Source organism: Mercenaria mercenaria, chromosome 8 (genome assembly GCF_021730395.1).
Source record: "Mercenaria mercenaria strain notata chromosome 8, MADL_Memer_1, whole genome shotgun sequence".
In the NCBI taxonomy this organism is placed as follows: domain Eukaryota; kingdom Metazoa; phylum Mollusca; class Bivalvia; order Venerida; family Veneridae; genus Mercenaria; species Mercenaria mercenaria.
Window position 1 is genome coordinate 83,098,166 of NC_069368.1, and position 144,179 is coordinate 83,242,344.

General features: G+C 34.3%; 2 protein-coding genes across 6 annotated transcripts in view; one reads left to right on the forward strand and one right to left on the reverse strand.

The window, feature by feature from the left end:
- The first annotated feature begins 933 nt into the window (after positions 1-933).
- LOC123565962 (collagen alpha-1(XI) chain-like) lies at positions 934-74,113 on the forward strand. Of its 5 annotated transcripts, XM_045359718.2 has the most exons (13): positions 5,716-5,936; positions 6,287-6,749; positions 47,267-47,324; positions 55,841-55,945; positions 56,619-56,714; positions 57,248-57,354; positions 59,125-59,188; positions 63,042-63,110; positions 65,432-65,458; positions 66,190-66,270; positions 67,233-67,307; positions 67,768-67,857; positions 73,237-74,113. In XM_045359718.2, exons 2-13 carry the CDS (start codon positions 6,348-6,350, stop codon positions 74,007-74,009), a joined length of 1,947 nt encoding a protein of 648 aa, XP_045215653.2. In that variant the 5' UTR covers positions 5,716-5,936; positions 6,287-6,347; the 3' UTR covers positions 74,010-74,113. The 5 variants fall into 5 exon arrangements, with proteins under 5 accessions (XP_053406271.1, XP_045215656.2, XP_045215653.2 ...); XM_053550296.1 differs by lacking the exons at positions 5,716-5,936; positions 6,287-6,749 and adding an exon at positions 934-952; XM_045359721.2 differs by lacking the exon at positions 67,768-67,857 and adding an exon at positions 68,595-68,748 and having other exon boundaries at positions 5,662-6,749; positions 73,237-73,375.
- A 17,531-nt stretch (positions 74,114-91,644) lies between these two features.
- The window catches only part of LOC123523246 (keratin, type II cytoskeletal 1-like), a 54,698-nt gene continuing 2,163 nt past the window's right edge, over positions 91,645-144,179 (reverse strand). The window contains exon 2 of the mRNA XM_053549211.1: positions 91,645-91,894. Coding sequence (XP_053405186.1) covers positions 91,645-91,894 — 250 coding nt within the window. The remainder of the gene's footprint in view (positions 91,895-144,179) is intronic.

Consider the following 144,179-nt stretch of genomic DNA (forward strand, 5'->3'; position numbering starts at 1 on the left):
AGGGTTACCGCTATTACAATCGACCAACGGCTTCACTGAACCTCATCACAGATCGTAAAGAAAATACAAAAGGTTCATAGTGGTCCTAATACGCTCATCTGACCTTGATTATTAGAATTATAGATGTTCCGAAAATGCACCTTGTTTGACAGTAATCCTACTACACTTCACTTCCCCAGCCTTTTATGCCCATCATTTTATGCAAACACAACTTCTTTTCAACCATTTCTCTTTCTGTCCCCTACCCCTATATTCACTCCATGCTCCTTTCTTTTATATCTTGAAAATGATTGTAATGATCTTGTTGATGGATATTTGAAGGAACTTGTCAGATATATCATTCCCTAACAATTCGTTTTGTGATTAGCATACTTTTTGGTATATGGTTCTGGCTGTTTGAGTTGTGTTCAGTGATTCCCGTGAGTTTTCGTTTGCCTTTACTTTTTAAAAAATATTACATTGATTGCTTTGAATTCTCAAATATTTGCACAAGCTTGTGAGAAATTTTACATGTTCCTGTTTCCATATTTATTCTATTGTGTACTATTTATGTGACATGTTTTAAAAAGCAATAAAATATGATTAAATCAAATAAAAAAAAAAGAGAGAAATTTTAATTCCAAATTCATTGTCAGCTGCAGTGTATGACATTCATATCCTGTCATTAAAATTTCGTACGTAATAATCTTCGTGTATACCATACTTTTTCAACCAATCAATGCTATATATTAATAAAAAAAAGAAAATATTATTTTCATGAAATTGTTAGATTTTTAGACATACGTGTTTTATGTCTAAAATTCTAACAATTTCATGAAAAATAATATTTTTTTTTTTTTGCAGGTGTTCTGCAGAAGATTCATTATGGGACCTACTAGGAGCTGCATTGAAAAAAATGTATGAAACGCAAAGTCAGACAGAGGCTATGAAGTGAAACACTCAGCCCTACGAGGTAAGACTTTTGGCACACTGTTTCGACATAGCATCAATGTAGAACTGAATTACTGATTCGTGCGATAAAACATGAAGGAGAAATAAAATGTTAACTTGCTTTTGCCTAAAGGAGTCTTTCGTGAACATATTTTGTCTGGTAAAATTTAAGTTTTTAGAAAACGATCGGAAATGGATTTATATAGATGACATGAATTGGATTCCAAAAATGGATGATGTCTTCTTGTAAACAATAGCTTTGCCACCTAGACTCCTGGTACAAGTACAATGTCATTTCCTGCGGTCTCCTTGACTCCTCCCGATTATATGAGGCCCCATGAAATAGTTAACAAATTAGTTGAGGTAAAGCATTTCACTTAACAAAAAAGTTAGTGTTCTGTTTTCATAATCAGTGATGTAACTACAGAAACTCTTTCATTGAAATTTAGGATCTACATTTTTGTACAATCCGCGACCTATATTTATAGATGTGATTGTATAATGTTCGACCCTATAGTTCAGACACAATACTTTAGGGAAACTATAATACAATATAAAATGTCTGAGTCGTTCACACATCCACCATCGGATAATGAGCGCAGAGCAACCTAACGAGGAAAATAAGGAAGCAATAAACCAAAACAAAGGAAACTGCTGTCTTATCTTGTGAATGTAAATGAAAATAACAAAATTTACATTTTCAGATTTTAATGCTGGAATATTAGAGTAAGTTAGTATAAAATCATCGAAATTGAGATGTATTTGTAGAATTTATTAATTGCTATCCTATAGTTCTCTTAGCGATTGATGGAAACTGTTGAAATTTGTTTTCTCAGTATCTGAAGTCATTTGTGTACCGTTATCACAAAGAATATGAATTCCCACGTTAATTTAAGATAGTGCGATGGATTGTTGTAGTAGCTTCCGGTAATCTGCAGTGCTTTAAATTTTCGTTTCTTATTTGTTCGGAAAGTTTTAATGAAAGTCTGCTTTATTGGCATTTCTTATGAGATTTGTTGTTTTATTTCTTAATTGTTTGTTAATGTCCCAGTGTTCGTTTGGCTTCCTATGTCCTCGTCCGTTCTCATACCTCCGCCCTGAATTGGGATGGAACAGTTGCTCAGCCCATTCTGTCAGCGTATATATTCGGTATTGTAAACATCACATTGACAGATAGAAATGATTGATAATCGAAACAAATTTTGTTTTTGCTACAAATATAATGTGTAAGTGATACTAAGATTTGTTTGTGCAGGCTGAGAAGAAATTACGTCAACCGCTTGAAATAATTTTACTTTAACAGTGTGGCATATTTCCTTTTCTATATACAATAATTAAAACAAATATGACTTTCAAGAAAATTTGAAGACTGGCTTAAGAAAATTTGCGCATTTATTTTTAAATAGTAGATACTCTTCCTTCTATAAACGCCGATTTATGGATTCAAAAATGAACCGGAGACCAGATCCACTTGTTTATTAAAAATGAAAATTAAATGGGTAAACGGTTATAATTCCTATTTCATAATCACATGTATAATTTTGTAAATTTTTATAAACCGTAGAGAGAAGTGAATAGCTAGTATAAACCTCATGGGAGACAAAGTAGTGGAGATATAGAGCGTAGATCGGAACGTAACGGTTTCAATTCCTGGTAAGAGCAAAATTTGACCGCGATCTCTACAAACCCTCTGCAGAGCGCGAATACAGGTCAGGAATGTATGAAGCACACAGTCAGTACATATAATTATAATAAATTCTGAAAACTGCAAAGCTATGTAAACATTTATGTGTAATGTGTTTGTTTCTTCCATATTGAAATTTACATTTCAGAGGTATTTGCTCCTCATACTTTATACATGTTTTAAAATACAATGCTTTTAATAACAGGTTTCCATTTAAAGCAAGTTCAAGTGCTGTAAGGGTCGTAGCTTATTTTATCACCTTTCATGAGTAGGTATACAATTCTACCGAGGCCTTTGCTAGTAAGTCTGAGTAGTATGTCGCACTTTTCACTACCTCTAACACACTGTTTGCCTTTATTTTGGTTCTTCAGTTGCATCATCTCAAATATTAGATAATATACCAATTGTTTCCAACAAGAAGTAGGGACGGGGGCTTATAACGGCTGCTGTGTATGGAAAATATTATGTTGGCTTTAAAGGTATATATTTTGGCTGCAGTTGTACAATATGGAACTTTGTTTACAAATGTTATAATATATGTCTACCTATTTAACTTGGTAGTGTGAGGAACAAAAATGATACACTTGTATCTTATAACAGTTCTACTTCCATTATGAACCTTTCGCAATTGAATGTACATGTTTTCTTGCAAAACAGGTTCTACATGGATAACACACAATAATAAAACACAATGTCCTATGAATATAGTTTTATGTGGTATGAAGATCAGTAACATGCTAGAACTGAACATCCCGTTAGAGCAAGAATCCAACCATAACATTAATAAAACACTACATCGAAAACAAATGCGTAGGGTATAAATTAAAGAACGGTTGGAACTGTATTCCCGTGAAATGCCCATATTGTTGTTAGAACACTATCGTACATGATACAAACATATAAATCAAATCAAGCTCTCAGACAGATATAAACGTAGAGTTTAGTGCCATAAAGTGCTACAGAGTAAGGTTAATTACAGTATTCTCTTTGTCTGAAAGCACCGGAAATTTGATGAAATAAACAACCGTATCACATTTCACCTGCGACTTGAGGCATAATGAAATGATGTATTTGACGCATAGATGTGTGATAAAATTGAAAAACAATGTGATAAAAATACAAAACATTTAATTAATGGCCAGTCATTGCAACTGATACGCTAACGTTACTTGGGGGCAAAATTGGCCCGCAACAAATACAATCCTTATGGAAATATAACAGACAGGTTGTTTCAAAATTCCATGAACAAGTACATTTAAATAATATGCAAGATGCAAACCTGGGTGTGGGGAGAAATGAGTATGGATGTTGGGGCAAGTGGATAAGTCACCTCTGGCTTATAGCTTCACTGCACCTAGTATAAGAAGAATACACTCAACGCCTTTAAAACGGCTCATCTTTACATAGCATAACAAAAACATGTACTATTTTCCATTTAATATGTTCCTATGTTGTGATTTCTTTGTTGATACTTAAATTGTGACGGTTGTCACATGTGCACATGCAGATCGCGCTGTATTTCACTTCATACAAAATTCACTGCGAGCATATACAAAACATAAATATTGCTATATGTTGGACGCATTATAAACTCATGAACAAACATTTTGTCTGCAAATTTGACTCTTATTAAATTACAGATTTATTGATTAAAATTAGTATTGACTTTTTTTTTCTAAAAAGGTAGGCGTTTCTCAAAATAGTTCTTTAAATCCTTAAAGGAGACAATTTTAAACATTTTCCAGTTATTTCGGTATGGGAGAGTCACACATCAACGTCGCCTAACTAAGAGTTTTGCAATGAAAAAAAATCATCTGAATATTTCATAATTGAAACAACTGATCAATGTTTATATCTGTAATGGTGTAGAGGTCGATATTCTTTTCCAACGACGACAAACGAATCTCTGTATAACTAAATCCGAACATGAGTTTTACTAGTGGCGGCCAGCCGTCGCTAAGCATGGAAAAATTACCATTACAATACCCTTATTTGTTTTGCGTATTTCATAAATACATGCAAACGAAAATCTTTTACGATGCGTAGATCTTGCGTTTTTAAAGTCTTTGAGTGTATTTTTTAAAGGATATTTATTGTAAATATTTCAAAAACGAAGTAAGAGATGTATAAAGTGCTTCGTATACATAGTAGTGCATCTCTGGACAAAAAAAGACTTTGTGCCATGCGAGGGTCACAGACAAACACATTTTAATATTTTATCATTTGCACCCCTCTGAATTATAGTGACTGCTTTGCCATTTGGAACAATGTAAAAGGGTCCACGGATTGACCCCTTTCTGTACGTCTCTATAAGAAATGTTTAAAAATAATCAGATTCCTTGTGCATAGTTGTGTTTTTCGACTAATTCTATCTTCTTTTGACTAAAAAATTTCGCGCCATGCTGACCAAGGTCAAGCGCTTCGGATATGCTCAGAGACAGAATAAAAAAGAAAACTATATCTATATCTAAACGTAAGAATGGAAATATTATTTATCACATGTTTGACGTCGTGGGTGTGTATCTGATTGTTTCTTTCTGATACTGCTGCTTAAATTCAATCAAGTAAATGTTGCAAGCACAAATTGTATGCCATTACTATTAGGGGACAACTGTACACCCATTATGTTAGTTTCTGTCATTTTCCGAAATTAAATGAAAGCACAATAATAACATTTATTTCGAGATATTTTGCATAGCCGAGAAGAACTAATGAACATTTTTTAAATTATATAACTTTTATTAATTTTCGCATTTAATACCGCTCGATGAACATAGTGTTTTTCATGAGGCAATAGAACGCAAACTGTGTTATCATTTTGATGCCAGAATTCCTTTTAGATGTCCCAATATATGGAACGTAAATAAATAGCGTTAATATGTTTTTTTTTATATTACCATAGTTGCTGATAGAGAGATATGCATCACCTTCAATGTAAACAGGGTGCAATATCTTATTTTGCCACCTGATAAAATACATTACTGATATGTTTTTCTTCGGAAATAAATCTGATAAATCAGGTAGCGTCCGTAAACACGCTTTCAATTATTGATAGGTTTTCTTGTAAACAGTTTACGTTAAGCTAATGAACGCTGAAACTCTCTCGTGCAGTTCAGTCTGCCAATCTGATAGTGAGAAAGTTAGAGCGACCAAGGTTTCATCACTATTGCCGATAACTAGCAGGTTTCAAAAAGCTAATATGAGCCAGTCTTGCTACATCGGTGGAAAGAGAAACAACGTTTGCTCATAGCGTTATTAATGGAAATTTAATTGCTTTTTTAATGATTTTGTGCAAAAATTGAGAGAAAAACATGAATCAATAGTAAGTTGTTATTTAATAATTATTGGATATAAATACTTTCACGGAACTTTTTACCGAAGACACAGCTTGCACTGTACAAGTGGTAGCTGAATTTTATGGAAATATTTAAGTCTTGACCGCTGCTTCCTGGATGAGTAAAATATTTTTTATTCGCTTTACTGCATTTAACGCAAAGTTACATTTAAAAAATTTATTTGCAAATTAAATTTCATATTTCTCTAAATGGCACAAAGGCTTCTTCTTAATATGATAATTCAAGATAAGACATGGATATGTGATTTGTGATATAACGTCGAGTTTTTATCAAAAATATATGAACCAGAAATTGCAGTTTTAATGTCTTCTTCTAGAAAGGACAAAATATCCGATTGTGTGATATCTTCCTCCGCCTAAGTTATAATTAGTGTAATAATGGATTCAGACGCAAAACAAAATATGACTGTAGTTAGCTGTGCGCCAAAACGGACAATGTGGAGCTTTCAAAATATTTTCAACACACTTTTTATAATATTTTTAATCTTATCTTCTGTTGGACTATGGGCATGTTTAGTGGAAATAAATAAATTAAAACAGTCTACTAATTCATTAGCTGAAACAATATCATTATTAAGAGATATACCCGGGTATGATAGGCTGCATAGTGTGAATGGAGTGTATATGGATATGCTTTATGAAGGTAGAAAATCTGATCTTCAACCTGACAACAATGATGCAGACTTCACAACAGACAGTAAAGACAAAAAACTTGTAAATAAGCGTGCAGCAGTGCCAATAGGAAAGGCTTATGACCCGCTTTCACCAGCTCCTCAAAAGGTATGTTAAAACGAGTGTTTATTTATCAGTATAAAGCTAAAAGGTACATTTGTGTTTCTCGTTTGCTTTTTATTCATCTCTTTCTATAAAAATAATATATCTGAGATGTTGAGTGAGGCTAAATTGATCACATCGTAATAAAAAAGATAATCTGCGGAGTTTGAAAATAAAAATTCCTTAGGTACATAGAACACAATAAACATTCGTTGCTAGAATTCTGTCATTTTTTGTTACTCTTATATAACAAGAACCAAAAGAACTAGATAACTGTATTATATTCAAACGTTGTAATTTAGAGTTTATATTGTGATTTATAGATTTCCATGTTTCAAGCGATTATCTTAAGCGCATGTGATATATTTTATTCCAACTTGTACAGACGAAGTCTCTCCCATATGATTTAAGCATTACATTTCAAACAGACGTTCACACCAGCTTGATTGTTTTTGCCAGACACACTTTATCTCAAATGTAATCAAGTAGAAATATTATCTTAACTGGCTAGATAGTAAATGATTTAAACTGTTTCTAATTTGGTAAGAATATCGTAACTGATGTCTTACGTCAGTATCAAATGTAAATATAAAAGATACAAAATCAAAATCACTTTTAATGCCAAGAGTTACTCAGTATACCAATTTTAGTGTCTTTCTCAAAATCTAATCCATGATACAGAGGCAAGCATACCCGGCCTTTTTACACCTATCATATCCAATAAATCACATAGTCTTTAAGGCATAACTCTGTCTATTTTTTTCTTTCTTTTCTTTTTTGATAAAAAGTATTTTTATACTGCCTGTGGTTTCTTTCATATGTAACTGAATAAGTTAACAAATTCTCGAAAAAAAAAAAAACAACATGTACATATTTTATCTAAATCTTGTTATGAAAAGAGAATTATCTGTGTACTGGTATATCAGTAACTACTGTCTGATCTGCCGCTTAGAAAATTGTTTTATCTAAACAGTGTTAGATTCGTGAGATACTGTAATGAATTACAGTCAACGGTCACAAGTTAATTTCACGGCGCGTCGACTTTAACAGTGCAGGCGTCAATCCTTCAGATAAATGTTGGAAGTTTTCCCTGTTGGGAGCCCTGCTACCTACTTTTCTTCCACAACAGTAGTAAATATAGACGAAAACAAAACAAATTCAAAAATCGTAGAAGAGCTATCAACATTTTATGTTATTAGAATAAATTTTATTCAAGAAAGTGGACAGATTTAACTTTTTATATCATTTTATATGATATATTTATATTTTCTAAGTCTAAAGAAACAATAAATATGAATAATCATCAACAAATTAAAATATTTATAATGTTTTATAAACGATTAAAATTATGAGAACCTCTACGAACGGTTGTTTGCCATATAAATACATTTGTACTAAGTTTAAACATGAATAAAAGTTTACGAGTATCTAAATTAGTGCGAATATGAATTATTTCTCGGAAACCATTTATTGCCTTGCAATCATTTTATTATGTACACGTTAATTCTTTTATACAATACACATTTTTAATTTTGGGATATGATTATATTATGAAATACTCAGATATATGGTGTCCTTGACAACAACATATCAATGTGTTATAACTTTGTACTTAGATATGTTGAAATATTTTCATCATAAAATATTTACACATTTCGTGTTTAGAAGCTTCACAGTGTTTGATTAGTTTTGCAAATAGTACAGTATTTAGGGGCTTTGAATAACGTGTTTTGTTAATCTATAAAGTTTTTTTTTTTTTTCAAAATAAAACGGCTTGTTGTTAATTGAGTACAAGGCAAATCATACTGTTCAGTATCTTCTTATTAACCAAAATAAATTAACAACATAAATAGCTGGTGTTGTAGCGTATACTTACTTTAGACAATTGCGTAAAGTATCAGAACGAAGTAAATTAGCATTTAATATTGTTTTGAGGCAACTACCCAACATAAATCGGAGGTGACGGACGACTTTTTTCAGACACAGTGTCTTTTATCAGTCGTCACGGAGATTAAAACCCCGCGATCCGTAGATCTGCGCTAAGCGTGCGGATTTGGATATTCGTATAAATAACAGGTACAAGGGTATCTTTATTAGAGGAGACGTTTATGGTCAAATGGAAGTAATTCACAGGCCTTCTGATTCGCTGAAAAAAATATATGGTATTCCGCGGTGTATATTTACCATGTAAAGTGATCTCCCATTGGTGTAAAATACGTTGGATGTGTTTGACAACCTAAAGGTCAAATGGAACTAATTCGATTTCCATAGGCCCACATTGTAATGTTTCCGGTCATGGGCATTTCCTTACATTTAAACTTTTGATTCTACCAGGATGAAAGAACTATCCAAGAACTATCGAAAAACTGCAGGAAATATGCATGTTGACCGTCACTTTTTCGGCACTTTTTTCTCTTTGAACTCGGTTACCCAAAGTCCGGCAGTATTTTTTTTATATTTTCATGAAAATGCTTATTGCTAAAACATGCATATTTCGCATACAAAATGCATCATTCTATATAATTTTAGCCAGTAATCATGAATTTATGAAATAAGATAGTTGTCAAACACATCCAACGTATTTTACACCAATGGGAGATCACTTTATATGGTAAATATACACCGCGGAATACCATATACTTTTTCAACCAATCAAAAGCCTTGTGAGTTGCTTCCATTTGACCTAAAGGGACAAAAAAATGTTCTTAGAACAAAAAAAAAAATGCTAAAAGTGATAAAATTAACATGTAGGAACTTAGATATGTTTACCATTTTACTTGGATACTCAAATGCTGAAAATTGCTGACGATATTTTGGTGGCATGACCTGTCCGTATTCTGTGACACTGCTAATAATTCAACTCATCAGGAAAAACAGGATATATCAGTCGCCATACGCCTATTATTTCACCAAGATGGTTCAAATGAGAAATGCATACTAATAAATATCACGTCTATCTGCTTGCATGTATGTTTTATGAATACGCTGATATTTCTGTCGATGTTGGGTTTATTTCTTACTCCATCCCCACCAAAATCGTGTGTTGTCATAGATAGTGTACTTCATGCGACTATCAGACATTTGAACGCAACTGTGTGATTAAAACTGAACTGTATAGCAATGAGGAGTACAATCACGAAAATCAGTTAATTCAAATCTATATGTACATTAAACGGAACCCGGGATGAAGTCAAAAACGAGCATTTGACGTCCATGGAATTGTAGGAATAAAATGACTGCTGATGTTACATTCTATAGCCTGTATTAGCAAACATGTTAAAAGTGTAATTATAACATTACATGTTTACGTTGTACCAGACTGGCAGAGAATTGACATATAAATCTTCATGTAGTCCCAAATATAAAGCAAACAAGTAGGAAAAATCTCAAATTACGACTATTTTAATGCCTTTTTCAGTTCCTGTAAAAGAAAAAATGTATTACGGGGAAAGTCCCATATATTTTTGATAATGTATCAAAACAATCTAAAGAAAAATGGCATTTAAGCCACTTAAAATATACGGTTCATCATACAAATACGGCAAAATGAAGCATTTTGCTATTTAAGGGAAGTAATTCAGATTCATTTTATCATCTATTGTCACGCGCGTATGATAAATTGCTTTCCTTTAGTGTAAAATATCGTTCATCCTGTATTTCTCACATGATTAGCGACAGTAGCGATATGTTTACGCAATTACTTGACGACATTTCAATATATCAGCAGTCATGTTAACTAGATGGCCCGCTATTTATCACTGAAAAAAAGAACCTTTGAAAGAGATACTTTTTCATTTCTCGAAAATAGTATAGAAAATAAGGTAAAAATTGACATAAGCAACTATTTCAAGTACAGATTTATCTAAATTTTATATAAATTAACACTAAATGCATTAGTATGAACAAGATCAAGGTCAACTGTGTCGTTTCAGACATTCACTAGACTAACATAAACAAGAACGTTATTTTATTGTTTGGCGAAATAATATCCATATTTCGGATTTTCAATTTACACCAGTCATTGCTTACTGTATTCACAACTGTGCATATTTAAGATTTAAATTCAGTCGGAAGCATAAAAAATATGCATAGAACATCATCTACAATATAGCTTTCTGAGGCGGTAAATTACCTCTCCCTCACACCAGTACCAGAAGTAATCCTTCTTTTATGATAAAATGTGATGGAAAAACTATATGAGGGCACGTTTTATGTTTTAAAAGTTTTAAAACAGGCACTATCATGCAAATAAAACACATTTACCGTGTACTTCTGTTTACAGTCACCCACATAGCATGTCAATAGAACAATTCAGGGTGCCCTTTAAATTATATAAAACATCTGTTTTACATCCCTCTGGCTGCATGAAGGCCAATTAAACAAGCTGCAGGTTAGAGCCCTCTAGTTCATCCCGCAATTTTACTTAACCTTTAGTTAATTGAATTTATACTCGACAGAATTGCAGCTGTTGTACAACAATTTTAATAAATCAGTTAAGATTCCTCTTTCATGCTTTATGGTTTGCATGTTAATCTGAAACAGTATATGTACTGAGAAAATTATGGTTTATTCTATCCGAAAGAATTCAAACGATAATTAATGTATCGAATGGTTTGAATAATTATTCTCCGCGCCCACTGATTTTGATGTTTGTGTTTGACTGAAAATATTTTTCTTGCATCAAACATGACCCCCACTTTTGTTTTGATTTTTATTCAGCACTGACAACATTCTTCAAGTAAATGTAAGTAACAGACATTTAAAGCGGGTCCTGATGTGCGCTTTGGCCATTGGAAATATGTCAATTTTATATAGAATAAAGAAGAACATATTTAGTGTGTTGTAACCTGAAGAGCTGAATATCGAGATATAATGATATGATTCATACTTTAAAATGTTATTCAGTAGCGTCAAATTATTAAAACAATATCTACATCTTGAAGTTTGAAATGTCCATTAAAGTGGACTCCGAGCATTGTTTTTATGTCGTGCCATTTTACATTGTATTGTGTTAGAAAAATGCGGAGCATAAAGATATATATATATAAATTATAGAGAAACGAAACTGTATGCTACATATATTAACGAGTTGATCGATGTATTGTCTTGCTCCAGACAGGATACAAACAAACAAAAATCAGTTTAAATATCATCAGATAAATTCATCATTGTAAGAAGATAACTTGCATTATGCTACAGACAATTTCTTTCTTGTGTTTCTGTCTCCTAGTTGAAACTATGGTACTTTGCCTCTATAAAGGATAATATAAGTTGAAAGATTAGGATGATAATAGTAGGTCGTAAGGTATATTGTTTTTTACAATGAAAATCTACAGTGAAGACCTCACCACACCCACCCACCCCACCCCGCCCGCGTTTGTTTCTTCCTCACTAAGAAGTGGTTAAAGAAATAACTGTTTGCAAGCTGTAAAGAAATGATTTATCTGGTTTAATTTGAATCAGTTTAACATTTAAAAATTACATTGAAGATGTTTGGTTATATTTTTCATCCAAACGATAAAGTTATTGTTTAAGACAAATGCAAATTTTATAATATACACTATATTTTCCTGTACATAACATTTATTAAATGCTTTCAACATGTTTACAAAACTGATTTCACATTAATTTCAGAGAAAAACTGCGATTTTTCTTGCCTCTTCAAAGGAAATGTGGACTTGGAAATAATTCATTTGTCCACTAAAATAATTATAAGACATGTTAGTAAATACAGTCTTTTTTTTATAAGAAACGCACGAACAATTCTAAGTATACTAAATGGAACACAGTTGTAGTTCTTTCGATCTGTCCCAACTTTTCTAACCACCTGTCCGTCCGCTTACATCAATAGGGAGAGAGTGCACACCTATGGATTGCAAGGTTTTGAGTAATATTCCTTTGTCGGGCATATCTTCTCCGTGACGACTGGTAAAGGACATTTTGTCTGAAAGCAAACGTCCTATATCTCTGGATCATGTAGGGAAGTTGGTAATTACTTGTTGAGAACAGATAATTAGTACTGGTAATGAATCTAGGATCACTGGTTAGGTTATTGTCCATCGTAACACAACTGAGTTACTGTTCAAAAACTGGCGCTAAAACAAACGCCAAGCAAACTAAGCCATTTACCATCTACAGTTAGAATGTTCATACAAGCTACTTATAGTGTAGACTGGAATCCTGCAATCATTTGTTTGGTCATCCCGTTTTGTTAACAGTTGATTAACACCAGGCATAGAATACACAATGAACTGTATTTTGACTGAATCACAAAACACAATTTTAAGCTCATTTATACAGGTTATGAACTTGTTTTGATCAGAAATATCCTTTCGAAAATCATCAGATTTTACGATATCAGAAATGTCTTGAACCCGTTTCCTGTAAAGCTACAGTCACACATACGGATATGTCCGTGCGTTGTGAGATTGGTCTGTGGTGGGGGCGGACATGGATAAACACTGAGCAGTAGGGAAAAATGGTGAGAAACTGGGAACAAAAAAGTACAGGACGTGAATAAATACTATGTTTAAGCCTGGCAACTTGCCCAGCGCGTGGACGGGTCCGCGGTGAAGTCAGCCTCGGATAACTACGTTCAGCTACGGATCAATACGGCAAGGTACGTTTCAGTACTGATAACTACGTTTTAGTACGTTTACCTACGGATGAATAAGTTTCAATCAAGTTGGACTAAAGTCACGCTCAAATGGCTACGGATCGCTCAAACTTTTGTGCATGTTCAAAAGTTGGAGAAACTTGCAGGTTTGGGATAAGTCTTGAATACATTTTGACCAAGTGTTGGTACGGATTGATACGGATTACTACTTTGAGGTACGGCTCAGGTACGGATCGATACGGATTACTACGTTTCGATCCGTGGCTAGACGTAGCTATCCGCGCCGTATGTGTGACTGGGGTATTCAATCCTTTATCATGCACGTAGATTAAAACCCTAACCCTAACTAACCCTAACCCTACAATAAACTGCTGAGTACCAAATATGTTAATTCCTTTGCTTAACGATGATTTGACTTAAAACAAAATTTCAACGGCCGTGTCTCCCATACAGAGTTACTGTTCTTCTATGCTGACTTCACGAGCCTAAACTAAGCAGGAAAATGGAAACGGCAAGAAAACACTAAATTTACTCTCGGAAACGATATTTAAAGCTAAAGCTTATGATCTGACTTGATTCAATAACGCCAACGACGCGGCAGCCATTTTCTTGTAATCAAAATTCATATTTGAAATGTACTTGCAGGAATATATCCTGTCTCCACGTGACGTCAATAGAAATGCAAAAAACTTGTAGAAAGCGAGATATTTTTTTTCTCTGTCTGGTTTTGTGTTAGTTGAAATGCAAAGAAGTGCCAGTGGCGTCAATGTAGACGAAGTTACTTCAATTTTTTTAAAGGGATAAAACACATAATACAAAGCTTAAAAATTAATGTCCAGCTTTCTTACAAATATATAGATATATTTATCAAACTGCGAAAGCAAATAGACACAACACTTGCCTCATATCTCTTGTTAGGTATTAAATAATGCATATATTTTCGTAGGTTAAGGTCAATGGGAGACCATAATATTGACGGGATTTCGTCACAATATTAGTATAAATTATAACAACTTAGACAATTATAGTTTTTCCTGAATATGCAGTTTATAATATAGTTTCGTCAATCTTATTTATTCACTTGTTTTAAAATGTCGTTAAAACAGTGACATATTAATAACTTTTTATCATGCAGTTCATCATTGGTTTGATCAAAACAGGTATGATACGACACCACTGGATCGATAAGTATGAAGGTTTTACATGATAAATGCGCATACAACAAACCAAAAAACATTACCCATACAACTTCTTAATATTGTTTCACTTTACGTTTAGGGGATGTGACTATCAGTCAAAGATGAAGACATTTGTTTAAAATTGATGTAAATTACATATCCGAGTTTTGTTTTTGAAGAAGTTTTTTAGAAGATGATTGTATTCTTTTTACTGATCTTACAAATAGTTTGAGTAATACTATTTAAATTTGTGGTTTCGCAGCTAGTTATATGCAATGGATAGGATTCAAGGAAAATGTTAAATGGACTACAGTCGATATTCGCATATTTTTCACGAAGCAACTGATATAAAATGTTTCAAAGCAGGAAAACACACATTTTAAAACTATAAACTTGATATTTGATTGTTTAATGACAGAGGTCCCATTAACAGAGTGCATGTCTGCAAAATAGGCAAATCAGGCAATACATTTTTCCATACCTACCGTAGAACGAACTCCCCATGTTAATATAATACCTGGATTGGAAACGGGAGTCCTACCGCTACCATCGAAAGCTGGAAATTTGCCATATTATAAAAATTGTTTCGACTTGACGTTAAACCCAGCAAAAAAAACAACAATAAGTGTAGACAGAACATATATAGAGTGAATTCGATCACCGACCCCAGTAACTGTGGTTTTACTTAAGCGTGATCAAACTCTCAGTGGTCTAATCAGAACAGCGATATACCAATAACAATCTAATCAGAGTGACGTCATTTGTCAACCAAAGTACAGCCCACGTGGAACGGCTAGTAACTCTGGATCCAAAATGGCAGAACAGTGAATTTTAGCGATAGGGTATTTTGCAATCATTGGTATGTATGGTAAATGTAAATAATTTGCTGCGTTTAAACGATGTGTAGTTAAACATAGCAATTTTCATACTCCCAAGATCTTTCACTAACCTCATTATCAATTTGTCCATAGTTTAAATTGACCGCCATCTTTAGTAAACAAAACTTACCAAAATGCGTTGGATAAAAGACATGCGCAGTCGCACTTCCTGTACAGCAGTTTTGTTGCTAATCGAATTTACTCATAGACATACATTTAGTACGCAGTGCAGCTCATTCATAAAACAACGTTGTTACATAGGAGTTTGTGTTTTAACAGACGTCATATTAATCTTTATTTTGTATATTTTAAGTACAATAAAGCAAACATGACATTCATTGATTTCGGGTGCAAAGTATAATATTTCGACCGCCCTCGGCTGTAGTGAGAACTCGGTAATTTGGTTTTGATGACAAGCCTTGCCTTTATATTTAATATACAATACTTAGAAACGAAATGGTAAAACATTTTTATCATATGCATGCAAACATTATTACACTAAAACGTGCTAGAATCAAAAGTGTGTGTTTCATCTGTAAAAGTATCTTAAAGTTGACCACCAGGTTGGCAATATTTGCTGTTCTTTTCGGCGGCGTTAACATCCTTAAAGGTACTGTACCATTTGATGTATCATACAAAGGAAGAGATACAGAAAAGTTTAAGCGCTTTAGCGATGTTGGTCATATGAAATAAGGTCCTGGAGTTGCTGTGTAAACTGAGCATAGCATGTTTGACTGCTACGTAATAGAACATGAATTACAATTCGGCTTTTAAAAGTCTTGAATATGTCTTGACTATTGCGCGGTATTATACTTATTTCACATAAGTAAACGTATACTCATCAGATATCCTTTCAGCACCTGTAACGTAGTAAAATGTATTTGCGCTGACGGCCCTTTCACGCTTCCGTAGAATCAACATATATTTTGACAATATTTCTGAAATGTATAGGTCTCTGCAGCTTTCAAATGCGGAAATATCTTAGACCGGAGGCATATACTGACCATTTCAGACAACCCTTGTTCCGTTACGGAACCCTGTGGGATTTGTGTTTAAAGCCCAGGTATTTAGAAAATGCTGAAAATTGACTCCCCATTAGCAAAAAAAAAGGTCCACGCGCATACATTTTGACGAAGTGACCCCTGCGTGTGACCCTGACTATCGACCAATGCAAAGACGACTTTCGTTTCAAGTTTAGTATGTCTACTTTCATTTTCTTTCCTTCCGGAAATAGCTGAAGGTCAAGTGACGTCATTTTCTGTGTTGTCAAAGGGCGAGATTGCATTGTCCTAAGAATATCAGATATTTACGGTGTTCCGTTTTGACAATCGTGACTTTTTATATAATACTAAACCGCGATGGTACGATGTAGAAAACGCGATGGCGCGATGGCGTTTTCAATCATCGTACCATCGCGTTTTCACCATCGTACCATCGTGCCATCGCGTTTTCATCATCGTACTATCGTACCGTCGCGTTTTCACCATCGTACCATTGCGTTTTTACCATCGTGCCATCGCGTTATCACCATCGTACCGTTGCGTTTTCACCATCGTGCCGTCGCGTTTTTACCACCGTACCATCACCTTCCGGTTAGAAATGCGTAGTTCCATGCACTTGTATTTTTGATGAACAATAGATGAATGTATCTCAATGTATTTTGTGAGAAGAAATTTACCATGTAGATTCTGCTGTTTTGCAAAATGTTTTACAAAATGTTTTACAAAATGTTCAGTGCTCAGTTCATTAAACTGACTGTGTAAACTCTTCGAGGACACGTCCTTTGTATTTTATGTACGCATGAAAGTAAATAAAAGCTAGGTGTAATAGTCACATTATATTATTCAAACTCAGCTTATTCTTGTTAGGATGTAGAAGTGTAGAAGGTACATAGTGCAATGTGAAAAGAGATTTATCAAGCCTGTATTGTACTGACACATATACTATACCACTGCGCATGACCACCGGAAGGCGATGGTACGATGGTGAAAACGCGATGACACGATGGTGAAAACGCGATGGTACGAAGGTGATAATGCGATGGTACGATGATGAAAACGCGATGGCATGATGGTGAAAACGCAATGGTACGATGATATGATGGTGAAAACGCGATGGTACGATGATAAAAACGCGATAATACATTGACATTTCACCATCGTACCATCGCATCATCGCGATTTCATCATCATGCCATCGCGTTTGCACCATCGTTCCATCGTTGTTTCATCATCGTGCCATCGCACCATCGCGTTTTCGTCATCGTACCATCATACATCGCGGTTTAGGATTCAATAAAAAGTCACGATTGTCAAAACGGAACACCGTAGATATTAGTAAAATTGTATTGTTATTAAATTTTATTTCGCTATCCTATAATTGTGTGCTTTTAGAAGAATGTCTTAACACAATGCATGTCTAGTCGGGTTGTCTCTGAGAGAGAGGGTAATTTAAAAACATTGTTAATATTTGACAGGCAAATAATTACAGACGTTCAGTCGCTGTCGCTTTTCCCGGAGTATTCCTATAAATTGCATGAATCCCGTGGCGCATTGTGACGACTCACCTTGCGTAACGTGAAAATTGATAACAAACATTGTCTGTCTTATTCATATGCAATTATAAACTCCAGGAGTTATTCAGTTACTTTTGGTTATATCAGCTTTTATGATTTACTGCATACTGTTCATAAATCTACGAAAGAAGACACAACTTCTAAAATATTTTAGTTTAATTTAGCGAAATTTAATGGGAAAGAAACCATTGCGTGTCGAAAGAAATAGTGATAATATCAAATTCAGATCTGTCTCGTCCTAAATAATGTTCTTGAGTATCCCAGATATCTATATATAATCGCTGCACACATAACTCAGGTTTCTTTTATTTGGCTATGCAATGATACAAGCAGTTCGAATAATTAATATTAACTGTTCATGGCGGGTTTCAGACTCAACAGCAATGAAACAAACGCTCAATTCAGGAAAGAATACGTTTTGAAAGCGTCTTTTTTTTCACCAAAGGTTTTCAAGACTTATGTATTAAAAGGGAATATTCAACAATACATGCATTTAGAAAAAGTTTAATGAAAAATATTAACTTGCGAAAAAATTATGAAAATCGGAGTAGCCTACAAACAAAAAAGATATTACAATTTAAATATTATCAATTTAATGAAATAGCAGCCATTTTGGGCACAGTGATGTAATCGATTATTCCTTATATAGGCATTACCAAATATGGTATTTATGGCAAAATTATGTTAAATATGATTAAACATGGAGTTAAATTTAAGGAATACACTTTTTCACACAAACTAAGGCTGATATTATATTACAGCTCTCAAAATATGATTCTCATAGTTGTTATATACTGATTTACCATATAAGGTAATGCCCATATAAGGAAAGAATGATGATGTCACTGTGCCCTAAATGGCTGCAATTTCGTTACATAGATGGTATTCAAATGACCATATCTTTTTGTTTTTAGTCAGTTTTTGATATTTTTGTAGCCACTGTTAAAGTTTCACCTTGTTATTTCTAATAAGAAATGTTGCCAAGTGTTGCATATTCCCTTTTAAGAGTTACACTTTAAAACGAATAATTTTTATTCTCCATTTGCTGCCAATGCCTGACTTAATTGTACAAGAAGCATAAAAATGTTGGTAACTTGATATGACATTTTACGTCAGAATGCATGTCTTACATGCTGCAAAAAACGCATCAGAAACTGCCATTCCATCTGGTAACGTTATAAAGCAATTTGAACATGTCATGTTAAAATCAATTTTATTTCTTTAATAGGAACTCCCATCAGAACAAGCAAACCAAGATATTGAGTAGAATAGGGTCAGAAATGTAACAGATGTAAATAAAATAACCACTTATCACTAAAGTCTGTCACAAGTGTACATAGTCTAGGTAATCGTCTGGATGGTGAATATTGAAAAAACAGAATTAATCATATTTTCATCTGAACACAAGACACAATCTGTTTCTAACATATCTGTGAAAGTGGACGGCTCTGAAATCAAACAATCAGGCAGTGTCAGGAACCTCGGTGCTTTCCTGGATTCGAACATGAGGATGGAGCAACATGTGAATAGTGTGTGTAGAAATTCCTATGCACAGTTGCGGCAAATTAGTCACATCAGACAATATATAACCGCAAACGCAACCAAATCTCTAATCAACTCTCTTGTTACATCACGTTTGGATTATTGCAACTCTCTTCTATATGGAATTCCAAAACGGTCAATGAACAAACTGCAATATGTCCAAAACACGGCAGCTAGAATCGTAACCAGAACATCCAGATACGACCATATAACGCCTGTTCTGCGTGAACTCCATTGGCTTCCTGTGCAATGTAGGGTAGAATACAAAATTATAACACATACATATAAGGCACTCAAAGATCAATCACCAGCTTATGTAGCGAACATGCTAGAAATATATACACCATCCAGAAATCTGAGATCGCAGAATAATGCATTAAAACTAGTGGTGCCCAAATGTCGAACAATACGATTTGGTGACAGGAGCTTTCAGACAGCTGCTGCGAGGTTATGGAATGCCCTCCCATCTGGCATAAGAGAGTGCAAGACCGTGCAATGTTTCAAAAAAGCGCTAAAGACGCATTATTTCATACAATTCTTTGGCAACTAACATCTCACTGATTACCTGATTTATAATGAAGGTACTTTGCCTGCCAATTAATTACTTTAATTAAGAACTCCAGTGTGACAGAATAATATTGGCGGTGTTTTTTTTTCTGTGGGATGTATCGTGGATGTTCTCCGGACCGTTTAGGTAGGGATTGGCCCAATCATCCGGGACGGTTTGCATGCTGTGATGCATTTCGCAGACATCATACCGTTTAATTCTGTCTGTTCAAAATGTAAGATATCTTCTGTTCTATTCTGCTCTGACCTGTGTCTTTGATAGGTCAGTTAATGTTTTATGATATTGTATTTTGTTTTATGTTTTGATCTGCCTACCTTCCAATTTAAAATGCTTGGTATCTTATTACCGTAATGTAATTTTAATTTCTTCTATAATAGTTCAATTCCCATTTTTTATTGAACATTATATAAATGTTTTTATGTAAAGCACTTTTGAACGTATTTTTATATGAAAAGAGTGCTATATAAATGTGGTATATAATAATAATAATAATAATAATAATAATAATAATTGAAAGGTCCGAGTCTTAACGATTTTTAGCATATTAGATTTTAAGTTATCTAATACCGTGTTCACACTAGCAGAACGGTTTTATCTTTATTAGGCACTAATTGGCTATAATTGGTATTTGACATTCAAAACCCATCAAAATATAATCTAGTTTGCGTCCACACTAGGCAAAGAAATGTGGTTTAAATATATAATGCAATGTTGGAAGTTAACAAATATCTTGCAATAAGCAAACACGGTTACAAAGAATTGAGGCTAACAGAAACAAGAAGGGGTCATCAATATTTAAACTTACGTGTTCATCTAAGAATTTCTTTTCATTTCATTTATTGTCCATTTTGAGCGTCAGCATGACTCCATATCGCAATTTAATGTCTTTGTTTCAACAACAGTCCAATTACTTTTGCCGGCCATGGCATCAATTGTTTGATACAAAAGAGAAACACATGGTATTCTTCCTCCAAAAGGTAAGATCTGTGGATTTGGGATTGTAAAACCAGTTATAACCCACATTTGCGTTCACATTTGTAAAATAATATAGCATTACTTTTTAATGTAGTATTAAAACCACCTCCCGAGGTAGTTTTAATGCTACATTACAGAAACCACTTGACCTTTACAAAATTTACGTTTTACACCACATATAGTGTGGACGCAAACGAGTTTAAAAAATAAACCCAAGTTAATGTAGGATTAAAAACGTAGTCTGAACACGGTATAAATCATATTGCTCGTACGATGTTATAAAGGTCAGTGTGTAGCAGTAAGATACGATTGGATGCTACGTGTAACATAATTTAGACACACATGAAGTCAAGGTTGAAATAACTTTGTACTGTCCGAATATTTTGACATTAAGTAAGCAACACACAATCGCCTCATGGTTTACTGTATAAATACTATACGTTTTTAATGTAATCGCAAATCGCATCGTGATATAGGAACTATTCATCAAACACATAAATTGGCTTGCAAGTAATTTGTTTTGTGTATCTAAATTGTTTTCATTGAGAATTGCTTCAATGGGCAATAAATTGTTTGAAGTTCAAGCACAGGAGGATAATTATAATAGCATTTTATTGCGCTAAGGTGAATTATGAAATACTAAGATATGTGGTATCCTTGACAACAAATCAACAACGTGTCGTTATTTCACCCATAACCTATTACATTTGTAAACTCACTGATTAATTTTGTCTTTTGATATTTTATATCCAAATCTATTGTTTTTCTATGTTGTGATTTCTACGTTTTATACACATGTTAAGGGAATTCATATTGCAGCGTTAAGATATAAATTTGTTTTATTTCCGCTGAAATGTTTGCTGTGAAGCAGGTTCAACTGTGTATATATGCGTGAAAAGTGTGCTATATGTATGTGGTACATGTATAATGTGTTTTCCTAATTGCAACATTGAAACTGGTTAATGAACTGTATTCAGTTCATTCAGCATACAACTCCCAGGAGGAGTAATGTTGGTTGAAAAATATTTAAGTTATAATAGTAAAACTTAAATGGACTTTACAATTTCTGCTCAACGGTTGAGACAATACATCATTTGTTTTTTCTTCTTATGTATATACATGTATTGATCAAAATCAAAATGATATTAACTGTTTTAAAATTTTCGATGTGAAGCAAAGCTTTATAAAATTATGAAAAAAAAAATCGAGTGTTTAACATCAGCGAAATGTTATTAAATGTTAATGAATTCAAGAAGATAAAGAACAGAAAACAACTCCCTCTATAGCTGAGTCAAACGCATTTGATATGATGACATTTTTTGCAAAGTGCTTAGATATGTTTTTTTTTTCTTTTTTTTCCTTTTCATTTTAAACAAGTTTAATGATTTTAATGGAATATAATTATTTTTGGCATCACTTATCAAAAACATTCTTAAAAATAATTTTATTTTGATTAGTTCAGTGTAAAGCATTTTCAAACAAAAAGAGTGAAAATTTAATCTCGAGTCATAATCAGGTTCCTTTGAAGTATGCTTGTTATAAATGAATCCGTTTCAGCGTGATTAAGATCACATCATTTTATCTTTTCTTTCCCTATGATGTTCATATTTGTTTTTTTCGCGTATGTACCAAAGACTGTAAGAAAATACGCTGTCTAGTCAAAGGATGACAACTTTACGTTTTGAAAATTCTGGTTCATAATAACTACTATTTGCGTATGTAATGCATTCAGCTGTATTTATTGCATGCTTCTAACATCCTATATGCTACTTGTCTCCTTTTATTGTAATCAGTGTATGGAGGAGGAATAAACATGCAATAACCAGCAATAAAACTGCGAAAATCCTGTTTTCTTATGTTTTTGTGTTATTCAACTGATTGTTAATACATTAGGCAGACTGCTTATGATTTGCATTTATATCTTTTTGCACGCTACATGTTTTAGTAAACACGAATATTGTGATATTAATACATGCAATGACAGTACTTAGTGCTCAGATATAATTGAGATCAGCCTGAATGGAACAGAAATTTCACATGGTATTTACATTTATTGCACAACTGCGACGGAATTTTAATGATTTCTTTCCGAGACATGATTTAAATAATTTAGAAGAGTTTCGTCTAAAACATTTTAGAGATTAAAAGAAATTTATAAACCAGGTATTTTTTTATGGATAATCACAAGGAAGGATAACCCTTTTTTTTTTTGGATTTAACGTCGCACCGACACATGATAGGTCATATGGCGACTTTCCAGCTTTAATGGTGGAGGAAGACCCCAGGTGCCCCTCCTTGCATTTTTTCATCACGAGCGGGCACCTAGGTAGAACCACCGACCTTCTGCACGGCAGCTGGATGGCTTCCTCACATGAAGAATTCAACACCCCGAGTGAGGCTCGAACCCACATCGATGAGGGGCAAGTGATTTGAAGTCAGCGACCTTAACTACTCGGCCACGGAGGCCCCAACCCTTTTTAAGATTTAGGATAATGTCTAAACATCAAGTATTGCTTGCCATGATTATTTTCTCTGAATTTATTTATTTATTTTGGGTTTTACGGCGCACCAACACAGTATTGGTTATTTGGCGCCAAACAGGACTACAAGTTTTGGTTTCACATTTCTATTTTCTCTGAAAGAAATGTTTTCAAAGCATTATTATAATCTAAGAGTTCAAGGATTATAGACTTTTATTCGCTATAGGAATCCGTTTAATGTAAAATTGATTGACAGCTCTTCAACTCATATGTATTCGAATATCTTCAAACGTTATTTTAGTACATTTTGATAATTTTGTAATTAAAGCTTAAAATGACGGGAAAAGGCAAAATATACAGAATAAACCTGATTAATATTTTCATATAAGAAATAAACCCGATTGGGAAATTTTTGACAATAGGCCTATTTACTTACGTTTACTGAATAAAACAAACTGACAACATATTTGAAGTGTTTTGTCCTATTTCAAGCTAAGTGTGTTGCATATCGTTTCTTGAATGACTGAGAACAATATATCTTACGGCCTCGCAAATTACTTGGTTTCCATAGGTTTCATGTATAAGATTTACAAGATTTTATTCATAACACTCAGTTTGTACATTGGTACAAATACAAGAGCAATATCATATAACCTTAGGACGGCCAGCACATATTCATGCAACCTCGCCAGGTATATGTATGTTTTTGACAACACAGAAAATGACGTCACTCGACCTTCAGCTATTTCCGGAAGTAAATAAAATGAAAGTAGAAATGCTAAACTTGAAAACGAAAGCCGCATTTTGATTCGTAGATAGTCAGGGTCACGCGCAGGGATCACCCCGTCTAAATGTATGCGCGTGGACTTCTTTTTTTTTGTTGTTGTTTTTTTGTTAGCTATTGGGGAGCCAATTTTCAGCACTTTATCACGAATTGAAATTACCTGGGCTTTAGTACAGCATGTCAGCTTTTAATCTATGAAAAAGTATTTGAGCTCTGGATAAACACAAATCCCACAGGGGTCCGTAACAGACCAAGGGTACATTGATAATTTTGGAACTTCATCAAATCGCTCAAAATGTCATTTTTGATTGTCTGAGAGTGTCAGTATATGCCTCAGATGTAAGATATAACCGTATTTGAGAGCTGCAGACCTAGACATTTCAGAAATATTTTCAAAATAAGTTTCGTGTAATAAATGTTGTTTCTACGGAAGCGTGAAAGGGCCATCAGACGCTAATACGTTTTAGTACGTTAAGGCTGCGGAAAGGATATATAATTAATCCATTCTAGCATGGCCGTCGATGATACATGACATACAATAGTCAGAGGACAACAACATATTATATGCATATCACTGGAATAAGGAATACAAAATGAAAATCAATCTTCCTAAATAAAAACTTTACAAACTTTTTGTGAGTTTACTGAAATTGATATGGTCGCTGATTGGTTTAATTTTTTTGTCGCATGCTTCGAAGTTTCAGTGTTTTGGAAGATATGAACGTTGTTTTGTTTTTCATTGAGTATTTAAAGCTATCGTGTTGTTCGGACCAAGCAATAGTATAAAGTGTATATCATTCATGTAAGATAAGTACGTGAGATTATTTGTTATTCGTGGATTTAATGGTGTACAAAATTTTGGACTTAGACTAAGTTTGCCATTGTCTGGTGAATACCTCTCATCTATTTTACTTTATACATCGCCATAACTTAATTTGCAGAAAAGGTACTTTTGACCTGAATATTTTGTGCATTTAAAAAAAAGTATTGTTTTGGGCACTTTGATGAAAAACAAGCACCTATCATTTCTGTGATTTTCATCGTCATAACATTTTGATTATGGCATGTTAGAATGCACAACTTATATATAGAGAATCGGAATGAAACAGGAGCAGTTCTGTAAAATGTATCAAGACTAGATAAACATTTATAAACATGTCATTTTAGCCCTAGTAACAACATAACATAACATAACATATCTTTTATTAGTCTTAAGCATATATCAGCTCATCGACATATACATACAATATTAAACATATCTGGCATACGTAATATTTGAATTACGAAGCAATAGTATACATAAAACATGAAATATAGACTAGAAATCAGGAAACAAAACAGAAAAAAGCAACACAAAAAAAAGATACACATACGGCGAGAATAGATCATCATATTACAAGAGTGTATACAGCGTTTACATCTCGAATATTTATCAAGTTAAAGGTCCAATACTAAGGAAAGTGAACATTTTAATTTCTTTTAAAAAGCACAGAAACTATTTCATTTTATTGGAAAATGAAAGTTGGTATGTGGAAATTCGAAATAAATCGCAGTATATGTACAATTATTTTTCTATGAAGTATGAAGAAAGTTAAAAAGACCTGGGGGTCATTCTGTCGATTCATTGAAATTTCAACATAATACACATACATTTCTTTGAGTTCCAAAGACCTTCTGTAAATTTTGACCTGCCAATCTTCATTATTTAATGTCTTGCAGAAGTCTATGCACTGGCTATGAAAAAAAATGCCAACTCACTTTCCCTTAGTAATGGACCTTTAAGTCTCTGAAGAAAAGATTGTCTTAGCTTGAAGGCCTTAGTGATATACACTGCTAATTTAATAAGTACGTTTTTATTTGTCGAATTTAAAAGTTGAATGGATTTATATACACTTGGATATTTACTATAGTAGCTACTTATATATTTTTTCCTTATATCTGAATATAACTTGCATTTCATAACAAAATGAAATTCATCTTCGATGTCATTCATATCACACAGAACACATTTGCGTTGTTCTCTTGGAATTACATTTTCATTATATCTTGCCTTTTCTGTCATTAAGTAATGTGACCCCATACGTATTTTTGCAATAGCACGTCTATATTTTAAAGTATTTTCTAGTATCAGGTACTTTGGCATGCCAAAAGTCTGTTTGATTTCCTTATATAGGTACAATGATGGATACTCATTGATACTTGCACGCCAGTCTGTTATATATATATCCTTTAATCTCTGCTTTAAAACACGTGTGAAATTTTCACTACTAACTGACGATGGGAAAGTCCAGATTTTTCCAAATCCTATCACACCCAATAAATTTTTTACTTGTAATAACCAATTGTCTATGCCATTTTCCGTTAATCTTATCAACATTTCAAATATCGAGTTTAATATACAGTTATCCCTTCTGTTACTTAATTTTATAAAATATTTAGTGATTCTTACTTTCCCGTCAATTATCAATGGAAATCGACCAGACTCTCCATATACCCGTGCATTATTAGCCGACATTTTAACCCCTAAGGTCCATTTTACGAATTTCCTTTGTACTCTCTACGCATTCCGCACTTGATAGTCCCCATACAAACAAACGAATCGAAAAGGTTGAACATGATATTAGTTGGCACTTGAATGTTTTTTACTAAAGAGTATAGCAACCCAATTGCTTTCAGTCCTTTTCCCGCTAATGCCATCGTGGCAGTTCTAAAAGATCCGCCAGCTGTAAAGATCAAGCCTAAGTAATTAAAACTGTTCACTATCTCTGTCTCTTCATTACCATAGTACCATTTTTCATTTGCAGCTATAGGGTCCCCTTTTCCGAACACCATGACTTTAGTTTTTTCAACATTTACAGTTAAATTCCACTTTTCACAGTAACGCTGTAGGTTATTAATCGATGCTTGTAGGCCTTCAATGGAGTCCGACAAAATAACTGCTTCGTCGGCGTACAGGATTAAATATAGTGTAAATTGATCTAAATTTATGCCCGCATTTAAATTTGATTGTAGATCCATTTCAAGATCATTTATATATAATGAGAACAAAAAAGGTGAACATATCTCGCCTTGAAATAAACCAATGTCATTTTCTAAAAACTCTGATAAATTATTACACTGCTTAACACAGCATTTAACGGTTTTGTATAATGAATGGATAACTTGAAATAAATTCGCGTCTACACCCTTTTTGATAAGTTTCAGATATAATGATGAACGGTCTATAAAATCGTGTTGCTTTCTTCAGGTCCAGAAACAAACAATACAACCTCTTTTTGTTCCTCAGTTGGTGTTGTATAACTTCGTTCAATACAAATATAGCGTTTGTTGTACTGAGATTAGATCTGAATCCAAACTGTGCATCCGAAATTATTTCATTTTCATCGGCCCATAGTTTAAGGCTGTTATTAATGATAGACATGAACAATTTAGCAAAACAGCTGACAAGAGTTATTCCTCTGTAGTTATTTTGGTCATCTGTTTGCCCTTTCTTAAAAATTGGTACAATAATACCTTTCGCCCATTTATCCGGAATCGTACCGGTTTGTAGTATTTTATTAAATAATTTTTCAAGGTGCGGCATTATAATGTCCAGCGTTTCTACAAAATACTCGGATAACAGACCATCAATTCCAGGCGCTTTATTTCTGTTCATTCTTTTTGCTGAAGCCTGTATTTCTTCCTTAGTTATCGGATAGTCTAATTCTTCAAACGTGACAGAATTTGTTTCTGATGACGCATTTTCCTCGAACGCACGTACAAATTCTAGCGTTTCTGTATTTTCTGTCCTATCATCCGTTTGTGATGATAATGTCTTTAGCTTTATTTTTCCGTAGCCGTGTAATATAATTGGAGATTTACATTAAATATGACTGCGTCACGCATACTGCGTATAACAATTGTTGAAGAACGTACTTCTTGGAGTTGAAGTTCATGTCACTGTGCGTGTATGCAAAATTATCCAGTATTGTGAATATACTGTTTTCTGAAGCTTATAAGTACAGAGTATGCTCAGAAGTTATCATAAGTTTAAACCAAATGTTATCAATAACCATGAAAATCTGTGAGAAGATTCGCTGGAGCAAACAAAATAATAACACACTCAATTTGACCGAGTGTGTTCATTAAACATAAAGCGTGTAATAATTATTTTACAGCTATTTGAATCAGTGCATTTCTCAATAAACTTTCATTAAATGAATTCGATGAGAAACATATTTCGACAATGCGCTTCACTGCTAAAACTGAATTGTCATCTATTTCTGTTTGGTAATTCAATATGTCATTTACGTCAGAACACATTCTTTATTTGCAACAGAAATGCTTTAAAACTTGTCAGTCTATCAATAAATATTCCAGGAAACAATTTTAACAAGCCATATCAGAAGTTACTCCGGAATTCGCAACTACTTTGAAACAAACAACAACATACTTCAGACAAGAAAAAACAAATATTCGTAAAACGATCATTTTCAGTATGCCACTTAGAAGTATGCTTTCAACAATGTTAAAACACATTTCCAAGCATATTGACAGTCTGGGCGCTTACTTGAATTAAAGCCGGACTTGTATAACAAATATCTTGACAAAATTGTTCTATTTTGTCTAATGTATATGTCAAGTATGTCAAGTTTCTCAGTATTTATTTACCATTTGTGGACTTTTGACATTAGAACGAAGTATTGCACATACAAGAATTAAGAAAAGAAAATTTATTGTAACATTAATAACGTCTCCTGGAATATTCGCTTACAAAAAGACCCAGGTCTGTGTAACGCGAACACTTATTGCTGTTCTGATTTGCTGTTGTCTCTATTAATTTTGACCCAAATTGAAAGAAGAAATAACTGTGTTGTAAATATTAATAAAGATGAAAAACATATGTTTGCTAGTGTTACCATAGGTTTTAATATTGATGTGGCTTTATATTGTGTTGTGCCGCTTGCAATGTTTTTTTTTTCAATAAGTAAGTTTATTTAGTTTATTGTCTCATCCAATATACATGTTAACATCACAATATACAACTATGGCACATATTATATTACATGTTAATGGCTTTATGTTAATGGCTGTTCAATACTGAACTATATGAGACAGTAATAAAAAAAAAAAAAAAAAAAAAAAAAAAAAATTAAAAGTCTATATATATCACAGAATTATATATATTATTATTATCTATTACATTCATGATGATGACCAGAAGTACGTCACAGGATCGGAATATTCGACGTTAACATTATTATTATTTACCAGATGTTTATAGCGCTCTTTTCATCCATAAAATAAACGTTCAAAAGCGCTGTACAAACTACATATCACAGAATGATATAGACACACAATACAACACAAAAATATATCAACAATAAAAGGTATTTAGCCTGAATCAGATTTTACTCTACATTTAAATTGCACTACATATTATAGATAATAAGCAACAGTAAATAGTTTCTATTGCAAATTTTTAAAGTCATATACAGCTTGTTTTCCAGTGCAAACTTAGTTTCAATAGACCTTAAAGAAAAGGTGTGTTTTTAACGATCTTTTGAAAGCATCCAAGCTGCATTCCATAACTTTGGTGCAGCTGATGAAAATCTACGATCACCGTACCTCACAGTTTTGCTTTTTTGGAACAACTAGTTGTTTCGAGTTGTTTTTGGATCTCAAATTTCTTGGCGGCTGATAGAGTTCTAGCAAGTCTTTAACATAGATCGGTGATTGGTTATGCAATGCTTTGTATGTGTGAACGAGAATCTTAAAGTCCACTCTGTCATCATTTTCTGCATTTTCTCTCTGTGTCTTATAGCAAGTTGTATGCTTCTTTAATTAATTGATGAACGTGGTATGAAGATTTTTAGTACAGGTATATTCTAGACGGACCGTTTTTAGAAAACAAATGAAATTCCGTTTGATCAAAATGCAAGTCCTTCTTGCTTCCCTGTCGGCGATCGAAAGGTTCTCCTATGTCCGTTTTGTCTTCTTGTCAGCGATCGCAGTGATCTCCTATATACGTTTTGTCTTCCTGTCAGCGATCGCGGTGATCTCCCATGTACGTTTTGTCTTCCTGTCAGCGATCGCAAGGTTCTCCTATGTCCGTTTTGTCTTCCTGTCAGCGATTGCAATGTTCTCCTATGTCCGTTTTGTCTTCCTGTCAGCGATTGCAATGTTCTACGTACGTACGTTTAGTCTTCCTGTCAGCGACCGCAATGTTCTCCTATGTACGTTTAGTCTTCCTGTCAGCGATCGCAAGGTTCTCCCATGTACGTTTAGTCTTCCTGTCAGCGATCGCAAGGTTCTCCCATGTACGTTTTGTCTTCCTGTCAGCGATCGCAAGGTTCTCCTATGTACGTTTAGTCTTCCTGTCAGCGATCGCAAGGTTCTCCTATGTACGTTTTGTCTTCCTGTCAGCGATTGCAATGTTCTCCTATGTACGCTGTCTTCCTTGAACGCTGGATAAAAAGCTTGTGCGATACAGGAATTTATTTGAAAATGATTTGATTAATATCCAAATTTATTTTGATTTGATTTTGATGGAGAAAGGTGACAGTAACCCCCATCAACTGTACCGGGCTTATCTTTTATAAAAGTATTGTACTTTCTATTTGATAAACAAAACAATTTTTTTTGTCCACGGACAAATTATTTTTATACATTCAAAACTAATAATAAAAAAACTAATGAAACAATTGGCCTTACAAATGTCACAGTGCAGTTCCAGTTGATACCGCATTGAAGACATGAGATCATTTAGAAATTCAGTAGTCTCTTCAAGGCACTGTACAATTACACATCTCAGCTTGCACAAACAAATGTTAGTATCACTTACACATTATTTGTAGCAGTGAATACGCAAGTATTATCATGATTTAATAAGGCAGCTTGTGCTAATCCTGTATTTAGTTTGAAATTCATTAATACAAACACATTGCTTCAACATTACAGACACAGAGAGTCCAATCATGTGTCAGCCATGTTTGTTTGAATCCAATAACAACATAATTGATGGATGATTATCGTGCTCTGAAATGATCCCGTCTTGGAAATGAGCAATGGGAAATAAGTCAATTTGAATTAACGGTGTACGAAATCAGTGCGGACTGAATTTAAACAAGGTATAACTTAATAAGAATACAACTTTCAATTTCAGCAGGCGGCACAATGACATGCATAGAGAACACCTAGGATATATGCCCTTGCTATTTAGACTGTTACACTCATTTTTTACAGTGTTAACGCCTGGTGCGGTCCCTTTTTGGCGAGTGCAGTTGTTTTATTTACCCATACACCAATGCACAGTTCTTAAATTCGTGCTGCAATAATGCACAGTTATTACGGAAATCAGAGGAGATTAACGGGCGTTTTCCGTCTGCTTTCATGGATTTTAATTAAAACTTTCCGAAATAAAATGTGTAAGTATTGGCTTTTTAGGCGAAATGCATAATTATGTACTTGCAATTTACAGTTAAATACAGAACTTATTTTTTATTGCATTTGTTTTACGGGGAGAGGGGATCAAGTTTTCCGTCTATTAGAACAAACTTACATATATCAAGTCATGAACAATCCCTTTAATAACCGAAATTTAGGAGTGAATGAATTCAACATTCATCCTGTTGGATAGTTGCTCGAAAACAGCAAACGACATGCGTCACGGTAAGGTTAAATGATGAAATACTTCCTTGTTCGCCTTTTTTTCAGCCGGCTTAAGGACGAGAGTATTTTTGTATGAGTAATCGTTGGCGATTTAGTTTCTAATAATTTTGGGCACTTAATAAGAATAAGATTGTTTGCAACATACAGGCTGAAGGTAAATATAATAACAGCTTATGTCAGCGGAGTTATATTCATTTTGATTGTCTTGTCTAGGGTAAGTGTGGGGATGGCATACCCAAAACACGTCCAAAGCCCATGTTTCTTTATATAGTTTCAAAGAGCTGGCCCCAATTTCGCGAAAAAACTTAAGTAATTGCTTAGCTAAGTCTGTTATTTCAAATGCTTGTTTTTGCCCTTTATACGTCTTCAGTGTTGACTTTTTCATCTAGTACTTATTTTTTTCTCCCGTTTCTGTTTATATGTTTTGTATGGCTACGTTTTGTGCTTCAAAAAATATTTGGTAAAAGTCTGTGTAGTGGCCTTTAAAAATGATTCATTTTGTTGTATTTTATGTCATTAGGGGTCATTCAGGTCATTCAATAAAGTATATATCAATATATTTCAGCTAAAGTTTACTTGGGCGTGAAACGTGTTGTACATGTAAATTTATCAAGTCTCATGAACATACTTTAGCAAATCGCTTTCCATGTATTCAAAACTTAGCTTACCATTGTGGATTATTTTCTATATACGTTGCATGTAATCTTATCTCGTGTTCATCTAAATGCATTAACACAGCTGAGTGTGTGCTTCAAACAAATTTCAGGCAAAATGCATGTTTCTTTAATAAACCGCAATATCTTTCGTGCTAAAACCGTTTAACAAAGTTAGTCTAAATTGGATTTAAAGATTATGATCTCCAGCAGTAATTACGAAGAAGACGCATAGAACGAATATTAATCCTGTAACGACAAAATTGATGGATGATTTATAATGTACAAAATGACCTTTTCTTGGAAATGAGCAGTGAAAGTTACGGACAATTTAAATTAACGACGAAAAAAAACAGTATGAACTTATTACTCATAATTAGTTGAAAAAAAGAATCCAGTTCCAACGAAAAGCCGAAAAAGCATGAAAACAATGACTGATTTACGTCCTTGCCATTTAGGTTTCCTTGTACATTTAACAACAGAAGCGAATTCTGGCAACTTTTGACATGTAGACAACGCATGTATACATATTATGTATGAAAGAAAGACTGATTGCAAAACCAACATCAGCTTAAGCAACAAATACTGTTTTAAATGCCAAATTAGATACAGGTAATTACATGATATTCATATTGTACTATTTATTTGAACAGTCAAAACATGTTCCCGGCTTTCATTATATTCTGTTCGCACCTATATAAGATTAACATGAAGCCAGAAACATGTTTTGACAGTTCAAATAAATAGTACAATACTTTTTTCAAATGAAATGTAGGTTTAGATGGGGGAAAGTCATACAAGTGTGAAAGATACCATCTTGATTTATAACAAGCAAAAATCATTCAGTTAGAGAAAAATGCGTGTAAAAGTTTGCACTGAATTTAACAAATAAGTCTAGTTGTATGAAGAATATGACCACGGGAAAAGGATGGTTTAGTTTTTTAGTTTATTGTAGTCTCATCCACATTTACATGATATGTACATATTCACAGAAATTCAATCTAATATTTTATGTGGTCATTCTCATAAGAATTACAAGAGACTATAAAATGTTTTACGTATATAGCATTTTATTCTAAAAACATTACTACTAAAACAAATAAGCTATGTTTGCTAATCATGACACATTAAGTTATTAATGCATCTAAAACCTAACTAAAAGAATTGATAAATAAACAAGAGCTACGCTCGACCTTTCTCAGTTAGAGCTTTGCTAGCAAAAGGGGCACAAATCTGTCAACATTCCAATCAGAGTTATGGGAATTGTTTCTGATAGTGTAGCCTTTGATAGTAAAAAACTATTGCAAGTTTCAAGTCAATAACTTTGATAGCAACAGAGATATTGGATTTTATATAAAACCTTAACCAAAAAATTCTAAACTAAAAGGGGCATAACTCAAACCAAAGCTATGGGGATTATTTCTCCTGTTGTAGACTTCGATAGTCAATACTGTTTCAAGTTTCAAGTCAAAAGTTTTGATAGTAACCGAGATATTTGACTTTATCAAAAACTCTAACAAAAAAAATCTAAGCTTAAAAGGGGCATAAATCTGTAGAAATTCAATCAGAGTTATGGGGATTGTTTCTACAGGTGTAGACTGTGATAGTAAATAACTATTTCAAGTTTCAAGTCAAAAACTTTGATAGTACCCCCCCCCCCCCCCCCCAAAAATAAAAAAAAAAATAAAAAAAAAAATGCATATGGTATACTGTGGTGTGTCATTGACGGTAAAATTGTGATAAATCGTCTTGGAGATTAGCAGAAACTGTTTCTACTTGATATATGTAATATGGTGATGTTTCAACATATTGTTTACTGAAATCGGAAATAGTTTATTGTATCAAAGACACAAATGCACTTGTGATATATTATACACTGAGCGTTACAGAGGAGACGACTTTGCTAATTTATTATATTTGACTGTTATAGAATACTATCGGGCTATATATTTCATTCTTTCGTAAGAAAGAAAATAGGCATTCATTTAAAAGAAGATAGTGAACTCTATCATCCACATCATTCATTGAACATAACGGGCAATTCCTTTAATCACTATTAAGACACTGAATTGGCGCAATCCTGCTGTTTCTGTTCCTCAGTATATCTGAACGCTTTGAAGATTTATTTATTTATTTTTTGTGTGTGTGTGGGGGGGGGGGGGGGGGGGGGGGGGGGGGGGGGGGGGAGGGGAGATTAACGCAGTATTTCAACAGTATTTCCGTTAATTAACAGCGGACAGTATACCAAACCAGTGTTCTTGAATTCTATATCAGCTGTTCTCCGCAAGTGACTGCCAACTTCCCCACATGAATCAGAGGTGGAGGACGAATGGTTTCAGACACAATATCTTTTATCAATTCGTCACGGAGAACATACGCCTCACCCAAGGACTGATCGCACGACCCCTCGATCCGTAAATCTGCGCTCTCCCTATTAAGCTAAACGGACAGGCTGATTTGGAAGATTATCTTATTGGAAGTTATACCGGTATTGAAGTAATTCAAAATAATGGAAGTATCAACATGTGCCGAAAAATTAACATACTATTTAATGCAAATGATACATTTACAGTTGGCGAAGACGCATTTTTTTCACAATTCATTAAGTGATTTTAATCAGTTCTGTGAATCCTTGAATTTAACAATCAATATGCAAAACAACAAAAACTTTGGCACCAGCACACCCAATAGAACATAAAGATGGCGTCAGTTGAGTGTTCCTTATGATGAATTGGAGGGCCTGTTAGGTACAACTATCGTTTAAAAAACACATTTTTTAAAATCTACGTTTTATTATATATCTTTATAAATTCTATCAAAAAGCAACCGGCTTGTTTTTCAGAAGTAAATACGAACCGAAAGAAAAAAAATCGTATTGTACCTTTTGTACTGTATGTTGCCGGAATACTTCCATTTAATATGGATGACCTGACACAGTTCTGTGAATAGCACAAACAAAAACTACACTTAAAATAACACCGATAAAAACTGTAGATTTTGTTCGCTAATAAAACAACAAACAAAAAGTTGGATGTATGTCATAAAAAGGTCATTATAGCAGTCGCTAGATCTGGGATTTTGTATTTGACTCTCGTGGATTTTGCCAGGCCGGATCACACTCGGCGCTTGCGCGATCTGACAAAATCCACTCAAGCCGAATACAGCATCCCAGATCAAGCTTCTATTATATTGACGTTTCCCGTTTATTCCAGTTCAAACAGCTTGCCGCCAGAGACCTGCTCGTAACATTTTGCCGAAAATGAAATACGAACAAAACATTCAAAACATCAGTTAGAAATTTCAGAGTAAAATGTGAGCTTAGGCTGAAAATTCTGAAATGAAATGTCACGTTCAGTTTAAAATAGTAGTGAACAAATTCCCCAGGCAACTCAATACTTGAATGGGTCTTTAATTCCCATGTTCGAATTGTGAGCCTTTCTTTTAATGTATTTGCATTTTAGTACCGATAAGCCATTCTTCAGACAAAATGTTAGCTAATGCATCTCCGCTGATGGAATCGTTTTGATAATATCGAAAACAGCTGAAAAATAAGTAAAACTTGCTAAGAAATGAATTAGGTGATCATAAAATGACTGTGAACATGTGTTAGGTATCGATAAAGATGAACTCCTCTGATAAGATTTTTGAAATTTAACTATTGTAGTGAACCGTCTAAATTAATTTATATTAACTTGAAGGTGACCTTGTAACCCGTTACAGGTTATGTTTGCGTAGTATGTGTTTATTGTTTTCAGTTATTTTACGCTAAATTAATAAGTGGAGTCACAAATGATATGACAACTGTCCATTTATGTTATACTACAAATGTAAGGCTCTGTTTCAGAAACTTGTACTGATTGAAAGATTAGCCTTTGCGACCAGTATAGTTTATAGCACCCCTTTTAACAGTTAATGGTACTGTCCAAATTGAAAGATGGACTCGTTCATGATAGAGTTAGGCTTATATCGCAACCAAGCCATTTACAGTTCAACAATGAAATGGACAGATGGAATATTCACCGGTCAGCAAGATAAATTTACTTCGTAGGGCACTAGAGTTCGTTATGTGTAGAAGCATCATGAAATGAGCCGCCCCATGAGAAAACCAACATACTGCATTTGCGACCAGCATGGATCCAGACAAGCCTGCGCATGCGCGCAGTCTGGTCAGGATCCACGCTGTTCGCTAACGGTTTCTCTAATTGCAATAGGCTTTGAAATCGAACAGCATGGATCCTGACCAGACTGCGCGGATGCGCAGGCTAGTCAGGATCCATGCTGGTCGCAAAAGCAGTATGTTAGTTTTCGCATGGCACGGCTCAAATCTTCTACTTGCTAGTCACCACATCATTTAATGAAACAGCCTTAAGTAGAGGGGATAATCAACAAATGCAGAAAGTTCTAAACTATGTTTCGGTTAACAACTGCCAAACTAGAGATAGTGGCGTAATGGTGTCATTTTATCCATTTTTTTTGTGTGTAAATTTGTAAATGCAGCCTTTTCACATTTCACTAGTTATGAAATCAAATTGAACTACAAAATATGGAATTGATACATTGTTTTGTATCCATATACATGTATAAGTGTAAAGGCGTAAAATCAAATAATGTGTTTCCCTTCTCATATAAGCCAGTGTTATAGTATTTGATGATATATGCAAATAAGTCTCTAGATTTAGTCTCTAATAGTTTCCTATAGATAAAATGTCTTACGCTGTCTTTTATAGAGATATAACAATATAACGTATGTAAAATGATGACCGACCACCACAATTACATTCTTTTGGATACTATCATATCTCACATTTTGACACTGTCTGAATTATTTACTGGACATTTATCCTATAAATCTGTCCCGTTTGCTTTTAAGAAGCATTGTCTCCGCCGTCGTTAATACATAACTATTATTCAAAATACTGAGAGGATTAGGTTTTCTGGGAATGGTTGGCTTAAAAGCTAAAACAGCTATGTGTCCATATTGCAAAATGAAGTCATAAACAAAGTGCTGATTTAAGTATATATATTTTTTCTAAACTGGTTAAGTTTAATACATGTGTACAGTGGGAATTGTATATAAACATCGTTCATAAATCAGAGTTTAGTTTATTTAGTTATTAACAATAATTGTATTTTATAAATATTGCAGTTAGTAGCCATGTTGTCCAGTTAATCATTCACAGTACGTACATAATTTCGTCGGTCCACAACAGCGTTCTGATATATAGATTTTTTCTCTTGCAGCGGAAATATTCACCATTGGGTGATACTAATTTCATAGTGTAGCGGGTTCCATTTATCTCTAAACTAATAATTATGAAATATCTGAGCCTTTCTCCACTATTAACACTCTTGCTAGTTTTAAAAGTTTTTTCTTACACATATTAGTTTTACCGAATTTTGACAATTTCAGTAAAGGTGACTATGTTATGTAAACACCATCTTACCCAGTCAGACATTTTATTGAATGTTGAATATTTGAAAACCCAACAGGTTCTCAGATAAGCTCATTATCTTGAATCAATTATCTATGTATATAATCCTGTATATATTAGATAGCATCAGATGCTAGAAAGTAACATTATGACCTATTATTGTGTCGGTGTAACGTTAAACCCAACAAAAATTCAAGATGGTTTTTGGGGCGATTACCCCCAGAGTTAACAATACGGTTCAGATTCTCTTAATACCATCTGCCTACAAGCAACCAGTAAACAATCGCCCCCGAAATAGTCCTAACATTTCCGCAGAACAGTTATAACATGTATGGCATATAAATATGTATAGCTGTCCATAATACATAGAATGCTATACTTTCTACGTGATTCTGTAAACAATTATTTCATACAGCTCTCTGTTATCCTTTCAGATAATATTAGAAAATATTAAAAATGAAGGTAAATTAATTCGCCCGTCCGTATGAATGGAACTTTTTCGCCTTTGGTAAGGCAAAACTCAATGACATAATACACACACTGTGTAATTTGCAGAGATAAAGCTAATAAATCATGCGAAATGTAAGACGTATTTAACAAAAATAGATACAATATTTCTAATCAAAATTTTCTCGATACACTTTTAAGTTGTTCAAATGGAAAATGGATTCCAACGACCACTTCTTTATAGCTTATGACCTCGGTCTATAAATAGCTCATCAAACAAACACTGGTTCCGAGCACAGTTTCGTTCATAACAAACGTCGATATGAATTATACTGTGCATTATAATTATATGTTTAATAAAGGTATTACTTTAACTAGGTATGGTTTTGCATATAATACAATAAATAAAGCACAAAATGTTTATAATATAAAAGCAAAGCACAAGTTTTAAAAATCAATTTTTCCAGACAGTTGCTAGGTTCTAGGGGAGGTAAGCGCTGCGTGGAATTGACGCAGTAACGTGAGTACATTCCGAGACAGCGTACATGTTATATTCTGTTACAGAAATAATGTTTATATTTACAATAGAAACTATAATAGTATTTTATTTAACGGTAGTTTGTTTCTTTTGGCTATTTTTATACTAAACTAAAGTTCATTTTAGAAACATTCCGACGAATGCTGTTACTCAGGCATGTTACTCAGTATTTTCATAGATGTCTAAGCATCAGAGATAAAATTCACCTTAAACAGGAAGAAATGGCTTATCAAATGAAATATTTCCGCTTTTGTATAACAAATCTATAATAAGTCTTGAAAAAAACCAGTACATCCTTCTAGAAAAAAGCAATATAAAGGGAAAAAAGTTTTGTCCTAGTGGGGCTTGAACCTACGCCCTCCTGAAAAATTAGTCAAAGTAGGTTTATGGTAGGAATTGAATACTCTTCTAAAAGGAGGTACACTATTACGGGTCCATTACCTTAAGGCGGTCAATTTTCCTTACCATCGTATTAGGGAAGGAACAGGACTAGAACAGTCAGATTGGTAGCGGGGTTCGAACCCAAAATTTCCCTCAGACTGACAGGACAATCGCCCCATCAGTACTTCAGTGCTTTGATCTATCAAGCTTTAGTAGATTTCCATTAATTCGTAACGATAATTTATATTAATACATGCACTTTGTATTTTTGTATTTATTTATCACCAATATTCTTTTCAGCCAGTTTAGCAATGAAAGTTTTCAACTTCAGTATTCATTATTTAAACTAATCTCACTTTAGAATTCCTTAGTACAAAAGCGAATAAAGCTTAAGTTCTAACAAAATCTTCCTGATAGAGAGTCTTCACGTCTCGTGATATAATACGTGTTCGGCAAAAAGACGATATATTCAAACTTCTGAAATAAATGTTATCCGCATGTCTGAGTACTGTAAACGAATGAATAAAATGTTTAATAGGTTTGATGTCACAGGGACGTTATAGTCTCTCTGGTGAAACAATTAGTTGTCGCAAATTGAGCATGATAATATATTGGTGTAGTAGGCGGTTGAAAACATAAAGCAGTCATCAAAAAAGGAAATAAATGGGGTCTACGATGTTGTTTTGAACAAGTTAAGTGCAATATGTTCGATAAATTCTTTGCGAATATCTATTGTTTCCAACCAAAGTAAGACCACTGTATAATGACAGACGTCTGTACACGTGTTAGTAACTTAAAAAGTTAGTTTAGAAAGCAGGCCGTAATCCTAATCTAAGAAGTACAATTCTGTTTCACATTGGTGTCAAACTATAAACGTCAAGGAAAGCTCCCATACATTTGGTATTGTACCGAGTTAGCACCACCAACGTTGGTAAAATAAAATTCAAATATTTCTAGAAATAATGAGTTCACTACCATTCCAAGCCAAGAGAACTAAACGGCCAGTGGTTCGGATTAAACAACTTTGATGACGTTCATGTCGGTGGTATCAGGGTGTTTGGTGTAAAAGTAGTGTCGTGTAAGCATTTGTTCGCAACACATTCCATCAGCCTGAAATAATTCACTGAGACTGAGAATAAATGAGAAATCCCCTACGGACACCATCATCTTTACTTAATTCTACGGTACGTTTGGGAAATGAAGGACGGTAATTAGTTCAATGTCTACTGTATTGACGATAATTTGACAGCCATACATTGACAGAATGCTTTTCGCATCGGAGAATGAGCTAAATCCGGCAGATATTTGTAAAAAACGGTTCTGTACAGGGACCATATGAAGTATGGCTTTATCAAATACAATTCATTTAAGCACGACCGTCTTACCTGAGAAAAAAAAAGAATATTTGAATGTTGCAACAAACAACAAGCATGCGGCGGGATTCATATTTACTTTGGGTGTGCTCACCCTTAAAATGTAGATAAATTGTCAAGTTTGCAATACTCTGAATTTTATTCAAATGAGAATAATTATTCTAATTCTGTCGTTCATAATTAAAATGTGCGATTAAATACTGTCACTCTAATGAAAAGATATCAATATTGAATTAATACACAATATTATGTTATTCATTGAGAACTCGGAAAATACATGGATAAATAATGACATTTTTCGATGAAATATCCATTATTCATTTAAGTCACAGTACATGCATGCCGTGTCACTTTTAAGACAGCTTCGCATTCAGTTCTATTATGCATGTTTGTGACATTTCTCGGATGTTTTGTCTGCGAATAGAGTGTCATTTATTACATATAATCTACATTACTGTACAATCTTAATCAGTTTCAGCGATCATTAGCCCATTCGTGTTTGATGGTATGAATAAGTGCACAGCCATTTTTAAATTGTTATTAAATTTGAGAACCAAGAAGAGGCAAGCTATTACATGTAATCACATTTCATGACAAATATATTTTATACTTTTTCTAATATACATATAGAATATTACATAGTTGATGCATATCATGCTATAAATTCTAAAATTCAAAATATTTTCTTTTAACATTTCTGAGAAAGTCACTTGGGTATATTAATGTAAAAAATCTCTTCCTGCCTACTTTATGTTTCAATTAACACCTTTCTTTTTACCATGTACATGGCTGTCACACCGTATTGTATACCATAGACAACAGAAATCTAGAATATCCTTTTGTTACTTGAGATATTTAGGTGGTGTACTACTGTCTTCCAGCCTCGTTTCCATCCAGGGATGTTTGGTGTAGAAAAGTAATATTTATCACACGCTTAACCCTTGCCCTGCTAAATTTCTGTAATGAACTTGCCCATCTTTCAATTTAGACAGTACTATTGGCTGTTAAAAGGGGTGCTTATCAATATATTACTGATTGAATGGCGGACAGTGCAGATCTTGATCAGACTGCACGGTTCTGCTTGCTGATCAATATCTACGCTGGTCGCAAAGGCAACATCAGCCATGTCTAGCATGATAAGAGTTAATCACGGACCCGAATTCAACACATTGTCTGAATATATTATGCATTCGTGGCTATGTAGCACCACATTCGTAACAGATCGCATTTGTAACAGATTTCGTACGTATGCGATCGCATTCGTAACAGGTAAAATGTGTTACGAATGTGTTTGTCCAACATGGGGGTTGACATGAGAAGCACATATGTATCATGTTGAGTTTTATACTGCAAATGTTCAATCAGTTGGTTGTCATCGCAACATCATTAAATGACTGCCACAAGCACCATCACAAGTTAGCGTCGTCGTCGTCGACGTCAAAAACGTCATAAAATTATTTGAGCCGCATCATGAGAAAATGGACCTTCGGGAGTCTTCGAACCAGTTTGCAACCAGTGTGGGCCCAGATCAGCCTGTGCATTCGCTGTTATTTCAAAGAAGGCTTATTCTACCTGAATTTGACGTTTTCTGACCCTAATTCAGATGCATAAATGCCAGGTCAGCCTTAATATAGAGTTTCCGGAAACTCACAAAAATGTCCGAATGCAAATTTTCCCGTGACTTGGCTCAATTTTTATTATCATTTCTGCATCCACTGCCACTACCACTATAATATGATTACAACTTCAGCTACTTCTACTGTTACCTCTACTAGCTGAAATGTAGACCCACATGCTCAGGTCACTGGTTCGAACCCGGTGGCGACATACATTTGTAGCTATCTTTCGTTATCCAGAGCTGTCTTAAGTTGGGTTACAAACAGGAAGTTGCAATGTCCTGGGATAAATTATAAACGGAGTCGTTAGCCTTAAGTCTAGGAGGGCCCGACATGTGCATGCTGCGAACTAATGTCTATGAGATTTTAAGAAAATACTCCTTAGTTTGTAATTACCCTCACCCCACTGAGCTCGCTTGTAAGGAAATAGGCCTTTGTTTATTATAATCCCGCTGTGAAATAGCGGAGTTCGTGCAGTTATATATATAGGTTCTTGTCCTTGGTATAACTTGCCCATGCATTGTCAGATTTTCAAATTATTTGGTACAAATGATCAGCACGGATAGAAGGTTTGTTGCGATCATGATTCATTTTGCTATATCCAAGATCATGGTCACAGCTTTGAACTTAAATTTGTTTTGTTATTTTGCTGTAATATATACGTTTGTGCCCGGATCATAACTCGCTTTAGTCAGATTTCCAAATACCTTGGTACAAATAACCACCATTTATTGGCAATCTGTGGTGATCATATTACACCTATTACTGCAAACGACTCAAATTTTGGCAACCTGTAGAATGGTTTTGATGAATATTATGTTTGTTTGTTGGATTCAGAGCGCCTGTTTTCAACAGTATTTAGGTAATACAGTTTAGGGCAGTTAATCTTACCATTGATCCTACAACGGACAACCCTCGTAATGATGATGATGATGATGATGATGATGATGATAGTGATAAAAATGTCAAAAATATCAAAATCAGTACAACAGTATCTTTATGTTAGTAACATCAACTTCCCATCTTGAAACAGCACCGATAGGCGAAAATCGCAACAGATACGTGTAGTTATTACCCGGTCTCGAACGTGTATCCCTCGACACTCTAGTCGATGGTTATATTAATTGAAATTATACCCTGGCTCATATACGAGTTTACACTCATACAATCGTTTACGGGTCTGGTAAAACTGCACCACCCTCACCGATGGAGTTACTTGAGTCGCTCCTATAGAGATACAAAATAAGAGTGTTTCCATACGAACGCAGACACCAGGTCAGGCAAGAAAACTCTCTTAGTAAAAATAATCCAATAAAGTTCACGTCGGGTTTTGAATAGGACATATTTCATTTGATGTATCCATTGTCGTCAGTATAAGTTTTTTTTAATTTTTGATGTTCAAAGCAATGCGAATTGACAAAGATAAACAAAACGAAAACCCAAAACCTATCTTGCAGCGAACCCGCGGACGCCGACGACATCAGGATCAGAACAATAGCCATGAGCAGTCTTCGAATAGTCAAGCTAGTCACTATTTAAAAGTATACATAAATGTATATATACCCGATGTTCTACGAAAACAACCTTTTTCAAGACTTCCTATGTTGAGACTGCCTTGATCTTGTTTTTAGTGTATTTTATTTGTTGTTGAAGCGGTACAATCTATAAAAGTTGAACAGGGATTGCATGTGATGTGCATCTTCCCCTTTAATCATACATATTCATATATTCAATTGCATTCAGTAAAAATGAAATCTTACAAACCAAAACCGATATAGGAAATTTATAAGTGACATGTACATGTAGTATCATGCTACTATGAACAGACTAGTCAAGATTACGGTATTCTTTCCAAGTGTAATTACCAGATAACAAACCACTACCAAGATATCACCTGACCGGAAATATCCCTCAATTCAACAAGAGGGTCGTCATGGCCCACTATCGCTAACATGAGTAATACTACACTATACATGTTATTAAATCTGCGATTTTTGCCATTTCAGGGGCCATAACTCTAAGACAAATAGCGTGATGTGGCTAGTCTTCGAGGAAAAAAGCAAGATCTTAATGATATATAATTTCAATGCAAGTTTGGTCAATATCAAATAATAAATGTAATCTACGTCATCTTTACAATGGTAAAGTCAGCAAATCTTGTCATTTTAGGGGCCATAACTCCAAGACAAATGGTGCTATATAGCTGGTTTTCGCAAGGAACCGAGATGTTATAGATATATAACTTCTATACAAGTTTGGTCAAAATGAAATAATAAATATGGTCTCTATTGTGTTCACAAGACTAAAATAAGCAAATTTTGCCATTTCAGCCATTACTTCGAGACAAGAGGCGCGATATGGCTGTTTTTGAAGGAAGTGAGATCCTTTATAAGTTTAATAAAAATTAAAAAATAAATGTAATCTCCATTGTGTTGACAAGGATAAATTCAGCAATTTTTTGCCAATTCAGGGGCCGTAACTCCGAGTAAAATGATGCAATACGGTTGTTTTTGAAAGGAACCGAGATCTTATAGATATATAAGTTGTGTGCAAGTTTAGTAAAAATAAACAAAAATGTGGTCTCTATCGCGTTCACAAGGCTAACACTGCACCAGCATGAACTCTATGTAATAACTGTCGGCAATTTTTCCTCTTTTGCACAAAGTTTGGCGGGTTCTCTTGCAAGCATTTTCTATACGTAGGTTATTTCTCAGATATTAGACTTCTGACAATGATAGAACCAGCTTTATCAATATATTTTGGACGTTTGTAGATAATTTCATACTTTATGTGCTAAGTTATGTCTAGCAAACATGTTAATGTAGTGGGTATAAAACATTATTAAGTAGAGATATGAGCTATATCCACGGTGATTATCCTGTTTTTGTCGCATTTACATCTCGTAAGCATTCGTTCCATTAATTATTTATGGGAAGGTTCTTTCCTGTGTCGCTTTATAGCCGACTCGATATTAAAGCATTACCTATATAATACAGGCTAGCTAACACACATGTCACTTTTTAAGGATAACTTTTATTATTTTTACATATTTTCAAGAAACTAAACTATATAAGATAATGATTTGCACGTATAGAACGATGCAGCCAAGCAAATAATAGCAGACTTTGTTTTCTTGAATCTGTTCGAGATGAAATAACAGGTGCAGCACACCTCACGCGCCAAGCACTGACTCCAGTGGAACTTCTCTTTGAATAAACATTGAATAGACTTTATGATCTAAAAGAACAACTCTAAGACAGCGTTATTAATCCTTGTATGTTAATTGTTTCTCACACATGTCTGTCGAAATATGCAGTGTTGTTCTGAATTTGGTTAACATTGTAAAGTTTCAAATTTCTACTGAATTAACCGACCTCTCGGGTAGGAAGGGAGTACCAACAATAAGTTCGAGCGAATCCGTTCCATATTACATAAAATGTATTTATGAAATTTATCGTATATTTAGAACAATATGTTCTGAATAAAAAGTTAAAATTTCAGTGAAATTGATAAACGTTCTTATTTATTTCTCTACCTCAACCAACAGATAAATATTCTATGCCCAGCTGTATCGTACAGCCATATTTAAAATTGGTTTGATATTTGATCACATATCAGAAATAATTCAATATCTACCCTGTCTACCCTCAGATATGATATTTGCCCATTTATCAAACATAAACCATCCAGGTATATTTTTGAGACCTTCTAAAATGGGTAGATGTCGTAAAATGAACAAATGGCACTGCATTATTCTATTTTATTGAAATTTCTGTATTTTTACAAGAGTTTTTCAAAACATATACTTGTTCATAGAAATGTGTTACTTGTCATATGAAAAATATTGCAAAGTATAACGAGAGAGTGTTAGTAGTTTCGATACGTATAAGTGTTTCGTATTGTCTCTCAGTGTTTGGGGGTGATTTGATTCAAACGGTTCACCATAAAATTATTTAATATAAATTCACCATTTGTTACCTTTTTCTTCTCCAAGTGTAATATACTTCAAGTCTTATGCTACTTTGCCTTCGAAAGTGTTGACCCGGGTTTTCACTTCCGTATCATCCTGTCACCCTAAAACCGGTATGTGGTTACATAATGACACTGCTTTTCTCCAGCATGTACCCCAGGAACCAGATATGGTAACATTTAGAAGATATTTTTAATGTAGGGATAACGCATTTATTTTCGTGAAATAAACATGCACTGACGTTATTCTAGCATAAAACGCGTAGAAACTGATAAATGAATACATTGTCACTCAGCGTCGTTAAATTTGCATGAAATGCGTTGTTTTTGTTTGATTTTTGCCTTGACGTCATTTCTTTCGTATTATCCGTTTTGGGGCCGTAATACGTTTACGATTTGCCACATAATGCGCATATATAAAAAGGTGTTTTAACAGCACGTGAGCGCGAGAATCTCTCTGTTAACACACGTTTTCTCTCCTGTTAAAACACCCCCGAAAAGTGACAAGAACAGCAGTTTTATGCTAGAATGTTTAATGGCACTGTTTTTTCTCCAGCATGTCACCCTAACACCCACATATGGTTACATTTAGAAGTCATTTTGAAATTTTGATGACTGTTTTTCTTTTCCAGCGTATCACCCTAACACCCAAATAAGGTTACATGTAGACATTTTTAATGGCACCTTGTTTTTACTTCTCTGTAATCTGTTTAGGAATGATTGTCTCCTGAAGAAACAACTGTGCTCAGAAAACACGACGAAATGAAGTTTTAATTCAGTGTCATAAACAGCTGTTTCTTTAAAGAATTAGTTTCCTTCCTTTAAGGTTAACAAACGTTTCTCTTTAAACTTTATTTTTTATTTGCAGGATCTCACAGAATACTGCGTGACGTTGTTATCTCAAAAGTGCGGGTCTACATTACCTGGTAAGAAAAACTTTTATGATCGTTTACTGCCTATGTAATATCTCATGGTGACTATAAGCCGGCCCTGTCGAGCAAAGGGCAGAGCCAACAGTCGAAAACAATATTCTCTGAGGCGATTTTAAATCAAATTATAAACATTTGAACAACATCTTCAAAAACATTTGCTCAATTGTGTCTGCTGAAAGTGAGCCAAGGATTGTGATCATGTGATATTCATGACTTTTTCTAATAAACTTTTCGCCCAACAAGCCTTTTTCACTTTAGCTAGACGTATTATGTAGGTCAGTGTCAATAAAAGGTGTACATGATAAATTGCTGTTTACACATTTAATGACTTCCATCCTCAATATAAACACTGGACTTCCGCCAGGTTTAGTGGGGAATTGAGATAATTTAGTGAAAAGTTTAGTTTTGCCTCGTCTAACTCTAAATCCTTGCTTCATAAAGTATCTATATATTTACTTCTCCCACATGTAGTGGGGGAGACATCTTGATTTAGTGCTGTTCAAAGTTTGTCCACGCTACTCCTCCGACTCCACCGAGTGGATTTACACAAAACTTCACAGGAGTAATCATTGCCAAACCTAGTAGAGCATATCTTCAGCATTTTCCTGTTCAGTGATTTTCAGCGGAGTTATGGCCCTTAATTCATCAAATTTTATGATCTTCTCTTATATTATTGGGCGGATTTCCACCAAACCTCAAAGAAGTGATCATGTTAAGCCTCTTTATGCATATCATCGGTATTTATCGGTTCAATAATATTCAACGGAATTATGACCGTTGATTCATCAAATTGTATGATTTTCCACCAGAAAAATTTGTTTCCGATCCATAACTTTTATGTACACCGATGGATTATCTTAATACTGCACACATATGTTCCCCATGATGAGACAATATGTCATGTACATGATCTATGCTTGAAGGTCAATGTCACTATTGAAATTTAAGTAGTGGTGGACGGATAGCTCAGTGGTTTGCACACTGGCCTTCCAATCCTGAGGCCGGGGGTTCGATCCCCGGCAGCTACTCTGGAATTTTCAGAAACGCTTTTCAGTGTTTCCCACCCAACTAGAGGTGTACTGTTCAGGAACCCAGGCAATCCTTGCGTGTATCAGTGCTATACACTGGGCACGTTAAAGAACCAGGCTGTCTATTCGACATTGGTCAGATCGCTCTGTGTCTGTACTAGTAGAGGATGAATTATGCGCCCTGTGTGGCTGCATTTGAACTATGTAAAGCACCTTTGAACGTGAAATTGATCATGAAAAGGGCGCTATATAAATCTGGTATAATAATAATAATAATAAGTAAAAATTGTTTTTGTTTCTAAGCTCCTAAATGACTTAAAGCATTTTTAGTCTTAACACTGTTGCCAACAACCACAAGGGACGGACACTAACAAAGATTTATACTGGTAGGGGACTTCTGTATTGCCACTGCAATTCTCGGTCACTTGTTTTTGAGTGGAATTCCACCAAACCTTTCAGAAGTCTATCATTGCTAAGCCTCATTATGCATATTGTGACTGTCGGCATCTTCCTGTTTAGTGATTTTCGGTGGAGTTATGGCCCTTGATTTGTTAAATTTTATCTTGCCTGCGCAACTGCTCCGATACCACCAGGAGGAATAACAACAAAAATCTGCCAAGCCTACTTGTGCATATCGTCGGCAGATTCCAGTTCGTTGTTTTGGCCCTTGATTCGTCAAAGTTTGTGGCGCTTTAGTCACTTCCCTTATATAATAAGTTGGATTTTCACCAAACCTTACAGGCGTGATCAATGTCAAGTCTTATTATGCATATTATCGTCATGTTCTGCTTCAGTGATTTTCAGCTGAGTTATGACCTTTAATTGTCATATATTACAATGTTTACACTACTTGCTGTATACAATTAGGCTGAATTCAACAAAACCTCACGAGTGATTAGTAAGTTGTGCATATTATCTTCATGTTCTGATTAAATGATTTTCAGCGGAATCATGACACTTGATTTGTCAGATTCTTTGATCTCTGCCGTCTTTTATATGACTGAAAAATTGTTGAAAAAGACGTTAAACCCGAACACACACACTCTTTGATCTCTGCTACATCTCCTATACCACTGGTTGGAATTCCAACAAACTTCTAACGAGTACCAAGTCTAGTTGTGTATATGTATTGGAATGTGAAGTTTCAGTAATTTTCTCTGGAGTTATTGCCCTTAATTTGTTGAATTTTGCAATTTCTGCACGGTAAGGGGTGGGAGACATACGTTTTTCGTGAAAAAACAATCTCTAGTTGATTATAATTTCTTAAATGTAAAATATTTTATATGCACTTTTGTGATACGTAAACTACATCTTCATTCCTCTTTTTGCCATAAGGCATTTTTGTGTTTGCTTTATTCAGCTACGTCATTGTATGTTTGTTTATTTGTATTTGGTTGTCTGATTGACATTGTCATATGACAATGGCTTCCGTTATTGTCATGCATCTGCTGTCAAATATATTGATTTATTTTGGTGTGCTGTAAATGCATTTTCTGTTCTGTTAAAATGACCCATTTAATTGAGATGTTCCTTTTTAAAATTTTATACGTGTGTAGTTATTATGCATTGCATGCACTTGAATCTTTAGAAAGTTCAAATGTATCGAAAGTATCTTATGAAAATTAAAGTCAGGGTAGGAGTAAGTCGTAAACTGGTGAAAATATCATGTTTTTAAAAACAGACAATCCTTGACTTGTTTTTAAAATATAAAAGCAAATGTTTTATTAATCTATCTTACTTGTAAAGGCTTACTTCAAAACAAGAAATATCTTTTAAAAAAAGATGGTCGGCGTGATGTAACTGAAGCACAAGTTATATATGGGCAGAAACCTGTATTTTAAATCTTTTTACAATTTTGAAAGGGGCCTCTGTGAAGTTTTGTATAAATGAGGACAGTAGTTCTGAAGAAGACTGTGTTTAGAAATTGTGGAGGGACAAACGACGGACACCAAACAATCACAAAAGCTCACTTTGAGCCTTTGGTGCTTAAACGATGGTAACAGTAAGCAAACAATATTGAAATACGTTCTATACTTTATTTCTGGAATTGTTGGAAGCAACATGAACCCTTACCCTACTTCAGCTTATTATCAAATGTGTCTGTCATTCAGAATATGTACAGTACTGTTTTCACCGGAAAGATTAATTTAAAATTTAGAGTCTAAAATTAACAGTATCGGACATGTTGTTGCAGGTTAGTAATGATTTGCACTGGTTAGAAATTGTTGCTGTAATGCAGGGTAAGAGTTAATGACTGTATAAAACAAATAACCTTTTTGTAAAAACAAAACTTAAGGAAAGGAAACTTAACAAAACAGAAATAACTTAACAAGAAAACTTAACAAAACAGAAATATGTCCGGATGAGCAGATGAATATTTGGTTACGCACACCTGTTCAAGTGGTACGCATATAACCCGATGGTGCTGTACTTATAGAGGTTATAGATGACGAACGCGTTGTCATTTCACTCAGTGTCACACATGACTCAGAGTGAAGCATTTTTCAGCCTTTCCTCCAATCAGCGCCACTCTTACAAAATCTCTCATTATGACTGAAAATACCGAGAATACCTTACCAAGCAATCCGATTGGTACATTATTCAGCGGCATAAGGTCATACGAGGTCATAAAATCGTGCTTAATACGGCACGCCGAAAAAAAAAGAATAGACCAATTGTCTTTTAATCATTCTTTTTACTTATGATATGCTTTATCTGATATGGAGCGATTACAAAACTGACGTAATCAATATACCACAAATAAGTCCTTGAGCGCATTACAATTATTGATTACTAATTTGATGTAAAATCAATCCATTAGTAAATTACATGAATGAACTAATTCGAAATACTCTTAAATAGCCTTTTCTTGAGCTGTATCGGATATCCCGTATAATCGTAAAACTGAACATACACCGGCTAATGGCAGCTAGAGGAAATTAGAATACAATAGAAATGGACATTAAGCGAGAAAACACGAGCAATTAGCGGAAAGTAATTTAGTTTATAAATCAAAATCTTCGACAATAGTATATAATCGATATTCCTTTATGATTTAAGGCTTTGTGCAATGATTATCGTCTTCTTAAAGCCAATTATAATAAGACCTGCTTTATTTCTAAGTCTCCCGCAGTGTTTGAGCGAATATATTGCATGGAAATACTTTTACTAATTAGCGACTGAGTAATACGACAGAACGATGGGTGTAATGTCTGTTTTTGAAAATTACTTGGAACATCAAGCCGCATACTTTTATCATAAAATGGTATATATGTTTTATTGAATGGTTTTCTTAAGATAAAGTTGTAGAAGCATGGGTCATTATCTAACAATATGGGATGTTTTATTGATGGCAAATATTGTACTTACTCCTAAGTTCTATACTTTGGCTGAGCTATGGCATGAACGTATAATATACATTTCTTAAGACAATTATGATAAGTGTTTTCCGTTTTTAATGTAAACTTTGTTCAATGTTTTAATGTTGTGTTTAATGTAGGGATAATACACGTTTTTTTTGTGTATTAACGTCTGCAGAAGCCCGCGGGATTGTTTGTGACCGAGACCGAAGGTCGAGGTCACAAACATATCCCAAGGGCTTCTGCAGACGTTAGTACACAAAACAAACGTGTATTGTCGCTATTCTTGCATAAAAATATATTTCACGACGATTTATGTATTGTTTTCAGATGTGATGACTTGACGATTCCGGTACATTTTTTATTTACCATTCCAGTTGTTCTTGGAAACGGTAAACATGTTTTAAATATCCGTATCCAGGGCCCGGAAATAAACAACACTATCAAAAGCACATCCTGAAGGTTTTTAAGCGATTTTTTTATCTCTCATTATTACAAACATAAAATTACCAATAATTGTTCATATCATTTCACAATTTGGTGGACTCGATCACAATTTCAAGAATAATAACTTTACATTCGAGTTATATTGAGTTCGGACACGCAGTTGGAGTACGGATGAGTACGAACGTAATGTCAAGTTTCCAAGCTGTTTATATAAATTCTTCGAGAAATTAGATAAAAACATACTGACTGATACTTACCAAAATCATAAATATGATACATAAAAACAAGGAATCGCACAGGTAAACACGCTATTCTTTAACATTCATGGTTGTCTACAAAATCTGAATTGACGCAGAGTTCTGAAAGGGGAGTAAACAATGGAGAAACGAGTACGTACAATGTTGGGGGCAGCGCATTTGGCGTTAGTTACTGATACAGTAAAACATTCTATGGTTTAGATTGCATATTTAATGCTTCAAAAAGAGGTTTTTATGAAAGAAAAAAGACGCAGATACCAGATGTCAATCTGCGCAGAATTACATATACGTCCCTGGGAAAGCATTTCAAAAATAAAAATCGGGTATTAACAGCACGTGAATTGCCTTGTTTGCACACGATTTTTCTCCAGTTAATACATGGGCGGATCCAGGGAAAAAAGAAGTTTTTATGCAAGAATTTCTGTTTTATTTTGTAGTTTCTTGGGATTATGTTTAGACCTTTGGTTAAAATGAAACACCCGATGCTATATTTTACGGTCTTGCCATAAATTTTCCCAGTGAACTTGATAGATATACTTTACTGTAAAACATCAGTAATTCACTGCAGTATTACGTTAAAGGTCCAATACTAAGGAAAGTGAACATTTTAATTTCTTTTAAAAAGCACAGAAACTATTTCATTTTATTGGAAAATGAAAGTTAGTATGTAGAAATTCGAAATAAATCGCAGTATATGTACAATTACTTTTCTATGAAGTATGAAGAAAGTTAAAAAGACCTGGGGGGTCATTCTGTCGATTCATTGAAATTTCAACACAATACACATACATTTCTTTGAGTTCCAAAGATCTTCTGTAAATTTTGACCTGCCAATCTTCATTATTTAGTGTCTTGCATAAGTCTATGCACTGGCTATGAAAAAAATTGCCAACTCACTTTCCCTTAGTAATGGACCTTTAATAATATAATGTATACATATATATTGAACGTTGACGAGGAATATACACGTCAGTTCCTGAAATAATTCACCTGCTCCTGGGTTTTCCCCCTACAAAAAAGCATTGGCTTAAATTGTGTCGAATGGGCCTCCATGGCCGAGTGGTTAAGGACTTCAAATCACTTGCCTCTCATCAATGTGGGTTCGAGCCTCACTCGGGGCGTTGAATTCTTCATGTGAGGAAGCCATCCAGCTGGCTTACGGATGGTCGGTGGCTCTACCCAGTTGCCCCTCTGTGCATTATTTCATCACGAGCGGGCACCTGGGGTCTTCCTCCACCATTATTGTGTCAGTGCGACGTTAAACCCAACAAAATAAATAAATAAACTGTGTCGGTGTCACTGTAATCCAATAAAAGCGATTGCTGTAAATAAGTATTTGAGGCATGGTGCGCAATTAGCACCTTGAATCTGAAAAGTTCCCAATCAGACCAAATAAAGCATCACCAGCTGTGTAAACTGCTTTATTTTATTAGATGAAACAGACTGGATTTTGAGCAACATAAAACAAATAATTACGGATTTTGATTACTAATTTGGTTCAAAATCATTAAAGTGATGAAAATAATTTGAGCGAGCTGATTTGATGTGTTGCAAAAAAACTTCCCTTTCAGCGATATTAGTTATCGTCGGAACCAATAAAATAACTTATAGAAGACTATGATAAAGCATAGAAATACGAATGCGATGAAACTGGACATAAAACTGTAATATATACTAGACAATTAAGAGTACAAAAGCTGTGTTTGTAAAACAGTATTACGGATATTCTGTGATGCCATCAGTCTTTATTGAAAATGTATACTCCTATTCTATGAGAGAATTATTGTGATATCATTTCATTTTATCACATTTTTGTTGACAAACTATTTTTGTTGGATAGATACAAAAAATAAGACAGGCCAAAACTTTAAAATAGTTTGGCCTCATGTTGTGTAGTTTATTAAGTGTTATATCTACTGTTGCTTTTCGTACCCCAACTTATATGTTTAATTCATTGAAAAAAATTAAAATATCCACGTATATGTGTTATGTTATACATATTGAATTTCATCTCTGTATATAATCAACGTGATATTTGCAGCAATGTTTGCTGATTGCTTCGATGATATGATATAACACTTTTGGTTAAATGGAGACACTCTTGTTTACATTAACGACGGAAAACAAAAAGCACAGATTACATTTGGTGGCACTTTGCTGTTTGTCTAGTATCTCAGCGTTAAATGAAAATAAAAATTGTTTTCATTTATTCTGGTCCATGGTGTAGTATCTACATGTACCTTGAATAATGACAGGTAAACGACCTATTTTGTTTACCAAATAAACATTAACGAAGCTACTGTAATCCACTTTTCAGTTATAATGAACAGTTTTACGGATAGTGATGATATTTAACTGAATGCAAAAGTAGAGAATAAGTTAATGTATACGATTTTTTAACTTGGTGACATTTAAATTCAACGGTTATCGTTGAGAGGTTAGTAATAATACATAAGTTTAAGACAAAATGTTTGAATTGTAATACAACTTCTCTGGATGATAGATCTAAAACCTTTGGAGATAGAATGAAGTTAAAACAATAAAAACACTAAAATTTACATTGTAGTACATGCCGTCGAAATATTATTAGAAGAATTCCTTCGCCAAATAGATGGAAATACAAGACATTGGGATAATGATAATTTTGTAGTTAATTGGAACAATTGCTTGCATTTCATGGTAATAAGGAAGAACTTGTCAAGTATTCTTGCTTGATATATCGACTTGGTTAATATCTTCCTTGGCGGCAGCCTGGTTACTGTCAATATGCTTTAAAAACCTGCAGTTCTACGCATGCATATATTGCCTGATATTGATAATCTAAACGTTCTGACAGACAAGCAACATTTTTAAGTGACACATGTGATAAAAGTATGGGCAATTAAGAGCATATAACATGTAACTGTTTTATCTATGACTTTTTCATCGTGAAAATTGGTTTGTAGAAATTTTCTTGACGTTATATCTGATGTCGTTTATTGCATATTTATTCCATGCTCCCTTATCGACAACTTCCCTAATATGTAACCAATAAAATGTAACGATATTAATATCAGTTTCCTAAGATTGGAAACTAATGAAAATAAACCAGTTTACTAGGCATGTAGTTGTTCCATGCTGCAACTGCGTCATACAATTAACCTTGTCAGTAAGTGAAAACACATTTAAATAAAGCACAGCTGTTGTAACCTCTGACCAACATGAATTACAGCATCTCACAATATTGCAGTTTATATTGCACAGTTGGAATCGATTGTTAGTTAAATGTTTGAACAAATATTCTTTTCTGGTAACAGGTAAAACGGAGCATTATTGAAATTATAACAAATAACATTTTACCTGTCAACATTGATACACGAATTTCCGAAATAAATCTGACAAGCTATTTATGAACCCTGAGAATAACTTGAATATTACAGGTGCTCCAGCCGTTGGTCCCCCGGGGCCTCCAGGACCCCCGGGTCATAAGGGAGAGCAAGGAAGACCGGGAGTGATGGGACACATGGGTCCACCAGGACTCAATGGTAAGTCATGTGTAACATATTTTGGCACGAGCTTCTAAAAAGGATCAGATATACCCAATATGACTTGGAAAAACAGTATTTGACTTATATTTTTTCTAAGTATTGCATGTAAATGGTACACACAATTCAAGATGTTCCCATGTTAAAAATATTCATCGTAAAACTTAGACTATGATTTGAAAGTTGCTTAGTTGTTATAAAAACCGATGCTATTGTCATTAACAATGAATGTCACCGTTCGAAAATGTTGATTCGGACAACAGGAAAGATAAAAGCTTTACAAAACGGAAAAAGTCTGTATGGAAACATTTTTACCTAAAATCATAAAGATTAAGCTTTTTCTGTGTTTAAGCATGTGAACTTCTTCCTTTTAGTGCCAGCAGTTAGCATTTATCCCACTTCCGGATTTTATTGAATGCGTACATTATTCGGAAGGTTTTTTTATATGCACACGTTAAAAAGTCGACTAGGGCTTAAAGAGTTCGCACCAACATTAAGCAGTTTGTCAAATCATTTAAGTTTTAGTCTGAATGTAATGCTTACATCTTAAGTAACACATTCTAAATGTACACATTCTTTTATCAAATTCCGTGCATTTTATGTAACATCAATATTAACACATAATATAATATGGACTTCTGTTGTAAATATACAATGAGTCAGTTTACTTCAGGACAAAAGGGACAAAAAGGTGAGAAAGGAGATACTGGAAGGGTTGGGGAACCAGGCGCAGACGGTCCCAAAGGACCTCCAGGTGGGTTACCTCGTAGTAAGTTTATTTTGTGGATTGTTTAAGCTATATGATAAATAACATGCTTTAACATATTTGAGGAATAATGTTACGTAACTGTACAACTGTATTTTGATCCTGACGTAAATATCTATAAATAAATGATTTATGTTGATCACGGACCTTTTTGCGGGAGTTGTCCTCGTATATAATGTATTTTTCTCAGGCAAACTTAAACTGAAAATGATGATTATATTGCAGAATAAATTCTTACATTTTTGTGCAGCGATATATGCCGGTGTTTAAACATTCTTTAAGCAATTATAATTTTCACGAGTATATCACAGAGTAAAAAGGTCTAGTTAACTTTACTTAGGTTGAAGGTTTCGTTGTATTATTGAAGCCTTGATTAATTTCTTGTATACAAAACAAATGTACATACACGTAAGATAAATAGACTGTATCATATATTTATGTTGTATATAGTTCTTAATGACTTATTGTGTAAATGTACAAAAAACAACAGATGTAGTATGTGCAGATAGATATTCCACCATATTTCTATATTTAAGGTTTTCCTGGTGTAAACGGGATACAAGGCTCGAATGGAAGACGTGGAAAACGAGGATTACCTGGTCGAGCTGGGAGACCTGGTGAAGATGGATTACCAGGACGGAAGGTTCTGTTCTCTCATTTCTTCTATTCTTGAGATTAGAAAGACTGAGACTTTTAACCTGAAAGACAAGCAATCGTTCGGAGTCTACTCTTTAGCTAAAATTTAATATCTAATTTCATGATCTTGCAGTCAAATACACTGCATCTTCGTACACAGAACGAAATAAACTGAATTGGAGACCGTTATTATGAAGCAAAGACCTCTACGGGCATTCATCTTTCAAACCAATGATTTCCACTATATCAGATTATTCTAGCTGCACTAAAGTCTGTTCTAAATTTCACTTTCCGTTAGACCAATTGTCATACATCTTAAAATCTAAAAATAAACTAATAACTTGTATAAAAGAATATTCAAAGAAATGCCAACATTCTAAACGCTATTTTTTCTGTCATATACAAAATACTTTATTTGGAAGAAGCGTCACACCTCCTACAATAATATTAAACGCTGCTTTAAATATTTATGAACATTTCATAGTCAAATGCTTGGAACTTTTTCTTGATGTCACACTTTTTCAAAACAGACAAGGTAAGATAATTTGACTCTGATGTGTTCAGACTTCACTGGACGATTCGTCATATGTTTTCGCGACTTCACATCAAGTCATATAGCGACTAGGACAGCAAGATTTAATTTGACAAAACAGCATATTTTTGTATCGCTTTAATTGACTACTTATTAATGAAACAACGGTAGGAAAATGTCACACAGCTATGTAGTTTTTTGTGCTATGGTCCCCTTTAATGAAACGCAGAGACGCCCGTTGGGGTTATATAGCAATGTTCAGATGAATATCGCTATCCTTCTATGTTTATACCAAATTGAAATTATTAACAGTTTAGAGCAATGATCAGTTTTGAACATCATGTCAAGCGAATAGTATTTGTTAAATGTTCATGTCGTTTTAGACTCACGGTTGCATTTTCAAATTCGAAGCAAACTTTCAATAAATATTCCCAGCAAAAGACGTTTGGAGCTTGGTAAAGACATTGCAATAACTGTATATGTCTATGCAAACCCATTATTTTAACTGGGGACTATACGCCGCTTTTCATGGAATTATCATTGAAGGGTTCCATGTGCACCGCCGTATGAACACATCTGTGGATGTCTCTAAATTGTTTTTGTACTTGTAGCATGTGTAAATGTTGAGTTCTGCTCAACCCGGGGCTAGAGGGCTAGGAAGGTAGCATTTATTTCCACTACCGTCCATGAACAGGCTCAGTCAAACTGAGCCTGCAACATTTTCGTTTTTGTCGTGTTTTGAGCGACCTGTGGATCTCTTCTATGGTTTCTATTTTTGTAAAATTCCATGGTCTTATATTGCCCCTGCTGCAATTGAAATCGGATTATTCAATATCAAAATCAGTATCAATAAAGAGCTACAATGACTTACTAATACTTAGCATAAAAGTTTATTCAAAAGTACGTCCTGGAACATATTAGTATAAGCGTAAACTTAAACATGAGAATTGCGTAAAGGAAAATCTTTAAGCGATCGGTTTAAATATTCAAGATTTCAATTAAGAACCAAACGTGGGTCATACACCTTCTGGGGAAAAAAAATTCAAACGAGATTTCAAGTTTATTTACCAGTGTAAACAGTATGTTCAAAAGAAGATATGAATAACAGTACAAAAGTACATGATTTGTGTGTCTGAATTCATTTCTTGTGTAAAAAAGGTACTAAAAGTAATAGCGTCTATCTAAACAGAAAAGAAAACAGTATTCCACATGAATTTACATATTATTGCGTTATTTTTATTTCAGGGAGAAAAGGGTGAGCCTGGGGACCCAGGTGGAACATTTAACACGAAGGGCGGAAACTGCACATGTAAGATTTTTATTAGATTTTTTTACAATAGATAAATGAATTGATTAAAGACATAAAGGGCTTGCAACGATTATTACTGATTGGATTGTAGATATATATATGCAAACCATGAATATATACATCGCCCTGTATTTAAACCGTCAATGACGGAAGTACAGGATTCAAAGGCATTTACATTAAATTGAATATTCGGCCTGTGAATCTGATAGGTAAAGTGGCGGTTATGTCAGGTAAAGGTTTAACACAATGCAGCACTTCCAACGCCAACAAAAACAACCTTTCGTATTGAAATATACAAAACGTTTCCAAAACTCGGTTGCTTCAGCTTCTGCTTTGACAGACGGTAAAACATTTATCAAAAATCAATTTAAAGCAAATACTCATGTAAAAGTCATTACGAAATATTACAAATATTAAACAGCCAATACACATCAAAATATGGTAAAACAAAAACAAGACCTGTTGCTAAGAAAAAAGATTAAATACTGGACAAAAGGCAATAAAGGGGTTTCGAACCAATCTATGGCAAGTCAACATCAAGTATGATATTTCTGCAAATGTCTTTGAAAATGGTTCTTAAGATTCTGCGTCATTTCTTCCCTTTGACAATGTGTGTCGGTGATAAAGCGATAACATCATTAAAAGTGTCATTACAAAATGTTATGATCCGTAAATATAAAAACACGTGGCAGGTTTACTTTTCAGTTGTCTTACAGTTAAGCGTAAAGTTTTCCTCTTTCAGTATATCGAAAGGAACAAATGATAAACTACGTACATGCACACACACGTACGCGCGCGCAACTTCGATTAGTGTCCTTGTTGTTGACACACTAACTCTAAATAGAGACGAATATAAATACATTTTTCGAGCCGAGTTTTACCATTGGTGCCAAATTATCAGGTTTCAGAAAATAAAGCATAAACATTTTGTTTAACCTTAGAGTAGTGGGTAATGGATGACTACATAAAGACGTCGAAACTGTACCGCTTATGTGTTATATTTTTAATGTTTGAATGACCTTCCATTCCCGATAAAAAAAATTAATTAAAAGTTTGGTTTGTACTTCGTTCAACTTCAAATAAGCTACTGTAAAATTTGAATGACTCCTACCTGCAAACTGCGATAACATTTACTTTCTTATAAATATCTTTATAATATTCAGGCTTTTCGTATAAATGTGATTACCTTACAATGTCAAAGCTTAAGATATTTACTTTAGCGTATACTTTAATTGTTTCACTTTTACATTGTTAGATAATTTCTGTCATTTTATGTTTCAAATGCTCAAGGTGAGCTATTGTAATAACCTTGTGTCCGTCGTCCGTCATCTTGCGTCGTGTGTCGTCAACAGTTTGAATGTTAACACTCTAGATTTCAGACTTCACAAGTGTAACACAATGTTAATGACCATTTGTCAAATATTACCTTCAGTAAAATTTCGGACGAGTTTGTTACTCGGTCATCTGGGATCAAAAACAAGGTCATTAGGCCAATTAATAGGAAAACATTGTTAACAATTTCTGTTTGATCTTAAAACTTTGTCAGAATGTTTATCTCTGTGAGATCAAGTCAATTCAAAAACAAAGTCAAAGCCAAGTTCCATACCTTGTTACCTGAGGTATAAAACTATGTCATCAGGTCAAATCAAAGAGAAACTTTGTTAGCACTCTAGAGGCCACATGTTCTGTTTGATCTCAAACCTTTGTCAGAATGTTTATCTCTAAAAATTTAGATTAGGTTCAAAACTAAATTACATTTGGTCAAGTCAGAAACCAGGTCATTTGGTCAAATCATGGAAAACATTGTAAACACTCTAGATGCCACATTTTCTACTTAACCATGATAAATCTTTGTCAAAATGTTTGTCTATAAAATATCTAGATCATGTTTTAAACTTAGTTACCCAAGATGCTAAAATAGGTCAGTAGGTCAAATCATAGAAAAACACTGTTCACACTCTTAAGAGGCCATATTTACTCCTTGATCTTCATCAAACGCTTTAAAAATGTCTGTCTCTTTGAAATCTTAGTCAGGTTAAAAGCTTGGTATTCTGAGTTCAAAAACTAGGTCATTTGACCGAATCATAGACCTTGTTAAAACTCTGGAGGCCACACTTTCAACTTCATCTTTATAAAACGTTGTCAGAATGTTTGTCTTTATAAGATCTAAGTCAAGTTCGAAACCAAACACTAGGTCACTGGGTATAATTAAAGAAAGACATTGTTAACACATTTTCTACCTGATTTTCATTAGACTTGGTCAGAATGTTTGCAAGCTGAAACTCTAGAATAATGTCTAACTGCGTCACTGAATAAAAAACGTCATTAGGGCATATAATATACAAACTTTGTTAACTCTTTAGAAGCCTCTTTTTTTCAACTTGATCATCATAATTATTTGTCAGAATGTCTGTCTGCTGTTTGAAATCTATGTCAGGTTGATAAGTGGGGTACCAGAGGTCAAAAACCATGTCACTAGGTCACTTGATTGAAAAAATGGTTTACGATCTACCTGATTTACATAAGACATGGTCAAGTCAAAATGTTTGTCTATGAAGTCTGGGCCAAAGTAGATACTAGGGTATATCTGAGGAAAGAACTAGGTCAGGTGGGCGATACAGGGCCTTCGAGGCCCTCTTCATTGTTATTTATCTTTCATCTTGATAGGATAACAGTCCTTAAATTTGAAATATGAAATGTGTATACATTGCAGCACTCATCTGGCTTTTAATCAAGTAGACGACGTATGTTCAATCTTTTATGTTGAAAGAATACTTTTTAGTGGCAATTCTACCTGCACCTCTATCATACTGTATGCCTTACGAATATCTAAAGTGTTACGACCGTCTTCTGTTCTTAAGTTAAATAACCTCCCTTTAAGGGGTTAAGTAAAAAGGTTGCAAAAAACCTTCTGTTAGACGATCGTATGTGGCTATTATATGAAAAACATGTAACAAGTTATAGAGAAAACGTTCTCAACATTAGTAGCCACTTAAAAGTGTAGTGTATGCAGATTTCCGGACCCGTTGAAATGTCAGCCATGTGCAGGTCTCCTATATACATTGTATGTGGTGTTGAAACATCGTTTATTGGGAATGTGGATGCATCTTATTATGTCGGTTGCCAGCATGCTTGGCTTAGGCCAAGGTGACGTATTCTCAGGGTTCTGGGAGTGTGCATAAAATGCGCTCAGTTGCGGGCAAATGTTCGTAACACCCTGTTCCTCAGTTATAGGAATACATAAAAGCATGAGATACATATGTTTAGATATGAATTAGCTTAAATGAAGTATACAACTCGTTTTATCTAATTAACACGTAATAGAGTAGTAATTTGCAGTTTCACAAATCTTCAATAGTGAATTCCAAACTTAAGTAGAGTAATTCTAGCATGTACACTTAACAATGGCTGCGTGAAATGTTAATACTACATGAGACGGCAGACTAATAATGTTAACTGCTCTCTGTCTGCATGCTTAAACGTACAGGTGATAACGTGAAAGGACAGAAAGGCGAGAGGGGTCATATTGGGTTTTATGGTTATAAGGGAAATAAAGGTACACAACTATTTTTCAAAGCAACTCCATATTGTTTCCATGTGCACTTCCCTTAAAATGGTGCAACTTGATCTTACAGGTCATATCATAAACTTTGCACAATTTCATACAATGCAGCTATAAATTTGGAGTGCTTTTGAATACAAAATATATGTTGCTATTATATTTTAAACAATTCAGAATTCATAAATTTAGGAAGAGAGCAAATTGCACCAGACAGGCGTGATTGCGCATGCTCCAGTTTACTGCATGTTAACGTAATTCTTTTTTCTCCTGTTTTGCATGCCGGGTGTGTAGGCATTGGAATAAAAGGAGATAAGGGCCAGAGGGGTCTGTTAGGCTTTACGGGATACAAAGGAGATAAAGGTAAGAACGTTAACCCTTACCATGCTAAATTTTTATAATGGACTGGTCCATCTTCCAATTTGGGAAGTACCATTTATCATTTGCAGGGATGTTTACTGAAAATTTACTGACTGAATAGCGAACAGTGCAGACCATGATCAGACTGCACGGATGTGCAGGCTAATCTTGGTCTGCACTGGTCGCCAAGGCAGACTCAATTGCCGCCAGCAGGCTAAAGGTTAAGAACATATCGAGGTTTTAATGGATATCCAACACTATTCTTCAAAATCAAGTTTAAATTTCCGCTTAACTCTTAGAATGCAGTCATCTATGGCTTTCAAGTATTTGATACAGCATATATGAAACCTAAGGGTTGAGCATTTTCACTCTATTTTACCAGAACTAGCCTTCCACAACACCACATTGACTTCATTTTAATTTTTTGTTTACTTTTATCATTAATTTGCCAATAACGAAAGTGATAATTTACAATTCATACTTATCAGATCTGTTGCAGCAACTATCACAAACAAAACAATTATAAGCAAATACGATAATAGATAAAAGTTTCAAAATGCTTGATATTATTCCCAAAATATGTGATTTTACTGAAAACGTTTTTGTATCTGCGCTGAGCTCAATTTCTTACCGGGGCTTTAAATGTTAGGGCATCCCATAAGATACAATGAGATATTGGTGGATGGGCTACAAATAGTATCATTGTAATGTTTTTTGTGCAATTTGAAATAATCATTGTTGTCTTTCTCTAAACTGAGTGAAGTAAGTACTGGTAGGAAATTCACCATTAAATTTCACTCACTCTTAAAGATGGTTGTTTATAGATAAATGGATTGATTATATCCACGTCGGTCTTGGTATCAGAATAAGATGACTTGATTCATTGATTTTTTTTATATTTTCTGGTCCACTGGAATCATCGCCGCAAAACAATGCATTTTATAATAGAGTTTCTCTTAAACCATTGTTTTTGGATGAGGTTGTTGCCCCATGTTATTACCTCTGTTAGACAGGGTCCACAGTTAATCGACTTCTAAATGTTACTGTATTTAATCATTTAAGAAGGTTTAACGTATCATCACAGCGAACTCTTATCCACGTCTCACATGGAATATACTATCATTATAATAATTATGATGTTACAGTTATTGAGACTGAATGAGTACGGGTTTTATTCAAATCAGTATGCTGTATAGCATTTTGTATTTATGTTACAATGGACAATTCCTGTTGTGTAATGCACTAGTGCCTCCTGAAGCTCCCTGTAAATGTAAATAGATGTGAGTCTAACTGTATGCCTGTTGTTATGATAATTTGCTTCTTTGACACATTTTAAAGATATCAACCTGTTCACTTTTTATGTAAGTTTTTAAATTTTGCACGGATGGTGAATTTTATAGATGGTAAGCGGATGTGAAATCAGTTTTCAAATTTTATGACGAACTTATCAGATTATTTGCCGTTGTTTTGAATATTTTTGTTTTTGTTAAAAAGACTTATGAGGATTATAGAATCGTCTATATTCTTTCAAGTCAAGAATCCTGTCTTTAATATTTCTCTGAGTTTTGACTCCATTTTGATAACATATTCCTACAAAAATAATATCATTTCTTTTGGGGTCATGGTCAGATTGTATATTACAGTCATTGTATCTTTGTCAGAACTGTCACTTCAACTTTTTGTATTATTTGCCCACTAAAAACAAAATCCTACATACTTCTCCTTGCTCACGGGAAAATTCAAAGATGTTGTCAGAAACAATCAGACTGAATCATTCACATATATCTTTATGCATTTCAGGGAAGTCGGATGTATAGTTTATTCATTGATTAAACATTCAAAGCATTTCCTTATCGCAACCGACATTTCATTTTTTGATATAGTTCAACGCGTTGTTTACTAAATGCCACGTCTTACTAGTGTATCAAAATTTAAAACTGGTGACTTGCATACCGTATTATCAAATTACTGCAGATTATTTCCGTATGCTTTTTTCAGCCATCATTACCGTTCTCTTCTACTAGAGATCAAACTAAACTTATGAAGGAAAATATTCGAGATATTACTTAAATGCGTAACTTGATAAATAGAAAATTCCAGCAGACTAAATCATTTTTATTGCAATCATTTTTTGGAAAAGAAAATAAATTCTCACGCATGACTTCTTTAACAAATAATGATTTCAGCCATCACTGCATTCAAAGTCGAAGCGTCTACGTATGAAGGAATTTAGTTAACCCTTATTTGTTTTATTGAAATTTGTTGCACATACCCTATATAAAACACCAGTAATCTTTTAACTTTCCATGCATGCTTTCTGTTAGGAGAGGCAGGTCAGAAAGGGGATAAAGGTAAGTGAAATTATCGTTTGTAAAGGAGAGCTACCTTAAAATATATCGAAAATAACATTTTACGTATTAGAGGTATGATCATTACATGTCTTGGGTATAGATGGTGCTGCCATAAATGGCTATTTTGTTTGGTTATTATTTCGTGGATTTTCGCTTATCAAGATCAAAGAACTTTTTTAGCTCGTTGGGACTCAATTTCGTGAATTTCGGTCCCCACGAATATATGTACAATAAAAATAAAGTGTGTATTATTTCTGAAAAATGAATATGTGCGTCTGCATGCAGAAATATGGACGAATGTGTATAACGATACTTTTAGGGCTGAGGTACAGTATCTGACCGGGTAACTAAAATCGGCATTATCTGCTATTACATGTCACCACAGAATCATTTCATATACTTTAGAGAAAGGTAGCATAATATCTCTGACGTTTCCTTTTCATAAGGTGTTACAATAAGGTCTAACACACATATATACCATGATGTGATGATAGTATTATTAAGACTGTTATAACATCGTGTTTCAGTCGAATTTACTTTGGAATACAAGTACAAATACAATGTATTATCATTCATATGAAATTCGAGATTTCTCCTTGTTGATATAAAGGAAAATGATGTAAAACTTCTTATTTCGTTATTACATCAGGTTATGGTGTTAAAAATATATAAGTGTTTATTCGTTTTGAACAATGTAATTAAGTAAACTGATATTTATATTTATATATAAGGTTATGGTATGCAAGGGTTCCCAGGACCGAAAGGATCTCAAGGGATGAAAGGGGAAAAGGGAGACGCTGGATATTGTATAGGTAAGCTTGTCTAGTAGTGTGTATGTATTAGAATGTTTTCCAATTAATGTGAAATATACGGAATCCTGTTAAGCTCATGTCACGTGTCGTCCATCATGTTTTAGGTCGACGCTCGACTCGCAAAACAACGCACGATACGACGCACGACAATACGGCACGACCTGCAAAATGTGGCGATGTATTGTCGTAGTGTCACCCGTGGTATCGTGTGTCGAGCGTCGTGTCGCATTTTTGCGTGTATTATTGTGTGTCGACCGTCTACTCTTCTAGGTCGACGCACGACATGCGATATGACGCACGACAGTACAAAACGACACACGATAATACGACACGACGATCAACACGCGATACGACGGGCGATATTCGACACGGCATTGCAACATTAATGTCGTGCGTCGTGTCGCATGTCCTGTTTCGTGCCGTTTAGTCGTTGGTAGAATCGCAAGTCATGGGTCGACCTTAAAGGGTATACAACACGACAAAGCGACACAAGCACTACAACGCACATTTATGTAGATCGCCGTGTCAAGTTTTCGTGCATATTGTTGTATTGTCAAGCGTCATGTTGCGTGTCGTGTCGTGTTGTCGCGCGTCGTGCCAAGCGTTATGTCGCGCGTCGTCATAAAACAAGATGGAAGTCACACGACATGAGCAAAACTGGATTCTGTAGTACACACTATTTTAGGCATTGCACATGCATATAAGTAGAAGATATTTCTTTTCGAATACGAAAAACAATGCAGTTATATATTTTTAGCTTTGGAAACTGGATATAAGCGTTGTATGTAGTATTTCCAGGGAATCGCTTTTGTCTAGTAGTAACAATTAACGTCATTTATATTGATTCCTACGCCTTTTACATAGCAAATGAAAGTAGCAAAAGTTAACAATATAAAGCGTATTGAAATACGTAGTACTATAAGATAATGTTGATATCATAATGTATTCTCCAATTATTTCAGCATCACGTTGCGGCGATAAATATGTGAGACGAAAGGTCACAGAGCCAGGCTTCGACAGTTATACTGTCAAATCAGGTAGGTAACATAAAACTATGATAGTCTTTCATCTTACTTTCACACATACGCTGTCACATAAATGAACATGAATAAATAAAGCTTCAGAGTCTCAAGAGATTATGAAAATGTTAAAGAATAACGAACATGGAGATGACAGAACATTCACAAATGTACATAATGACATGAGGACCAGCTGCACTATTGCAATAAGAGAATTCTTAAAAGAAGACCAATGTGTCTTTGCGAAAACATATGCGACAAGGAAATGATCTTGAAAATTTCTGCAATCTAATTTCGGGCCACACTGGTATCATATTTAAAATATCTAAGAAATATTCTGTCACATAAGCTTTACATGTGTTTTCGATCGTTCTGTTTTAAAGATACACAGTTCTCCATTCTGTGATTTGAATTTTCGCTGTAGGCGAGTAGAAATATAGACTAATAAATATGCAATATCTGAATAACTTAAAAACAGAGACAACAACGGAAATGACTACAACAACAACTCTGCCACCGACAACAACTCCGTCTACCGTGCCACCAAGTATCGAACCTAGAACCACAGGTATACGCGTGCAATAGGAAAATAACACCATATTGCATTATGGCATGGTCTGATTTTGTTAATGTCCATACTCTTTTTATTAAAGTTTGTTTCTGTTTGTTGCCTAACAAATCTAAAACCTTCTTGAATGTAGATAAATTAACTAACTCTTCCAACTTAAAATACTAGTATTCAAGTATGATTCGTTTGTTTACGCATATACATATTTATTCAAATTAGTGTGTTGAATGTCCGAAGCTGGATATAGTATATCTTTGGATAACATAAAATTGTTACTGTGACTGTCTTCGAGTCTCATACCGCAAATTCACACAACAATTGTCATTATTGGAATGAGATAAAGTATGCCACCACCTTCACTCTTAACATAGTTTTGTTTCTGACAGGATCAACTTCAGCCAGATTGCCAACCTGTATAAAATCAGTAAAAAGATCCTTTGCAAGCAAAGAATGCAACCGAGAAGAATAATAGCAAATTCTGTTCGATTAAGTCTGTTCATGAGAGGTAATGAAGTGTGAAACACCTCTCCCGCCCCCTAGCACCGGCTTAAGCGGAACTCTATTACACATACGTTCAATTGACTCCATGATCCCAAAGATCCAGAAAATATTACATTAAGTTCTGTTCCCAAGGCAGCAATTTTTTCAGAGTGATAAGATTTTGTCTAGATAACAAGATTACTTAAAATGTCAAATTAATGTTTTAAAATGTTGTGACATAATTATTTTATTTTCAGGCGGGTCGCATCAGCTGCCTATTGAAGCCACTAACACAAACACTGCTGCAGCTTCTAGAGCATCTACTAACATTCTAACAGTGCTACAAATTTTACTAGTTTTCGTGCATGTTGTTCATTAACAAAGAGCCAGTGTGATAACCGTTTCTGTAAAGTAAGGATATAATTATGTTTATTATTTTCTCGCATGCGATTTATCAGCATAGAGCTTGTGTAGCTTTGTTGAGCCGTATATGTCACATATCAAATATATAACACGTGCGTGATATATTCGATCGTAAAATTGACATTTGTCTAATGTGACATATTCGTCTGGTCATTTCTAACAGTTTACTCCGAAATGTATATGTCACATACGTTGTAATATAAAAGTGCATGAAACTACAAATTATACTTTTGTTAAACTCAGTCCAGGAAGGGGGTTGGAACCCACCCACCCTCGGCAGGACCGGTCATGCAAATATATCAAGTTTACTCTTTGTATAATTTAATCGCTTTGCAATAAATGTATTGTTATGTATTGTTATGGTCGCACTTGTGACTGGGACTTTGATAGATAATCCCGTCATTGCATTTCAGCTCTACCCAAATTACAGCCTAGGCCTACATGGCGAAGAATGAAATGCTAACGGATGTCTCCCGAACACCGTTACCTAAGTGTTATTATACCGATGTTACACCTCAAAATGGTAGCAACGCATTTTGGTAGTCACTACCAAAATTCGGCCGAGTTTCGGTAGCGACAAAATGCGTTGCAAGGGTACATATTATGTGTTAAGGATCATGGAATGGAACGTATTTTGGTAGTTTTTTCTACATCAGGGGCTGTGCTCATTTTTACATTACGCACAAAAGAGAGAGATAAAAGGAGGGAATGTCTCCTATAAAAATGGTGAGGGAGGGTAAACAAAAATCATTTCATTTCGTTTAAAATTAATTGAATTGATTCTGAATCAGTGATTTGTATTCAAAAAACATCATTTTTCATTTTCATTTTTTTTTTAAAGAATTCGGTCCAGTAGTTTCTGAGAAACCTGCTTATATACAAACATTCACCAAAAAAAAAGTGCAAAATTTTGACAAAATGTAAGCAAGACTTATCTTACCTGTCATGTGAAACCATCTCATGTTGCAGTCTTGTGTCGAGTTTGAAAGCATTTGGGACCAGTAATTTCTGATAAAACTGTTTAAATGTAAATCTATAAGCAGACGCCAACTTGGACGCTGGCACCGACGCCACCGAAAGGGTAACAACAGCTCTTCTCTTTGGGAAAAAAAAAGAAATAGTTGAGCTAAAAGCTCTTTGGAGGTCCTAATGTGATATAATGGTTCTCGTTCCAAGTCGCATAAAGTATGTATCCTGAATATTCAGTTATAATAATAAGGCTCATGTTCCAAGGTACCAACATGTAGTCGAATAATGGACATACTCTAAACAAAATATGCCACTGAACCTCAACTTTAAAACAGATGTAACAATTGAGGAGCGTACATTTGTGCATTCAGCCCAACGGCAATCCTACAACCCGGGGTGTAAGAAAAGTTTTTCCAGCACCAGGTGAAAATACGAGAAAGTTATGTCCGGTATACAAAAATACGAGTGCCTGATATTTACTCGACCAACCTCGGTAACTCTCGGTTTATCGGTAAATCTCGGAAATAAATTCACTACCGGGTTGGATTATTTAATTGTATTTCACTATATTAAACAACATTGAAATATTCTAAGATTTTTGGTGGATAAAGGTTGCATGTCTACCTTGCATATACGTTTAAAGGTATTATACAACCCGTCTTATGTGACCTTTTCTCGTGAATCTCCTGAATTTTAATCTCAAACAGTCTATACTTACTTATGGGCGTTTGTGAAACCTGTCCCAGGGTCATGCGAACGACGCATCAAATAATTGTGGTGAACAGTTGTGCCAAGTTCCTTCAATATCTCTCGATGTATGTCAAAGTTAGAGTTGCATTGACCTCTCTCACGTGTGTTCCAATGGTCCTGCTTGACTGAATCTAGGGCCGTTATATTTTCAAGGTCAAAAGGTCAAGGTCGGATGAGCGACTAAGTTCCATCATGACTCTCTTTGAAATAATATTGTCCATTCGTCACAAAATATTCTTTTTGTAAATCATGAGATTATTATTAATACCGTTTTGCGTTGGATGTGTACATATCCAACGCATTTTGGTACTACATTTTTGTAAACTACCAAATTGCGTTGAGTGTAACGCATTTTGGTAGTGACTACCAAAACTCGATCGAATTTTGGTAGTGACTACCAAAATGCGTTGCTACCATTTTGAGGTGCAACATACCGACAAAATATATAGTGATGTTTTCTACTTAATGTTATTCAGAGAAAATGTATACACAGGGGGTTACCGATGTTTGAGATTCATGTATATGTGCGCCGAATGAACGCATGCTGTCTCATAGGAATGAAACAAGCATTTAGTAGCGAATTTTATTATTATGACGTCACTGTTTGGAACGGCGCGATGATCAGCGGCATGAAAAAGGAACTTCAAAGGGTGGTTGTGGTTGTGTTGGTGGTAGTGGTAGTACAAGAGGTGATGGAAGTTGTAGTGATGGTGGTAGTAGTAGTAATAGTAGTGGTGATGGAAGTGGTAGTGATGGTGGTAGGTGGTAGTGGTAGTGGTGGATGTAGTAGTAGTAGTGTAGTGTAGTTGTGGTAGTGGTAGTAGTAGTAGTAGTAGTGGTAGTAGTAGTGGTAGTAGTGGTAGTGCTGGTGATGGTGGTAGTGGAAGTAGTGGTTGTGATGGTGGTAATGGTAGAAGTAGTTGTGATGATAGTGGTAGTGATGGTAGTAGATGGTAGTAGATAAAAAATATTGGATAAAAAGTCCGAGCATTGCCGATCGAGCTCGATCAGTTACCGGCCATTTCCCAATTTCTTGTCAATGTAAACTCGACCGCCAACCGAAGGTCGCATGAACGCAGTGGATAATTTTCGGTAATTGATCAAACATTTTTAAGAATTAAAGACTGATCATCACGACCACATACCTGAGTTCCCGAACAATGGTTTAGGAACGATCGGGCCGATTTGGTCGGCCATGTGAATCTTGCATTAGCGGAATCTATGTGGCATAACTGAGATGTGTCAATACAATTTGATTGTTTTAAAAGATAACTTTTTTTCAAACTGGTGAAAATGTGATGTATTCGTTGAAAATTTCGTTTTTCTTTGCCCATTTCTGCATGTGAAATATTCGTTTTGGTGTGCCTATGAAAACCTAAGTCCAACGTATACATCACATATTACCTATGTATCGTATATGTTTCATGCGCGTGCTATTTTTGATCGAATATATCACACATATATTCGCTCTGTGACATATACTCCTTGCTTGTAACTAGTAAAACATTAACAAGAGGTGATATGAAAACATTGATATACGGTAATGGTAAAGTTTGATAGATTTCGTGCATGTACTTCTTGAGTTATAGATGATGTGATGAATATAGTTGACGTGTACTGTCTTTCGTACAGGCAATTTATGATAATTTATTCCAAGGCAGAAGTAAGAATATAATCACTTTTTGACTTTGTGCATTTATTTTAAAGTGCAGATGTATAAAGAAGAAAACATTGTACTAGCTTTCATGAGTGTGGTTCATTAAATATAGTGTCGCTGTGGAGAGCATTTATTTGCAGTAAAATGTAGATTGAATTATTGCTCGCATTACCGTTACTGTTAAGCATGTATATATCTTACTTCACAACTGTAGGATGATATGACGAACTAATTATTGTTTAGTAATATATTTAGACCGTTCTCGGCGTATAACAGAGATAGTCGATATGATTTAAACATATTGTTTGAAGAAAATTATATACGCGGTTAAGTTAAACATTATTAAATACTGCAATTTTCGAAGACTTTAGATTGATTATAGCAATATTACATTTGTGTTTGTGTTGAGTAATGTTCTACAGTTACACGGTTTCGATTTATTTTAATGCATATTAAGTTTATATCTAATTTAGCTGTGCCTTCCCTTCTCTTTAAAACGTTTCCCATACTTGTAACTTTTTCTTGTAGTACTTAATCGTTGTAACAGGTATTTCTTTTTATGAAATATAAACGATATTGCTGATAACCAGTTGATGGTTTCACAACATAAAAGTAGTTGCAATACAATCAACTGGCCCAAAATGATACTGAAAGAAAAGCACGTTATATAATAAGAATGTATAACAAACATTTTTAAAAGGATTCGATATGCGCGTTTGTGCTAAAGAAGACCAAGCGGTGTAAAGTTCTGGATCAAATGATATTTAAATTCAAATGAAACTAAAACTTAGTTGCATATAATATATATACACATAGTTTACTATAGTCTGAAAGAAAGAACGAAATAGTAATCAAACTAGTCTGCACCAGACTTCGAGTTTAAATATAGCAATATATATAACTGAAGCTATAGGCTGTATGCTAGATGAGAATATTTCTGTTTTCGAATCTTAATCTGGAGCGTATATTTCTGTAACACAAAGTTAATATTTCTCATTATAAGCTTAATATTAGGATTAAAGATGTACATGTTAAATACCAAAACAAACACATTGAAGGTAGATCTAATTAATGTTTTCATTTACTTTTGATTATTTCAGTATGTAGAATAAAGATGATTGCCACGCCTGTTTTCATCAAACGGGAACGTTCATTGTATGGGGCTATTCTTAGTGACCCCTTGATGCCCGGAATATTTTGGATAACAAGGGGTTACCATGGACAGTTCCTTGAACAGTATAACTCGATACAAAGACTTAAAAAGAGACTGGTAGACACCAAGTACAACCTGCAAATAAATAGATACTTTGGTACCCAGCATGCTGTTCATAACAATTCGTTTTATTACCAGTTTAACGGGAAGCAGCACGTGGTACGTTACGATTTAAATATTAATGACGTCGTCGCCGCAACAATTCCGATTCCGAAAAGTCACTATAACGACAGTAATTACGTGTATAAAGACAGCAAGATATATTACGATATCACAGCAGACGAGAATGGGCTGTGGATCGTTTACGGAAGACCAAGGGGTGACGAATCCTATATCCATGTCATAAAAGCTGATCCTGTTACCATGGACTTCATTAGAGTTTGGAGGTTACCAAAGAAGATCGGTGTCTATAAAAACGGCTTCATTGCATGTGGAATATTGTATTTGATAAAGGATTTGGAGCCCGATCAGACAGAAACAGAAATAGACTTTGCATACGACTTCTACAGTGATGAACAGAGGGATGTAAACATAAAGATTAAACTACCGTTCAGAAAAAGCAATATGTTCACGTTTCACACTAATACTTCAGAGAGAAAGAACAGTGTATTGATGGCATGGGACAACGGCAATATAATCAAATACCCCTTGTTATTTTAGTTTTCTTAATGTACATAAACGTATGTTGTAAAATGTAGATACTTGGTTGCAATGGGTGATATAAAGTACTAAATGTTTTATTTGAGTGTGACAGATGAACAGTCATGAAATGCAATCAAGATGAACAAAACTTTAAACAATTAAATATACTACTGCGTGGCAAAATTTTCCTTTGAAATTTAATCTCATTTAATACTTAAGTGACTATTAAACTACATGAGTAGACAATGAGCCATGCTGGGAAAACCACATTGGCTTTGCGACCAGCATATGAGGATGTGCGCTGCTTTACTTCTTTCCCTCTGTTTTATACTTTCTAATGAGGTCATTGCTCTCTATCATCTTTATGCTGCAGTATTCACAAGCAGACGTTAATATGCTTTTATATAATATTGTTTTTGCAATGTTTTACATATTGTAGAAGTATCAGCCATTGTTTGTCTTTCAAAAGAAACTTCATGCTGATTTTAAGATCTGTTACAGTATATTATAAGCAGTTAATAATTTCTGAGGAGACAGATGCTCTGTGCCAGATCGGTGATATACTGTAAAGGAGAAAAAACATGTTGCATATTTTCAGATACGACAATTTCTCTAGAAAACATCTTCAAATATGGTCTTTGAGGCAAAATCAGAAAAAAGAATTTCAGTTAAGGACACTTTAGACAAATAAATTATAAGAGTATTTACTTTTACTTGTCTGCAACATGAAAAGCACACAAGTATTAGAATAATGTGTATAAATGCAATAATTTTAAACGGTTTTGCTGTCGAGTTTTCTTTGCCCGATGTTTTGTCAATGTTTTGTAAATTTGAAATAAAATAGTTTAAAAGAATAAAATAGAGTTTGATGTTTTGCTTATTAATTTATTTACAACTGTTTTTATGACCGATACTTTAATCTAGTTTGTTATCTCTGCAAAGGAATGGGTTCCATCATCAGATTTTTGCAGGCTTTGATTTATATCATGCTTTATGGATACTATTTATATTCGCCATATTCTTTTCAGTTGAAACTTTTAACGATCATTTTGTATGAACAGCAAAATGAAAGGCGCGAAAGTTACGTCATCGCTGCTTAGTGATATCCGAACGCTGTTTTGACGACGTCCGCGTATAGTCAGGGAGAACGTTCCTTAGATGGCGTCGCAGTTGTTCCGTCTAGTGAACAGAATAGCCGGGAAGCTGCTTTTAATGTTAAATTCTACAAATTATATGCAATCCATGATATTATATAGTTTACAAGTGGAAAGGAAATATAATGTAAATATAAGAAATGAAACTATTTTTTTTCAGTGTTCATGAGAAATGAACGACATAATAGGATCGGCAAATTAAATATGAATCGCAAGCGCGATTCATGGATTTGACGATCCTATTCTGTCGTTCATTTCGCATGAACACCGACAAAAATCATTTCATTTTTTAATTGGACGTTGTCTTTTGGGAATCAGATATCAAAATACCTGCGGAATCAAATGCTTTGAGCAACCAGACATTTTCTTTAGAAACGGTTGCTTTAAATAGTTTATTTCTTATGACAACAGGTTTTAAGAAAGTCATATGAATAATGACCCCAAATGGAAAATAATAGCAGACTCAGTTTGATTGGATCCGTTCATTTGTGAAAATGGAATGTGAGAAACCACTCGCGCATAGTGGAATTCTTTTTTCTTACTTGAATTGAATGCATCCCAATGCCCAAAAGTATCAGAAAATATAGCAAGTCCGGAAATACTTTTTACAGCTACCACACGTAAAGACTGCTGTTATGACAGTAAATAATAATAAGAAGACCCTTTGGAAGCATAGGGTGCAGGGATAGATTTTAACATCTAGAATGTCAGTTGACTGTTGTGTATTGATACTGCTCAGGATCATGTTTCAGTCCTGTATGCATGATATAAAGAAAACATATACTTCTTAGGATATAACTACAATTGCTATCGGTTATCAAATTTTATTTAGTTACGCTATATATCGAAAATACACTGTCTGGACCCAATGCATTTGTAGTCGTACTGTCTTTCAGAAAGATAGAAAGATGACATTTAAAAAGCATTGTTAAAATTTGACAGTTTTATAATTAAAATTCACTGTCGGTTTTCTCCGAGTCTTCTGGTAAATTACAGGTTACCCGTTGCGCATTGTGGCAACTCACATCGCTGCAATGAAATAAATTGATGTAACGTTGTTTCGTGAATTTATATGCTTTCATAAATGCTTGAGGAGTTTTTGAAGTACGTGATTATATCAGTGTTTTTGCTAAAAATGATGACAAAACACAATACATCCAAAATAAACCTTGTAAACTTAAAAAAAATTATCACCAGTATTTATCTATCATACTATGGTCCTGTTCATGATTTTTCCGCCAAACTCTTTTTTAAATTTGACGTTGTCGTCATTGACGTCATGCGACGTTGACGTCACTCCCTTTGTTATGTTTATTGTAAACCCCGAAGAAGGCTAATGTAGCCGAAACGTTGGTGAAAAATAAACTGACTTTTTAAAAAATTGTTTTTGTAGTTTTGGCTATTTTAAATACTTATAATATAAACTTAATATACAAATACAAAATGGATTATTTAGGTCAATCCGTTTAACAAAGGAAAATGTTTTGAAATGTTTTGTTTAAATGAACGCAGATCTAATCATTTCTTCAAATGTGTCAAGACTAGACAGACAATGGAAAATAGTGTTCATGAGTTAAAGAATTTTTAATAGTGATATTTGAGTGCACAGAATCGAGTCCCAAAATGCACCCATACTGGTACTGATGATAAACCCGGACAGAGAACGAGGTTTTTTTTACCTGTAACTTTTTTTTTATTTCTGCAAATTGTTATCAATGGTTGGTATCAAAATAATGCTTAACATTTGCTGAAAACTTTACATAATTCAATTTTATATTTAGTAAGCAAACTCACACGAAGTGAGGACCTGAAAGGGGTATGTAAAAATGGGGACTGTATGAACGTTGATAAATTCGACTACTTTGTCATTTACAAAATTTTCCTCATAGTATTATATATGCTGCAACAGTCATTCTGGATCAAATAATGAAAAGCGGCCCAATGTCAGGCCTTTATGTGTTGACACTGAGCATGCGTAAAAAACACCCTCTTCCCCAGTAGTTTTGGATAAATATTTTATTATACAGATAAATGTAAGTCATTTATTTATACAGAATATTACCAATTTTGTTTTTGTTTACACCAGATGGTGTTGTATTAGTGGTTGCTATTAGATAGTGTGTTCAATTGTATAAATAACCGATTGCAATCAAATAATTCCAAGGTGGTCGACTTTATCATCTGTGCGGGTTTATCATCAGTACCAGTAAACCACCAGTTACATACGTACTTAGTTTTAAAACTGTTCAGTATACCCTCTTCGGTACATACCTACACTTGGCGCTATGCGCCTCAACGATCATGCCTTTGCTATCAATTTGTTTCTTTAATACAAATTTCTGAATCCGGGAATGCACAGTTTCTTTTCAGTTCATTTGTTTAATACAAATAGTTTCAAAAAGACCAAAAAAATCCCCCCCTTCCCCCCAACAATGTACACATTAAGCCTGCATAACATCAAGCTCAACCTCGTGTTCTTCTGATATTCTTTTGTAGTATAGATACTGGAACTAATATAATCCTGCTATCCTAATAACTGACTATTTCAATTCTTTTAAATGTCATTATTGTCAAATGACACTATTTTATACATTTGAGAATGACAAACACCATTTACATGTTAAATTCTTATTTCAAACTCATTCTAAAAAGTTCTTGACCAGAATTTTATCTATAACACAAACACTCTTTGTCGAAATTCAAGAAATCCAATTTAATTTACCTAACTCCTTACAGTCTGGGCCATGTTCTGAATATAATTAAATTATAAGGTTAAATTCTTAGCTCGATAGGGATCGTAGTTGAGGCCTCTCAAGTTTATAGCCAATATTTTTCCAAGTGTAAAAATGAATTGATTTTTTTTTTAGAAAGTAGTTGCAATGTATGTGAAAGACTGTGGAAGGGAGGGGAGATAAGCAATATCGACATATACTTTTCCATGCCTTCGAATTTTTGTTCAAAATTTACAGACAGAACAGTGGTTAACTATACACATTATTGATTTCTGTTCCAATAATTGCAAAAAAAATTGTGATAAATATCAATAGAAAAAAAATAAAATTGGGCCTAAGCAAAAAAAATTGAATATTTCAAGCATCTGACGAGATTCGAACTCGGACCTCGCGCATGGAAAATATGTGCACTAACCACTGGACCACGGTGAATTGTTACACTCGGCAATGAGAAAATTATGTATATAAAATAAATTTTATAGGGCACGTGTAAATTCATTTACTTTGACATTTTGAATCGTTGGGCTTCTTTCTATTAAATAGATATAGAGATGGACCTAATAATCTTTCATTGATAGAATGACATTAAATAAAGTCTTAGTCAAATCAATTTTCAATCTTAGAAAAACCAAATGAAATTTCAACAAATTCTAAAGTTTTGAATTTTGTAAACTCATAACAAATTAATCTTTTAATTCAAGAATCCCAATTAATTGACAACTCTTGCCTTGGGCATAGTACTTATATAATTAGTAGATTCTAGTCATAGTGTTATTCCCTTCAATTTACACAATTCAAGTGAAAATGAAATTGATTTTTTTAGAAAGTATTGCATTATTAATTGGAATACAAAATCAATATACATTTATTTCAATTTTGTTAATTTACCAGACCAAACATGGTATTCCTATGATTCTGTTTCCAATTAATTAGAAAAAATGTGATAATTATACAAAGAAAAAAAAAAATGGACCTAAGCAAATAAATTGAATATTACAAGTTTGCTTATGTATGCAAAAATGTGCACAATATGGACCACTTTGTTAATCCAATGAAACTTATGTATTAATATAAGGTGCAAATTATAATTGATCTCTTTTCCTATGCCTAAAGAATAAATAAACGATGATTTTCTTATTCAAACAGTGCTGTAATGTAGCCTACATTATTATTCAATATTGGAAACAAAAAGCGTGCCGCTTGAATCATCCATAAACTCGTTACATGAAGAAATCCGAATAACACCGATTTCCATTGATACCGCGAATTTTCAACTCGATAGAATAATTTGTTTTGATAATGTGGCGCCGGATCGTTCATAAGCAATTTTATTTTATCAAATGTCGTCTTGAAAATTATTTATTGCGCAAGCACGGCAGCAGGTCCGGTAGAATTATGGGATAGAACAACAACAACAAAACCGGTGAAGGTATAGAACATATTCCCAAGTTGAACGGTATATAGGTTTACTTTGACATATATACACGTACACATTATCTATAGACGGAAAAACCTTCGGTTTTCCCGTATTAATACGTGCATTTGAGTAACTACAGACTAATATTATAAATATATATGTATGATCTTAAAATAAACTCCCGCCAAAAAAGCATGTAATGAAATAGTTCCTGGTCACGTGAAGTTTTTAGCGCTGAAGTTGAGGTTAGCAGATGCTTCCTTTCATTTACTTTTACCTGCCTAGATCTTTCGTAAATGCACGTGCGTAGAGTTTTTGTGTATATATAGCTCGCGTATGTTAATCACGTGATGAAAGCATCCGAGGAGGGCTACTTCTGCATAGAATTCAGAAGATTATAATATTACAAAGTAACAACACGTATTTTTCATCACTGTAACATGATGCTAAAGACAGAGTATTCGTAAGAGCAAGAAGGAACGTTTTGCCAAGCTAAATCTTGTTACGTCAGCTATGATTAACATAATTAAATCTATATGAAAATACCTTGGAAGCATAGAACGCAATTATGCAAAATGATAGCGGACTTGTTTTAATTGTGGAAATGCTTAGCAACACTCTCGATCTTGAAGAAATGAATAGATGTGTTCTTAACAAAATAATTGCAGCGGACATTGTTATTACCAATACTGGCATATCATTGATCAAGAAGTAAGGAAAACAGAATAAACGACTTAAAAGCAATTTACTAGTTATTTCTGTTAGGTCACCATGCTGCACCAAGTTTAATATGATACAGTATAATGATCAAAGGTTTAATAATGGTTATTGCCTAATCCCCCGGTCTTAATTTCACACGCATGACTGCTTACGAGGAAATGGAAATGCAGTTCTTGGAATTAATTGCCTTCCAACGAAACTTCAATTAGTTAAGTTATTTTATGTCGATTCGAGATTTCAATTAAATGGGTACGCAAAAAGGGAAACATATTTGGAAATTTCAAGTCGTTAAAGGAAAGTCAGAATTGTTTGGCTAACTTTTGGAATAATGAGAAAACCATATCAAATCTGCATATATAGAGAACACCCCTAGCCGAAACTTCCATTACCGAATAACATGACTATATTTACATAACACGCGCGCTGTCTGTTGCTATCAACAAATTGCGCTGTCTTTGAAGATAGACACAATTAGAACGTGTGATAAGATATGAATAGCGAGTTTGAAGCCTACAATCATCCCACAATGACTGTCCACGAATACAATTGAAACGGGGGTTCTTGGATTCAGTGTTGTTTTATTTTCTGGTCCTTTGGGATCATGGAGTCCATTCAACATAAGTATAATAGAGTTCCGCTTACGCCGATGCTACAGGGCGTGAGAGGTGTTGCACATTTCATTACCTCTCATGAACAGACTCAATCAAACCGGGTCTGCTATTATTCTTCTTGGTTGCATTCTTTGCTACCAAAGGATCTTTTAACAGAATTTATTTCCTATAGTGGTCGTGCAAGGAGCAAACTTACAAATGAAAACATTTAGGATGAAGTCAAAATTGTGCAAACGTAATCAAAATATACTTTTGCTTTATATGGCCATATAGTTATCGAAGTTTCATGATATTTCTTTTATCTTTTCAAAGCAAATATGTGTCATTTTATCCATTATGATACATGACTTTACTTAGTTGATGGCGGGATATTGCGGAATATTTACTTTTATCATTTGAACACCGTTTTTACTAAGTACTGGGTGTTTGGGTGACTTTTGTAAGAAAAAGGAATTTGATTTTTGAGTTGTGTCGACACAAACTATTTGTCTTGTTTGTGGGTGTAACGTCACGACGACGCAACTATAGGCCATATTGCGACTTCGTGTATTATTTAATCACGGGCGGACACATGGATAGAACAACCGACCTTCCGTAAGTCAACTGGGTAGTTCCTCACATGAAAAATTCAACGCCCTGAGTCACGCTCGATAAGGGGCAGGTCATTTGAAGTCAACAACATAACCACTTGGCAACGGAGGCCCTTAAACATAAATGAGATTTGATTTTAAGTGATACAGAATCTAGTTTCTAAAAAAAGTTCACAAATATCTTCGTTTCTTTTGTTTAATTTTGAAATTGGAGTTAAGTGACAAAAGTGGCCCAAATGAGCCTAAATCCATCTGAGGCAGACCGTGTCCATTAGACATTGCAATGAGCATATACGGATGTTACAAATCATGTCTGGTAAAGATCCATCGTTTGGTTCATGAAAAGGAGTCGTTTATTGACTCTTTAGTATCCTAGTTTTAGCTCAAGTGGCCAGGCAGAATTGTTAGGGTTAAACTGAGAGGAGAGAGGACCGTACACACACGCTACTGGCCAAATTTTGTAACGATCAATCCAGCATTCCATGAGAAGAAGTAGTTTGAATATTTTATCCTTTTTTTTATTCTGGTGGCCCCTTAAAAGGAGATAAGATAAGACTATACAAGGAGGCTACAGGCCAAGAGTGTGGAAGATCCGTCAACCGGTTCATGAACGAAACATGTTTGATAATTTGTCTATTTTTCCCTCTGACAGTCCTATTTGTGCATATTTGAGGTAGGACCTTACAAGAACAAGACCAAGTTTGGTGAAGATCCATCATCTAATTTATTAGAATGATTTGTTTAAAGGTTTTTCTATTTTCATTTCTTGTGGCTCCTTGGAGTGGTTCAGAGGAACTTTTGAATAAATTCGAGACAGGACCTTACAAATTTGCTACAGACAAAATTTGGTGAAGTGCCATCCACTAGTTCATTAGAAGAAGTTATTCAGCGTTGTCTTATTTTCATATTTTAGCTCTGGTAGCCCCGAAAAGGGACCAAGGGCAACAATTCAAATAAATTTACGGATGCGACAGACAAAGATTAATGAAGATCTATCTATTGGTTAATGAGGAAAATTCGTTTTAGCTCTGTTGTCCCCTAAAAGGGTCACAACGCGTAATCATTTTAAAACTCTTGAAAGACTGTATTACGAAGAACCACATATCAAAATTGGTTTATGAGAAGAAATGGTTTGAAGTTTGTCCATTTTCAGCTCTGATTTCCCTTAAAACACGAATGCAACAGACCATATTCTGTGAAGATCCATCAAGTGTCTTTGTATAAAGGTATTTCTATTTTTAGCTCTGGCATCTCCTAAAAGGGGCCAAGTAGAACCTTAGAAAACAAATTGAGAGAGAACATTGGAGTGATGCAACATATCATATATTGGGAAGATCCAACATTTGCTTCATGAAGATATTTTAATTATATGTGTATCTTTAGGTAGCTCTTGAAGCCCATTTAAGAAGCTCAGCAATAACATTCCAGCAATTTTGAGATAATACTTTACAAGGATGCTACAGACCAAGTTTAGTGTAGATCTGTCAATTGATTTTATAAGAACACGTTTTAATGATTTTCTATTATGGAGGCCCTAAACTGGGGTAAAGAAAAACACTAAAACATTGTAACAGCCCTGAGAGCGATCCATGATAGAATGCTTTTGACCAAATTCATCATAATGCTGGCAAGTAGTTTTAGAGGAGAAATGACAAAAGCACTGACCTCCAGATCGTACGATAATATTAGAAAGGAAACCTTTTAGAAAATATATTGCTATATTTCTTAAGAAGGCTTTGAAACTCAGTTACTGATAGATTATACGTTATGGAATCACATGAAAATTAGTTGTTTTTACTATTTTTTCTATTCAAAATTGAAAAGCGTTTGTATCGGGGTACCTGAAGAAAAGTGCCTTAATAATAAATCTTTTTATTGAACAGTCAACTTTTGACCTACAAAAAGAATCAATTAAATTTGTAAATTTGTCTGACGCCGGATTATCCACCTATACACATAGCTCAATTTCAACAAAGTTCACTGGGCTGAAAAGATGGGCTTAATAAAAGGTAAATTGCACATTTGGGAACTATTCCTTATTCAACTGTCCATTGAATTTAACATAATGTAACTTGACATTCAAAAATATTAAACTAGAAATTGATTGATTTTGATAACGCAAATATGTCCTTAGAGCGGTAAAGGTGATCTCTCAATGCGGACGCATCGCAGTGAAGATAGTGTGCGCTACACATTTTCAGTTTTTGCTTCAATATAACAGTTGTTGTGCATGCTAAAGTAATAGAAGATACTGCAAGATTTCTTGTTATAAGCCTGAATTTAATTTGCAATTTATTCGTATAAGCACAGTGTTTTCACGAAAAGGACAAAGAACGAGAGCAGTCCAATCTCGTGTCAACGTTTTTTTTTGCTGTAATGCAATTACTACATGATTGGTGACTGATTATCGTGTTCTAAAGTGATCCCTTCCTGGAAATGGGCAACGGAAAGTAAGACAATTTGAATAAACGATGTAAAAAGTCAGTGCGGACTGACTTTAAGGAGGTTAAACTTAATATGTGGAGGAAAGATACAACTTTTCAATTTCAGCAGACGGCGATAATGACATGGATAGAGAATAACTGGAATTAATGCCGTTGTTATTTAAAGATCTGTTGCACTCTTTTCACCCTGTAACATCTTAAGAGCGTAGTCAGGGGATACGACGGGTGCGAAAGCGCCCTTTTCCGACAAAGTGCGCAAATTGTATTCCTCAGACATTGTAAATGTTTATGTTGTACTGTATTTTTCCGCTCGCTCCTCATGCCACCAAGTATGTTTGTGGGTTGTTACCAATGCAAGATCAACTATTTTATACCATGGTATACAACAATACAGTTCAAACAAACGATGGAAAAATAGAATTCTTATATGACTAACAATGCTTTAATCATCACGACGTCACGTCGGCCATCTACGCATCGAAAAATGGCGCTTCAAATTAGATCAAATATTTTACTTAAAACATGTTTAAAACGAAATGTCACTTAGCATAACGGTCCTAATTAGTTAACACACACACGCGCGAGCGCGCGCACGCACGCACGCACGCACGCACGCACGCACGCACACACACACACACGAAGTTGGTTATTAGCTGTGCAGAATTCGCCATCATTTGCGCCTTAATGGAACTATTTAGCTCAATAGGGAGAGCGTAGATCTACGGATCTCGGGATCGTGAGTTCGAGCCCTGGGCGAGGCGTATGTTCTCCGTGACGATTTGATAAAAGACATTGTGTCTGAAATAATTCATCCTCCACCTCTGTTTCATGTGGGGAAGTTGGCAGTTACTTGCGGAGAACAGGTTTGTACAGGTAAAGAATCCAGGAACACTGGTTAGGTTAACTGCCCGCCGTTACATAGCTGACGATTGGTGCATCCTTAACGCTCCGCCCCCTAGCACCAAGACGTATACAATAATTGAAAAGTGTAAAATTGACTAATTCTTACAAGTTCTTACTAGAAAACGAACTGCTACGCGCATGAACAATAGATCTGTGTAATAATTGCAGGTTAATCTTGTTCAAAGGAATAACAGGAAAAATTCGATAAGAAGTCTCTTAGATGCATTTCTTGAATTTCCTGATTTTTTACATTATTTTACACTGCTACACAAAGTAAACTATACGATTTCATGGTTGTATGTAGCAGTATATTTCAAGCAATAACAATAATAAATAACTAATAACAGAATCCTAATGAAGATCCTTTGGAAGATTAGAAGCATTCATGCAAACTTAAAGTAGGTTCCGTTAATAGGAGGTAATGAAATGTGCAACGCAATTTTTACATGCCCTATACCGACAGAACTAGAAATATATTATGCATACGCATGGACTCTATGGTTCCATGGGATGGACATTTTATCTAAAACGAACACAACTATCGTGTATTGAACTGTTTAACGATATTTAATCTTTCGGGCTACTTTGAAATCTCCAAAAAAATCACCTTACTAGTAACATAGGTGTTATAAAATCAAAGTTTTTCAAATCAATTTATTTAGCTAAATATGTTGTGATGGTTGTCAGTTTCACATTGCATTCTATTTGAGCATTATGTTGAAACTCAGGGGCAATGTTATATTAGGATTGCTGCGCTTGATATAACTCTAACTGAGCCGCACTATGAGAAAACCAATATGGTGCGTTTGCGACCAGCATGGATCCAGACCAGCCTGCGCATCCGCGCAGTCTGTTCAGAATCCATGCTGTTCGCTTTCAAAGCCTATCCTAATTAGGGAAACCGTAAGCGAACAGCATGGATCCTGACCAGACTGCGCGGATGCGCAGGCTGGTCTGGATCCATGCTGGTCGCAAACGCACTATATTGGTTTTCTCATGGCGCGGCTCAAATCCTTTTTATACATTGCATTCTAGCAAGTTGTCTTAATATTGATGTTGCATTGTCAACACATCGCAAACTACATTATGTTCGGTAGCATTAACACGGTGCCTATACCACGCGACTTTTATGGCTATGTGTGGGTATAAAAAACATAAATAGCCGTCGATTCAGGTAACATTTTTCAGGATAACTTTCTTAATCCTGTACTAATTTTATTCAAATAAAGACGAGGGCCCGGCCATAAGAAAGATACAATCACGGCCCATCAGTTTGAGAAGAATAAATTCGTATCTTTGTCGAAAAATGCAACCGCGCATTGTTCAGTCAGATAGTCGACGTGCTATGTTTGGGTGCATTCTGTTAAAATCGTTTATAAAACTCTTAAAATGCGTTCAGCGACAGTGCAAATGGAACCGAGAATGTAATTTTACCTTGTTTGACAGTTGCAAAATGATCGTTAAGAAATATAGCGTATTCCTCTCGTTTTTTAAATAAATAAAAAAATTCTATGTGTGGATGCCGCTAAATTTATGCTATGTGTGGGAGTAAACTCATAAAAATGATACCGTTGCTTGAAATACTTGCAGTTAGTGAGTTTTAACTTACTCGTGTTACATTCATAGAAATGAGTATGCATCTAGCAATACTGATCTTTATTATTTTTATTTATAAAGTCGCTGTGTTATAGAGGAGAATAGCGCGTCAGATTCATTGTTGTTATTGATTACGAGCGCGTGTTATCAAACATCTTTAAACGTTAAAACTCTGATATATGTTTGAAGTAATTTATGAAAACGTTATTTCCAATCTCCTTCAGTTGTGTTAAAGTGTGTGTGTTTTTTTATCTTGATGCATAAACAACGTTTTTCATAAACACGCAATTGAATCATTGTCCCTAAGGTAGTTTTAAAGGGCAGTATGTGTGACAATATAGTGTAGAGCATAGATCGTAGCCTTGGATGCTGCTCCATTGTAAATTCCACTGCTCATCTAGTTCGTGGTTAGTTGCAGCTAAAATGGTATTCGTTGTATAAAATAATTGTAAACTATATCTATCTAGTGTCCGATCTTTTTATCCCCTTGAAAGATCTTGAAATACCTGGCGAAAATGTTCCGTACTGATACCTGGATAAGTAATCTTTTAACCACATAATACTTTACGGTTTTAGATTTGACTGGAATTGAACTTGACCTGCTGTTTTGTTTTTGAAGCTACATCATTGAAATTTAAAAGTATAGTCAGTTTTGCATGCAGATTTCCACTTCGACCTAGGCTGACCTTGACATTTCAGTCTTCTGTCCTTATTACAAAGCTACAGCACTGGAACTTAAACAACACGTATTGCTTTAAATGTGACCTTTGGTCGGTATATACAATTACTTGTCCAGGTATCAGTACATCAAATATCTAACAATAATATTGTCCTTCTATTGAGGGAGACATCCGTGTTTCTTAAAAAAAAAACAGCTCTCCATTTTTTATCGATTTTAATCTACACACAAGACATTTAGTAAAATACCGACATTACAGGTGCAATTATGCAAAACAATTAACCTACCTCAATCACAATTATTCAAGCTATCGGATTTCCCGATGCTGGATGACATATTGACAAAAAGGCAAACGAACGGACAGATGGAAGATAATTACTACAATAATATGGGGCGCCGTTTTATCATTTATTTCCTACTTTCTGATATCAAGAATTCATTTTCTGATATCAAAACATCGATTTTTTGATATCAGAAAATACAAATTTTGATATATCAAAAATAATAATTTTTGTTATAAGAAAATACTAAATATTTCTTGATACCAGAAAAACGATTTTTGATATCAGAAAAATCATTTTTTGATATCAAAAAACCGATTTCTTGATATAAGGAAATCATTTTCTGATATCAAAAATCTACACTATTTTTTGAAATCAGAAATGCATTTCTTGATATCAAAAAGTGAGAATTATAAAAAGGGTGTGCACATGAAAATAAACTCGTCCACAATATAAATGGGTGGGAGAATACATGGTTCAGACCAATCAAACGATTTTTTGATCTCAAGAATTCGTTGCATTTTCTGATATAAAAAAAATGATTTTCTGATATCAGAAAATCGAATTCTTGTAATCAAAAATGACTTCTTGATATCAAGTAAACCTTTTTTCATATCAAATAAATATAAATGATTTTTGATATCAGAAAATAAGAAATAAATAGTAAAATGGCGCCTTAAACAATAATACGTTATAACTTTTAATATCTATATGCAACTAGATTGCATGTATGTCTTAGCCACCTTATACAGTACATAAACCTTTACTGTATGCTAATTATAGGATTGGCTTGTGAACAAGCAAATACGTATATAAATATTACGAGTAGTCTCTCTCGGATGTGAACGGTATGCATGGGCACTTAGATATGTACATTAAGTCATGCTATGATTTGAAATCCTGAAATGTGATTTCGCTGTTGAACCGTAACAAATAAAAGTCTTTTAGGTTGGCACGTAATTATGTATCTATTCCCATTCTCATGGTCGGTAAGATTTTACTTTTGCCTGGCTTTTCCCAAGCGCACTCCCAATGATCCTAGCTGTACTGCATTACGATTGGCCGAGACACGTTCTTTTTTTTCGCCCCTTCACTCGAGTACACTCTTGTATGTCGAAGACGTGGTCACTGAAAAAAATATGTCATTGTTAGTTTGCGTATATATACATATACATGTACTTTAGAAACAACGAGACCTGTCATAGGAATGTCACATTACCCATTTTGGAATGGATTACTATAAGGAATACGATTTAAATGTACCGTGAAAATCCATTCATATAATTAAATAACAAAGGGTGATAACTCCAAAGTACAGACGAAAGAGTCACTTCATTTCACGTCAATGAGATATATCTGCAAATGAAGCTTTAAGTAGTTAGCTTAATAATCCAGTAAAATATTGTGACAGACGGACGGACAAACAGTTCTTGTGCACTGCAACTCTCGTCAATGAGATCTATTTGCAAATGAAGTTTGAACTCGGTAGCTTTTATAATCGAAGATAGGATTTGTGACAGACAACGGACGGACAAACAAATCAAGGGACGGACAAGTTGACTCCAGTACACCACCCATAAAGATCGTTCAATGAGCTATAACTAGTGCATAAACAGATAAAGGCGATGCATAATTTTATATAAAAAAGAAGTACGTACTTAACTGGAATATCCTGTTCAACACTACTACTTTTAAACTGGTCGACTTCCTTGTTAAAGTCTTTTCCATCTAGAAGCCTGTACACTGTTTTCCGACTCGTTTTATACACCAAGTTTCTGAAACAAGCACAAGTAATAAGGTCTGGCACACTAAAATTAAACCGGTATACATAAATCTGCGATGCATGTTCAGATCTGTTCAATACAGAAATACAAATATTAGTACTAGTAAGGTCAAGGCTGAATTAATTGAAAAACCACAAACAACCAAAAAAGGGAGCAAGTATACATGCAATTTTAAAAGCAGTTTCTATTATTTTATACAATAAATACAATTTTAGCTGCAAGTAACCACGAACTAGCTGAGCAGTGGAATTTACAATGGAGCAGCGTCCAAGGCTACGATCTATGCTCTACACTTTATTGTCACACGTACTGCCCTTTAAAACTACCTTAGGGACAATGATTCAATTGCGTATGAAAAACGTTGTTAATGCATCAAGATAAAAAAAAAACAACACTTTAACACAACTGAAGGAGATTGGAAATAACGTTTTCATAAATTTTACTTCAAACATATATCAGAGTTTTAACGTTTAAAGATGTTTGATAACACGCGCTCGTAATCAATAACAACAATGAATCTGACGCGCTATTCTCCTCTATAACACAGCGACTTTCTAAATAAAAATAAAAAAGATCAGTTATGCTAGATGGATACTCATTTCTATGAATGTAACACGAGTATGTTAAAACTCACTTAGTGCAAGTATCTCAAGCAACGGTATCATTTTTATGAGTTTACTCCCACACATAGCATAAATTTAGCGGCACCCACACATAGCATTTTGTTATTTATTCAAAAAACGAGAGGAATACGCTATATTTCTTAACGATCATTTTGCAACTGTCAAACAAGGTAAAATTACATTCTCTGTTCCGTTTGCCCTGTCGCTGAACGCATTTTTAAGAGTTTTATAAACGGTTTTAACAGAATGCACCCACACATAGCACGTCGACTATCTGACAGAAGAATGCGCGGTTGCACTTTTCGACAAAAATACGAATTTATTCTTCTCAAACTGATGGGCCGTGATTGTATCTTTCTTATGGCCGGGCCCTCGTCTCTATTTGAATAAAATTAGTACAGGATTAAGAAAGTTATCCTGAAACATGTTACCTGAATCGACGGCTGTTTATGTTTTTTATACCCACACGTAGCCATAAAAGTCGCGTGGTATAGGCACCGTGATTAATTTCTTCATAATAAAGCATAAGTAGGATACAGCTAGATCTCTCGCGCTAAAGTTTGTTTAAGAAAGATATTCATAATTTGATTTCAAGAACAGCATGTTCTGGGAAGTTAAGCACAACACATTGTAACGTGGCAACTGGCAATATTTCTTTTCAATCAGATTACGACTTAACTGTAGGATAAAATACATGCTCCTGATTAATCCCTTATTGGAAATAAGCAGAGCAAAATATAACGATCTGATATAAAAATGATTAAGAATCTGTATAAATTGTTCCTATTAGTGGAGAAAAAAATCCCAATTGCAACAGACGGCCGAAATATAATTTATCACAGTATAAAGTCGTACTCGATTTGTCCTAAAGAATTCGACCGTGACGTTCATAAAATAACTGGCAAATGAGAATTATAAAACGACTGAAGAAATTAAGCTTCCCAACCAGAGATTGCAGTTGTAATAATGAAATTTTCGTCTTCCATAACAGTTGACGCAACAATATGGTTAGCTCCTGAATTTTTCCAGCCGGGACCCTTATCGTCATAGCTACCGTATCAATATAAAGTCCTAAAAATGTTAACACTGTAGTAGGACCTACGGACTTCTCATGTGCAATGGGTACACCTAATTCTGGGTAAACACGTCCAAAACAGTCTATAAGTAGCATACAATGGCCTGATGACCCATTCTCAGGCGTCAAGATAATGATAAAGTGAGTTGATACCTGTCAAATACTCTGTTAGCCAGTACAAGAAAGAAGAAACTGTTTCAAATAAACTACAAGACCGAGCACAACCCATGGGTAGCATTCGGTCGAAATAATAGCTTTTGTCAACCTTCATACCGAGTAAATGGAAATGGAAAAGCCGACTTGATATCACGTTTTGCTATCTTTGCCCCTCTTCTTTATGTAAATATCATATTTGCACCTTTGTCAAGAGGTATATTTTACTGAACAATATTTATCATCTATACCATCATTTAAACTACTGTCTTTATGGTAAGATAAATGCTGTATTAAACGCCAACCTCCGTCAAATAGACTAGACCTATAGGTGAAATTTTAAGATTTTGAAAAGGCGGTGAACTGAAAGGACCAGCTATTCTTCCTAATTCTACTTTTGTTTGTAATTCTTCTGGTAAAAGATAAGCTGATTTTAATTTTTTGCACGGGAAGGTAATCTTGAACCCGTGTAATTTGGCCAATAACCTTTAGAAAATCCATTTAATAATAAATTCGCATCTGCCTTGTTAGGATATTTAGAAATGTACTTGGCTAAACGGTTAGTGTTTATAAGTGATGACCCGAGGGCCATTGAATCTCGGTTGCGCAGTCGGGTTTCTGACTGAAGGTCTTGACTGATGTCGATATGGACTTGCCTGTCCGCGGACTGAAACGAATGACTTTGACCTACTGGTAAAACAGAAACGGCTTGGGTGATTCCCGCTACAGTTTAAGCATGCATGACAATACGTCCAAAAAGGTCTTACACATTTTTTTTTTCAAACTGAAATCGAAGCATTTTCTAAGTACATTTTGGTTATCATTTGACACTACCGATGCTGAATGCCCTACATAAATCGCCACCAGATCGATGCCATCTTCTGTCTACTACTAACTACTACTACCACTACTATTACGACCACTACCACCAAAACAACAACCACTACCACCACCACTACCACTACAACCACCTCTTCTACCACTACCACAATCACAACCATTACTACTACTACAACCACCACTAACACTATCACTTCTACCACTACCAATATCACCACCACTACTACCAGTACCACCACCACCACCACTAACACTACTATACCTACCACTACCACCACTACTACAACCACTGCTACCACCACTACCACCACCACTTCTACTACTACCACCACCACCACCACCACCACCACTACCACTACCACCACAACCACCATCACAACCACAACCACTACTACCCTTTGAAATTTCTTTGTTTGAATTTATTTGTCATACCACTGATCACCACGCCGTTCCAAACAGTGACGTCATGATAATAAAATACGCTGCTAAATTTATTCTATGGAGTGCCTGTTTCTTTCCTATGAGACGGCATGTGTTCATTCGGCGCCTCAAACATCGGTAATCCTCTGTGTATACATTTATTTCGGAATAACCTCGGATATAAAACATCACTCTACATTTTTATCGGTGTAACACTTGGGTAACGGTGTTACCATTTCATGCTTCGTCTTATAGACTCAGTGGTATAGAGACCGAGTACCACTTTATTTTAGTGTGTCCAAAGCTGCAATATATTGGGAGTGGAGGGGAGTGGGGAGGGAGAGGGGAGGGGAGGAGGTTCCGATCCCCTTCCTGGAATGAGTTTAACTATGGCATTATTTGTAGTTCCATGCATTTTTATATCACAACGTATGTGACATATACGTTTCGGTGTAAACTGTCAAAAATGACCGGACGAATATGTCACATGTCAATTTTACGGTCGAATATATCACAGACGTGTTACATATTCGATCTGTGACATATACGGCTCAACAGTGCTTTAATTTAACTACTAAGCTTACCTCTCGGGGTGCTTGACTGTGCTTGACGGTAACGTTCTTCCCCGATCTTCGTCATACGTACATCCACCATATTATAAAAATGTTCAAATATACATTAATAAAATAATGAAAAAAAAAAAAGAAAATATTTTCATAGCTAAATTTCTGCTTTTAAATCATATCAAATTTATCATCGTGAAAGGGTCTTTCTTGATAAAATTACATTTGATTATCCCGATTTCAAAATCTTTAGGTACTTCGATAAGGCTTTCAAGTTTCCAAGTGGAAAATTAATTCAGATAAATTCTGATAAAGTTAATTGGGCCTAAATAATTCATGCTTTGTGATTATCGCAACTGGAATTTCTGCGAGGTTTCGTGTCATCAGCAATCATTGCACGGTATACGATACTATATTAGAACCGCCTAAAACATTCAGAAATAAACTACGAGACATGTTACTGCTCGCTGTCCCGTAGACAATTTTTGGTGACACTTATACTATTTTTATAATATTAATGAAATCACACTTTTCAGCAACGTAAAGTAACAAATGCTACGGAGTGTGTTGAATGATATAACAATTGTATTTGTGCAAACATCGTGTTTTCATTGTATCAAAGGTTATGCAATATTTTATATATAAAAGAAAGAATCGTTTGAAGTATTGAGCAAGTCAAACACAATCAAAGCTACTAAACGCAAATTAGGCTACCTACGAATTGACACTGTTGTAGAAAGATATAGATTATCAATTAAGAAGATGGGGTTTATTATACAAAATAACAGATATAAAAATAGAAACAGTTGAGACAAAAAGTAATTCGAAAATAGGGACCATCCCTTGGTGATGGGATTTAGTTTTTAAACGGTTTTGTAGCACAGCAACCTCACAGGTACCCAAAATTCAACTTGTCAGGCGAGACCATGAAAATAAACTAATCCATTGCTGAACCAAAACATGCGCGTGGAGTCAATTGCAGTTTTTATCTCGAACAATTGATCTTGAAATAGAGCACAGAGAGTCGTACTTGTAATAAAATTATGTCTATAATTTTGAGGTAAGCCATCATGTAGTCTTCCTTTGTTTGCTTGGGTATGAGTGCCGTTTTTCAACAGTATTACAATTAACCAAAGCAGTGTTCCTCGACTCTGTACCGGTATTAACACGTTCTCCATAAGTAACTTTCAACTTCGTCACATGAGTGAGAGGAAAACTTATTTAAAACACAATGACTTATAACATGTTATGATCTATGTAGATATTAAGCATTACTTAATAAGTCTCTAATCTCATTCATTGATGGTTTCCTTGATCAGAGATATAACAACGTAATTATGACTGACCGCCGCAATTATGTCCTTCCAGATACTTATATTTCTCACATTCGGACATTTTCTGAATTATTTACTGGACACTTTATCATAATATTATATATCTGTCTCGTTTGCTTGTAAGAATCATTGCCCTCGCTATCGTTAATGCAAAACTATTATTGAAAACACTGAGAAGGAATAAGATTTCTAGGAAGCTAAAACTGTTATTTGTCCGTAACGCCGAGATCAAGTATTTTCACATTAATCTCATTTCCACTATCATTTACATTTTTGACAGTTTTACAAATTTCGATTTCTCACACATAATGAGTATTGACTGTGTGCAAATATCATTTCACCAAAACAACATATTTTAAATTAGTGAATATTGCATTATGTAGAATACAACTCTCGTACTTCGAATACAGCCGCTGGTAAGAAAGGTCTTATAAAATCATGGTCATTTAATTAATGTTTTAAAGCTTATCAATTAATGTTATGTTCAGTGTCTTGTGTTTTGTATGACATAATGAATGACAATATAACTGAGAAACCGGTCTAGTTAACAAACTCACAATTTCAAGTGAAAGATTGCTTCTGTAAGTTAAATTGACAGAAACGGTTACTTGCAGTATCACCTATCCAGGAACACATAATGCGGTCAATTTAAACTTTCACCATTAGCCTTCTGTAAATATTGTTTTTAAAATTTATTCAATTTTCTAATTTACATATTCCTAACATTGTTTTATACGTCATTCCTTTTCAGATAAGTGACACTGTATGAGTTTTAACTGGTATTTACGAGTTCTAATGAGTAATTGTGGATCTATTTTGATATCAACTGTTTCGTCATTATTTAAGAAATAATTTATAGCAAAAGAGTGCTTTAAGCTATTTTAGCACGATGGGCGGTTATATATGTTACATACGAGTGTATGAATAGTGTTTAAACACGGTTTTGCTATCTATTATTTCGATTCTAATATGCCTTTAATCTAAAACAGTAGATAAAATATAGAAACGCTCTTTCTTGGTCGCAACAAAAACTTTGACGTCACCGCACGTTAACGTGACGTCATTCCGAAATAAAGTATCGTAAAAGTGTTTTAACAGAGACAAGCATATTAGAATTGTAAATATATTACACTAACGTGGCAATTCCTCCGCTGAAACCATTTAGAAAGAGACAAGACAACCATGTAGAAGTAGAAATAGGTATTGCATGTTTTGCGTAAAAAGGACACTCGAGTGAATCTCCTATAAAGATTTCATACCGGAAAAAATCGTACATTGTATGCGTAATAAATTTAATGCGAATAAACACGATATTCAAAAGTACGACCCTTTATATGACAAACAGACATGGGACATTTTCATTTAGCAAGATAGCTAAAGTGGTAATTATTCTCGTTCAAGCGTTACAGTTCACTTCCAACCTATTGCCTAATCCTCCAATGTATCTTATAAGAATCTTTGGTTTAATCATGTCTTATTGCTTTCTTCTCATGGCAATACAAACTTACAAGACATGCATACAAAAGGCGAACTAAATTTAAGAATTTCATAAATGTATGGGTATACAAACTATATATAAAAGCAAAAGGGTTGGGCCACAAGTTTTAACAACATTAGAGAGTTGCCCCTTCCCAGTGGTCATACTGCGAGTAACAAAATGAGCATTATTTTCTTTGTGTTTTCGTATTTGGCTATTGCTAGTGTATTATATAACTGTCTGAAACGTTTAGTTAGACAGTAAAATGAATACATAAGTTTGACTGTACGGCAAATCGACACAAAGAGGTCATATATTGCAGAGAGTAAGTTTAATTGAAACCTTTAATTGAAAAACGTCACTAAATGATTTCTATATAAGACAGTTATATAGTATTAAAATATCAGCTGTAAACAGTAGCAATACCAAATAAATGCAAAATAAAAGCACCCCTTGTACGAGTTTTGAGTGATACATACTATTCAACGAGAGACTTTTAACAGACAAAACATGAAGATCGAACTGGGAGATCTGGTCCTTATGATGTTTTGCTTTAACTGTAAAGACATTTTAGTGTTCAAAATCCTTAAATCATACATTTCATTTATTAATTTAACTAAGTCTTTTAAAATGTTGAAATATAACCCTAAAAGTTAATCGACCGTTTGCTTGAATGTCTTTTAAAACTGGGTCCTGGAGAAAATGGATTTGCTGGAACACCATTTTCAGGTTCTTGCTTTTGCCTTTGGGACCTCCGTGGCCGAGTGGTTAAGGTCGCTGACTTCAAATCACTTGCCCCTCATCGATGTGGGTTCGAGCCTCACTCGGGGCGTTGCATTCTTCATGTGAGGAAGCCATCCAGTTGGCTTACGGAAGGTCGGTGGTTCTACCCAGGTGCCCGCTCGTGATGAAGTAATGCACGGAGGGGCACCTGGGGTCGGAGTGGTACCTGGGGTTTCCTCCACCATCAAAGCTGGAAAGTCGCCATTTGACCTATAATTGTGTCGGTGCGACGTTAAACCCAACAAAATAAATAAATGCTCTTGCATTTAATCATCATCGCAAAGAGAGAAATAAGGAAATAAATGAAAACAGATACCTTTACGGGAAATTATATTTTTCTTTCCAGTTACTTCGGATTTTCTCTAAATCCTAATACTTGGAGCTGACCTAATGTGTTCTAAATGTTTTCTCTTTTGATATTTACTTCAAGACATATTGCCATACATTCAATTATGTGTTTGATTCTACACATGCTGTTTTCCATTACATTTAGTTGGTGATGTCTGCTATGACTTCTAATTGCATTTCCCTTTTTGGACTGTATGCATTCTGAATTGGCAAACGCCCAGAAGTGATTATCTCCCCTATCGCTAAATTAATCACTATCGTCACAAATACCATGCAAATCACATGACCGTTGGCACAAATTTTATTATTGAATTTATATTTTCTCTTTGTTCTGAAAAATACACAAAACAGTTTCAATTACTAAACTCTACTTTACGGAGAGATACGTGTAGGCGATTGCTAAATTGATTGGTTCCATATCAGACAAATGAGTAATTAAGAATTTCTATGACGGAGCGGTCCTTTATCTGAAGACACATTTTAAATTGAAATTTGTTTGAAATAAATCTTAGACTGGTGATGTATGTTATGAGGTGAAGCATTTATTGAGAAGGAAAATTATAAATTATGAATGCGAAGTACATGCGCATATGGTTCAATGATCCTTTGATGTATGTCTACTTTAGAATTTAAGTTGTTTACTTAAAATGCGTGTTATAGCCATTTTGTGCGTTAAGGATTCACCTGACACGGATAACTTTTAATTATGCTTTTTCTAAGATTTAAAACATAGCGCCAAACAATGGTGAGGTTTGTCCAACAGCTTATTAAACTCCTTTGTTGTGTTTGCCACTGATCATTGACTTGTTCTGTGGTTTTCCCTCTTGTGCGGGTATACAGGTATCAATTATGTATATAAACTGCTATACTGTTTCGTTTTGAAGAGTTTGCGTTCTTCATTTGATCTTTTCTTTTGGTTTTGCAAGAAATAATATAATTTATAATGTAGATGAAATTTCTTTGAAAATTTCATAGAAAGTATAAAATTATTAGAGCATGATTTGAGATAGCAGTGCCGAATGTTAATGGGATTGTGTTTAACCTCCCAAAAGATTCTAGTAATTTCATTTTTTTTAAAGATGATAACGTGATGACCCGCTATATTTCCGTAGAGATTCAATAGATTTTTAATGTCGTCCTAGGTTAAATTAAGCGGCCGATGGAACAAATCAATGATAAGGCTTGTTAGTGACCACCCACGGAAATATCGCCCCCTTAATGCAAAAAGGCACCAAGTGCCTTCTTTATTCATGTACTCATGGTACCTTTTTGCATTAAGGGGACGATATGTGGGGTCAGTATGAAAAACTTGGGGACTCGACAAATAACCCCCCTCCCCCTCCCCCACGCACACACCCTTCCACTTTATTATACCGACCCCATATATTTCCGTGGAGGGTCACTAACAAACCCATTAATTAATAATGTCAAGAATTCAGAAATATTAGTGTTCCGGTGAAAATGTTGCCTTTGCAAAGTAGCTAGTCTTCGGCGCGACTTAAAGAGACTGTGAGACAGAAGGATTTGTGATCTACATAATACTGGTATACCATCGATCAGTTACACAAAATGGAAACAATATTCATTTTGGAAAGAGTCTCTATGGGTTGATATATTGCAATAGCTGGTTCTCAGCTTGCTAATGTATTTGCAATTTAGGCGATTTTATTGTTCATTGAAATTGGTTAATTATTCAGAACTAAACGTTTTTTTCTCCCTAGATCGTGTTTTGTTTCGCCTCCTCTGATTGTCTATAATAATTTAATTCTTTTGGTCTTAAAGGTGGTTAATCAGATTTTGGTCAACAATTGAATTTGTTCAAAACCTTTAACAACTGATCATTTATACATATTTGTGTTCACTGAGTTCTTAATACTCGCTAGATTTCCACTGAAAATATTTTTTTAAATTTGATTTTCCTATTCTAGCTGCCCAACCAAGATAAGCATAAGTATAAATTAAATAAACATAATTTTGCCTAAGGAATAACACGACTATAAACACAATTTTAATCAATTTTTCAATTTGTTTTGGCAAGTATATAATTATATTGCCAACATTCAATTGAAATGTAAGTTGTTAAAATTATTATTACCTCCCTTTGCTAATGTCGGTTGCGCCAACAAGACTGAAAAAAAAAAGAAGTCTGAAGCTACACGCTATTTTAAACTTGCTTTTTGTTTCAGATAGTTCAAATATCCCAATATTTATCAAATACAAATGTAAAACTATAGACATTATAATGAAATCGATAGAAATAGTCCACTTTTTTAAATACTTTTATTTTCTAGAGAGGTAATTATAACATTTCATAAAAAAGTAATAAAATAAATATTTGCAATACGGATCTAATTCTATGTTATGGATATTTTTGTTCCTTAAATAGATTTCTAACAGAATACATGAAAACTGAAAATTGGCATTATGTTGCTCAAATGTGATTGACCACCTTTAATGTGTTTAATTTTGAAAGGTCTATCTTTGTAATTCTAGTTTTAACATAGTCAGATTCACATATTCTGTATTTTATCTTTTGTCAGATCACGTGAAATTCTTTCGTTCAAAATACTTTCTGTATAGTTCACTGAAGGAACTGGTTCTAAAATTGCCAATGCAAATGCAATTGCTTGAACAGAAAGAAGGTGAAAAAGTCTCAATGGGAATAGATGGCTTCAGTCTTTTTCGCTGTTTTTAATTTGAAATCCTATTATAATACCGATCCGTCGAGATGAGCCGAAATTACCATGGACCGCTTTAGATTTTGAAAGCCCGAAATAGTTCACATTAAACGTAAATATTGATTTTATGCACGGAAAGAGACAACAGACATGACATGAAATTGATTTGCAGCATGCTACTCTCACCCCACGCAAAAATTTCAAGACTATTTGTCGCTATTTTGCTTGTTTTTCTTGCTGATAAATTTGTTTCCAGGTTTCTAGTAAAGTTTATTTCATTTCCAGTTCAGATTTTTTTTACTAATAATGAAGTTAAATTCGTTACTAATAACACTGCCACCTTAATTCTCGTCGCAAAAGTTGCTCCAGCAGAAAATCAAGATAATCTGGCGAAGATCTTTAAATCTATTTGAAACAATAAGTATTAATACCCAAGCCTTCTACTAAGAATGCAGCATTACCTCACGCCCGCCTGAAACCCCATCCAGAGATATCACAGAACTCACAGTAGTACATGCAAGGATGCGTTCACGATAAGAAACACAAACATTACACACAATATATATTAACATCAGATTTTACTAATATTAAAAAGGCGCTAGTGAACACTGCCAAATTCGGCAAAGTTACTGCAAAAATCAGATACACTGGAGACCGTTTAAATCTATTTGAAACTAAGTTAATTACCAAACCACTTGAAAAACGTTACATGCGAGTGTAATTTATACCCACCATTCGAATGGGAAAATATACAACACTACCCTAAAAGGCATCTCTTTTGTCAAAAATGTTTGTATTATTTACTTTAAGAGAAAGATGAAGTTGATGAAAACAAACGTGTTCATTTTATTTAACTGGAGCTCCCGGGAATTCTAATATCCATTATATCAGCACAAAAAAGATAATAATCCGTATCAAGAATATCATACAGACAGCGTGATATATTTGCAGAGATAACGTCCACCTGTATTACCAGAGAAAGTTCTTTCAAAACAATATATAAACAATTCTGCGTTAACAATTTGTTCACCTGAGAATACAAATTATTTTCCGGAACACTACATTCCAAAACCTGACGTAAATCATTTTCATTTGTCACATGTCTACAGAGAATATATTTTTACCTTTCTGTTGCGATTCTGCTTCATGTAGTAAAATGAAGATTCACTTAAATTAGATGCGAGAAATGTGGCATTCTTCCTGGGATTCTTTTTCAAAGCAGTAAATCAGATAGATCAATCATAGATCCTGACAAAAAGGGACTTGTAATTATTAAGTCTTAAGAAATATTACTGACCTAAATATGTGTTAAATTACGAGTTTTCTTATGCATTAATTGGATATTTTTACGTGGGCTTTTATGCAGGTAAGGCAAGACGCAAGACGTAAATAGCTTGAATTAGGGATAAACAATCATTATGTGATTCTTTAAGTAGGTTAGAAATCAATCCAGTCAATGGTTTGACGTTTAATTTATCTATACGAACTTTAAACAAAGATGCTTTTATAATATGACAAGCGGCCAAACGTTTTTCGATCAGGAGAGGGACTTAAAATGAAAACTTTAGTACTATTTATGTGTCACTGCCCTCGTTTAATGCTCCTTCAAGAGATGAAATATTTTGTCATGATAAGATTTGAATAAAATAAGTACACAATGTAGTTATGGTTATTGCACTTTCCTCGTTTTTGTATTGCCATATAACACAATATTACGTTTTTATGCAATGCAAGAGTTTCTGCTTTGGCGGTTATTGCGGCCTGACTAAAATATATACCGGACAGACTGGTGGACTAACATCTGTGTTTACAACATAATTTTGAAGAGGCAATAAATGTGTTTGGTAGCATTTGTGTTGACTCTGGCGGTACATATGACAAATATTTAACATTATAGTACTGGAAGTCTTTTCTGATAGACCTGATGCTTGGTGTGAGTATTTAAAATCCCCACAGTTGACTTACTAATAGGTAGATTGCGACCTGCTGTAATCAGTCATATGTCATTTGTTAGTTTGTCACTGTCCCTTACGCTTTGCTTTCATATTATTCAGTATTTAATTTTAGCGATGATTAGGTTGTTGCGTTCTTTGATTGTGGCTGTTGTTACTGAAATTAAACAAAAACGAATAAACAATATCTTGGATTAAGTAGTGTTACATGTCTAAAAACCTATTTCTATTTATGTACGATGAAATGTAATTAAACGCCAAACATGTTTATTAGTTCAATAACACACTTTTAAGGCATAGGTACACAATAATAAATCTATAAGAGCTAAACAGTACTTTCGATTTCACATAACATTTTTATTGTTCGGAGATGGATTTAACTGGATTTATAAGACAGTTTATTAATATCACGAGCATTTTAGCTTGTCGTTTCGAAACTAAATTAATTGCTATCAAGATGTGTTGAATTCCTTGAAGATGCCTAATAAAGTATTAATAAGATAATTTTACGTCACTATGACTTGCACTATGAATAGATTTCATTCATTCAGACGTATGTTCGAAGATTTCCCTTATGGTTATCATTATTATTATTATTTATCAGATTTTTAAAGCGCTCTTTTCATCTATAAAATAAACGTTCAAAAGCGCTGGCTGACTGACAGTTTTCCCAAAACCAGTGCTAGACGGACTAAGACTAATATTAGTCCAACGAGTTTCAGCGTGACTGGACAGCTACATGTATTGGTGGTCATTTAATCCATCTAACCTGTTCTAACAATTTACCCTAGCATATACATAAATGGACGACATAAAGAAAATGTCTATATTAATTGAATAGCATAAAGCGTTTCGAGAAAAGATTTTTTGAATAGAGATGATATCAACGGTAAACACAAACCTTTCACAAAGTTTCTTATTTTATAAATTTCCTGTACTAAAACTTTTATTCTCCAGGTTATCTGTGCACGGAAAAACATAAAATGAAATTAATACTGAACTGTTACTTTTATTTTGTTTTTATTATGCATATGAAACGATTTGTACAAGCATGTGTCAGTCATTGGCGCCAGACCAGAAAGAAAATGCCTCTGTTCATGTTATACCCTACCCCTAGGTATTCTATAAGAACCATAGTCATGAAGGGGAAAATATACTAACCCGTTACAATCGTACATTTCTCAACGTAAACACGCAATTCGGTGAATGGGTACTATGGATATCAAACAAGTGGTCATCTTCCATTGTGTACCGGTCACATTTCTTCAATACATCTTATCTTAGAAAAATTACGCGTAGTTTATAGTTATTTCAACGTTACACAAAAAAACTTGCTTGAACTTCCCTGGTGAAGTTCCGTTCTAGATTACAAAACCATTCTGATTGGCTGTTGTGAAAATGTATGTCAATCGTCATTTTACTACACGTGTTCGATAAAATTTGAAAATGCAGCATAAATGTGCAAAATGAATAAAAGATCATATACAAGATAAATTTCATTCATCATTTCGAGTTTTAGTGTAAAATTGTGATTTTTTTTAAATTCTGATTTTGTTTGTTTACATTTCGCCATATATGTGCACACTGCCGTGGCCTCTAGACCGGATGTTCATTAGGGAAGGTCACGCAAGTTTTTTCTGTAACGTTGACGAAAGCATAAAATATGTTGATAATCTCAGCAATATGGAATACTGAGACAATGTGACTGGTGCACGATGGAAGATAATTTATCGCTTGTTCAATATACTAGGTACCCATTCACCGAACTGCGCGTTTAAGCTGAGAAATGTACAATTGAAACGGGTTAGTATAGTTTCCCCTTCATGACCATGGTTCATATAGAATACCTCGGGGTAGGGTATAACATGTACAGAGGCATTTTCTTTCTGGTCTGGCGCCAGTGGTGTCAGGTTATTTCAAGTTTTCATTTTAAGTAAGATAAAAAGATATATCTTTCATACTCTGAAATTATATAACTGTTCTTAAGACAGGAACACTTAATATGTTATCTACATGTTCTTTTACAATATATATCTTAGACAACAGGCAATAATTTGATAAAACAATTATGACCTTTTATTCATAGCAGCATAGCTATGATTTTCTAATTCGCTTTTTTTCTTACAAGGAATGTGTCCGACAAAGCTTTCTTACGATCTACATAACCCTGAAACATATTGTTAGACATAAAAGCATATAAGTCTATAAGAAGATAAAAGCCTTAAGGAAATAACCTCGTACGGACTTGACATAGTTCACACGTACTATATGCCTGTCTGCTAAATGATTAAAAGAGAGAGCAACACCAGTTTCTATACGTGCTGTGAAACAAATGGAATTATGGATACAGTGCTGTGTAGAGCAACACCCTTTGGTAGATACAAATATTGACTGTTATGTAGAGGTTATTGTTCTGGAGAGGTAAATTTGATAATATATTTCAGCTAAGGGAAATTTTGGTGCTGCTCTGGAGAGGTTGTACTGTATGTAGTTTGAGGACGCATTGCTGTTGAGTCATAAAATGTTAATATGTACAACTGCTTTTTAACTTGGGGCCATATGCCGCTTTTCGTTGAATTGCACTGTGAATAATTGAAGATTCCATGTACACCGCCGTATGAATACATCTACGGATGTCTCTAAATTGTATATTATGTACTTGTAACATGTACAGATGTTGAGTTCTGTTTAACCCTCCGCTAGAGGGCGTGGACGGCAGCTACCGTCCATGAACAGGTTTAATGAAACCGAGTCTGAAACATTTTCATTTATGCTGTGTTGGGCGACCTGTAATTTTCCATTTTTTTCTATTTTATGTTTTGTAAATGTCAGAAAAGCAGCTGTTTTGATTTTCGAACGATAAGTATGAATAATCGTTCGGAGAATACTGAAAAAGAAGACGGAGACAGTAGGGTTTAGCTGTTTTCAGTCAATGCAATCATGTACAATAAGAATGTTCTAGAGTTGCCTATAGTTAGAGTGATAATACAAAAAATCGTTCAGATTATTCTACAAGCAAATCACTTTGCATGTTGATTGTTTGAAACCATACGCTAAATTATTGATCGAGACCCCAGCGTCAAAATCAACATGGCGTCTGAAATTCAAAATGGCCGCCAAGATGGCCGCCAATTTTCTTAAACTTGATTAAAATGATCATTAAGTAATATTTTATGTTGGCAGTAAGCAGAATGGGTTTTGATAATGAAATATTTATATCAACATTTTGAAAATTTAAGATTTTGAAAGCCTATATTCAAAATGGCCGACACAATTCAAGATGGCCGACATAATTTAGCCAAAAACTTAGATTTTCAAAATATCTAAAATATTTTGCCAACATTTCATCTTTCATTGAAAATCTTATTGAATAAAGTTCATAAACATGAGATATAGAGCCCTTATTTCACTTGAACACTAGATATAGCTTGACTGACAGTTTTCCAAATTCAAAATGGCTGCCAAGATTCTCCGTCAGATGTTTTACTAACTGAACATCCATTGATTTCGTTGATATTTATGCCCATTTGAATTGTTGAGATGGTATAATTATTAAATTTTACGGTTAAACCTATCTCCAACTCTAAACAATTCAAAGTGATTGACTTCCAGCTTCTCCTTTGACTACAAATTTGCAGCTGGCAACGAAACACATAATTAATAGGAAATTAGCTTATTGAAAAGTGACCAATCAGAACTGGTTATTCAACTGGTATATTTTCATAATCCACTGTCGTCAAAAATGAAAAGAGTCCTCAAATGAAGAAAAAGAGACGAAAAGAAAATTTCTGTTCACACAAAGAACCAAGCTGGTTGCATTTTGGCTTTTTAGTTAATGTGACATATTATGAACTCCTACATTACGAAATGTGTCTCACAATACAAATCAACAAGATATTGGCAATAGCCCTTTAAGTGCAAGAAACTCATTGAAAATGACCATTTATATATTCTGCCAATTTTACATGTAAATATAATATTGTTCCACTGTTTTCCATTTCTTTATATAAAGACAATATTAAACACATTGTAAACACAATATTCACTAAGACTGAATATCATAGCTGATTTACAGAGGAAAGGCATGTTGATATGTGGACCAAATTTCTTAAACCATTATCATGTTGTGTCAGTATTGAATGAATTCTCATGCAGTGTTGTTATATTTTCTGGTCCTTTGATCTACGCTTCCTCTTTTAGCTAGGATTTATCAACTATCAAAACAACAGTCTTAAAGTGCCGTGTCACGGATGCAAAAATATTGCGGTATACAGTATGCAGTGTGTGTGCGTAGGGGGTGGGGTCTCGATCAAATATTAAAGGCAATATGTCAAACTATAATCATGCAAAGCGGTTTGCTTGTAGAATTATCTGAACGATTCGGCCAATTTTGAGCTCTAAGCGCTCTAACTATTGTTTGACTGTTACGATAAAGCAAAGGACTAAAACGATTTTTCACAAATATAACTTAAAATGATAAATTTACCCTCTTGAAAATATCAGTTGACTATTGTATGATTTTCAATAATTTAGGAAAAGCATACTTCTTACAAGTAATGACAGTATGTCAAAGGTAGAGTGGGTTCCATGGCTGTAAAATGACGAAGAAAGAATTAATGCAGTGCGGTATTCAGAAGAGTTTATTCGCGGATACGAAACAGGGCGAAGATTTTTTTTGAACCGGATCGTTACAGCAGACGACGCTTAGCTCTGGCATTTCGATCCAGAGACTAAGTCGCAATACTGTGTTTGTAAAAATCCAAAACCCTGCCCCCTAAACTGACGAGAGTATAGAAAAGCGGAGGAAATACAAATTGTGTGGTTTTTTTTTCATGGATCAGTGGACTGCTGGACATTTGCAACATAGGAACCCTGATTGCAAGACTGTAACGGCAGATTATTATTCCAAGGTAAGCAAATGTTATCGATAATTGCAAAATTCATTTTAAGCACAGATGGCGATATATTTTAAACTGAACTACTGTTCAGCTGAAAAATGACCGATTTTACGATGTAAAAACCTCTTCTTTTTGCAATAATTTAGATACAGAGGTGATACCGGTATCTGGTCCAGCTTTGAGACAGAAACGTCCAGGAATCTAGCATGACCGTGTACATTTTCCCTATGAAAAGGTCCATAGACAGGGAGCTGAATCAGCTCTGTTGGAGATCTAACCCTTTTGCTTCGAGTTGTTCGAACAGCAAACCTCCAGTCCGGATCCTGCCCTACTGACTTTCGGGTCTGTCCTGATTTTTAGAGTATGCTACGAATATGTAGGTTTGACTGAAAAGAACTGACACTTAATACGCTATTCGTTTCTTCATTCAGTCAAGATTGGTGTGTAGAATCATATAATATGTGGTTGGAAAAGTTGAGAAAATGAATTACTGTTAAACATTTTAACGTCGCAAGTGTCGACCGTGCTCCAGGTGAGCATTACTTAAGCTTTATATGTTATTGTAAAATATGTATAGTTAAATATACGGTTAAGATATTTGCATCATTTAGAGAAGAAAATCTAAATTATATTTGGTGTAAGTTTTGTTTTTGTATCATACCTAATGTCGGGTTTACAGTTTTAGTTTACGAACTTCTAGAACACCCTTCGTGACGACAAAAACTCTTCTGGATAGTATCTAAATAGATGTGATATGGAGGCAAAAATGTATCTCCATATCTAGCTGGTATCCGGACAATTACCCCAATGAGAAAGTGGACCAGTTTAAATGGTAGATAGGAAACTTGCTCTCGCGCCCATGACCACCCCCATTACCAATTTCTGAAGCAGACATTTGCATCCCCACCCACCCAATAGTTTTGCCCCTATTTACTAATATTTGTTTTAACCTAGAAGATAATTATCTTATATAAATTGCAGGTTAACAAAATCTTTGTTACAATTTTAGTAGTCTAGATAATCAACAGTGTATGAGGAAGGAATGAGTATACAAAATCGAATAATAAAACTGAGAAATCTTTGTTTTCCTTTGTTTTATGTTGTATAATGGATTATTAGTATATTAGACTGACTGCTTACGACTGCAGTTTATTTGTTGCAGCACGCAATATATTTCAATATACAATCGCGATATGAATACAAAATCATTGCAGAGAGCAATAAAGAATTCATTTTGCAAATACATTTAATGCACAGCTAAGGCGTTTAATGATCACTTTCCAAGACATGCTTTTAAAATTGTAAAAGAGCTGGGTCTTAATACGCTGTTCTTAAATTATGAATAGGCATAAAAAGATGTAATCTTTGTACACCCTATGCAGAAAGATAATTGAGTATAAAAGTATTTAGGTACAAATTGACAGTCGCATATATTTTATTGAATTAACATAGCAGTAGGATTAGTACTTGATTCATTCAGTTTAGATCATACTTTGTGTCTAAAATGTAAAATTGTTATTTGTCTATGATTTAAAAACTATATCGAAGGGAGACTTACTTTAAAAGTTAGTAGATGAAGTTGTGAAACATATTTATTGAGCAAGGACCTAAATTGTACACCTGTCATTTTGTAGTATAACTGTATTTTACCTGTATTACGATGACTTCAACATCACTCTTTCAAATGTACAGCTCGGTGCGATTACTGCAACAATTTGAACATAAATCTGTCAGATATGCAACTCGTCGCAACGACTTCCACAATCAAAACATCAGGCTTTCAGATGTATAGTTCGGCGCGACGACTTCCACAATCTAAACATCAGTCTTTCAGATGTAAAGGCAGGCGCGACGACATAAACGATTTAAACACCAGTCTTTCAGTATTACAGCTCGGCGTGGCGGCTTTCACAATTCAAACACCAGTCTTTCAGATGTACATCTGCATTTACGTATTGTTATACCCCTGTAATTTTGCGAAATTTTACAGCTTAGTGTTTTCGTCGTTCATGCTACTGTTTGAGAATAACCTTCCAATTGCTTGGTGATAATTGAGGACATGAACATTAAAACAAATGACTAAGTGTAGGTTTACTAGAATTGAGACTACAAATTAAAGTAGAAATAATAAACTTTTCGTACGCGCTGGCATTTTCTTGGTATTAGGCTCTCCTTTCAAACTTTGCGTTTTAGGCTCAATACTTTAAACGAAGTTTTATCATCCGTATTATCATTACAAGATTAAAAATCAACTAAAACTGTAAATTGCTTGTGCACATTTCAGTAAAATCAAGAAATAGATCCTTAAGAAGCAAGCAGACTCGTTTTGATTTGTCCGTTCATGAAGCAGAAAGAAAGTTAAATCATTTGTCAGCTAGGTTCCGTTTTTATCCAGTTAAACATGGCATATTCTGAAATAATCCCTTCTTGAAAAAGAAGACAAAATTTCAATTTCATCAGACGGTACAATTACACGGATAGAGAATTTGTGCCTTTTCTATTTTCATGTTTCTTTTATTCCATACGGTGGTAACGTTTGGTAACTTTGATTAAGCAGTTAACTTAGCTTCGTCTGATACATTTATATGTTTTGTAATACAAATGAGTTAAATTTCAGTTATAGAACACAAAATAATTATTACTTTATAATACTAACTTTATATAATTAATGAACAAAACATGTATGTCAATTTACAGTTCAACACAGTTAACTTAATTAGATTGTAAGCTTAGACGACAAATTACTATGATCGCTTTGATGTACCGTCTAGCAGAATGTCCATAGAAGTCTCTGTAGCCGTGTGGTTAGGGTCGCTGTCTTCAAATCACGTGCCCCTCAACGATCGTGTTTCGAAACCTCACTTGGGTTGTAGAATTCTGGACAATAAAAAAGGAAACGGATGAATTCAGTAAACAATTTGTGTTATGTTTCCTCGAAGAAACAAACAAAACGCATGACAGTTAGCTTAAGTGATGAAATACTATCTTAATTTCCTTTAACAATCAGCTTAAGGACGTGTGTAGTTTTGTGAAGTAACCTTCAATTATTCAGCTTTTAATATTTATAGGCACTTTAATAAGGCTGTAACATGAAGGAATTGACAACATTGTTTCAGATAAAGGTAATTGTGTTTAAATAATGCAAACTCTTTTATTTTCTAGACTGGAAAGCTGCATTATTGAAGGAAATAAGATATACAATTTTGGATATATTTCAATTTGTAAATCACGAGGGATTATTCTTACGAAGAAAAAATAACGGTTCGCAGTGCTCCTTTAAAAGAACATACTTGAACGATGTGTTACTGTAATTTTACAACGTTTTTTTTTAACAAGTAAAAAGTGTAAATAGATTCTCTGGACGCGTAGACCACAACATTAAAAACGGACAGACTTGGTTTGGTTAAAGTCATTGAAATGTACAATAATCCTCAATACTTAAAAATGTGTCTGAGAATATCCAAATTCTATTGACAATTAATTGAAAATAAATATTACTATTTTGTACATGAACTATTAGTAGCATTCTATACTGATATTTGTTAAGTTACAAGTATTTGCTTAAAATATTAATTAACATTTGAAAAGTTCCACTCTTCTGTACTGATGTTACAGGACCAATGGTATTGTAATCTTTTAAGATAAACTAGGTGAAATATGTAGAAGTTTAAAACAGGCTTGTAGATATAAGCTCTCTTGATAACATCCCTGCTGACATAACAAAACGAACTGAAACTGGTCAATATCTGTATACTTAATTCCTTGTACCACGATATGAAGCATATCACATCATCTATGGTAACAGAAGAGGCTGTTGCATCTAATATGCATCAGTAATGATGTTGCGTGAAACATTAATACGGAAACCGTACTACTATGAAAGACCGATGTGTTTATTTGAATACAAAAGTATATTTACATTTTAGCACCTGTCTGACCTCAATTGTTAAAAGACTAGATACGCCAATCTGAACTTTAATGCGATGATCAGCATCCGTTTTTGTTGAAGTTGGATCATGTTAATTAGAGATAATTCAGTCAGATTTATTCAAACGAAGACACACATGGTATTTCTATATTTGTGACTGAAAACCCCGACTTTTTCATTAGAATGAATTAACTTATATGAACCAAGAAAAAAAAAAGGAAAAGAATGAAAAATAAGGGAAAAATGAACCACTTTACTCTTATTCAATCTATGGTTAGAGTTCCATAGATATATCTAGTCTTAACTGTAGCAGGCTGTCGTTGTTTATAAATGTCAGTGAATATTTTCATGGTGTATGCAGCTGTGAACTGTAGATGTCAAGTAAAAAGCGATTGTGTATTCTAATGTTTGGTATAATCGTATTTTCAAATGTCTTAATGAATATTTACTTGAGTGCGTGTGTGTGTTATACGTCTACAGTTGGTGTAAATATATTTTATTAGCGAAATGGTTTACAAAATACATATACAATCAACAAAATTCGCAAAAACGCTTAGGATAGGATCGAAAGCCTAAGGCTTATATATGTATACGTCTACAGTTAATTGCTCTATTGCATGTCTCTAACACTATACTTTCAATGTTTTTTTTTTATATTGAACATTGTAAAGAGAAAGAAGTGTTCAATATATATTTGAATAAAATACGAACATACATGCACGTTCAGTTGTCCTTGTCATTGCAAAATGTACACGATTTGAGGTTTGTTACAGATATAAATAAACATCATTCTACAACGCTTAGACCAAGACGGTAAAGTTTTATACATAGTTTATTGCTTCACTTTCTTGTCCTGAAGATCCACTTTAAGGACGTATGCTAGAATTTGGTGCGAAAATTTTCCCAATAACAGAATTTCTTCAAACTTTGGATATTGAAGGACAGTCATCTAAGAAACAAAAAATTGCAATAAAAATCATAGGCAAGTACATGTATCTGTAAGATATTAAAGTGAAGAAAAAAGTAATGTGCATGCTTTGACATTCTACACCCCTCACAGAGAAATAAATATCAAAGTATTCAAATAATACGTTAATACGCTGGAAATCTCTAGTATAATCATAAATAAAACAGAAAACATTCTTGTTTCCTTAAGCCAGTGTAAATTTTAAAACTAACGTTATATACATTAGATTCTCTTGTTTACGATTTAAAATTGTGTGACGTTTTTAGAAATAGGCCTCATTCTTTACCTTTTATCGTTGTTTGCTATTATTGAGTCTGCTATTATTCTGCTTGGTTGCATTCTATGCTGCCAAAGGATCTTTATACAGATTTTATTGATCCAGATCATGGTAATATGTGCAATAAAGATACCTCTAATTCTTAATTTTGGTAGGTTTAGAACGGTTGCATAGATCAACTGAAACAAAAGAAATAAGTTAAACATAATAGCCTGCGCATCCGCGCAGTCTGGCCAGGATTCATGCTGTTCGCCAACAGTTTCTCTAATTGCAAAAGGCTTTGAAAACGAACAGCATGGATCCTGGCCAGACTGCGCGGATGGGCAGGCTGGTCTGGATCCATACTGGTCGCAAAGCCACTATGTTGGTTTTCCCATGGCGCGGCTCATATAACAACAATACTACTGGGGGTACTCATGATACCTAAACTAATATAGCGGAATGAATGAGTATAAGTTTGTTTTGAAAGGCACATTGAGAATTTTCACTGGTCTCATAAAAGTATCAGATAGGAACTATCAATAATTTAGAACTTGAACATACTTTGAACGATTTTGTTAGCTTAATTATACTTCATGAGAGAAGCTGATTATGTCCTCAGCTATGAAGTAAAATCGGTATTTTATTTAAAATATTGAAAACTGTAATGATACTTTCTTGATAGTAATACACGAGCCGCCATTTTGTCTCTAAAGGCAACACTGATCAAACAGTGTTCTAAAATTATGTTTTGACAGGTCAGTAATCATGGACAGATATGTGCCGCCGTAATCGTAATTAGTACATCCCATAGCATCCATAGATTTTTAGCCTTTTGAAAAATGGTTTTCAGATAGTCAGCAGTTTTCTGATTTACATACACTCAGTTCCAAAAGAAAGTGTGCACTTAGTTTTCTGTTATTTTTTCTTGGTTATTTTCATGAAAACTTATAATGTTTGGTACCAAACATTAAATCAGTTCGTAAACAAATTGGTGTGCATTTTAGATTTTGAGTTATACCTGAGAGTTAGTGTATGAAAAAATGAAACAAAAACGTCGGGGAATTTTTTGAAGTATTTAAACTTAAAAAGTGCACACTTTCTTTTGGAACTGAGTATATATGTGAAGTCATGAGTAAACAAGCATCTTGAATTACAAAGATAATATTTTTATGTTTGTACTCTATTACATATTGTTTTAACATAAAGGAAGTAATAATATATATATTGAAGAAAACCGGTAGTTTTGTACAAAAGTAGCATGACTATCTTTCTTCAAGGAAGTAATAAGAATAATGATTCAACAACAATATAATTTACTAATTCTTTCCATAATGTCATTTTGCTGCGCAGGGTTTAAAATGATAAGATTTAACGGTAAAAAATATATTATTAGTTTTTGCTCATAACTGTTCTTGTTCCTCTGGTACGACTGCACAGAGACACAAAACCTTTCCAGTAATTGGAATTACTGAATTCTCAACAGTCATTTGACTGCAGAATTCTATTTAAAAGAACCTAATTACGAATATAATAGATTACCATAGGATCAAAGGGGTAAAAACTATGTCATTGTAGAAATATTTTGTATTCATTTTAGTCAGAAAATGAGCCTTGATTTCTATTTTTCTGACTTATATGACAGAAATAGTTATAAGTAAGCTTTATGACACCTACTTTAAAAAATCAGCATTATTTCTCTTTAGTTACACATAACGCCATTTATACCCAGTCAACAGCTCCCTAACGCATATTTTCTTTCAGGAGTTTTATATTTCGACTTCAAACTTATTTCTGCAAGTCCTTATAACCCGTGCCCGACCGCAGTACAGTCGGTTAGATTCTATATAGCAAGGTTCATTGGAAATATTCGCGTGGCAAGCATTTATCTTGCTGGTATTTTTTTCTGGCACGAAAACCACTAGTATTTATCGTAATTCAAACTGCACAAACATACAAAACATGTAAACGTAGCTGTCTTCGAAAAAAAATTATGGAATGGATTTAACGTAAGTCTTATATAATCAACGTACATGTATTTCAAAACGTTCGACATAGCTCTAAATGATGTGAAGAATACCAATATTGCTACGCATTGTATTTGATATTCATATTGCAATTCAGAGACAATGTTGCACTAAGAATGATATGCTTGGTAAACCTTTAGCACATCTTATTATACTATAATAGTTGATTGTTTAACATATCTCAAAATGAATATTTCCTATGGTTTGTATGTGTTCATGATAAAAGGTATAAGTAGGATACAGCAAGACTTGAAGAGGAAGAGACGATACCCTGTGGTTTGTATGAGTTCATGATAAAAGGCATAAGTAGGATACAGCAAGACTTGAAGAGGAAGAGACGATACCGTGTGAATTGTAAGTGTTCATGATAAAAGGTATAAGTATAGGATACAACAAGACTTGAAGAGGAAGAGACGATAACCTGTGGTTTGTATGTGTTCATGATAAAAGGTATAAGTAGGATACAGTAAGATTTGAAGAGGAAGAGACGACACCCTGTGGTTTGTATGAGTTCATGATAAAAGGTATAAGTAGGATTCAGCAAGACTTGAAGAGGAAGAGACGATACCCTGTGGTTTGTATGAGTTCATGATAAAAGGTATAAGTAGGATACAGCAAGACTTGAAGAGGAAGAGACGATATCCTGTGGTTTGTATGAGTTCATGACTAAAGGTATAAGTAGGATACAGCAAGACTTGAAGAGGAAGAGGCGATACCCTGTGGTTTGTATGTGTTCATGATAAAAGGTATAAGTAGGATACAGTAAGACTTGAAGAGGAAGAGACGATACCCTGTGAATTGTATGAGTTCATGATAAAAGGTATAAGTAGGATTCAGCAAGACTTGAAGAGGAAGAGACGATACCCTGTGGTTTGTATGAGTTCATGATAAAAGGTATAAGTAGGATACAGCAAGACTTGAAGAGGAAGAGACGATATCCTGTGGTTTGTATGAGTTCATGACTAAAGGTATAAGTAGGATACAGCAAGACTTGAAGAGGAAGAGGCGATACCCTGTGGTTTGTATGAGTTCATGATTAAAGGTATAAGTAGGATACAGCAAGACTTGAAGAGGAAGAGACGATACCCTGTTGTTTATACGTGTTCATGATTAAAGGTATAAATAGGGTACAGCAAGACTTGAAGAGGAAGAGACGATACCCTGTGGTTTGTATGAGTTCATGATTAAAGGTATAAGTAGGATACAACAAGACTTGAAGAGGAAGAGACGATAACCTGTTGTTTATACGTGTTCATGATTAAAGGTATAAGTAGGATACAGCAAGACTTGAAGAGGAAGAGACGATAACCTGTTGTTTATACGTGTTCATGATTAATGGTATAAGTAGGATACAGCAAGACTTGAAGAGGAAGAGACGATACCCTGTGGTTTGTATGAGTTCATGATAAAAGGTATAAGTAGGATACAGCAAGACTTGAAGAGGAAGAGACGATAACATTTTGTTTATATGTGCTCATGATAAAAGGCATAAGTAGGATACAGCAAGACTTGAAGAGGAAGAGGCAATACCCTGTGGTTTGTATGAGTTCATTATTAAAGGTGTAAGTAGGATACAGCAAGACTTGAAGAGGAAGAGACAATACCCTGTGGTTTGTATGAATTCATGATTAAAGGTATAAGTAGGATACAGCAAGACTTGAAGAGGAAGAGACGATACCCTGTGGTTTGTATGAGTTCATGATAAAAGGCATAAGTAGGATACAGCAAGACTTGAAGAGGAAGAGACGATAACCTGTGGTTTGTATGTGTTCATGATAAAAGGCATAAGTAGGATACAGCAAGACTTGAAGAGGAAGAGACGATATCCTGTGGTTTGTATGAGTTCATGATTAAAGGTATAAGTAGGATACAGCAAGACTTGAAGTGGAAGAGACGATACCCTGTGGTTTGTATGAGTTCATGATTAAAGGTAAAAGTAGAATACAGCAAGACTTGAAGAGGAAGAGACGATACCCTGTGGTTTGTATGTGTTCATGATTAAAGGTATAAGTAGGATACGGCAAGACTTGAAGGGGAAGAGACGATACCCTGTGGTTTGTATGAGTTTATGATTAAAGGTAAAAGTAGAATACAGCAAGACTTGAAGAGGAAGAGACGATACCCTGTGGTTTGTATGTGTTCATGATTAAAGGTATAAGTAGGATACAGCAAGACTTGAAGAGGAAGAGGCGATACCCTGTGGTTTGTATGAGTTCATGATTAAAGGTATAAGTAGGATACAGCAAGACTTGAAGAGGAAGAGACGATACCCTGTTGTTTATACGTGTTCATGATTAAAGGTATAAATAGGGTACAGCAAGACTTGAAGAGGAAGAGACGATACCCTGTGGTTTGTATGAGTTCATGATTAAAGGTATAAGTAGGATACAACAAGACTTGAAGAGGAAGAGACGATAACCTGTTGTTTATACGTGTTCATGATTAAAGGTATAAGTAGGATACAGCAAGACTTGAAGAGGAAGAGACGATAACCTGTTGTTTATACGTGTTCATGATTACAGGTATAAGTAGGATACAGCAAGACTTGAAGAGGAAGAGACGATACCCTGTGGTTTGTATGAGTTCATGATAAAAGGTATAAGTAGGATACAGCAAGACTTGAAGAGGAAGAGACGATAACATTTTGTTTATATGTGCTCATGATAAAAGGCATAAGTAGGATACAGCAAGACTTGAAGAGGAAGAGGCAATACCCTGTGGTTTGTATGAGTTCATTATTAAAGGTGTAAGTAGGATACAGCAAGACTTGAAGAGGAAGAGACAATACCCTGTGGTTTGTATGAATTCATGATTAAAGGTATAAGTAGGATACAGCAAGACTTGAAGAGGAAGAGACGATACCCTGTGGTTTGTATGAGTTCATGATAAAAGGCATAAGTAGGATACAGCAAGACTTGAAGAGGAAGAGACGATAACCTGTGGTTTGTATGTGTTCATGATAAAAGGCATAGGTAGGATACAGCAAGACTTGAAGAGGAAGAGACGATATCCTGTGGTTTGTATGAGTTCATGATTAAAGGTATAAGTAGGATACAGCAAGACTTGAAGGGGAAGAGACGATACCCTGTGGTTTGTATGAGTTCATGATTAAAGGTAAAAGTAGAATACAGCAAGACTTGAAGAGGAAGAGACGATACCCTGTGGTTTGTATGTGTTCATGATTAAAGGTATAAGTAGGATACGGCAAGACTTGAAGGGGAAGAGACGATACCCTGTGGTTTGTATGAGTTTATGATTAAAGGTAAAAGTAGAATACAGCAAGACTTGAAGAGGAAGAGACGATACCCTGTGGTTTGTATGTGTTCATGATTAAAGGTATAAGTAGGATACAGCAAGACTTGAAGAGGAAGAGACGATACCCTGTGGTTTGTATGAGTTCAAGATTAAAGGTAAAAGTAGGATACAGCAAAACGTGAATAGGAAGAGACGATACCCAGTGGTTTGTATGTGTTCATGATTAATGGCATAAGTAGGATACAACAAGACTTGAAGAGGAAGAGACGATACCCTGTGGTTTGTATGAGTTCATGATAAAATGTATAAGTAGGATACAGCAAGACTTGAAGAGGAAGAGACGATACCCTGTGGTTTGTATGTGTTCATGATAAAAGGTATAAGTAGGATACAACAAGACTTGAAGAGGAAGAGACGATACCCTGTGGTTTGTATGTGTTCATGATAAAAGGTATAAGTAGGATACATCAAGACTTGAAGAGTCGATATCATTGCAAGAACAAAGCATGTACTAAAATATCTGGCATAGAAAATATTGTAGTTACATGTCAACATGCCATGTTCGTTCGGGTAGACGAAAGGATATATTAAATGGTACAAAACAGGATACCCTCTTGGAAATTGGCAGTGCATAATGTGATAACTTGAATTAATGATGATGAAGAATAAATACGAGGTGAGGTCTCATAATTAGTTGAGAAAAATTCTCAGTTGTAAAGGATGGTCGAAATGTCATATCCAGAGGTAACTTCAGTTAAATTGAATTTAGGAGTGTAGATAGCACGGTGAGTTTTATATACATTTCTATATTCTATTATAACTGGTCAAATGCCTGTGGGCCCTCCGTAATGGATTTTTTTTTTGGAATTAGAATTGTTAAAACAATTTAAAACCAAGGGAAGCATCCCTTCATAGCTTTTACAAAAAAAAATGTAATATGAAAAAGGTATCTAAATTAAATGATATTGGAGTGAATTATTGTAATATTGGGATCCTTTCCAACACTTTCTATGAGAACCGACATCGTTTTACAAACCTATTGTTAATTATTGATATCTGTCTGCACCTGAAAAGGCATTTACATGGAGGTAGAGATAAAGTTAATTGTTTCTAAATAATTCAAGCTTTGTGATTAACGCAATTGAATTCTTCGAATTTTTAGTGCCGTCAGCTATTGTTTACCGGAATACGATACTACAATATTAGAACTATTATGAGAAACAGGAATAAACTATGAGACATTATAAAATCTCACTGTACCACATAAAAACATGAATGAAGCTCGAACAATTCTGAAGTTAATTTAGAAGAATGGTGTTATGTATGTACTTTGTGTGAGCACATAGTTATGGTAGGCGATCATTTGGAGTTCAAACATGAATATGAGAAAATAAATATCGATTTCTTTCTAATGTCCCTCTATTAAAGGTACTATTTTAAATATAATGCTAATGATCTTGGCAGCGGAATCAATTTCCATTGCAATTAAAGTGACGGAACGCAATACACGAACAGTTTAATAAAGCATTAGTATTACGTAGGTTAAAATATGTCAATATATTTGTTTATATTTATTATTTTCTTCTGGAAGTTAATGACTTTCTCTATTACCAATTAATGTGTTGATAAAAGTATCCCTATACCCAAATTGCCTCACTAACAGTAGTTATGATACTATATAAAAAAATATTCTTCTTTTTTCCTATTCCGTATAAAGTCAGCATGGAGACCTTTACTGGAGAAAAGCTTACTGATTAACTTCAGATAGGTTAATAACCAAATATTTGTAGGCTATTAGCTTTGTATTGGGAAATATGCACGAGTTCTGCAGCAGAAATATTGCGCGACTTAAGGAGCGCAATATTCTTCCGCTAAAGAACGAGCGCATATTTCCTGATGCAAAGATAATAACCTTTTTATTACATAACGAGGGCTCAACGCGAAACTAGTCTAAGTGTATATAGAAATAGAAGCAGATAGACTAGTTTCGCGTTGAGCCCTCGATAAGTATCTACACGTATAAATGCAATGTCAATATTATAAATTTGCTCAATAGCATGAATAAGATTGACAATACTGAACTAAATAAAGAATTAATACAACGACACCCATTGATTTACGTCACATACCCGATATGAAAATCAGGCGTCAGTGTATGGAAAAATATTGACGTTTCCGGTACCATTGTTATTGAACGGAGTAAAGAAACGAGTATGTAATAGGAAAATCTTCTTAATGATGTTCTTTGTTTATAAAATGTCAAACAAGGAGAGAAGAAGACGTAAATGTCAATTTTCTCCTTTTTATGAATCAGCTTTCAAATTTATGGGCTGTCTCCAGTTTGCAGAAAATAGATCCTATTTATAATGAAACAAACTAAATAGCATTTATTGCAAAATATTAAGCGGATGTGTGTCAAAGTATAAGGAAACGAGGATTAAACACGCCCTTAATTTCCCTCATTTTGGTAACCAATTATCACATATTTTATCTGTCTGGATCTCCAGCTTGACTTGAAAAGACTTTAATCATATTCACTAATAATTTCTTGGAGAAAAATAGATCTTATTTGACCTTTGCACAGATATTACAAGATAATGTTGATGTTTAACAATGACCGACCGCTGCAATTATGACTCTTTGGACAAATCGATATCTCATAATCAGGTATTGCCTGAATCGATTTATTTGATTCTTTGTCGTCACATATGTAGATTTACAGATTTCTTTTTATGTCCATGCTGATTGAAATCATTTTGTAAGCGTTATCACTAATTACATAAAAAGTACCAATGGTTCGTGTGCTGCCAATTTCCTGAAATGCGGCAACATGAGGGGCTCTGACTACAGTTGACATACATATGACTGCATACTATTCAAACCCCATTTTTTTCTTTTCTGATTTTTGAAGCTTATGGATGTACTGTGGAAAATATGTCCATGACAGAGTGGAAATCTAGAAAGTATACAAATTTGAACTGAAGTGACAAAGAGCAATATCTTTTAAAAGTATATAATCTATACATTGTAACTGATTAATAATAAAATTCGACGATTGCGATATGCTCTAAATTTGTGTGGACGACCATTTTAGAATTTTAGTTATTATTGCCGTAAACTGCATAAACAATTTATTAACTCTTATTATCGTAATCGAAATTTGGTTTTGAAAATCAGTAGTAATTCGAAGACGTTACTGCAGCACTGTTCATCAAAACCGAACATTATGAAGATGCTATTTACAAACCTCGTAAGATTCTTGGTCATGGTAACTGTACACGTTTTATGAGGTTTTGAAATATTTATGTCGAGACATAACTATTTCGGGACACATGGCATATTTGGTGTTCAGTCCTAGCTAGACACTACGTTTTGTTCTTTGATTGTGTCTGTCAGAACAGGCGGATGGCTCTTTGATAGGCACCTTTTTAAGACCGCTGGTATTGAAACTTGTCTCAAGGCCTTTTTGGCTTGGCCCGATTATGCTGCATTATGATCAGAGAGTCAACTGGTTGCTATCGAGAGAGCACTTTAAAATTTCTATGGAACTGCACCATGAACTTCACCAAATCAGTCTTGACAGTCTTGCCTCTCGGAAGTCATCTAGCAGAAAGTTTCTAGACGTAGATTATCCTTTCGATATATGACTTACATGAAAGATAATACTCGCTTTGATATGTAGCCAATGACTGCCTATACATTATTTCATACTTTATGAGCTTAGTAAGATCTGGTAAACATTTTAATACGGTGTATATATAACACCATTAAGAAGAAATATGAGCTATAACCATGGTGATTATCTTTTTTTGTCGCATTTACATCTCATAAGCATCCGTTCCATTAATTATTTACGAGACAGGTTGTCTGATTATTCTGTCCTGTGTCGTTTTACGACTGACTTAATACTAAAACATCATCTATACACAGGATCGGTTAGAGACATATACATTTCCTTACATGTGTATATTTCCAAGTTAATAAAATCTAATAGTATATCGTTTGGAAGCATAGAGTGTAACTAATAAAAATAGAAGTTTTGAAAGTCGTGGCACACTTCAAGCCCCCCAAACACCAGCTTCTCATTTATGAATAAACTTTGGACTACTTGATCTTAAAGTAAAAGGCATAATAACAACACTTAGTACAATCCATTAATTAAACCATGATATCATTGTCTGTGTGTCCTTTGCACATTTCTGTCTAAGCATACACTGATATTCTACATTAAACTACACGTTGTATATCCATATCGGATCCCTCTCTTTAGAAAATGAGAAAACGGATCCCTCTCTGTTCGCGCACGGGACACTCTCTGTGCTAAACAATGAACTCCAACGTCAGTCAGCTCGGAAAATCAAATTTTTCATCCTAAACACATTTTTTGGCATAAAAACATATGGCCCACGGGATGGCGTAACTATATACCATTGCTTTTTTATTGTTACATTTGTGTAATCAGTTGACACAAGTCCAAACGAAGATGGAATATAGCCGGAGGTACTGGCTTGGATGAACATCGTGCGATGTTTATGAAACTTATATAATACGACTTTCCTTGAATATAGCAAAAGCTAGTACTTTAGATGTGAAGCCGTTGATCCTATCTTATTTGTAAATACACAATATGTGGATATTTTCATCATGTTTCCTTAAAAACGCTCTACTTTTGATTTCGTTAATGCACGGGATCCCTCTCAGTTGGCTCAATTTTGCCTCACAGGATCTCTCTTGACTCTCTACACACGGCACGGGAACCCTCTCGGACACAATTATGTTTCTATCAGCACAGGTGCCCTCTTAATTTAACTATGAAATGGTGTTCGTATTTAAAAGCAAAACAATAATTATAGGTTATTAGCTATGCACAAGTTTTGCAGCGGAAATAGATAGTACGACATTCTTCCACTAAAGAACGATCGAGTGCATACTTACCGATGCAAAGATGATAACCTTTTTATTAAATACGCATATACTGTAATGTAACTGCACTGTAATTTTTTGTATAGTCTGAATAAGATTGACAATACTGAACTAAATAAAAAAAGTTAATGCCACGACACACATTCAGTTACGCCACGCATCCGATATGAAAGTCATGCCTCAGTGTATGTACCGGTGTTTTCGGTACAGACTTGTGTGCCCGGGCGGACGGGGGTTTGTTATGATAAGTACAGATGTGTCGCTCAACCTTTTCAGACTAGCTATGCATGAATGGCCCCTCTTTGTATCAAATCAAATTATACAAATTCGCGTTTAAAAGTTATTTGTGTATCACTAAGATATCTACGGAAGAGCATTAGTGCCAGGTGCGTTTTTCTTCATTATCTCGAAATTTCGAGTTACTATCTTGCCATTTTATCTGCAAAATTTGAACGTCCGTCCATCAGTCAAAGGCCAAAATGTAATGGACGACTTTTGACTCTTCAAAGTGGAATCATCTATATACACACCCATATATTGTACCGAACATGTAGGGACTTGAACATATGCTACAATACATCAATGTATGACCTACTAAGCTACCAGATTTCAAGCTGTATCCAGGATATATATCCTCATTTACATGTATAATGTATTCATGTGTTAGGGGCTCGAACTAGGTCGAACACCTTCCAGACATGGTCAAAATAGTGAAATATTCTAAGCTGGAATACTTCCCAGTCACCTTCTATGACCTCTCCTCAAAATCAAGGTCTGTCAAGGTACCCAATCTTGGTTAGACTCATAATTACACTTTCATTTAGGTATGTCTATATTTCATTGACATATGGGCTCAAACTAAGTCGGAAACCTTCCAGACTTAAGCATGGTTTAGGCACCTGAGGTCTTCCTCCAACATAAAAGCTGAGTAGTCGCCTGTGTTGGTGCGACGTTACATCCAACAAAATCAATAAAGAAAAAAACATTGTTTAAATAGAGATATTTTCTATGAGCAAACGCTGCCATATGACCCTGTAAAGCTACCCAATGACTACACCAGGTACCTAATCTTGGCCAGGACCTATAAATTAACGTAAACAATTGTAGTTAGTAACTCGAAATTTCAAGATAAGTTACTCGAAATTTCGAGATAGTAACTCGAAATTTCGACTTAGTAACTCGAAATCTCAACATAGTAACTCAAAATTCCGACTTAATAACTCGAAATTTCGAGATAAGTAACTCGAAAATTTCGAGTTAGTAACTAGAATTGTCCAGTTAATAAATGACATACACCTGGCACTAATGCTCTTCCGTAGGTATCAGTAAATTTGATAATAAAATTTAAATATGAATGTTATGTGAAATTGCTGATTTATTTTTAATTTAAAAGCATATTAAGGGAAGTAAAAACACCATGATCTATACCCTTGGAAACAGATGTTGTTTTCAATAAAATTACTATCTCAAAATTCTAACACTGAAGTTGAGGGTGCCGCTGCCGATGGAAAATTTTGTCGAAGAGGATTCCCGTGCTAGGTGCAGAGAGTCAAGAGGGATCCTGCGAGGCAAAATTGCACCGACTGAGAGGGATCCCGTGCATCAACGAAATCGAAAGTAGGGTGTTTTTAAGGAAACGTGATGAAAATATCAACATAAAGTGTGTTTACAAGTAAGATGGAATCGACGACTTCACATCTAAGGTACCAGATATTTGCTATATTCAAGAAAAGTCGTATTTAGTTTCATAAACATCGCACGATGTTCATCCAAGCCAGTACCCTCCATCTACATTCCACCTTCCTTTGGACTTGTGTCAACTGATAAAACAAATATAACGATAAAAAAGCAATGGTATATAGCTACGTCATTCCGTGGGCCATATGTTTTTATGCACAAAAATGTGTTTAGGACAAAATATTTAATTTTCCGAGCTGACTGACGTTGGAGTTCATTGTTTAGCACAGAGAGTGTCCTGTGCGCGAACAGAGAGGGATCCGTTTTCTCATTTTCCACAAAGAGGGATCCGATACGGGTATACACCGTGAACTAGACCTTTGCCACTACAGTTTCTTTTTGTTGCAGGCCTACTTTTCCATGCATGGCTTGCTGGCTGTATTTGGGGATGCCCTATGCTACAAGGAAATCTACCCTAACCCTTTATTATTCAAATCTTTGATAGCTTATCTGCCATCTTAGGTAGACAGGGGCCACCAATAAGAGATGATTTCTATCTCTTTTTTGTGCCATCTTTTGTGTTATAATGTATATGGCATGGCTTTATTCAGCATGCATTCTTGTTCATTGTTATCTGTATGTTGTTATATATATTGCCATGAATACGAACATTGTATACAGAAATAAATCTATGTATCTAAGGTCCACAAGTTCGGAGCATATGGGCTTTAGGACTATAGATTTAGATTAGATATTACCGTCCTAAAGTCACTTACCTTACACAAAATATAAGTATGTGTTCTCCATGACAACGGACAAATCTACAAAATTAGTCGTCGGGGTAAAAATTGTTTCAGCTTGTTTCTGGATTGTGGTCGTCCAAGCCTGATGTTCTGACAATAATAAATCATAAGACTGTTTTATTTCAATCTGCTAATCTTTAAATAACCATATAGATATACCGTATTTTAAAACGATTGTATCAGTAATTTCTTTTCTACAACATTTTGTATTTGTTTAATATTCTTTAAGTCTTATGCTAGTTTCCTAAGTTTTGACACGGTAAACCACAAACACTTCAGTCTAAATCACTCGTATGGGTGAATTTAGAAGTCATTTTAACACATACAGGATATTTAACTGTTTTCAGTGTGATATCGAAATATGTCGTCACTGATAAGGGAGAAAATTCTATGTTTCGTACATGTAACGCGTGATTGAAAATATATATCAGAAATATACATCCTTTATCTGTGACGATATATTTTGCTATCACACTAAAACAGTCATATTTTTGCTAATTAATTTTGTAAAGATCAATGACTTTTCGGTTTATAATTTGCAAACAAATTCAAATAAGACTGACACTCCGTGTCAAAATTAGGATTATATAGACTACCATTTAACACTATGCTTCTGTTACTTATGCACAGTGATACCGAATGTTCGTGATGCGGTCTGTGTTATCAACATGGCGTCATTTTGTTTTTAAGAAACAAAAACTGCATTCATGGTTAATAGATAGCGACCAATGTAAACAGTGAGTGAGACAGTATAATTAAACAGTTTGTCGAGACAGAGACAAAACAAACAGTCCGTTAACTTCGCACCGCAATCTTGCTTTGTCCGTTTTTTGGCGTATGTGAAAAAGTAAACAGCTGAGAAATTACCAAAATGCCTTGATTAATCAAACTGCAATTTTATATCTTATAATACATGTAATAGAAATGTCGGGAATGTAATATTCTAGGAGTTGCATCACGTAAACGAAGTGAATCAAAGAAAGCCGCGAAAATAGGATAGATCGGAACGAAGCAACATAATAGCAGACTCGGTTTGATTGAGTTCGTTCATTTTGTTTGGCTGTACATCACTCGTGTACGGCTTGAAGTTTAGTATAGCCGTACTTTACCATATTAAAATTGCTGCTGCATTTTTGAAAAGTTATTCTTCATCAGACATAGTTGCATTCAGTTAGTTAAAATACATTCGTGTTCCATTATAACAGAGTGTTCCAGACGACAAAGGCATCAAATGGAGCAATTAAAACATGTTTCAAGGGAGATAATCATTTTCTGAAAAAAATAACTTCTGGATCAGTGAGTGAAATAGAAATAGATTTCACTGATAATTTCAGTATTTCAACAGTTTGCATAAAAATGTGTTTAATTATGTTTTTGCAAAACGAAGACATGTTCCATTTCCTTGAAAGATTTCGGAACTCCTTTAAGTGTATATTGATCAGGTCATCCTAAAAATAGAGCGACTATCAGTTATTGACAGTTGACGAAGTAGATGACTTCAGAAAACAAGACGAAATTATCATTTTAATTAAGTGTCATAAGCACCTGTTTCTGCTGAGAATTGAGTTCATGGAAGGTTAACAAATGCATTGAACCTCGGAGCATAGCTGCAACATTTGTACTGGAATAAAGCAACTTGTTTTCAGAAATAATGAAATGTACATGCAATGTAATGGAGTAAATACTTGCGCAATATCTCACACATGTTTCGCCAAAAAGCATGTAAAAAGTTTATATGAATGAAATTTTATCAAAGTTTCATAGTTTTGTTACCACATTTAGGACTGTTTTTCAAGTATGACAAATACGATTGCAAGAGGACAAATAGCCAGGCCAATATGAAATAACTTTTAATGACTCAATTACTATTTAACTTTCGAATCGTAAGAAAATCTTTTGAGCTACCTTACTGGTGATTAATTAGATTTGTGTATACTGGTTGCCGACCCAGATTCGGACAATTTTACAACCTTTTCATCTGTCATATTTTCATTTTTAATTCAAGATCCATGAAATGATACTTGAATCAAGTTCAGTTCTTCGTTGTCCCTCAACACAAATTTGTTTGTATATAGAAATAAACTGAACACGTCACTGAGGCCAGAAAGAGGGTACGTAAATTTAACGTTTTCAGCGTGTTGCAGGACCCAGAAATCGGACAGTAGGAAAATACTAATTTTCATCACTTCTGTCTGGCAGAATCATGGTTTTAATGTTGAAAAGACATTTTAGTATTGTTTACCTTGTTTACATTCAAGTGTAGATGTTTGATGCTGTTGAGAGTTTAAAAATCCAGCTGGCCTACATACGACACAAAAATTTTAGGTAAAACAATTTGGTTTAAATGCATTTAACTCGTGGTATTAATGGGAAAACATTGACATTTGTTTTATAGCATGCAATTTTCTCGTCTTTATTTATCAGATTGTAGATGAGTTCCCCTGGAATAATGTTGGGGCCTCAAAACATGTATGCGCATGCGCACTGAAAGCACATGCAGCTTCCCCCAGCGAGAGCTGTCACAACATTTCGTGAAAAAAAATTAAATATTCCATTTTTGAAAGTTTAACTTACTGATTTGCAATTATTGCAGACGATGTTGCACATAATGCAGACATCTATGTACTTGTCAAGAAATGATAAAAAATTACGCCAAAATAAGCGTTTACGCGACTGTTCGATTTTCTGGGTCGTCCGAAATTCTGGGTCGCCAACCAGTATGTAGTGTGGTTAATGTTTAAAATATTGTGACGCCTCAATATAATTAGCAATAATGAAATGTGTTTATTTTCGGCAATGAGATCTCGAGTCTATTCATTTGATTCTGAACTGTAATGGGTCATTTCTTTGCCTCCTGAAGGTTACGCGACACAAACTTATACACAAGATTATACAGCCGATCAAACACATTATTATACATCCCAATGTCCCGTTTCATTCTTATCCAAAATTGCAATTGCAACTTCATGTGTAATTACAATTACATATCATTTTCTAAGCAAGTGAATCACTAGTGTAATTGTGCAATTAACAAAACTATCAAAATATATGTTTAGGCACGCGTCATTATTTTATTCAAGCTTCACGTAATTTCTTTATATTTTCCGAAAGAAATGTCTGAAACTCTGAAGAACTGCACTACTGAAGCAGCCGAACAATGAAGATTTATATCGGCATCGTACATCCTCTCAGTCAGTCTTGATAAAGATGATACTTTTGTCAGAAATTTGAAAACTATTGCAAAAGTGTCATTTTTATTGTGTCGAAAGGAAGGTTGCAGAGAATTTAAATTCTGACAAGTGTTAGAGAAAATTCCTGGTTCTTGTTATCTTTACATATATATTTACTTATCTAATGATAGTTAGCAAATTACAAAGTTTCAAAGTTTCAACTCTTATATAAGAGTATTTAAGAATAGCAGACCTAAATAAAAACATCGAAGCAACTTGCCAAGAACTTAAATTTTTCAAGTACAGAAAATACCATCATTTTGACTCACGTACTTACTCATCTAATGCAGATGAACAAAGTATCAAAGCTATAGCTCTTCAAAGCTTTCAAGAAAAAACGTGGGCCTAAACAACAATCGATGCGAATGCCAACGTCGATAATCATATAACAACATATAGTAGACTTTTTAATCAGACAAGCTAAAATTATTAACATAATTATATATGAACAAACATCACTAGTTTCTCTCCGACCTACATGTTCAGCACATGGCATCATATCCATAGAGAGCCCCGCTTATTCTCGATAAATAAAGTATTGTCATATACTAACATTTATTGCCCCCTATATAATTATACAAAAATGGGAATGTATAATATTATGTTCGAATGAAACTTATTTCAAAAACGACAATTCAGCTTTTAGTAAAAATAATATCAGATAACCTTCAGCACACATCGCACGTAGTACAAAGGAAATTTGATCCCGTAACGACATATCTGTTCTATAGACGACAAACCTCACGATTTGAATTTTTGTTTCGAAAGTAAAACAAAAATGAAATAAGTCTGTTACATCTAGATTCTATACACTAAAGTACGTGCAGAACAATGTTTTTTCTACAATGCCAAATTTGATTAAAACCAGATTTTACAAAAGTTCAGAATATTTTAAACATATTCGGCGTATAAAAAAAAGAAAGAACCTTGTGCTAGATCTTTTAAAAACCGAATTTGGAGGCTTGGAATTATTTCAAGTGCCCACAATTTCGTTTTAATATTTTATCTTTAGTATGAAAGTGATGTTGCCGTTATTTTAAATGTACGCATATGATGGTATTTATTAGTAAAATGATTTTCCTCTCTGTGTGCCCAGTAAAGGAAAATTCCCGTTTGAGAAGTCAACCACTACGTTTTTCCCTACTTTATGAACGGGAAACTTGATAAATAAAGATATAGTAAATATTTATTGTGATTTGCCCACGTACGTAGTCAAACATTGTAGCATAATATTGTACACAATTTTTAATATGTTTTGTGGAATCGCATTTAGATAATTAATAGCAATATCAAAATATCCACATAATAAACTATTACTAAGTTAACTTGTACGACCCAACCAAAACAATCCATTACTTACTCATTATTTGAATTACCAACAAATAGCAGTGATATAGCAGTATCGGATATCCCTTGAACTCGTAAAACTAATGACATGCTGGATAATGGCAGCTCTAGGATATAAGGATAATGGCAGGTCTAGGATATAAGGATAATGGCAGCTCTAGGGTATAAGGATAATGGCAGCTCTAGGATATAAGGATAATGGCAGCTCTATGATATAAGGATAATGGCAGCTCTAGGATATAAGGATAATGGCAGCTCTAGGATATAAGGATACGATAGGAATGAACATTAAGCGAGAAATTACCGACAATTAGCGGAAAGATGTATCAAAATATCCAACAAAAATATATCATCGATATCAATTCATAAATTCAGGATTGGTTCTATCAATTTTGTTACTAAAAGAAAATTATGATAAAGATCTGCTTTATATACGTCTACCGCACTTTGTAATCTAATGTATGAAATAATGTTACAAACAAAATTACTGTCAGAAAGGCGTTTGCTAATTAGCAATGCGACAGAGAAATAGTTAAAATGTCTGTTTAATGATTACGTAATATATCAAGCTGCATACTACTATAAAGTTAAAATTTATATAGACGGTTTTCCTTAGGATTAAGTTGTGTGTGCACTTTTCATATTTTGAATTGTGGGATTATTTGATTACGATGAGTATTTCAATACAGCTGCAGTATACAGTAAAATATTATACATTTATAAAGTACAATCTTCATGACAAACAGGCTTATAAACGAGTTCAGACAAACGCGGCCACTCACGGACAACACATTCCGCTACAAAGTTCAGACAAACGCGGCCACTCACGGGCAACACATTCCGCTACAAATTTCAGACAAACGCGGCCACTCACGGGCAACACATTCCCCTACAAAGTTCAGACAAACGCGGCCACTCACGGGCAACACATTCCGCTACAAAGTTCAGACAAACGCGGCCACTCACGGGCAACACATTCCGCTACAAAGTTCAGACAAATGCGGCCACTCACGGGCGAGAAAATCCGCTACAAGTGCAGATACATACAGGATGATCAGACCAAAGGGAGAGATTGAAACTAATTCCTTACGATTGCATCATCGTATGATGCAACTAAAAATGTTTCCTGTATCTCTAGGATTCTGCAAGTTACCTGTATAATAAGATGAACTTTAACGTGTAACACCCAGGTCCATAACCAGTGATTTCTTTTTGATTTTTCAAAACAATCTGTGACTTTCTGTAGGGGAAAATATAGCGCTATGAACGCAAAATTTGGAAAATTCCGAATCTGAAACGAACGGTTCCGATTTGCAGGAACAGATGCTAATTTACGTTTGAACACCCGATGAGAAGTTTACACAGTGAGCGTGACAGAATTATCAGTTACCCGTCGTAAATTTTAAAAATGGAGTAGGAAAATATATAAACTTCCGTAAAATTATTCACTATATTTATTATGGAACGTTTTCGTCCAGTTCCAACCTTCTTTAGGTAAAATTAGAGTTTTAGGGGCAAATATAGCTATTTTTGGCTAGGGGAAACAGACTCTGTTCGACCGTAAAAACTGCCCAACGAATCACTGCTAGCTAAAAGTTTAAGGTCACACTAAGGTCAAGTACTTCCGATCTATAACTTTTTATGCAAGCATAGACTTTCAAATAACTTGGCATTGTTTAAGAACCATACCCTTACCTTCAAGGTCAATGTCACAATCAAGAAAATAGAAGTTGAAGAAAAGTCCATTTCTCACTTTTTCCCTGACGCATTTGGAAGTAAGAAATTTACATCATTTGTTTGTGTCTGGTCTATAATTTTTGTATGAATAGTGATTTATTATTAAAGTCTACACCAGGGAAAACAATCCCCATAATAGCTGATTTGAATTTTGACAGAGTTAAGCCCCTTTGTAACTTAGAATTTTTTGGTTAAAGTTTTTGATAGGGTTAGATATCTCTGTTACTATCAAAGCTATTGACTTGAAACATTGAATATTTATTTACTATCAAAGTCTACACTTGGGGAAACAATTCCCACAACTCTGGTTTGAATTTGGACAGAGTTATGACCCTGTTAATTTAAAATTTAACAAGAAATAAAATGTTAAAGTTTTTTTCTGGCAAAACTCTAATTCAGAGTCAAGCATTGAGAAAAGTCGAGCACGCTACCATCAACCAGCACTTGTTATGCCTCGGGCTACTCACCTGGTGGTTGGGGTTGTTTGCTATGGGTGTGATCCTCTGGAAGAGCAGCCTCTGTAGATTACATTTGCATTAAGTCGTAATAAGAGAACTATAATGTTATGATCTGGTATGTGACAGAGCAATAAAATCATATACCTTTTACAGAAACAATTTTATAATATTAGAATAGTATTGAAGAATATACAGTCTCGTATAATTCACGTTGAATGGCCATTCACATGTTTTACTGTTTATACATACTTTTATGTCTGTGTATTTTATATGTTTGTAAATGGCGAGACTTAAAATAAATAAAATAATAAAATGAATAGATGGGCATTCAAGTAACTTAGCACACACTTTTAAAATAAACAGACAACTGCATGAATGGATTGATACTCATTTTACTTGGCACACACTTTCAAAATAAATAGACAACTGCATGAATGGATTGATATTCATTTTACTTGGTACACACTTTCAAAATAAATAGACAACTGTATGAATGGATTGATACTCATTTTACTTGGTACACACTTTCAAAATAAATAGACAACTGCATGAATGGATTGATACTCATTTTACTTGGTACACACTTTCAAAATAAATAGACAACTGCATGAATGGATTGATACTCATTTTACTTGGTACACACTTCCAAAATAAATAGACAACTGCATGAATGGATTGATATTCATTTTACTTGGTACACACTTTTAAAATAAACAGACAACTGCATGAATGGATTGATATTCATTTTACTTGGTACACACTTTCAAAATAAATAGACAACTGTATGAATGGATTGGTACTCATTTTACTTGGTACACACTTTCAAAATAAATAGACAACTGCATGAATGGATTGATACTCATTTTACTTGGTACACACTTTCAAAATAAATAGACAACTGCATGAATGGATTGATATTCATTTTACTTGGTACACACTTTCAAAATAAATAGACAACTGCATGAATGGATTGATATTCATTTTACTTGGCACACACTTTTAAAATAAACAGACAACTGCATGAATGGATTGATATTCATTTTACTTGGCACACATTTTCAAAATAAATAGACAACTGCATGAATGGATTGATATTCATTTTACTTGGTACACACTTTCACCATTACTAGATGATGTGTTGAGGGTAAGACATAGACATCTAGGTCAAAGGTCAAGGTTACACTTAGAGGCTAAAAATTGTGTTTAATGTTTGTTGTTTGGTCTTTAACTTTGGTAGTTTTATTCACATGAATGAATATTCAGAGAAATTCAAATAAATTAGCACGCGCATTCGCCGTAATAATACAATATATTAAGTGCAAGACTAACACGTTTTGATAAAAGGTCAATATCACATTAAATTTTGGTTGTCAAAGAGTTAATGTCATATTTCTTGTCTCATCTATAACTTTAATATCATAGAAGGATATGCATATAACTAAGTACAAAATTTGTCGAAGTTCCATTATTTACAGGCCTCAGGTCGCTTAGTATGGATATCTGTGTGCTATGTTCAGTGCATGTATCTAGTTAGTCTTGTGTCGGTGTGCCCCAAAATATTAAATCAGAGTAAACAACCAAGAGATGAAGCTAGACGTATCGCCAGAAAAAATCAGAGAGAGTTTTTCGATGTAAGCATGTCTGTCTTAGCTCTTTGTGATTAATAGACTAATTGGTTATCTAACATGCCGGCTGTAGAGCATCTATACACACAAAGTCCTCTTTCTTAAGTGTTTGAAACACTCAAGTGACCGTTTCAGGAATACCCTGTCCCTGTGCCGCCTGGACCGAGAGTTGAACCTGGACCTCTGAATTTACAGTCAAGCGTGTTACCACTAAACCACCCGGTACCTAACTAGTTACGAACTACTCTCATTTAACATGTAAAGTGAATGCTTTCAGTACTTTATTTTAACATACCACAATTGTACCCTATGTGCCTTAGTAATTATTTTCACAGACACATTGAGAAACATAATATCTACATTGTTTGTTTCAGTTATAGATTCACAGTGATGTTTATTAGGGCAAGAAATGGGTGTTTCCAAGTAATGTAATGTTTCAGTATGCACAATACCTAACTTAGCTTGTATAAAGTAACAGATAAAATTAAAAAAATACAACAATTTAGGTAGGGCCTTAAATTGTTCATTTAAATTGTACTAATGCTGTATAATGTCTGTAATATCAAGATATTTTTATGAAGTTCATGTTCTTGTTTTTGGATGTTTGCAGCAACCCGTCTGCTATATTTTTCCGCTACAGTTTCTTTTTGTTGCGGGCCTGCTTTACGATGCATGGCTATCTGGTTGTGTTTGGGGCACTCTGTGCTTCCGGGAAATCAACCCTTAACTTTTATTTATTTATTTAACTATTGCTTGAAATTTGCATTTTGCATCTGAAAATTCTCGACCAGACAAATAAAGCATCACCGACTGTGTGAAACCAACTTCTCTTAATAAAATAGTACTGACTGGATTTAAGACGGCATTTAGAAAATAATTAGTTATTGATTTATCATTTAGTTCAAAATTATTTCCCTAATTACAAATTATTTTAGAGAGCTGATTTGAACTAATACACAACGGCATCCGCTCTGGCGATGCCGGTTATCCTCAACACCAATACAATTTAATGTACTATAAGGCTGTGATAACTTTGGAAAATAATAAATTGAATGTAATTAAGATAGACATAAAACCAGGACGTAATTAGAGAATCTTTGTAAATAAAATATTGTCACTAAATAAATTTGCTGAAACAAACAAATAAAAGAATTCAATATACCTTTTTTGACAGCATCCATGGTGATGTATAGATAGAATTAAGAATTTGCTCACATAAGTTGAACTAGACGTTTGATGTGTTTACTAGGATTGAAAGAGCAATGAAAGTATAAAGTTAAGAAGTAATGGCTGTTCTGTAATGTCACGCATATTATTAACAGTTTTATTTCAAGTCAATAGTAAAATGCTGCTACAAATGATTTTTGAAAAAAAGTAAGAAGTAAAATCTTACCTGTTCAAAATTTTCTTTAAGAAGATTAATATACTAACTTAGTTTTTATTTCTTTTTTATTATATAATAAATACAACATTATCGTACATAACATACGCCTGGAAATAGCATCATATTGCACGAAATTACAATGTTCCAAATGGTCAACATTTAAAAGGTATTTAAGTTAGGGATATTATAATTAGTTACCTAATCATAATATTTAGACGGTGAACACTTTAACTGAATTCAGTGAACTGTGAACTAATACATATTACAAAGGCATTGAGTCAGCCATTACATTATAAAAACATTTGCATGGATCCCCCAAGTGAGGAGATAAGTTCATCACCCAATATCGTGTGATATCAGATCATATTTGTCCATTTGTTAGAATTTTGTGAAAAGGAATTGCAGAAGGAAGAGCAAGGGAGTTCGAGAGTAATGCAGGGTCTGGCAGAATTCAACGGTAAGGATAATTATTATCTGTTAAGAATACAATATTCTAGCACGAACTTTTTGTCAGCCTTTAACAAACCATATATGGCTTTATACGGAGTAATTGTATTTGTTTGTTTGTTTGTTTTGGGTTAAACGCCGTTTTTCAACAGTATTTCAGTCGTCATGTAACGGCGGGCAGTTAACCTAACCAGTGTTCCTGGATTCTGTACCAGTACAAACCTGTTCTCCGCAAGTAACTGCCAACTTCCCCACATGAATTATCAGATGTGGAGAACGAATGATTACAGACACAGTGTCTTTTATCAAATAAGTTAGATTTTCAATATTATATATATATATATAAACTTGACAATGAAAAGACTCGGCACAAGATGGAAGTCTATAAATCAAATAAATAAAATGACTTCACATGCCTTTCCAACAGTATTTAATTATAAAATGCCTTTCCAACAGTATTTAATTATAAAAATACAAACTAGCTTCGCCTATCGGCTCATCAGTGTACATACAATGTAACGTGACATATATAATTTTCTATTGCATTTACATTACCATGTTGCTTTTAAATTTACAATCATTTCAAAATCTCTTCGGGGCATAGAAAGGGGACATTGAAAAATGTAAAAGGAGCTTGGTGCGAAAGAACGATCTCAAAGGTCCTAAGTAGAAAATAACATCAATGATAGGATCCTTTGAAATCATAGAATGCAACGAAGCAAGTTATTGCCGACTCGGTTAAACTGAGTCCGTTCACGAGATGTAACGAAATGTGCCAACCCTTAGCACCGATCTGAGTTGTTATAACTTACACAGATAGATTAAATGGACTCTATGATCCAATAATGACCTCAAATAATTACAGCACTGAGTCCATTATAGTATGATTTATCCTCATTACCTATATGACCGAAAACAATATCCTTGATATTTCGAGTGGTGTTTTATAACGTTTCTTTTTATTAATGCATATAAATATACATCTATGAAAATGATATACCAGTAGGTTGATAGTTTTTCTTTCTGTTGAGTGTTGTCCTTGTTTAAAGATATTGCTGTTCATGCAAAGGAACCACTGAAGATAAAAGTGTAAACCACGAGTCTTTGTATTTCATGGAATCAAATTCTAGACGTGTATATGTTTGTGCACTGAAATGTTTATTGACGGCTATATTTCTGATGACGCCAAGACGCATTAACTGTGCCATAATGGTTCCCACTGCATAAATAAAGCCGAGTTTAGTTTCTTGCCTACAATATGTTTGAATTTAGATCTCCCAGTTGTATGATGAAACAGCAATTTCACATATTGTTATATATAAGGATGTAATGCATCTAATGTTTTAATATATTAAAAGCAAATTGATGTAACATGTGTTTGAATGTCTAAGCTGCTGAAATTGACTATTGAGTGATCAAATTTTATTATATACCCACATCAAAGGTGTTCCTGGCCTAACTTTGATACACCGGATGGAAGAAGCGGAAAACAAGGATTATCTAGTAGACATCGGTTAGCTGGAACAGCGGTACAAACATATTTCTATTATTCACTGAAACTTTCAAACTGAACCACAAGTTCATTGGTATTGTAATACTTAATGTGTTTCAAGAAATTTGCTGCGCATCCTTTGCTCATCCTTTGAGTTCGTTAAAAATACATTAATGTTTTCGTGATCGTGCAATTACCGAAAGTGTATAATTTTACATACAGAAATAAATTGAAAAAGCCGTATTTCCGTGGAATATGCTTATGTTTCGTTAACAAATGCATCTATTGCCATAGATACAGTTAAATGTTTGGTTAAGCACATGCTGTTTTCCATTAACTGTTGTTGGTGATATATGTCATGTCTGCGAATTGTGTTTCCATTCAAGGGTCTTATATTGTATCAGTTGTCTTCTAAAATAGTCGTTCGATATCGAAATAATGAGAAATTACTTAAATGACGCACTGATCCTTAAACCGAATTCATATTACAGTATAGTGCGTTTGTAATATATCTTGGACTGATACAAATAAAAAAACGACTTAATTATTTGGCAAACGCTTTACTTGGGAAATGGTATAAAAAAAAAGATATGAAAGTGAAAAGAGATTGATTTGACTATCAAAGATTTCAATCAGCATCGCTGAGAAAAACGTTGATCACACGTCAAAATAAGAATTCGAGATACATAATTATATATCTTTGCATACAGTATGAAAAAGAAAAAGCATTACATGATGCATAAATCATGTTGATTTATGTTTTCACTTTTTAAATTTCTCTGAGTTTTGTTCACGGTTCAAATGTCTTACATTTAAAAAACAAACCATCAAAATACAGTATGTGTTAACTTTAATCGAATGCACAATCTATATACGATAGAATGTATTCATTTTCTTCGTGTAAGTTTTGTTTATAGCTTTTAAAATACATATATAAGAATTAAACTGCTTGACATGTAACGATTTTACAACATGGGCTTTAACGGATGTTTACTCAACACTATCTGTGAAATATCGATTTAATCCAGTAACAAATGACCACGTTATACATTTACAGCGGATGTATTTCAATGCTTTAATGAAAGAAAAATGGTAACAGGTCTTAGATCTTTACGGGTATTTGTAAAAGAGATATTTTCTGAGCTTATTTTCTGAACTGTGTCGTATCCACGATAGTTCTGTATTCACGTTTAGAACAGTTTTCCGCTAGGTTAAAAAAGTTCAAGAGGACCGACATTGTATCCAAGACAGTACTGACATTAGGGGTGTGATTACGGGTGTGATAGCAGAAAATGGTCGATATCGATTAAATGGAGCTAAGGTGCATAAGCTGTAAATACACAGGCGACGTTGACAATTCACGTGTATAGGTTTGCTTTACTTTGATAGATGGGATGTAATAGTAATCAAATCATTCTCTCCAAGTCTTGTGAATAAATGTTCTTCGTATCTACTTAATTAAATTGAATCTAAGCCTATACATCTCAAGAACTAATTTTAAACCGACAAAACACAGACGGTGAAGAAATTAAGTATAACGAATAGAGAAAAAGATATAAAGAATTTTTAAAACATCTTCCAGACTTACATTTGTTAAGGATGATTCTAAAGTTATAGTTAATCTAAGCTTTTATATAGTTGACCCAGTTGTGAGACGAAATGAAGATGTTGATACAAGCAGTAGCTCGACTATACCCAACTTTGAGATATTTTTATACGTAAAATAAATGTAAACCTACACCAGGATAATGTTCGTCTATACTAAACTGACTTCAATTTTATCAGGGGCCTCCGTGGCCGAGTGGTTAAGGTCGCTGATTTCAGATCACTTGCCCCTCATCGATGTGGGTTCGAGCCTCACTCGGGGCGTTGGATTCGTTATGCGAGGAAGCCATCCAGCTGGCTTATGGAAAGTCGGTGGTTCTACCCAGGTACCCGCATCCAGCTGGCTTACGGAAAGTCGGTGGTTCTACCCAGGTGCTTACGGAAAGTCGGTGGTTCTACCCAGGTGCCCGCATCCAGCTGGCTTACGGAAAGTCGGTGGTTCTACCCAGGAGCCCGCTCGTGATGAAATAATACATCAAAGCTGGAAAGTCGCCATATGACCAATAATTGTGTCGGTGCGACGTTAAACCCAACAAATTAAATAACTCAATCAATCAGTCATTTTTATCACTATGAAAACAATATTGCAGTGTATAAAATTGAAGAAGACAAAGTTGTGTGCTTAATGAGATAATTTTATGGTTTTTAGATCTCTGAGTATTACAATATATTCCTTGACTTATCGTATTTAGTTTAAAGATGCATATTTCAAAAATCAAAACAAAGAGTGATATTTCATATTTTGGTCTTTTAGGATCATGGAGTCAATTCAACATATGATTAATAGAATTCCGCTTAAGTTGGTGCTAGGGGCGTGAGAGGTGTTGCACATTTCATTACCTCTCATGAACAAACTCAATCAAACCGAGTCTCCTATTATTCTTCTTGGCTTCCAAAGGATCTTTTTTACAGATTTTATTATTTATGTGCTGACTTGATATATGTTTTGCCCCAAGTCATTTTCCTTTCAAGATATGCAATTTACACATTGGCATGAGACAGATGGACAAGAAATATATATTAACTGTTTCTCTTAAAAATAGTTCGGGCCTAAAAATATACTAGTACGATAAGATTATATTCATTTTTAAAAGGTATATTAAGCTTATAAGTGAATACCTGCATTAATCAAGCAAAATACTGCACAAATATGGTTAGAAATTTATATTTGCTCTATGGACATTATATCCAAAGCGTCTGTAAGATACATTAGGTAAAAACAATAGAAATATTTTGTTATATCTTAAAGTGCTATTGTTTCCCCGGATTAGAATCTGATTTAATGGAAATAGAATTCATAAGAGATATTGGCTGTAAATTGTAAAGGAAAAATCGAATTGTAGTTAATCCATTTATTTATTTTATTTTGTTGAGTTTAACCTCTTTTAACCCTTATCATGTTGGACACGGCTATTTCTGCCTTTGCGTCCAGTGTAGACCATGATCAGCCTGCACATCTGTGCAGTCTTATCAAGATCTGCACTGTTCGCCATTCAGTTAGTATCTATTTAGTAAATACCCCTTGTAACAGTGAATGGTACTGTTTAAATTGAAACTGGGACAAGTTCATTATATCAATTTAGCATGGTAAGGGTTAAACTTTTTATAATCTTAACAAACACCTTTTGAAAACTTCTATGACTCAGAATTCTACAATGTTTATAAATAGTATTTACATTCAAGTGAAATTCCATTTGACAATAATTTGTCACAGAGTGTATTAAATTACTGTACCAGTATTTTTATTAACAAAAGCAAGATTCTAAGGTATAACAAAAATAATTCTTCACTGGAAATAGAAAAATCAAAATATGGAATGATTAAAACGACGCCTACTGTATTCTATAGGTAATTTTACAATAAAACGTTTATTTTGATGTAGTGTAATGATCACATGGTACATAACAGGCTGCCGCACAATTTACTCATGCTGTTTTCATCCACATGACTGGACGCCGGTAAAAAACATTTCCAGTAATTGGAACTTACGGTTTTCTGATGGGTCTAGATTTCAACCAGATATGTCAACGTTGTATTTCAATCAAAGCAGCATATTATTAAAAAAACGAATACAATCGAAGTGCTTTGCTTCCTAGGGTATGAAGATCGATTAAGAGGGAAACCATTTTATCATCTGTTAACTTTTTTCTGGTTCATTTGATTATTGTTTGGCAATGGTTATTGACAAATCTCAGTTTTTCATCATATCGCTGTTGAAATGAAACTGTAATTTGCTATAATTGGTAATATAATATGGTGTTTACGTCGTATTTGCCGCGCTGTTCAATACTAAACAGAAATACAATACAAATAGCCATTACGTTTTCGAAGGCTTTCAGGCGCGTTCGAGCAAACGATTCATTTGTAACAGGTAGGTGACTACCACTCCTAAATATATGCAGTCTAGTAATTGTTTTGCAATGCTGTTTAGGCATCGACAAACTTAAACAGTCACATGCTCATAATAACATAATGAAGCGTGCGTATTCTAATCCTCTCTCTGAAGCATATATAGAAATACATATTGATATGAATCGTACTTTTGCACGATTGAAATAGTTGTTCTGTTTCCTTTTTAAAATTTTTGTATTGCTTATCTCTTTTGTTTGAATGGCTTATGACAATAAGTAATAGGTATAGGTTTCAATAACGTTCATATTTTGGTGTAAACATTTACAAATGTGGCCAGTATCGGATTGATGGAGTAACACCGACGGCGAACATCGCGTAGTCATAGTGTAAATGGTGGTTCGATTTCTCTAGTCTTGATATTGTAGGGCAATGTTTTCGCGCTTATCATAATGATCCAACTATATCAACCAATCACAGAACAAATTTGCGTTTAAGGCGACAGTTTAGCAATATGTTAAATATCCTACAAAAGTCTGAGCCCAAAAGGTTAAACTCAATATGCACGAAAAATGCTGTAACTAAATATCACAACAAGCTAATTGCTAAACTGAATTTTACATGCCCGAACTTTACCACCGTGTATATACACCCAGATGTATTAAACGGATTAAACTTTTCGCGCCTTATATTGGGAAACAGCGATCTAGCCATCCATACATGAATAACAATTTTTATTTTCACATAAAGTACTATATAACTTTGGCAATGAAAACGGTTTAAAGTTTTAGATAAAATCAAATGAAACGAGTAGTAACAAATAATAATAACGAGTAATTATGACTGTTCGGAGTTTCTGATATATATATATGGACATGAATCAATGTACGAGTTACCTCATTTTTTAAACTGAAGTTGATTTGGATCAATATATTATACAATAAACAACGGGTGCATGATAATGACATATTTGAACCAGTTGATTTGTTTTCAACATTGATGTTTTCATGATCCATATAATCATACAATTTTAAAGTTCCGTAAGTGTAGCAAATTGTTTTACTAGCCAAATGTAATGGTAAAATAGCATATTAATTGTCTGATGTTTTACTGAAAATAAGAAAACGTCATTTTATATTTTTCTGAACAGGGGGAATGAGTAGAAATGTTTTATGACTATGAACATTTCTATAAAATCAGACGATTTCTGAGAAAACGTAGCCAAGCAGAGTTAGATGTTTTTGTTTTCACATTGAATTTTACATCTGGTTGAACGCCTACTGTCACACCTCATATGTTATTGTGTAACTTATGAAGAAATGTGTTTAATGCAATAGACTCAAAACCTAAATACGCGACTGCAGACAGCAATACGGATTGTCCGGGAACCAAGGTGATATATCCAGCAACGAATCAGTCGCTCCACCGTGCATAGATGCCTGATAGATGCAGAAATTCTAGACCAGCCCATAATCCATATATATATATAACGTACTGACAACAGAAAGGCGACGTAATTGAAAGTTATGGGATCGTCGGCATCAATGATTGACTTAAAGGCAGTGGAAATGTGTTCTTTTCTTTTAACGAGTTTAATCGATTCCGTTACTGAGTGTATTGAAAATTTAGTTTCATCGTTCTTCATATAGGCACTTAAATTCAAATCAAATGCAATAAAATCAGTTTGTTGTTTTATGAAATATTTGTTGTTAGTCTTTTTTCAGCTTTGATATTCTAAAGGTAGAGCAGTCTAAAAATAACAAGTAATATCCTAATGCTTATATTAAAGATACAAACAACAAGATATTACAGTTATGTAGTGAGAAAACACTTTCTGAACATTTAGCAAATCAATAAACAACACAATAGTAAGTTTGCATATTACGCTGCAAAAAGGTAAGTGTTAGATGTTATTTCACTTTTTTAAAGTTACTTTTCATTTTGGTTTCTTAGCATCTTTGAACGTCATGCTGAACCGATATGAGCTATTTCTCCGTAGAACGGTAGAGAAATTCTTATTGTTTTTAATCTTACCTGTAATGGTATATACAAAGTATCGAATAGTTCGTTAGTGATGTACGCAAAGTTATGCATTTGAATGGCTTTTAAATTAGTATCTAATAATCTATTGGTCTATATTCTTCTTTAAGTTCGGTTAAACTCAGAAATTCTGAACTTGTTCCTATTGTTATAGAAATTACAGAATGTCTCATTGTTTAAACATACATAATTAACATTCGGCTTGCAAATTGTTTTTTTCATTTTAAGTAGGAATATTTCTTCTTCTTTGATCAGCGTAAGACACGATTAGATAGTATCATTCATTAAGGTTTAGCAATCAATATAAAGTTGTCATCGTCTTTGTTATGTCAAGTTAAAAAATAATAATACATTATTTAGAACAAAAGGAGCATTTTTTCCCCGTAAGTGCCTCTTCTTTATCATCTTTTATATTTTAGAGTTGACAATTCATTATCAAAAATATCATTCAAAATCTTTACGGCCATGTATTTCCAAATATAGCGCGAACACCGAAACTCGTGTTTGTAACTGGAATTAATGGCTTAAACTATTGAATTTCGTACACGTCTGTATTAAGAAACTGCAACTGTTATGAATGCAATGTAAGTTTAACTTTACGTCAGAATATTCAAATACTCTATGTAATATCATTCGCGAATTGGAAAGAAAAACAAGAATGAGAATTTGAAAAATAGATAACACCAATCTTCAATAAACATATAATTTACGTTGTTTTATCTCCCACCAGATTCTAGCCCTTTTATTGGTTGAGTAGTGTCACGCGGTTGTTCTCTATATTTCAATAGAGGGTCAGTGGGTGACTCTACATGAGAATTGCAATTCAAAATTGCGTGATGTTGACCATAAAATTAGCATTATTATTTAAAAAAATTCAAAAGGAACATTCTACCACCTTCAGAGACCTTTCGAGAAGTAATCAAGTGGTCGATAAAACAATTTAATTATTGGGTTTGTTACTGACCCTCTACGGAAATATGTAGGGTCAGTATGCTTTATAGAAAACTCGGCTTCGCCTCGCCCTCTATGAAGCATACTGACCCTACATATTTCTGTAGAGGATCAGTAACAAACCCAATAATTAATATTAATTTGTTCTCATTTGGTTTTGTCGTTTAATGTAGTACTGTTTTAACATTAAACACGAGTCTATAAAGTAATTTTATTAATGTATTAAATTCTTTTTCATATGCATACATTACTTTAAATTAAAACAAAAACAATGATAAACTTCATTTTATCTTTGCCAACGAATAAACAAAACATATCTTTTCATTCTATATAAGAATACTAGTAAACGTACAACGAAATTGACCAATGCTTTCAAAATATTGCACTTTAGCATTTCCTGCCCATTCTTTGCCCGGTTCCTTTTTTAAAAAGGAGTGACGTCATGACAATGTTTTAATGATGATTATCGTGCTCGAAGACGATTCTATCTTGGAAACAAGTAGTGGAAAATAAGACAACAAGAAGTAACAGTGATAAACTTTAAATATCCGTGCGCATTGGTATAAATAGCGGTTTTCAATTTTACTGTTATGTTAAATGGACCGAAAACATTGTAGCATGAATTATTGCATTAGCTACTTTTAAAATTAGTTCATGTCTGCAATTGCTACATTGCTGCATTGCTACATCACACAGGATACATTTGTGTACTAGTACTTTATTTCAGTAAGAAAGACACTGGCAAAGGAAAGAATGGACTTAACTATCAGATATTTTTCTTACAGATATATTTTGATGGTCTGAATGTGGTGGAGTCATCCTCTAAAAAGTATTGTGGACCAGAATAACTTATAATAAGAACACCGCAAGTACTTGACGTCGGGAAATATTGAAGAAAACTCGCGAATTAAAGATGAAAAAAGTAGAAACTTCCAAAGCTATAGTATTCAAGACCTAAACGAAAATATAAGCAAGGAATATCAATTTTTAATTTAAAAAGGGCAAACATTCTGGCAAATTGCAAGCAAAAGAGAGTCACGATTTTAAATAACTTACCGATTTTAGTCATAATTGACCCATTGTGTTCTTTTGGTAATAAAATCTGTAAAGAACTTTGTAACATGCTTGACTTGCAACCAAATGTCCGGAGGTTGAAGTGGGTTAGCTTATTTTGAGCGTCTCCCTCCTAACTAAAAGGCCAGTACTGGTTCTTCTCACGAAAGAAGATGTTGCGTGTATCGGTCTTACACATCTAACACCAAACCGTCTATTTTAACAAAGTAAGACTAAGTTAGCCGTACATGCCTATATCTAACTATGTTCAATGGTCTTTCCATGGTTGTGTTCCTCTGGTCAGATCTCACCTTGGGTGTATTGGTACAGGATGAATTTGGCGCCTTGAGTGACAGCTTTTGTATGTAAAACGCTTTTGAATGTCTTTGTCGTGAAAATGTTGAGATATCAATCAGGTATAAATAATATATAATTAAGTGTAGCTCTCAGACAGGCTAAAATCAACTTTATAATTTTTATTATATATATTATAAAACCTAGAGTAACGTGAAATATGAAACTACATTTTTTGTAGTTTTCTCGTTGAAAATAAGAGCAATACTATGAGAAAATTTCAGA

Coding starts and splice junctions, on each gene's coding strand:
- LOC123565962 (XM_045359718.2), top strand. CDS start 6,348: ATGGATTCAGACGCAAAACAAAATATGACTGTAGTTAGCTGTGCGCCA. Junction 66,271..67,232: donor AGACGCTGGATATTGTATAG/GTAAGCTTGTCT, acceptor CAATTATTTCAG/CATCACGTTGCGGCGATAAA. Junction 67,308..67,767: donor CAGTTATACTGTCAAATCAG/GTAGGTAACATA, acceptor ACTTAAAAACAG/AGACAACAACGGAAATGACT.